This window comes from Vigna unguiculata, chromosome 5, assembly GCF_037176805.1.
Source record: "Vigna unguiculata cultivar grain cowpea cultivar isolate G323 ecotype 2 chromosome 5, ASM3717680v1, whole genome shotgun sequence".
Classification (NCBI taxonomy): Eukaryota; Viridiplantae; Streptophyta; class Magnoliopsida; order Fabales; family Fabaceae; genus Vigna; species Vigna unguiculata.
Genome location: NC_140796.1, coordinates 2,230,229 through 2,367,587, shown reverse-complemented (window position 1 = coordinate 2,367,587; position 137,359 = coordinate 2,230,229). Strand labels below are relative to the sequence as shown.

Below are 137,359 nucleotides of genomic sequence, written 5' to 3'. Positions count from 1 at the left end.
AAAACCTTTAATGGATATGTCAATTTCTGTCCCCCCATTGTATTTTTTGGTAAATAATTGGTGTCAACTGGATTGAACAACTCGTTTTATTACGTTGGATACTGCAACAAAGAAGTACAATAATGTTCTACAAAATCATATAATATCACAACATATATATATATATATATATATATATAAAATAAATTCAAGATAAATTAATATTAGAATAATTTTAAAAAATGCATATTAAATTATTTTTTATCAATAAAGTACAATAGACATTTACTTAAGTTCGTATTCATTAAAATTCGAATCTCGTATGAATTAGTATTTAAAAAGGAAAAAATTCTCAAATCAATAACTTTTTGACTTTATCGTTATAAAAAATCACGTAAAGTCATTTGACGACTATTTTCTATTCGTTCACTGTGATTGTTGATTCACCATCTAGTAAAATGTGATAAAAGGTAAAGAACACACCTTAACTTGATTTAATTGATTCCATGATAGATAAGGAGAATCTTTTCAACTCATTCACATTGACATCAAGGTTGATAACACTTTCTAATGATTTAAATATGACATCATGTTGGTCAACTTCAACTTCATTCAAACCAATTACTTATATTTTATATTCTATTACATTTTATTGTATATATATATATATATATATATATATATATATATATATATATATATATATATATAGTGGATGAATCAAATAAAATAACAAGTTTCTCAATATCTCTTATATCTATTATATATCTTATATCTCTCATATTTTCACCATCTTTGAAAATTTCAAACACCCACAATATTTCATATCCGTAATATTCCATATTATAATATGACTCTTAAAATTTTATAAGTTCGCATCTCAATTAAATCCGAATCAAACTCTCAATATAAAAATGCGGATTTAAACGAATATTTACTGTATATATACTTATATGGGAGCACTTGGAGTATTCCCACCTTTATACAAAAGATATTTACATTGTTTCCTGCTTTAAGTCTCTATAAACATAATTAAAACCTCTATATTTGATATAAAATATTCCTATCATATACCCATCTATTCTATTCTTGATACATATATGGAAACCGATGATGAGGATACAAAATATTGAATTAAATCAGGGGTTAAGTTTTCATCACCCTATCTTCTATTAAGTGGCTTTGTTTTACATGCAATGCTCATATTATTGCAGCAAAGAAAAAGACGAAAGTATGAGAATATAGATTTTTTAATTTTATCATGTCCAGGGTCTAGAGTCCTGATATGTGCGATGCATAGTATTTCTTCTGCATCAACTCTCTCATTTCTAAATATAATACCATTTCTTTGATTCCATATACCATACAATCGCTATCCGCATTCCCTTCAAGATCATGTTCCCTTCCTGACTTAATTTCATTAGGTAGAATTGTTGAAATGTATTCTTACCTTATTATGGTATACATTATTGACTCCTACCCAAATATTACACACGTATTCCATATTGTACTAGTTATCCTACACTAAAAAAAAAGTGACTAGTTGTTCCACCAAGTTTTTCCCACACATAACACATAGATCATTTCCCAAATCACAATTATATTTTCTTTAGTGACCACTCTATTTAGTATTACTTTCCAAACAAAGTGTTGTGAAGATGGTAGTACCTTCACATTCCATAATGTTACAAACAAAACAATATCTTTCCCATTATAAATTGTTAATTGTATATTGTTATAAATTACTGCTTGTATTATGTTGCAGTTGTTTGAGGTGAATTTGAGAAAGTAGGTCTGATTTTGTGAACTTTCAGTGAAGTTGTAGGGAAATACACGGAAGAACTGAGAAAAGTGGGACTTAAGATCTTGGAGCTGTTTAGTGAAGGATTAGGACTTAACACAGAATATTTGTGTGGAGGACTTAGTGAAGACCCTGTAGTGTTGTCTCACTACTACCCTCCTTGTCCTCAACCAGGTTTAACCTTAGGAACATCCATTCACAAGGACCCTAACCTTATTACCATTCTGCTTCAACAAGTAGGGATCACTGCACTTCAGGTCTTCAAAGATGGGGAATGGATTGCCGTTGACCCCATTCCCAATGCCTTTGTGGTAAACATTGGGATTGTGTTACAGGTAATTTTTTTTCTTAATATATTACAATACATAGATCTATGACAAAGAATTATATTACAATACTGTCTTAATACATAGATTCATACAAAGAATTATATTACAATCCTGTCTCAATACATTGATTCATACAATAGTTTCTGCATGACACAGTTTAACTTTCTATGATTTCCATACATAGATCATTAGCAATGGAAGACTCATTGCTGCTAAACACCGGGTTATTACAAATTCAAGCAGTGGGAGACACAGCGTTGCTTATTTCGTTAACCCAACAAAAGAATCCCTTGTAGAACCTGCTAAGCCTCTCATAAGTCCAACTTCTCCTCCAGTGTTTAGATCTATGACATTTGGAGAGATGACTACAAACTTTCTGACCAAAGGCATTCAATTTGAAGAAGAATTGCGCACAGTAAATTTCCAAAAATAATGGAAAAGTAATGCAAAACTTAAAAGAACATTTTCAAACGACTATACAAAGTTATATCGCACTTGAAAGAATAAAGTTTATGTTTGCAATGTCCAAGCTTGTGAATGTAGTGAACATATATTACACTTCAATGGTTTGTAGCCTATTTGTATTTTCAATCCTTCGTACTCTTAAGATTGAGAAACCCTTCTGCAATGAAGTCAAAATTTTCTGTTTCTCTATTAGACTTCTGGCTAATGATGACCACATAAGTAATGTGAAATCAACTGAGCAAGAGATTGGATTGTGTGAAATATAAAGTTTCTTGCTGTTAATTGCACTCATGTCATAATTGAGGAAAGGTTAGAGAATTAGCAATTTTTTCTTTTGGCTATAATAAGAAGGCCATTTGTGGTGTTACAAGCAACGAAAAAATGATGTAAAACAGTAAGGAGAATATACAGAATCTCATCAAAAGGATCAATCAAAGGCAAGCTACCAAATCCTACAAGTAAATAACAGAAAAATCTCACAGATATTAATCCTGCTGATGGAATGACAGAGCATGCTCAAGTTCCACCTCTACTTCACCCAGTTTTGGGTGAATAATGGTAATGAACAATAAGGTAGAATCATTATCAGCATTGGTATCTGTGATATCTGCTTGTTCCTGCAACAGATCATGCTCAAGTTCCAACTCTACTTCACCCATAGTTGTTCATTCATCAAGTTCATACTTGACGCATCTTTAACATCTACTTCCCTTAAATTTTCACAGCTAAGCTAATTTGGGTGCTTCCAAGGTGTTAGGATTAAGGTTGGGATTTTCTTCCAAGGTAAGACTGATAATTTTTAATTACATCATTTTATCTGTTAAAAAAAATAAAAATTGAAGACGAGTGTTTAAGTAATGGTCACATCTTTTAAGATGTATACTACTGGGACATATTAGTAATTGACTTTTCTGTTGCTAATATAGTTGTTAAATTTCATTCATGACTTTTGAAATTGAAAAACATCAGCTGCAATTAATTTTGGTTCCACCAAATGCCTGAAAATAGATCAAACATGTGAGAATCAATGCATAAAATCAATTTGAGCTAGTTTTTTTTTTTTTTTCAATGAATAAAGACTCTGGTTTGACATGTACATACAAGTTGCTACTTATTACTACTTATTTATTTTGTTGGCATGTAATTTGAGAGATCCATTTTGTGAAATCAACAGAGTAAGTGTTTGGATTGTGTGGAATACAAATTCTCTGACACTCAACCGAAGTTTCTTACTGTAAATTTTCATTTGTCTTCCCTTTTGCTTCACTACTCCACTATTGTGGTAACAAAGGACAAGTTAGAGAATTAAGAAGAGGAGTTCTATAGTTTTGCTATAATAAGTTGGCGATTTGTTTTGTTACAAGCAATGCAGAAACTGAAATAAAATAATAATGGGCAAATACAGATACTCATCAAGTCTTGGAAATAAAGAATGAAAAATGATTTTTTGACCACTAAATTATGACAACTTTTTCTTACAACCTTAGATGTCATCTTCTAAGTGGGTTTCCATTCTTCCTTTTTTTCATTCTCAATATTTAAAAATCACTTAGAAGATGGCACCTCATGTTGTAAGAAAAAATTGTCAAAATTTAATAGTCAAAATATCATTAGAGAAATCTAACATATCCCCCTTCTCAGCATTTCAGACATTTCTGCAGTTCTCGATTAATGAGATATTATTATTAACGTGGATTTAGTCTCTGTCTTAGTCACTTTCTACTTCTGCTTTTCCTAATTTAATACTTAACGTTTTTGTATTTTTTGTAATGGAAGGCTACAAGAGGTATAACGTGGACTTGTATATAAAATACATCCTCATACATTGTCGTTAAGAATTTTGGAAGTGTAGCAAAACTACATATAACCTGAAAGCATGTATCAGAACAGAAGCCACACTAGTATCTAAATGCTAAACGAATTTCAGCTTACTGTAACTGTTATTCTTTTTAATAAAAACACTAACCTTAATTTCGGTGATCTAGTCACTTAATTTCTTCAGTGTCACATACTGTTTCACTCCCAGGGGAATAATGGTTTTGGACAATAAAGTATAATCACAGTTGGAGTTTGTGATATCTGCTTGTTCCTGCATCGATAGAGCATGCTCAAGTTGCACCTCTACTTCACCTATTGCCGGTCGCTCATCTGGTTCATACTTCAAGCAATTTACCATGACATCAACAAAGACTTGCCAACAATCTGGTGCAATCTTTCCTTTGATAATCGGATCAATTTTCTCCTCAATAGGATTCTCCAGAAATTCTTTTTCAGCCAGGGTTATTAAATAAAACCTCCCCCTGCACACAACTTCGAGTAGAACCAAACCAAATGAGAAAACATCATTTAGCTGTGATGGTACTATCCATGACAAACTGCGTAGCCATGACACCCCAAGTACCTATGAGAAAAAATATTAGCTCAGTTTGACCCAAAAAAATTCATTGCAGTGAGTAAGCTCATACAACAGAACAAAAATTACCCATAACATGCTCTACATTGATTTGCTTCTGCTTTGACATAAAACGTGATCCCTGCACGCTAACACCGAAACCAGCGAGTTTTGGCTCCATGTGGTCATCCAAAAGGATGGTATTAGGACCCAGGATACAGTGAAAGATCGAACGTTTCGCTCCGGTGTGAAGGTAGTGTAGTCCACGTGCCACTCCTATGCATATTTGTAGCCTCTTCTTCCATAAGAGTTCACCATGTTGTAGGTGTTCATTTAGAGATCCATTGGACATGTACTCGTATACAAGAATCTTCTCCTTTTCGTGGTTGCAGAATCCTATAAGAGACACACATCTGGGGTGGCGAAGCTGGCATAACAATTCTATTTCGTTGTTAAACGCTTCGCATCCTTGATTGTTAAATCGCTTTATTGCGACCGTGTAATCAGAAGCACCATTATGCTGTAGATAGCCTTTATATACTTCACTGAATATTCCACTCCCTATTACTCTGTTTAGATCGAAGTTATTGGTGGCTTTCCTTAAATCGGCGAGAGAAAATTGATGGCACAGCTCTTCTATCACCGTTGGAAACTGTCTATGAGCTGAATTTGTATTCGTTGTGTGCTTCCAACAGCTCCTACCCAAACAATTGAGAAACATAGTTCCAATTTGTGACACCTGCTTGCTTTAGTTCTCACTAGTCACTTACCATTGATAGACATTGAACTATGCTACTCCTCAATCGTTTGGCTTGAGAAGCATATTAGGGTTGGGTTGCAATCTTGCCAAAACGAGATCCCCTAAAGTTTTTAACAAGGCTGCGTTTATTTCTTACTAACCATTCATTTCAGAGATTGTTTGGCCAGCATATTAAAGTCTGACTTAGTCAAAATGAGAAAAAGCGGTTGGGGAAGTTCAAAGATTTTATTTTCTGGAAATGTTTAAAGAGAAATTCATACAATATGGTCGTAGATAAGGTTAGGTAGATTAACGGACTCCAATAGTGGCAAGGGAAAAATTAAAGGTATCAGTCAGAATACTATTTCTAGTAAGAAAAAAAAAATTTAACACACTTTTACACTTTATTTAATACTTTATTTTTCCCTTTTTCATTATAAAAAGTATGTCAAAAAAGTGTATGTGTGTGCTACTCTTCTGGTAAATGCTACAAAATTAGTTGGTTCTATTACACATATACAGATTGTTGACAACCTTGTTGCTTGCAATGCAAGTATTGAAGAAACTTTTCAGTGCTGTTAAGATCCTTGTTATGTAGTTTAACAAATTTTTGCCGTAATTATTTTCATACTTCACCTCAGCTTCAACTTGTGCTTCTTTTTTGTTAGTAGCGACTTTCAACACCTGTTAACTGGTTTTCTGTCTCTACTTCTATTTAAATATCCTGTCAACGATTATAACTTGTCTATTAGTTATGTTTTTTGAGACATAATTCACTTTTCCCAGGAAGCTGAGTCCAAAATCTGGCAGCTTCTATTCTAATTGAAATTTCTAAAGGAGTGGAAAGACATATAGTTTCGTTTACTTATGAATCATTTAGTGAAACTAAACCTCGCGGGTAACCAGCTATTTTGTGGCCCAGATAATGCATAGTGATTTCAATTGGTTTCATGACTCTTACCCTTGCTATAGTGTAGTTGATTAGAAGTTCTTGTTTCTAACGTTGTTGTTGCAAGAGGAAAACTGATAAAAAAAAAGAATTTTGAACCACGGCATAATCTATGCTGGTATTGGTTATACTCCTTTTACAACAAAGTAACCACCAAATTCAATTTGATGGAGTTCTGTTCTTACATCGCATTCTTTTTCAATCCCATGGGAATAATGGTTTTGGAAAATAATGTATAATCGCGGTTGGAGTTTGTGATATCTGCTCGTTGCTGCATCAATAGAGCATGCTGAAGTTGCACCTCTACTTCACCCATTGTAGGTCGCTCATCTGGTTTATACTTCAGGCAATTTACCATGACATCTACAAAGACTTGCCAACAATCTGGTGCAATCTTTCCTTTGATAATCGGATCAATGTTCTCCTCGACAGGCTTGTTCAGAAGTTCTTTTTCAGTCAGGGTTTTTAAATAATTCGTCCTCCTGCACAGCACTACTAGTAGTAGAACCAAACCAAATGAGAAAACATCCCATTTATCTGTGATGGTACCATCCATGACATACTCTGTGGCCCTGTAGATCCAAGAACCTATAAGAAAAAGTATTAGCTTAGTTTAACCCACAAAAATTCATTGCAAACAAAAATTACCTATAGCATGCTCTACATTGATTTGTTTCTGCTTTGACTTAAAACGTGATCCCTGAACACTGACACCGAAACCAGTGAGTTTTGGCTCCATGTGGTCATCCAAAAGGATGGTACTAGGACCTAGGATACAGTGAAAGATGGAACGCTTGGCTCCAGTGTGAAGGTAGTGTAGTCCATTTGCTACTCCTATGCATATCTCTAGTCTCTTCTTCCATGATAGGTCAGCATCTTGCAGGTGTTCATCTAGAGATCCATTGGACATGTTCTCGTATACAAGAATCTTCTCATTTTCGTGGTTGCAGAATCCTATAAGAGACACACATCTGGGGTGACGAAGCTGGCATAGTAATTCTATTTCTTTGTTGAACGCTTCCCATCCTTGATCTTTAAATCGCTTTATTGCGACCGTGTGATCAGAAGCACCATTTTGCTGTACACAGCCTTTATATACTTCACTAAATAATCCACGTCCTATTACTCTGTTTGGATCGAAGTTATTGGTGGCTTTCCTGAGATCGGTGAGAGAAAATTTATGGCACAGCTCTTCTATCACCGTTGGAAACTGTCTCTGAGATGAATTTGTATTCGTTGTGTGCTTACAACAGCTCCTACCCAAACAATTGAGAAACATATTTCCAATTTGTGACACCAAATAAGATCCCCTGCAGTTTTTAACAAGGCAGCGTTTACTTCTTACTAAACATTGGGTTCAAAGATAGTTTAGGCTGGTGAAAAATGTTAGGAATCCAACTTTTGAGTATAATTTTCACGTTGACCAGAAATGAGAAAGTAGAGTACTATATAAAGATAAAGACCCATAAACCAATTGCCATGAGGTTTTGGATTGAAAGTGGTGTCAATTCTTTAAATGGTTGATTATATGGTTGAACTCAGGTCTCATTGGTGTTTGTTCTCTCCAGTGAAACTCCTACCGTAAAAAACCTAACAAGTACTAGTGTTGGGAATCCTTCTGCTGTTGGAGGGGAGTGTACCAATGTAGTCAAGGACATTGACTAAAAATGAAAAAGTAGAGCAATTTATAATAATAAAGATCCATAAACACATTATCTTGAGTTGAGAGTGGTGTTAATTTCTTAAGTAAATCTCTTGGTCACAACTCTTCTATTACTAATTTGTGAAACAAACAACTCTCTCCATTCTCAACATCTAATCCCGTCCTCTTTTCTGCTTCATTTTCTAGCGTTTCCATACTTCGTGAGAAAGAGCCATTTCCACTTTCTGACAACTAAAAAGGAAATGAAATAAAATATCGTACAAATTTTTTTTTCTTTTACTTAAACGTGTACGTTACAACTTGAAATTTTAACCTCTAGCTTTATAATTAATGACGTAGTTGATGTTATGGGCTTATAATATTTTTCCTACCAGTTGTTTTTCTAATAATATTATACAAATGATCGCTGATCACACTGATGAGCAAAAATACATACAAAATTTGAGAGGATAAAGTTGACTGTTTATATTATAAATTTAAATACTGACAAGTTCAATGATATAGGTGGAATGATGTTAAAATATATGAATGGCAAAGTGAAAAAGTGTGGTTTTGAACGAAAGTTTGCAGCTTTTTGATGTCATATAAAATGAAAGTATTATATACAAGCATGTAATATGATCAAGAAAATGTTTGTAGTCGTACAAATGCAATGCAGTCAGAGCTAAACGAAGTTCTGTTATTAAAGGTTGGAAGAGAATGCTGCTTCAAGAAACAAGCTGAACCTGTTTCAAAGTAAAGCTTATGAATCAGACAAGATTCCTACATAACCATCTCCCTTAATTCACAGTTACTATAACTATCTAGATATGGATATAAAAACTAGAAGTTGTAATAGTTTATTAATTCTGATACTGCTATTCCAGATGTGCAATCCAATACAATATTTTTATTAAGAGAAAATAGTTATTAAAATTCTATCATTCACAAGAATAAAGAGTCAAATCAATACAGCAGCCATCTAACATTAGATAAATCTCACAACGGTTTATCAAGTACATATTTATGGTCACACAGCAGCCATCTAACTCTTCAAATATTTAAACCTTAAATAACATAACTTGTCTATATGTTTGTGTTGTTCTATATATATACGAGTGTTTAATTATCAACAAATACGTTACATTTCTTCAGTATCACTGTCTTCTGTGCTGTATACCAGTTCCGCTCCCGGGTGAATAACTGTGGTGGAAGGTAAGGTATAATCACCATTAGTATTTGTGATATCAGCTTGTTCCTGCAACGACAAAGCATGCTCTAGTTGCACCTCTACTTCACCCATTGTTGGTCGCTCATCTGGTTCATACATCACGCATCTTTTGGTAATATCTATGAACACTTCCCAACACTTTGGTGCAATCTTTCCCTTGATGCTCGCATCAACTTTTTCCTCAACAGGCTTCTCCAGAAATTCTCTTTCAGCTGGCATTGTTATGTATTTCCTTCCACACACAACTTCTAGCAGAACCATACCAAAAGAATAAACATCAGATTTCTCTGTGATGGCATCGTCAGTGAAAAGCTCTCTAGCCATGTATCCAGGAGTACCTGCAAGTAAAAAATATCAGCTTAGTATACGTATAATACAAAAAAAATCAATTTAGAAAGTAAGCTCATAAAGCAAAGAACAAAGATTTACCTGCCACAACATCAACTTTAATTGGCTTTGGTTTTGACATCAAGCGTGACCCCTTTACGCTGATGCAGAAACCTGTGAGTTTTGGGTGCATGTTGTCGTCCAAAAGGATGGTTCGAGGTTTGACAATACGGTGAATGATGGTGCGCTTAGCTCCTGCATGAAGGTAGTGTAGTCCACGCGCTGCTCCTGTGCAAATCTCCAACCTTTGCTTCCATGACAGTTCCCCACGTTGTAGGTGTCGATCTAGAGATTCATTGGACATGTACTCGTACACCACAATCTTCTCTTTCTTGTGGTTGCAGAATCCTATGAGAGACACACAATTAGGGTGACGAAGCTGGCAGAGCAACTCTATTTCATTCTTGAACACTTCACTGTGTTCCGCAGAAAACCGCTTCACTGCTACTATATAGTTAGAATGTTGGAGATAGCCTTTATAAACTTCACCAAATCCTCCACGTCCAATTAGTCTCTTTCTATCGAAGTTGTTGGTTGATTTTCTAAGCTCTGCAAGAGAAAACTGATGGCACAACTCTTCTATTACAGTTAGATACTGTTTCTTTGAAGAACTTGTGTTGCCTAAACATTTCATAAACATTGTTCTGATTTGTGAGAGACACCCTTCTTCCTTAATTGTTTTCCACTTTCTAAAAACTTTCACCTCTTTTCCTCTTCAATCTTTACATAATTAAGCTAATTAACCTTGGTCTCTATAATTTCTAATTTATAATTAACATTTCACACTCTGATCTTCTTCATTTCATTTCAGCTGTTTCTCCGGTCTTCACTACTAATATTATTAGTTTACAGATAAAAGGTTTAAAAACATAACTTGGAGGTTGATGGATTCGACTAATTGAGTTTAAACCAAGTTAAAATTACCAATTCGGATTTCAGTCGACCAAAATATGAATATAGCATAATATTGGTCAAATTTTTTTTTCTTTTAATTACCGGATAGCATTAACACAAAAAAAAAAGAGTCATTATCTGACGTCATTTACGTCTGACATGGAACACATAAAAAATGCACAGCGACAAACTTACGGATAACCTAAAGCTGTGAGACATAAAAAAAAGTATTTTGTGTTTAACTCTTTTGGGTCCCACATAAATTTACGCCGGATCTTTTACGTCTGAATGTTATAGGTCTGACATAAATTAATTTTAACCTTCCACATTTTTTCTACGAACGAGATTTTCTTCTTCGGCAACGAAGGTTTGTGTCATGGGTCATTGCATTACTAACCAAAACGAGTGGTTTTTTCATCTCCAATGACGGTTTTCTCTTTAAGCAATGGTCTCTCTGTTTATTTTTTGCATTGAAGTCAATTTCTTACTCCTTATTAATTGTGCCCACTAAGTCATCGGTACGCTTGAATGTCCTTGTTATGTTTATGGATTTGTATATTTATTTTTTGAAATTTTTAGCATTAAAGGTTTAGGCTTTGCTGAAATTTTTCATCACTGAGGGTTTAGGCTTGGTTGTGTTTATGAAGAATTTAGTATTTTTATTTTAAAAATTCATAGAAAGTATTGACATTAATTTATTAGTTTATGGAAAGATTTATTAGTCATTTAATATATAATTTTACCTGTACATTTGAGATTTATCTTAAATGATTAAACATTAGTTGATTATATTACATTTTGAATTGTCCGACAGAGAATTTGAAAAAATTATTTTTTATAATTTGTTAATACATATATAATGTAAATTTATGTATAAATTTAATAAAATTTTAGTTTGTATCATTTTACGTTGTTTTCTGGGTGCATATTTAATTGTGATCATGAGCTGAGTACTTTTATTTCATGTACTTCAAAGATTAATGAAAAATGTTGCCGAAATTTTATCAAATTTATGGTGATCGATTTTTTCGTATACACTTTAGTGAATTATAAAATCTTTTTTTTTTAAATGGGTAGGGTCTCACCATGTGAGAATTGCAAATATGATAATGATGGAGTTTGTTATGTAGCTATGAAAACATCAAATAAAAGAATTAAATTTGTACATTTTTAAAGTTGAGGGATCAAATTGAACCAAAATTTCAAAAATGAACTAATTATAATTTTTAATAAAAGTTAAGATAAAAAGAACATATTTAACCCTTACTAAAAATATGCGTAATTTAATAGCTTTCTAGTTGATTAGTTTTAATAGGAGTACTAAAAACAACCGGAATGCTTTTTAAATAGCAAAATGGTAGTTGCTTACATGGTCATTGCAAAAGTCTTTCTCTTACTGTTTTTTTAATAATAATGTCACTTATGTGAAAAATATATTCAGAATTTGACATCATAAGGTTGACTGAGTGTATTATACATTGAGAAGTGTGATTTAGTACGTGATTTTTCATAGGAAATTGCTCCATATAAGTTATACTTAATAAAATATTATCACTATTTAATCAAAGAAGAGTTATTGAATGGTCAGAGAGAGAGAGGAAATTAAATAACCAATCAAGTGTTGCAATAAGAAATTTCATCTGAATTGTTTAGTATTTTCATTATAGATATTAGTGTCATTTTGGACGAGAGTCATATGAAATTTCATAAAATGAATTGTAGTTAGTAAAATATGAGCACTAATCAATCAAGATAGGTGTTTTCAGTTACGAGAGGGGAAACTAAATAACAAAACAAGTAATGTTATTTTAGTATGAATTTCGTCTCGTATTGTTTATTATTTTTGTTATATACAAGTGCCAAGGTAAATTGAATAAACAAAATACGACGGACAAAATTAGGTATTCTCATAATTCTGTGTCATTCTTTGTTAATTGAAAACAAATTAAATTAAATAAAAAGGTGTCTTATTATCACGACAAAAGTTTGATTTTTTTTTTCTTATCAACTTTATTCACATGGTTTTTTATTTTATTTTAAATTGTAATAAGAAAAAATATTCCTTTATATTTTTGGATTGTTTATAATTATTTCAAATTAAAAATAATAATCTTAATTATATTTATATTTTTAGTATTTTAAGATTAATGAAAATGAAAGTTATCAACACAATCAAAATAATGGTTTTTGGACAAATGAAAATAACGGTTAAAACTGTATCATCAATTTAATTTTATAGCATTAAAATTTTGTATTCCAAAAGATACATCATATCATCATATATGTATTTATTTTATTTTTTTTATAGATCATAATAGAAAGGCATTGATATAATCCATATTTTTCATAACCATGTCCACTTACTATTATTCTTTAATTAAGTTAATCAATAAAAATCGTATTCGGATCGGAGCATATCCTAAATATTTTAAAATATATATACATATATATTTTGTCGACAAAAAAAAAAAGTTAATTAATAAAAAAATATCGACGATAGCATTTTCCATTAAAAAAAAACAAAACTCAACTAACTATAGCTTGCTTCATAAATTATATTTTGAAAACGTCGTTTTGAGTTTATAAAATTCATGAACTACACGATGTTATATTTTAAGACAAAAATATTCAAATTGTGATCTGTATAATTTTCATGGATCAGTTGATGTTTAACTATTATTTTGCGCAAGGACGATTTGACTATATCAGCACCTGAATCATGAAGGTAAAGTTGCTACCAAAAATTAATCATAAGCGAGTAGTAATAAGTAAATAAAGCTTTCAACTTTACTAACTTTTCGACGATAGGGTACAATACACCACTAACCATTAGTCTTTAACGGTACATAATTACATAAACACTGTAATAATAACAGTAATACTTTAATTGATAAACATATTCAATTCTTTAGATAATTCATGTGCAAACAAGATAAAGTTGTAAGAAATTTGAGAGGGGCATTAATTAATGTGTCTGCAGTGCAGCTTTCTGCTTAGGTTACAAGAGCAATTCTCGTTCAATATCAGTACCCTTGATCATGAAATTTTTCAAGAACTCTTCAAATGCAATGGACCTGTAGATAGGTTGAGCACCAGAACTTATCAAACACTTTGCAGGTTCTATAATCTGTTTGCTAGTTGGACGGATGAAATATGCAACTGTGGTCCTTGCAAATTCTGAATTTGTCACCACACGGTGTTCAGCACCGATTAACCTTCCATTACTAATCACCTGCACATTCATCAGTCACAGAATTTCATCATGCAAAACCATATCATCATGACCCAGAATTAGGAACCAAATCAACCTATATAATATTTCAGTACCTTTTGATGTTTTCCGTAATGAGTTTATGTATCAGAAAAAAAGTGTACAAATATTATGCTAATTGATGTACTACTTACATAATATATATCAATATCAAACAGTTTATTATTATATGGAGAAACATATATATTACCTGCAACATAAGGCCAATGTTGACCACAAAAGCATAAGGAATTGGTTCAACCACTATCCATTCTCCATCTTTGAAGACTTGAAGTGCATTTATATCTTTTTCTTGAAGCAGAATAGTAACAAGGTTAGGATCTCTGTGCTTAGGAGCTCCCAAGGTTAAACTTGGTTCTGGGCATGGAGGGTAGTGATGAGCTAGCAGTAATGGACTCTCACTAAGTCCACCACAACAGTATTTTGGGTCAAGTCCTAAACCTTCACATAGCAGCTCCAAAATTTTTAGTCCCATTCTTCTCATTTCTTGCGTGTATTTTGCAACAATTTCACTGCAAGGAGAGGAATCATCATAGTCAACAGAATCTTTCATTAGTCAGAATAAGATGAGTTTCAAAGAAGATAATAAAACTTTAATTGTTAAATTAATGAATTAATAACAATCGTGTATGCTTAATAATTGTATTATGCTAACCTGTGTATTGAGCTGGATTTTTGTTCGTTGTGAAGTGGCGGCTATAGTATTGATGATGACATGACAGTGTGGTACTTATGTTAAACGTGTGCTGTTAATTGTGACTTTGTGATAATTAAGACCAGATGCAAAAGTAGTAACATTAGGTAGTGGTAGTGGTTTCCAACCCAGTGAAGGAAAACTTAATGGTAAAGAAAAAAGAGGTCTTAGTTAATTACACCTTTAGTTGCCCATGTGGTATGAATAATGTCTACTCACCTTTCAGAACAATCAATGATGACTCATAAAGGTTCAGATTAAACCAAGTTTAATGGTTAAAATCTCATTATCAATCATTTAAAAAAAATTAGAAGAAAATCTAAAAGAATATTCATAGGACTAGTCAATTATGCTTCAAAAGAATGAAACGGAATTATGGAATAAAAAATTTTGATAGTGACTTGTCATTTTTTAAGACATCATTGTCAACCCAGAACACATCAACGTCCACAGTCAAAACATCTGACACAAACTGAAATTAATAGTACATATCTACCATTGTCAAGAAGGTTTATAGTTTATTAAAACGCTGATGAAGCCACTTAAATTGGGTTGCGTGAGCTCATTTAAATAAGTTGCACAGGAAACGATACCTCATATTGAATGTTATTTACAGAAAAATTACATCAAATGAAGACGATCTTTTACCGATATTTTGCAGGCTTTTGAGGCAAAAATTGCATGGAATCTTCAGAAGATGGACACAAGTGTCTTAATGTGTCCCTCCAGAACTGAACGGTATCTTTGCTGTTAATCTCACGGCTTGTGTAGAGCCTGCAACCTCCATTTGGATCTCTGGAACTTTCCCTTATCTTTTCTTCAGCAGGCATGGCATGAAATTCCTTGAAAATATTCAGTGTCTCATCCATTAACTCTTTCGATACTCCATGGTTGATAACCTACACCACAGTTTTTCATGCATAAACTAAAATCATTGTAAACAGCTAAGTTTAAACACCGACACTTTCATGATATCAAAAACTAATAACATTGCAGTGCTTATAAAAATTACGACGAAATTGATTTTGTTTATTGTATCTCTAGTGCAGAAAGCGCGTATATGCTGTGAAATTATAACTACAACAAAGGGAAAGAAAATTGATGGGAAAAAGAACCTGGAAAAATCCATAGTCCTCGGAGGCTTTCAAAATGTGCTTCAAGATTTCATGGCGATCGTGCAGTCCGAGATCTACCACCGGGATTTTCTTGCCGGAAGGAAAAACCATGCCAGGTTGGCTTTCCGGTGGTTGCACGTAGGATAAGGGCACTGAGGAATGAAGATGGAACCAGCTTGAGACAAGCTTTTGATCCATATGTGTTGTTAACTCCTACTCCTAATGAAGTTTGATTACATGTGTTCATAATTATATGTGTGGATTATATAGAGAAGAAAACATAACAAGGTTAAGTCTGAACTGTGATTAGTGAACTTTTGACTTTGTAAACAAAATAAGGGCATCGCCTACTTAATAAATGTATAAGTGTCATGTGATGCAGAGTTTAGTATTACGGAATTCACAAATTTGACTTGTACGTACGACTATAAACTTATATTGCCACCTCCCCCATATATAATCAACTTGATAATTAGATAATATTAATTGGAGAACTATTTTAATCAGATTCATTAAATTATAGTTACTTGATGCAATTAAGAAATAGATATACGGTGCTCCAAGAAAAGAAAAAGGAAAAGTGAGTGTGTATATATATAGACAGAAAATACATATTGGTTTTAAGGATTAAATATAATTCTTTTTTAATCTTTAAATTATTTTTGAATTTATATTTCATCCCTAAATTAAATTATATACTAATGATGTATCGATATTTTATGAAAGTTGAGACGGACCGGAGAGTGTTTTCTATATAATAAATTAAAAATTGACTTTAAATATAATTTAACGTTAAAAAATTTAATTTGTAAAGAGGTTTGTATATATAAATTGGTCTTATCTTTATACAATGTAGGACTTCTAATACACTCCACATGCTAATATATATACATTTCAAGCATGAAACCAAATATTAATAGGTGGTTCCATAGCGACCTCATAGCGGATAGAATAATAGAACCAACAAATAACAAATTTTAATGGAACATACTCTAATTCATGACTAATATCATCTTAAAAAATAAACTTTAACCCTAATTCAATCTTACATCATTAGTTTGTAAAGTGAGATTTGCACCGATATATATATATATATATATATATATATATATATATATATATATATATATATATATATATATATATATATATATATATATATATATTATAAATTGACTTTATTTATAAAGACTTGATACATAAATTGACCTTATTTATAATAATTTCATACACCATTTCGTAAATATGACATTTTACATATTTTTCATAAAATACCCAAACAAAATATTATATACTTTAATTTAGAATAAACCAAATATTTTAAAAATGATTTAAAGAAAAAAATTATATTTAACATTAATTTTAAATAGATTCTTTCAGAATTTATACAATACAAATTTATTTTGTACTGGTTCTATTCTAAAAAGACATTGGTATTACTTTTCTAAAAGTATTTTAATTCAACTACTTGAACTATTACACACGCCTTTCTAATGATAAAATACAAGGGTAACAAAGGCAATTATCAATGTTTACTCTCTTTTTTTCTCTGTTAATCAATATTTCTATTAGATTCAGTTTTATTTATAGAAAAACATTTAAAAAAATGCTCCAATTATCATTAATCATGCTTTTTAATAGATATGAATTCTCGATAAAGATATTTTGTGATACCATGAAAGAACATTAGATTAATTTTATCTAATTAAATTGTGATTTATTACAGTTATTTTAATGCATGCACTGTTTAGACATTAATTAGTTGGCATAGTATATGCCTATGGAGCTTACATCATTAATTTTTTTCTTTTATTTTTTGGGATATGGAGCCCAGCCAGCTAGGTTAGAACACAATACTATATGTTTAAGTCGGTAGTTAATTATAAATGATGACACTTTTTAATTGAATTCGTTGTTGAAAAATTATAGATTAATTCGACGAGAAGGTAAGAAAAAAGAGTGGGAAAACAATAAAATCACACGATGAGTCAGAGGGAAAGGGTTGAAAGAGAAGATGTTGCTGTTCATACTATGTTGAGCAAGAGTTCATGAACTTGGATGCTTTTTTTCTTATGCTTCTAAATAAATACAATTTTTAAATTTAGCTGTTTCCAAGTAATCTTCATATGACAGCTACTACCATTTATTTCTTAAAACCACATTTAATACTACAATTAATCTGGACCCTATAATTAGTTAAGTGTTAAATATATAAAATGTTTAATATTTTATACATTTATAATATAAATATATTTAATGTTGATGTAATGTTTTTACGAATAAAAAATCTTAAATAATAATCAATTTTAATGATAAAAAATTGTTCCACTATATAGACTAATTTAGATACTAATTTATAAAATAAAAAATTATTAATTATTAAAAGTGTTACTATTATAAATAATTAATCGTTAAATTGGTTATTAATTAATTAGAAATTAATTTTTTAGTATCCAAAACCCCATAATTAATGTTTTTGGACTAATTTATAAACTGATTTCTTTGGTAGTTAAAACTTTGATAACTAAATTTTAGATACTATAGACCAGTTGTAACTTTTTATTTATATTAGTGATTATTTTAATAAATAATAATTTTTTATTTTATCAATTGATATTTAAATAGATCACTATAATGACTAACAATTTTTTATTACTAAAATTGATTTGTTAATGAAAATATTCTCTACTGTATAAACTAGTTTATATAGGGTTTATAATTATCTTTTTGTCATTGTCAAAAGAAATTTTCAATATTTTAAAAATTAGCTTGCTAATATATATATATATATATATATATATATATATATATATATATATATATATATATATATATATATATATATAGTAGGGTAATAATTAAATGAAATACTATGAAGTTAGATATGGTGAAATTATTAAATTATAAAATATTAATTAATAATTTCAAGTTTAAATTTAAATATGTGAAAATTATAAATGATTTTATATAATTTATATAAGTCAATATAAAATGTATTTAACATTTCAAAGCTTTTAACACGGCCCTTTCCGATTAAGCCTATCGATTAGGTTTCATAATTTCTTCTACCTTAGGTTACATTTAATATATTTGGTTGCAGATTTCATTCTTTTAAGTATAAAAAATATTAGTTGGAACAAACTTATTCCAATATTTTTATGTTTCAAAGGACAGAAAATAGGATGTTGTGTTGGCAAAGTGACTTTGTTTATCTTTTCACACTACATCAATCACACTTCAAATTCAAATTTATCCACGTCTTTCGTAATTAGCATGCATAGGTACTCTACTAGTCAATTCCATAAATTTAACTTCATTAAAATTATTTAAAATGTGTGGTCCTCCATTAATATATTAATCAGAGAACAAACTCATTATTTATTTTCCAAGACGTTGTTATCAAAACATGCACATCCAAACCAAATATATAGCGTGATTGAGAAGTCATTGATGAAAAAAACTGTATTAAAATGTGAAAATAATTATTAAATTTTTAAATTATATTCTCATACTTAAGAAAATACATTAAAAATATGAAATACAAATTTCATATCACTCTTTATCTTAATTACAATCACAAAATATTAATAATTAGCTCTAATCATACTGAAGTATCTCTTAAAAATGAGCTATTGGAGAGACGTGAAATCTAGATATAATTCACTTAAGGAATAACATCATTTTTAATTTAAAATTTTTAAATAATTTAATTTTTGTATGATATTCAATTATCTTATTTTTTATTCAATGTGAAATTTAGATATTTTTGAATAATAATATTTAAATCATAATATTCGAAAAGAAGAAAGGAAGTATAAAATTATTTAGGAGGAGAAACTACAGAATAATTTATAAAATAAAAATGATATTTGTTCCAACTGAAAAAGATAATTAAGTAGATATTTCACTTACAGCCGTGATATGCTTCGAAACATCATATCTTTCTACACTCAACTAACCCTTTGAAAGTAGTTCACGTTTCATTGTTGAATTTATTTTCCAACTAGTATATTTCACAAATCATAATCATGAACCTAATTAACTATTTATATTCTACACATTAGCAAAATAAATGTATACGATCAAATCTATAAACCTACTTAGCGTATCACAGACATTTTATTATATTCATAGTAGAAGTAGATAGATTATACTCTGCATATTAATAGTGTTGTTGAACATAAAGAATAATAGACCATAAAAATAAAGAAATAGATGAATTTACAGTCATTAAGTCATCCACGTTGTGCTGAATCATTAAATGTAGTAAACGCGTGAAAATTTGACCTGGAGAGATTCCTATACATTACAAAATGCTTTCATACAAACTTTAATAACTTTTTTTAATGAAAAGGTTGAAATCATAAGCATTGTCTCCTACATGCATGTTTGACCTAAATGTAGGTCAGTTGAAGGCTAGTATACCACATATTTAATTATTTAAATGTTTCTTGTAATTTACACAATTTAGATATGTTTTATGTTTTTACTTTTCAAAATATGTTTTAAATTTATTTTATTTATATTTATATTTATTAGAATAATGAGGTGGCACTTCACCACGTGGAACAAGAACGTGAGAGACGGTGGTCCTGGAGAAAAATACAAAGGCTCATAGACATCTTGACATTGATTTTGTTTGCATCTATTATACATTTTTTTTTTCTTATCTCTCTCTTTTTATCATATAACATAACTTATCAACTTATTATTTTTCTCTCTGTAAGTGTATACTAAGGTTAATGTAATTTTGTTTGTCTATGAATTATTACTCTATAAAATAAAGAGAAGAATAAGAAGTTTTACAAAAAATAAAATAATCTGTCAAGCAAAATGAGAAAGAAAAAAAAAACCTAGTTCTTCCAATAAAGTCATAGCTAGAAAGTTGGTCACAGTGTGTGACAACAAATTCGTTGTTGAGTGAGCTTAAAGTCACATTCAATCCGTAGTGTTATTTCGTTTTGTTTTTTTCAAAGCAGATATGAGTATTGAGATTTTAGTAACAAGACATTGTGGTGACCCATGAAATTAGCAAAACTATCAACAAAATTGACTTAATGATCTTTAAAGATATTATCACATGAAGCTATAGGGCTCAGATTGCCCCTGGAGGCATTATCAGTGTTGCACTTGAAGAAAAAAAAAATTAATACAATGGAACTTCAAAAATTTTCGGAGCAACCATAGGGATGATACAAATGTTGAAGAACTTGATGTAGTAATTTATGTTATCTTTTCTTTTTAACTAGCGATCCTATAAAACCATCAGCTTTGATACCACTGATAGGTTATATATATTTCACATCTATAAGTTATGATCGTTGTTATGGGTCTTTATTCTTATATAGTGTTTAACTTTGTCTTTTCTATTCAATGTGGGACTTTTTGACTCACATTTGTACTATTCCCAACATAATTTATGTTATCTTTTCTTTTTAACTAGTGACCCTATAAAACCTGCATCTTCTTTAATATCAATCCTCTTGTGAAATTTAATAGAGTTGTATGTACCAAATTATTGCAACAAAAAGAATTACAAAGTACTACACAAAAAAAATGGATTTATCGAACACATAAAATCTGTTAATAATCACAAAAAATTGTCGATAAAACAAAATTATTAGTGATTTACTAGCGATATAAATTTCGTCAATAAAATATTCATTGTTTACCGACGTCGATATATAAGAATAATTATCAATGATAAAACAACAATCAGTAATTACTGACAAATTGTTGATAATCAGTAATTATCCATAACCTAAAACCATCATTAATTATATATCAATGATTATTAGTAATAATTTTCATTGATATATATCATGATTTAGTCTCCCTTCTCTTTTTCTTTTCTTTTTTCTTCTTCTTCTTATTCCTCTTCTTTCTTTTCTTCTTCTTCTTCCTCTTCCGCTATCGCCATCATTATATTTGTTGTCGTTGCATCAGCCACTTTTAGCTCCTTTTTCTCCTTGTCATTTTTCTCCTCCCCCATCAGTACTTTGTAGTTGTTGTCATTGTCATTATTGTTTCCCCTTCCTCTTTCTCTCGCTTCTTCTTTTCCTCTTCTCACCATTTACATTTAATTTATAACAAATATTTCATCAAATTTGGTAGAAAAATTGGTATCGATTTTATTGACAAATTTTAAAAATTATATTTACCAACAAATTTTCAAAAATTCAATTACTGACGAATTTTCAGAAAATTCAACAAATATTAAAAAAAATTATTACCGATTAATTTTATCACAATTGTCAAAGCTAAAGCGAAAACTTTGAATTACCGAACAAATTTTACTAACGAATTAAATCAATATTTAAAATTTTAAATCTATCAGTAAATTTTATTTGACTGACAATTTTTTTTCATTGGTAAAATGTATAAATAAATGTTATCTTATTGATGAATTATTTATCAATAAAATTTTATCAATAATAAGTCTTTCTTTTGTAAAAAAGAAATATATTTCATATAGGAGATAAACTTCTTAATAGTCTATTCAAAGAAAATTTATATATCACTCTAACCCAAAAATGTTTATAAACTACCAACACGCAATAATTAAAAGGGAATTTATTGAGAAGACACAATTTACACCACAAAAACAAACGAGAAATTAGTATATATGTATGTACCCATAGTATAAGTGGTCATTAAAATTGATAAGCATATAATACACGAACATATCCGTAGATAATTACATATAGATATATCAATAAATAATTACATATAGATTTAACTACAAAAAATTACTTAGAGATTTATCTATAGGTAATATCTACAAATTTATTTAATTTACTCATAGGTAATTTACCTACATATAAATCTATAGGTACGTTAGCTACAATTAGTTTACTTACAAATTTTTGTCCGTAAAAAATTTATGGGTAAAAGTATCTTTTTTACGAATTTTATACTTACTTATGAATTTTTGTAGTAAGTAATATGTATTTTTATTTTTGTTGTAAATAATATATATTTTTCTTATAATGTGTCTGTTGGATCTTTTAACGGGAAAGGTATTAAAGTGATGAGTGATGGATAAAATCCATTTAAAGCATATGATACTAGTTTTAATTGGAGTTACTATATTTTTTTAGAAAAAAAAAATTGTATAATTTACAAAATACATTTTATAGTATTTTTCACTTTATAAAATTACACTTTTGTAATCAAATTGTGCATTCTCTTTATTATAAGAGTTAAACGGGTTTATACACTCCTAACTAAAAATAACTTCAAATAACGAAAAAGAATTAACCGTATTGAAAATGTTCAATAACATATTTTGTATTATTCTTATTGATTTAGAGAACGTACACCAAACCATCTAGTTTTCTCACATAAAAAAGTTATTAGTACTCTATTTTAACTCTAGTTTGTAGCTTCAGAAATTTGGTGAGATAGCATGATTTCCTATATTAGTTATGACTTCAATAATAATAAATGAACTTTCAAATTTTAAATTTTTATAATTTTATTCTTCGTTATGAGTTTAGGTTTATTCCTCCATCTTGTTTTTTGTTTTTGTTTAATACACTATGATATATAGCATATCATATACAGTTTTACTAAAGAAAATATTTTTTTATAAAATTAAAATTTATAAAAAATAAACATTTTTAAATATCAAAATAGTATTTCTTTAAATAGTTAATTGTTGTATATGTATATTTTGAGGATGGATATCGGATAAGTTGCTACATGTTAATTATGATGTTATACAAGAGATTTTTTCTCAAAGTTATCAATGACCATGGATTTATGGAATATGAAATTTTTCACTAAATGCTCCCCAGTGTAACGAGGAATTAATCCTGTTATGTGCTAAATTCCAAATAATTAACTAATCATCAAGAATATCAGGAAAATAGTTCTTTTTATTTCTTAATTTAATTTTGGTGATTCTATTATTTTGTAATTCTTATTTTCATATAAAATGTATAATATTCACATTCTCATTAACATTTTACTTGATTGTCAACATATATAAAAATATCTTTTATTCATTTATCATGATTTAAGATTCAGAATTTTAAATTTATAAGATGTTACTATATTTTATGAGACAGGTTATAAATCTCAGATCTAATGAACGATTTATGTACAACAAAATTTTCCAAAAAATAGGCGGCGTATTTTCCTTAAAACATCATTTATTGCATTCACAATTTATCCGGCAGGCCCAACAAGAGGTAATAAACAAGGTTGACCAGAAGTCAAATTTGTAACGCTGTTTCAGTTTACATGAGTTTGTGACGGAATTCAAAGAAGATTTTGTCATGGACAAATCATAACTACAAAATTCACTATCCACTATGAGAAATAGAAGGATTTTTATTATTTTTTGAAAACTTAGGAAGCATGAAATTTGGTACGGAGCAAAACTCCCTTTTTCCACCAATTTTTTTTTTCTTCATATTTATAAATTTTCTCCCACTTATATTTTTCATCTATATTTATTTCTTTGATCCTTGTTTATTTTTTTAATACACTCGTATTTTTTTTTATCCACACCCATTCTCTCGATTACATTCTTCTACTTATTTTATTCATTCATAATTATCTCCTCCTTCTACATTCTCTCCTTTATACACATTCTTCTATATTTATCTTCTTCGTCCATTATAACTTTATTTTTATTTATATTTGTTAAATATCAATTTTTTTCTTTTTGAAGTTTAGTGATTAATTATCTTATTTTCAAAATTATAAATTTCAGATTAATTTTAAAACATTTCATTAAAAATAATTTACAGTTAAATTTTACTAAGGATCGATATGTTTAAATTTTTTGTATAATTTCATTGAAAGATAATTTTTTTTTTCTTTAGCTCCGAGTAATAATTCCTCATGTACACATAAGGGTTGGCATATCATCCTTCAGAATAAAAAATCACTAAATAAATTTGGCCAAACATTTGTATGGTTAAAACACAGAAGTGAGATTGCATCAACACTCGAAATTAGATTTTGCGAAGAAGATCGTAATCTTTTCTTGCATAACACGTGCACGTAAACGCCACTAATATGGTCTACTTTAAAAATGGTAAAATTCTTAAGCAAACAAGATTCATTAATCTTTCCATTATCTTTTCAGCACTATCAAATCTAGCATAATTAACGTAACCCAAGAAACTTTAGAAGATCTTGAAGTTTCCTTCAGTCTTTTCGCCAACACCTTTACATTTTTCAATTGTTTCAGTTGCTATCAATACCTATTTACGCGCAAAACTCCTTTCATTATCAAATGGATTAAGGAACTAAACAAATATGCTACTAAATACAGTAGTGAGGCCACGTGTTGCCTAAGTGACTTGCCCTTTGACAAAGTTATGTTCCCCATTATACCTTAATTGGAATCCTATGCTGAAAATCATGGTTAGTTTCATTGAACAACATTAAACACAACACCCAAGGTTGGTAAAAACAACAAAAACAAAACAAAATAAATAATCTATATCCTTAAATAAGGATTACTATGTAATCAATCATACACCTGTTAGATTAGCATTGCATCAAAAGCCACTTTCAAAGGATTATTTCATTTGTTTTGTCTTGATGAAGGATTATGTTGTGCATATGATGAACCATTCTACTTTAGCTAGCTGGAACACTTGTACTTGATTATTATATATATTCTGTACGGGTGCTTAAGATCTCATTGATCCACTTGCCCCATTCTCACTGGGAAGCTAATGAAGCTGTGAACAACCATGTTAAGACTCGAACAAACGTGGAATATATAACTGACATCACAATAAACACAGGAAAAATCAATTTCAAATTTCTCAATGATAATTATTAAGATGGCCCGCTACGATATGGTATAAAAGTGAAGCATATATGTGTAATAGAAATCGCAGATGTATGTGTAGGATCGTGTGGAAGAGGTTGTTAAAGTGTGAAATCATGGTAGCTATGATGGGTTGCGTAGCAACAGAAAAAGAGTGGAAGAAAGGGCCTTGGACTGGTGAAGAAGACAAGTTGCTAAGTGAATATGTTAGCTTCTATGGTGAAGGTAGGTGGAGTTCAGTGGCAAAGTTTACAGGTATATATGTGTTACTTACACTTTCATTCTATATATATATATATATATATATATATATATATATATATATATATATATATATATATATATCATGAATTGCACCATTTCTAATTGAATTGAATTATTCAGGATTAAATAGGAGTGGCAAAAGCTGCAGGTTAAGATGGGTAAATTATTTGAAACCTGGTCTGAAGAAAGGTCAACTAACACCATTGGAAGAAGGAACCATTATGGAACTACATGCGATTTTGGGTAACAAGTAAGTAACAGACACCATAGATGTTCTCCTTTTTCTTAAATATTCAAACTTTCTGTTAATGTTTTAATGGGAACTGCAAAATAACACAGGTGGTCTACAATAGCAAAGTACTTGCCAGGTAGAACAGATAACGAGATCAAGAACTACTGGAGAACCCACTTCGGGAAGAGGGAGAAATCCAAACACAAGAAGCTACAAAGGCGACAGAAGGAACAACAACAAGAACGACAACCTGAGAAGTGTGATTTCAAAAACATCATGTGCCACAAGGATACCACGAATGAAACAAAATCGTTTGAGACACAAAATAATAAGCTACAAGAAATTGGTTCGATGAACCCAACGATGGATAACCAATACAATAACACCGTTCCTTCCATGCACGAGGGTTTCTCATCCACGTGGCCAGATACTACAGTGGATGATGGGTTATGGTTTGGTTTATGGGACTTTGATGAATCACTGAGTTTTGCAGATTATGTTAACCAGTTCAGCAAATGTGGCATGCCAAATGAAAGCACATTTTATGTTGGAGGGGATTCCACGCTAAGTGATGATAAAACTTGTTGTTTTGATGATGCATATGGCAACCTCTTCTACGGAAAAGACATATTTGGATGAACCTTCGAATGATTATGCAGGTTGTTGAATAAATAAGTTCATCGTCTCCATCGATCTTTAGTATCTTTTTTGGATGAATGTTATTACCTACTTCAATGGATCCTTTCAAGGGTGTAAACTTGTTATTAATGAACTAACAATAATATTAATTATTTTCTCTCACTAGTTGCATGCCATCACTTACATTTTACTTAAAATTTGTGTAAAAAATTAGAAAGAGTGAAGAAATAAATAAATTCAATGGAAAGAAAATGGCGAGAAAAACATTAATAAATTTTTTAATGAATGGGTATGAGAAAAAAAAAGAAAAGAAGACACATGAAGTGTAAAAAATTGTCTTTTAATGTTAGTTCCCAATCAATAATACCACCACTACTCTTTGTAAGAAATACAATAATCGTCTACGTTAAAAATAACCTACAATAAAAATTTTAATTAATATTAATTAGTAACTAAAAATAATTAGTCACTTTAATAATCAATTTATAAACTAAAAATTCTTGGTAACTAAAATAGTTTTTATTATGAATAAAAAATTATAATTTATTTATAAATTAATAACTAAAATAGTTTTCATATAAATTGATAACTAAATTGGTCATTAATATCAATTATTAAGATTTCACTACCAAATAATTGATCTTTAAATTAGTCTTTAATTAAGAAATTAGTCTATAAATTAATTTTTAATTAAAAAATTGGTCTATAACCTAGTGTCTAAACATTTTGTCACTAAAATTAGTTATTTAATAATTTTTTCATACTCTTAATTATAATCTAATAAGTTAAAATTATTTGAAAGTTTATACCGTCATATTTATAGTTTTTAATTAATTTTTTTTGAACCGATTTAAATTTACATAGAAATAATAATAATAATAATAATAATAATAATAATAATAAATTTCCAATCTGAATTTGTAAGATAAAGTTTTCTTTCACACCACTAGCAGCCTTGAAGCCCAAGTTGTCAAAGAAGATGAAGTCCAGTCCAAAATAACCACATTGTATGGCCCAACTGTGTGCAGATACCTGCAATTTTTTCAGAAAACAACAAGGCCCGAAAATGATATTGCATGAAAGAAAAATATTAAGAAGTGAAATTTTTAACTTTCAACTATTATAAAATTTGACTTCATGCTTTTATAAAAATATTTAAATTCGTTTTTTTTTTTCAAGCCCAGACAACTTATTGATGTGAAACCAATTAGACTTGAGAGGAGGATGTTGTGACGTCAGAAGTCTAAGTTAACTTCGATATAATGAAGGGTGATCATATAATAAAAATATAATAATATTTTAATTTATTTTTTTATTCATTTTTAATCTATCATTTAGATCACTTTTAGATCATCGTATCATATCATTAAACTTTTTTAACATGTTACATCATAAAATATTAAAATATTATTCGATTTCAAATTTTTTATTGATTTTTTAGTGTTGTCTTCTACTCTATTTTCAAAATATGTTATTACTTAAAAACAATTTAATATATTTTAAAACATCGATGTTAGTGTTCATCGTATTATTTTCAAGACACAATAAAAGATTAGCTCATAAAAACACGACAAAAAATCTAAATTCGCAATATCCTCTCAAAAGAGAAGCATTAATCCTCCATTTCGAAGGGATAGAATTTGTTCAATATTCCATGCTGAACTATGGTTTTTTGCAGTATATATGCGTCCATCTTTCTTAAGGATAAAGAGGGATAATAGTTTTGTCTTTCTACATTTTATATTACAATGGTGGCAAAGTGGCAGAGCCATGAAAAGCTTTTAGAATGAAGAGTGGTCTAGAATGGGACCATAAGCTATAATATATTCGTTACGCAAATGAGTCATAGGTTGATGCTTTCTAGTGTAGGCTGTTCAATCAAGTTCAGACCAAAAATACTTTACAAAAATGAAGCAAGCATCATTTCCAAATGGTTCAAAGACTTAAAGCCAACACAAATGCTGCAACCACACTTTATATTCCAAACCATAATCCAAAGTAAACAAACCCATGTGAATGGAAGATGCTTTCTGAAATCAATACAAAGTACACATTAGAAATGTTTCAGAATCAAGTGCATGAAAATTCTACTGCACCTTAATGACTACTGGATTCTAACTATTCTGGGTTCAGTCTTTCACTCGCCCCTTCAAGAAGCTTTTGGTTTGAAGCTTTTACCAATTCCAGTTTTGCAAGCAATCATTTATTGTTTCCTCGTTTTAATTGAAAGATAATAACTTGGACATAACAAGGAGATTTGGTTTATGAATGAGAAAAGAGTATTCATTTATTGATACATGCATATAATACTCTATCTTTCAGAAAAGAACCTGTTACATCCATGACAGAGATTTCGTTGAACAAATTGGGCCATGATTTTAGGTGCATTTGTAGAAAGCTCTACCACAGATCCAAAATCTCATGCCTTGCCACGCATGGAGAACCTCAATACATTTTTCTGCATCACAACTTTTCCTTTGTTCGGTCTAATCATCCCACTTACTATAATTCATAACCTCATACTGCTGCTACACAAATTTAATCCAATAGTTATTTATTTTCACAAATAAAAAAAAATATATATATATATATATGTATATATTTTCTTCTTCATCTTTCAGTAATAATATCATCCATGTTATGATGTATAACTAAATAAAAACGACTGCATAATCATCTATTTACTTTTTTAATAACATGAATTTGTTTTTTATTTTCGCAGCAAAAGTATTGCTTTTTCCTTTTTCACTTTTATCTTTTTTAAATGTTTACTATTTTAGGGTATGGAAATGGCATTTTGGAATTTAAAAAGAAGGTAAAATATAGAAATGTTTATTATTTATTTATTTATTTATTTATTGAAGTGATTGAGATTGAAGAAGATGATGATTGGATGGAATGTGCAAGTGCAGAATTGGTTTTCTTTTCACGGCACGCGTCTTCTTCACTCTCACCCACACAAAATCCCATGACTCGGTGCTCCTCTTCTCCCCTCGCGACACGTATCGCGTACGACGTCGTTGCAATTCGCAGGCTTTTCCATCAATCAACTTTCTGTCACCTGCTACTACTCTTCTTTTCTCTCCTCCCTCCCTTCGTTTCCCACTCTTTTTTACCGTTGCAAATTCATCACTATCAATCCATCTTCTTCTTTTTTCCTTACAGTTACACATCCAATCAAAGCAATTTTATATTATCAAAATTTTTATTTGTCATTTTTTTTTTAAATTTAGACATGAAATTAAAATTCGTTATGTTTTATATTTTGATGTATTTTAATCTTAAATTTAAAAGACAATAGATATAATCTACAAAATACACTTCTTCTAAACTCGTGCTTATAGAGATTAATAAATAATATGTAAATATAAATTCAACGCCGCTACATTTAAAAGTTTGGATAACATTTCAAGTTTGTTTAAGAGCACGTGTAAATCACCCTTGGCATGATATAATAATGTACGAGTTTGTGTTTTTCTTTTGTGTTGGTCTCAAAATGCGAAAATGGTACCTGAATTTCAAATCATTGTCAAAGAAGAAAGAAAGCAATAAAGTGGAGCACTTTCTTCGCCCACGAAAACAAAAATAAGATGTAACATGTTTATCTTCCTTGTTTGGAATGCAAGAACCTATGAAACTATCAATTCTTTCTTACACAACCCTAATCCAACTCTTCCATATATATATATATATATATATATATATATATATATATATATATATATAGAGAGAGAGAGAGAGAGAGAGAGAGAGAGAGATAGATAGATAGATAAGCACAGCAAAAAAAAATATATTATATTTACTTTGTCAAATAATTATCTATTTATTTTTTTTATCTGGGCATTTCATGAGAATAATAAAGTAACAATGTAAAATTACTCAAGTTCCATTTTAGGATGTAAGTGTTTTAAGCATAGGAGAAAAAAAAATGTAGAAGGGAAGGGTTTTGAGTTGTTTTTTTTTCTATTGAGATGTCAAAATCAAAGAACTGATTACACCAAACCAATAAGGCCCTTCTCTGTCTAGCTTCAAATTGATAATTAGCCAAAAAAAATAATTTTGCCCATAAAATTGTACCATTAATTGGCTTTAAGAGATTGTATATATACATGATTCTCCTACCTTGGAAGTTTTTTTGTATTCATCATAAAAGTGGTTTTGTACCTAGTCAATTTCCGTGTATGATATGATAAACTATTACATTAAGCATGTGTGTACGTATTCTAAAGGCAAGTCCAATTAAAAATGAGGAAACACAACTCAAAAATTAGTACGACAATGGTTTGTTCAAAAATTTTGTATCTTTGCCGTGCTATAATAGTATTGCGCGCAGCTATATCCATATCCAATACCAAGAAAAGAACAATTTCCAAGTTTTAACATCACCACGTAATATCATATTTTTTTTCTTTTAATTAGAAACCATTGTGTACGTTGTACAATGCATATAAATATAATCTTTTTTTAATTATATTTCCATTTTAGAAGCTATTTTATATAAACAAAGGTTTCTAAATAGTCTCATGTAACCAAGAAAGTAGCTAGGTAGGTAGGTAGGTGCTAGAAATCGTAAACTTTAATATCACATCTTATTTTTCATTGTGCTAATACAAGATAACAATGGGTTTCATTTTCAAAGAAAACAACTAATAAATACTTAGGATATTGACAACTATAAATAAATTGAATGGATATATAATATAACCACGAAAATTATCTAATCGTAGGGAAGACAATTATCAATTTAAATTATAATAAATGCAGATAATTACTTTACGTATGTGTATAATAAATTAACAAGATCAGTTACGTTACCGCATTAAAGATGTTTATATTTTTAATTATTGTAATTTGTGAGTTTTTTTTTTTTTTTACAGAAGAAGAGGACACTGTACCAATTGCCACCCTAATTAATAATGTACAGAAAAATATCTCAGTGGTCACTTTCAAATTTCAACCAACTACGTAAATACATGATATATGTTTCTCATTGAAATTTTCACATCAAGAACCTTTTTTTAATTATGAGTACCACTCTCTCATCTGTTGTTATACTTTTCAATGATTCTGCTATTTTAACGAGTAAAGCGAAGGGCAAAGCTTGAAATTATGCATGATAGTACAGTGTATATAAGCCAGTAAAAAGGTGACACGTGTGGAATCCATTTTAAGGTATGTGACGACGTTGCTAAGACAGTGGAAAATGACACAGATTTTCATTCCAAACAATAAATTATTAGTGACTGGGAGAGGTAGGTTGGAGAAACTAAAGTAAATGTAACAACAAAGATGAATAATGTGTGAAAAATATTATGGAGTTTATTGAATGAATATATTGTATTATCGTATTCGTAAGTAACATCAACACATAAGACAGCTGTCACCACGCGCCAGTGATGGGAAGCGGTGTGGAGTGCGTGAGACGCGCGTGGGGTGCGTGTGGGGATGTATTTGTTTTCCAAAAATACGTTAACATGGAAAATCATGGGAAAGAGAAAGTTACATGAAACTAGAAAGAAGTGGAACCCTAAGCTGCACTCAATTTTTCTGGTGGAGATGGAAAATCCTGAGGATAAAAAGGCAAGTTGAAGAGTACAGATAGATATATAGAAATACAAGAGAAGACAACACAAAACTCACACACAGCACTTTCCCTTCTCTCTCTTTCTAGGGTTCCAAGTTTGAAGTCGAAAGTGTTGAACTTTCTCTTGCTTTTCACAAATTTGGTTGCACTTGCAACTGAGCGAAGAAAGAGGGATCACCAGGGGCACGAGAGGAGGAAGAGGAAAGAGAAGAAAAAACAAGAAAAGTGGAGAAAGGGATAGGTGTTGTACTAAAATAGAAAAATTGAGTGAAAAAAAGGAAAAAATTTACAAGTAGAAGGAGTGAGGTTGGAGAATAATAAGGATATGGGGAGGGGAAGAGTGGAGTTGAAGAGGATAGAGAACAAGATAAACAGGCAAGTAACCTTTGCAAAGAGGAGAAATGGTCTTCTCAAGAAAGCCTATGAGCTATCTGTTCTCTGTGATGCTGAGGTTGCCCTCATCATCTTCTCCAACCGTGGCAAGCTTTATGAGTTCTGCAGCAGCACTAGGTATGCAGTATGTATGTGTTCATCTTTCTTTTCCTTTTTCTCTCTTCACCTCTCAGATCTACTTGCTTCTCTACTTTTATATTCCTTTCTGTCTTTCTTTCCATTTTCTTTTTCTTCACAAGAAGGCCTGTGTATGCTTCATTTCTGTTACTGTAAGATGGAGAAATCATAGTTCAGTTTTAATCTGGTTTTTGTTGTAAGGGATGGTAGATTTATCAGATCTAGTAATATGGCACATGATCTGGTGAATATCTAATATTTTCTCTGCATTGTGTGGTTATTGGATGATGGTTTACTAGCCTTTTTTTATCAAATTCAGTGTTAACTTTTTTCCTTCAAGTGTGGCTTTTTTTTCTTTTCAGAAATGAGATCGAGATCTTTCTGTTTATTGACACAATATTTACTTGAGTTTTCTCCTTAACTAAGTAATTTTCGTTGCTAGCTAGGAGAGTTGCAGTTATAAGTAGTGTCGTGACATGTTCTGTGTAACTACTTCAACTAAACTGGTAGTCCTATGAAGCCATAATCATGCAGAGGTTTAATTTTCACAAAAAAAAATGAATTACATTTCTATTCTTGAAATTAATTAATATATGTTTTCATTTAGAAAAATCAACTGTATCTGCTTTCCTACTTTGAGGAGGAGTGAGAATGTAAAGATTATTGTATATGAGTATATCAAAAATTGTTGGTTATCATGTCATTTTTTGGCACTTCCATGCAAAAGTTACATTTCTATTTTTTAATTTTTCACCCTTTATTTTAATATTTATTTTAATTTAGTCTCACGACCAGATTTATGTAATACTTTATTTCTTATTTATGTTATACTTTCCAATTCCTTGAACTCAGACCTAAACATTAAGTTAATATATAAATTGTAAAATGAAATGACAAATAAACAAATAGGATATATATGTACCTCGAAATACATGTATAACTATGCAAATGGGTCTATTTTACTTACTGTAAAAGATTTGATACTTTTTAGTGTTAAAATTTTCATAATTTTTTTACTTCTTGGTTAAAAATTGTTTGATCTTATTTCTAAAATTTTGTCATCCTAACAACAGAACAGTTAGGTTAGTTATTAAGACATTTATTGCTTTGGGTAATGTGTTAACAAAAATATTAAACATATACAAATACTAAACAAAAGCTTCATATATATATGGTTGTACATTAGCATGTAGAATGTGTATAGGTTATTGACTCTATTTTTTTCTTTGTGAACATTTCATTATCTTTCACTTATGAATGCTTTTATATAGTTTATGTAGCTAAAATATATACAATTTAATTGTTTGAAAAGTTATTTTTTTATCCTTGATTTTGAAGTTGTGTTAGATATGATCGGTATCTTTCCCAGAATAATATTTTTTTAGTTATTTGTTCATGATCCCACGTAGTACATTTCATAAACGAGGGAATTAAATGGAAAGAAATTGTTTGGGAATTAAAAGAACATTATGCCCTATCTGCTGAAAATATATTTAACTTAAGGTAGGGAAACAGTATATAGCTTGGGTTCTGGTGAATATTATGAAAACGACCAAATTTTGTTTCACAATTTCAATGACCAAAAACATCTATGCAATGGAAGATACAATTGGATTACAGATCGATATAAGTTGAGAATGACATGAACAGAACTCAGAATAGTGAACGAAAAACCACGAAGGGATAGCTTGTTTACTGTGGATGGATGCAATAGTAGTAATTAGGGTTAAATTTTGTGTGACTATTGCTGCAACTTCATGCACACATTTCTTTGAGTTTACTTAGATTGCTACCTCTATTAAACACTTGAACTGGGTGAGGTTAGGTTCCAAGTTTATTACTATATCTGAACATTTATATGAGACAATGCTCCAAGTGGAACCCTGTGCACTGTGAAGTCATAATTTTGCAGTTGTGTGGAACTACAGTGAGAATTCACAAACTAATTTCAATGTAACAAATCCAACAAGAGATGTGATATATTGATATTGTCCAGATTTTTAACACTTACAGGGAGAACTTATATTTGGACTTAATGTTTTTATCATGTTTCAATAAATTCCACGAAAATTGTGTTAAATTACTTTTAACTTATATAGACTCATAGTCATACTTAAGAATAAGATTTTGTGTGAATAAGCTTTTGTTAAAGATATTGAAAAAGAAAAAAAAAAAAAAACCTTGAACATGTTTATTCTGGCCACCTTTTTAACGTGTTTTTTAGGAGATGGATGTAACAAGTGTTACTATTTAAGTTTAGCCATTTGACTTCTTTTAGTTTTTCTCAATATTTATCCAAAAAATAATACTCAAAGATACTAAATGAAGAAGAACGCAAACATGTAAACTTTAAACTTAACCTACAAACTTTTGTGGTGTAATATTTCATACTTTGTTTACGAATATTCAGGTCTAAAACCAATATATATACATATAGTAGCTCTTGCAGACAATATCAAATTTACTAGTTCAGAAAACTTGATTTATTCACAAAATGGATTTCATTTATATTTATTTATATTTATTAATCGTACCATCTGAGTGGAATTTGTTAAGATATTTTCTGAGTTAACTTGCATTTATAACACCAAACAAAACAAGAGTGTTAGTTACAAGTTCTTCAGAGACATAGGTAATTCAATGTTTCCAATCTATGATGTCCGTTTTTCTTTCTGGTCTTTGCTTGGCTCTACTATTTCTAGCATTAATTAAAAGCTTCAATTCATCAATTCTGCTTTCAGTGGCCTAACATATATAACAATTCACATGCCCTACTATTTAGATATATCATGTACTACAGTTTGGTTAACTTGTATAAATACAAATGCTGCTAACTATTTTTTCCACTGTATGCAGCATTTTCTATAACCATGTCAGTATTTTTGTAGTCAGCTTGTGGTTTGAAAGATTTGTGTTCACAAAATCCATCTACTTCAAATGTTACTTTCAGTATACACAAGGAAAAATATTAAAGAGGCAAAACACAAGATATATAATGTTGATTAATTGACATCATTTAAGTAATAGTGGTTTATGTATGGTTATCCATGCCATCATCATCGAATTAAATTCTATTTCTTTCCTTGTCCACCTTCAAATCAGCATGCTCAAAACACTTGAAAGGTACCAGAAATGCAGTTATGGAGCAGTGGAAGTTAGCAAACCTGCTAAAGAGCTTGAGGTATAGGAACTGCTGTAGCTGCTTATTGGCATACAATTTAAATAATTATGGGAAATGTAATTATCTATATAACGTACAATATATACATACATATATGTATATAGTTTTTCTGTTACTGTGATATCTTCTAATTCTTATTATTTTTCATTTGTAGCAGAGCAGCTACCGTGAATACTTGAAGCTGAAAGCAAGATTTGAATCACTTCAAAGGACCCAAAGGTGAATTTAACAGGATAGTGTTTAGAAAACATGTAATGAATTAATTCATGATAAAAGAATAGTAACTTTCTCCTAAACGTTTATTTTTTCTGCGCTGAGATGTGAATAAAATTTGTTGTGAACATTTAGTCATCAAATATTTTGTTTCGTATTCTTTCGTGATTAATTTGCATATTACTTTGACCAATGCATTTACCTCTGCTACTGCAGAAACCTTCTAGGGGAAGACTTGGGTCCACTGAATACCAAAGAACTTGAGCAGCTTGAACGGCAATTGGATTCTTCTCTAAAGCAAGTGAGGTCCACCAAGGTAACCATGGAATTTAAGCATATTAGTTTCAAGTTTGTTTTATTTTTCTTTCTCATTCTTTCTCACCTACAATGTTTACAAAGAATTTTACTACAGTTGGTCCTGAACTCATTAACGTATAGTTTTGTATCAGTAGTTGCAGCAGCTTAACATTCCCACGCTTGATTTAACATCTTTTCGTGAGTCTTTTTCTGTGGGATTTTTTCTGATACCATGGCCAGTGCATCATTCACTGTATATGCTAAAGGCATATAACAACATGATGTCCCATGAATTTTTTATCAACTGAAAAGATTATGCTGAATTGGTACTTCCAAACATTCTTAAAATGGAATTACATTATATAAAAGTGGAAACCAATGCAATAGAATCGATTCATTAAGGATTTTGGACATTTTTAGATGTGAAGAAGTCGTCATGACATATTCTTCTTTTTGTTATAATGAAGAAACTTATACATACTGTGTGTGTCTCTCTCTCTATATATATATATGTATGATTTGTGTACTTGAAATTTCCATAAGAAAAGCTTATTGTGACTCTTGTTTGTTACCTGGCACTGCTGAAACATGAAATCGCAGACACAATTCATGCTGGATCAGTTGGCTGATCTTCAAAACAAGGTACCTTGTTTGACCTAATCAAAGGAATAAAGCAACTCCATGGATGCTAATAATTTGAAGCTATTGCTATTGTTTTTGTTGCAGGAGCAGATGTTGGTAGAAGCAAACAGATCCTTGACAATGAAGGTAATAGTGTACCATTATCCACAATGTTGTTCTACCTCCTAGAAAATATGTTTTGTAACATAAATTCAAATTAAGGTTGATGACATGATTCATGATACTACTTGTTGGCAGCTGGAAGAAATAAACTCAAGAAATCACTACAGGCAATCATGGGAAGCTGGTGATCAAAGTATGCAATATGGTGGGCCACAGAATTCTCAGTCTCAGGGCTTCTTCCAGCCACTGGAATGCAATCCCACTTTGCAGATTGGGTAACAAATGTCGTTACAAAATGTTTATTTCAACAGTAATGTTATCTGAACTACATTGTAATGTGTCCCTTTTGTGCAGTCCTGATTACAGGTACAATGTTGTTGCTTCAGATCAGATAACTGCAACAACTCCAGCCCAACAAGTGAGTGGCTTTATTCCCGGGTGGATGCTTTGAGCTAATTAGGCTCAGTATTCAGATGGAGACATAAAAGCAAAACACCCCACCAAAGGACAAAGCCAAATGCTTCTATTATTCTTATTTTGGTATAAGAAACATCTGTGACTTTTGTTCAAACGTTTGAACCATTAGCCATAGACATGTGGCATGTAAGAAATTTATAACATTTCAGCAACTTTTGAAGGATCCTTTTCTTATTATTAGAAATCTGAACTTCCCCTTATTATTTTCTTCTATTGCATCACATGTTAATGTTGACTTCATGTAAGCTCATTTTTCTGTTCATAGCGCTTCCATTATATAAAATCTCGTGAAGCTCTGAATCCTCTTTTCGATCTTTCATTGTATGAAGAAAAATTCAATGTCGGTTTTTTCTTCTTCAATTTTAGATATCTTTTGAATTTTTATTTTATTTTACTAATGTATCCCTGTATAATAATTTTTTCTTAATTTCAGACAGTGCCATGGTTTTCTTTTTCTTATATATATACTTTGTAGTGGAGACTCATAGCTTAACTGTTGAGATGTTTTTTAGGGCTTTTAAAAAGTTTCTTGATTACTTAAATTGGTCTTGTTACGCTAACATTTCTTTCTTCCCGATCTCGAATTAACTACTTTTCATATTATCTTTATAAATATTAAAGTGATTTATTATTTATTCATGTGAAAGCAGCTTATAAAGAAAGATGTTTATTGTTCACTTTTTATTTTTAAATCAAATCTCAAGTTATTTTGTAGTTTTTAATTTCAATATTTTATTTATATTTGATTCGGTATCATAAATTAATTATCACATTTTTATCGTTGCAGAATGATATGACTTATTTCATAAATAATAAACGTGAATTCAAACTGTTTTTCATGAAAGCACTCGGAGCATTGGGCTTAGCAGCCATTCCTATGGGCCCAATAGCTTGTCCACAGAAGTGTGTGAATATATTTTTGTATTTTGCTTCCTGCATAAAAAGGATTAAATTACCCTTTTTTTTTTTACTGCACTATACGGTTGCTACCGCCACTGTTTCAGTGGAAGAAAAGGGAGAGAACGCATTACGGATAAAAACTTTTTTTAGATTGCATTTCATGTATTTCAAAAAGTTTATTCTCGAAAATTAGTTCTGGAAGTTATTATATACGTTTTGGAAAGTTTGTTCCATAAATACTGTTCTAGAAAGCTTGTTGTAGAACGCGTGTCATGCATTCTGAAAATCTAGGTAATCTAGAAGTCACACTTTTATAAAAGGTAAAATGGTCATTCTGAAAACATGGAGGTGCACTAAGGATTATTGGGTGTGTAATATGAAAAATACTATGTTTCAGAAAAATAGAACAGGCCCAATACTGCTAACAGACCATCTTTTACTTGTGTAGGTTTCCACCGTCTGATAAGAATTTTTATTATCTTAATTTTTTTGTGTTCAAATAAATCCCTCTTAAATAGAGTAGGTTAGAGATGTTCTAACCTCTTTTGATAAAAACCTAATATAAAAGTTAAACGCATCATTACAAACTTAAATTAGTAGATATTTATCCTTTCTAATCAAATCACACATACGATAATAGATTATTAATTGATTCAATATAGTAAGTAATCAAAAAGTTAGTTGTTATTTATTTTACTTTTTTCTAGAAATATCTTTGTATAATTTCGTGGTGAGAATGGCTTGTTCTTAATACTAAGTATTGTTAGGGGTCTATGAGCCTGAATTTGCTGGTCCCGATGATAATGAGTCTATAGGAACCCTATCTTAGATCCCTAATTTCTTTCTCTTAATAGAAAAGGGAAAAGTAAGAAAGCATATGTAATTACATCATTGTTTAAAGAAAGGATAAAGCATTGTAATGCAAAAAACAATGAAAGAAATGTGGACCACCTAATAGTTTAGTGTTTTAATTGTACTAATTAATATGAAAATGGTGATTTTATGTTGATGGACCACAAGGGCACATTCTTTGTTGTCATAACTAGCATATAGCATATTTATAAGTTTATGCCTGTTTTTGTATATATCCACAATCTTAACTCAATACAATCAACTTGCTTCAATTTTTAATTAGCCTAGGGAAATGGGTCCGGATTAGGTTATTGACCATGGATTTGAGAATTTCTGTTTATCCTACGTTTCTTTACTTACCAATACACATAAAATAAGTGTGCTCCGTGCATATGCTTTTTTTTTTCTTTTAATAGATTGCATTATCGATTTTTTTTATTCTATTAAAGATTATATTACTATCTTTTTCACTTATTGGGTCGAGACAATTAACTAAGTCCGACTTGTATAATTCGCGGTTCATGTAGAGTGACTCGTTAGTTTGCATAAAAAAATAAAAACTTATATTTATGTATATTAGTTACCTTTTTCTTTTAATTTCTGTATGAACATTTTAAATTTTTGTATGATTGGTAAAGATAAATATTGTGTATTTTTGAATGTGCTAAAATCTGAAAATATATTGTGTATGTCAAAGTACAAGTATGAATATAATAAAAATGTTGAATTATCAATTTATCATCCAATTAACCAAAATTTTTGCTTAATTTTGTGAACTTCTTGAAGTTTTCCAATTTGTTGAATATTAAAAATTTTATCATAATTTTTTTTTTAAATTAAAAAGAAAAAACCGACTGACCCGCGGACCCATAAACCCGCACTTATGTGAGGTGGATCAGACTTTTCAGTCCATATTGAAATGCAGAACGAATCAACCCAACTTGCATTTTTACGGACTGAACATAAATGTGCCAGGTGAGTCCGCATTGCTTTCCTAATTTATATTACCCTAAAAAAAATTAATATTACGTTAGATATATTTTTGATCACTTAAGAAATTGTTTTTATAACCCCCAAACACACCTCATCTTTCTTTCTCTCTCTGTCTAAGTTAAGAAAATCTCTCATCCCCTCTCTCTATTTTCTCCTCTCTATATTTATTCACTCTATATTTGTTCAGATTACATATCATAATAAATGAGTAGTTTAAGATAATTTTTGTCCCACAAAATATTCAAATAAAGTACGTTTTTATTTATTCTATAGTTTCTTTACTCTCTTACTTTAGTAAGAAGTTATTGTCATCAATTTTACTTCAGTTGAGAAAAATAATTCTCTTTGAGAGTTCAATATTTTAAAGTGTGAAACTATAGTTTTGAGAAAATTTATTTGAGATAACGGAAGCTAGCAAAAATTATATTCCTATTAATTTAAATTTATGATGATGATAATAAAATTGTGATAAATGGATGAAATATTGAATTAGGTCTGTGGGGGTGGTTATTTATGTTGTGATTGAATTGATGTTGTACTATTGAATATTGGATAAATATGATTAAAACACAAAAAAGGTAAATTCCATCAATAATAAGAGTTTATAAATTGAGATCAAGAGTAATGATATATATATCTATATCTCTCTCTATATATATATATATGATTCACAATCATTAAGTTAATATTTGAAATAAAAATTATTCAATTTTAATTTTTTTATACATTTAAATATTTTTATTCATTTATTAAAATATTTTTTAAGTTGTAGTCATATTTCATGTCATCATTATATATGTATTTTTATATTAACAAATAAAAACGAATTTATTATTATTTTTTTAATAAATTTAAATATATTTAATTAAGCTCTTATTAACAGAATGTTCTATTCAATGTATTAAATCTTTATATACTATAATTGATTTTTTATTTTAATTATGATGACGTAATACTTGATTTTGTAATTTCAAGTAAAATATTACAAACTTGAACAAAAAAAATTGTAGAATCTTATTTATTTTTAGCAAATGTATTGTTTGTGTCTCTACATAGTTAGTTTGATTTTTTTAGTATTTATTTCATAAAATAAAATAATATTTTTTTAATAAATATAGGTAAGAATTTCTAAGTTTATTTTTTTTAATTGTATAAATTTATAATATTTTGTTTGAGACCGAAAAACGGACATTACTTTAATTATGATGGAGACTTAATTAAAAATTATGAAATTTTTAAATAATTTTATTATGAATTCAACTAGATTTTTTTTTTCATATCTCAATTTAGAAATGTGAAAATAATAGAGAATTTCTTTTAATAGACATCAAATTAAAAGTGCCTAAGTTTATTATAATCTTAAAATCTAATTAAATGTAAATAAAGTAAAAAATAATATTTTAAAATTAAAATTAATGTCACTAAATTTGATCAATTAACTTTTTAAATTGATATAAATTAATTTTTTTCATATATATTTAAGATGAAAGAAAATAATCCATATAAGTTGACTAAGAATAGTTTATTATACAGAAGACATTGTGCAATTGAAAAGACGTAGGGATGATGACAAATTCACAATCATGGCACTGCAGTTGCTTCTTCCATTACAGTCTCTCAGAGAATAATGGAGGAGAGACATCATTTTTTCTTTCTTTCATTGCTCACTCAATTGCACAACAAAACTAATTAAGTAATATTTCTACCACACAAAAAAAAAAAGATCTATCTTAATTTATTTCTAAAATAGGTAACATGTTTTGCTCTTTCAAAGAAAATTAGATAAGCGATTAAGGATTAAGCCAGTCTTAAAAACACTTAACATAATGATTAAAAAACAGAAAATTATTAATTTAAAGAAAAAATTAAATTAATGTAATAGAAGATTATGTCATCATCACTCTCAAGTCACAAACGTTGTTTTAATTTAATTTCTTAAGATTTGAAATTGAATAATAAAATTATTTAATTAAATAAAAATGAAGGGATTGAAATTTTAAAATAGCGTGATTACTTCACTGAAATAATCTGATGATACTCAGATGTCTAAATTCTACACTGAAACTCCGAAAGCTATTAGTATAATTTTGGATGATAATGAAATAAATTAGTTTTATTCACAAAATGATTATGAGGTAGCAACGTAGTCCTTTCTACATAGATAATTTGTTTTTTTTATCAAAAAGTTGAATAATTTTTAAAAATTTATCAAAATTGATAATTTTTAAAATAATTATAGATATGAATAAATCATGTTAAATTAATACGATTTTAATTCAAAACAATTTTAAAATTAAAGTTATATCAACAGGATAATTTTGATTTAAAGTATTTTAAATTAAAATTGTGTTACCTTAACAAATCATTAAATTTGTCACAATTTCAATTTAAAATGTAGTCAACTAAAGTTATGGCAACTTAAAAATATTTTACACTAAATTATGTCATCATAACTTGATTTTTTCAAAACTATATCATATTAATATTAAGATAACACAACTTATCCCTTTGTATTTTTTTTAAATGGTCTGTTTTAATAAATTTGAAAAACAATTACAACAATTTTTGGTAAAAAAAAAACTATAACGGCTATAAAAAATAAGTAAGAAAAAAGACATGCTATGAATAAAAACATATGAAAAAAACAAATAAATTCATATATAAACATTAAATATATGAATTTCTACTTCACTTTACCATGAAAATTTATAAAATTAAATTGTATAGTAATATAGTAATTAACTTCTATGCAAATAAAACCTAATCATTTACAACTACACAAGAAAGCGAAATTACGTACTTAAATGATAAGAAAAAAACACACGTGACAAGAAGAATCATGATTAAAAAAATTTAAATATAACCATGAGAAAAGTGTTACTTTAACTCGTGAAAAAGGTACAAGTTATTTCTTGTCTTTCCGTCTAAACATATTATCAGAGAAAAAAAAAAAAACTAGACATAAGAAGCTGCTGCATTACAAAATCATAACTAATATTTATAAAGAAAATTAAACATGTTATTAGGACTCTAAATATTATACTTTTTGTGTTTGATAAAATTAGATTTAAATATCTGAAATTTTTGAATTTTTAATTTTTTTAAGAAAAATATATTTCATAAATTACTTAAATAAATTATTATTATAGGAATTCATATGTAGAGACTAAAAATATATTTAAATATAAAATAAAATAAATAGTACAAAATTATAGTTAAATAAAATTTATTTGCAAAAATAATGGGAGATAATAAAATAATTTAAAATAAATATAAAAAATTTACTTTCAATCTATATTTTAATTATTTAGTTGACAATGTTACATAAAGTAATTGGCAACACACTTTTAATTATAAAAAACATATATAATCTAATTTTATTTATGTTCTTTTTAATTAGATTTACTGATTTGAATTATATCAATTTGATTTAAATGTATATTTTGACTATAGATTAAGATAAAAAAAAATCTTTTTTTGAATTTATATTTTTAATATTAGTTTAAAATAATATTATTTTAATTAAGAAAATGAACAATGAAAAAAAAAACGTATAAATATAGATAGTTATGATATCCATACCTATAAATAATTTATCGGTATATATATATATATATATATATATATATATATATATATATATATGTATATATATTCTTTCTACTATTATTCCAACCTTTCAAAAATAATATCACTGGAAGTATTATATACATTTTTAATATAACAACAAATTATTTATTACAATAATAAATAAAAATAAATTATACATATCGTCTTAAATAAACGAGTCTTATATTTAAAAGACACTCCATTCTATTGTCAAGATATTTCTTATAAACTGAATGTTGATGTAAATGTTTCATTAATAACTCTAACATTAGATCACGTTTTACCTTTATTTACTAAAATCACTTATAATAATCAATGTTCTTACTTTTAAGTGTTTTTGTCAATTTTTATTTTATAGGACTATTTTTTTTATGAATGATAATAATTCATTAGTTGTCTTTAATGCTAATGTTAAAAGATGTAGTTGGTTTAAACATTTATAATTCCATGTTACGATTAGTGCATTGATATCAACACACTAATGTTAAAAGATGTAGTTTGTTCAAACATTTATAACTCTTTGGTTATCAAAATGTCATTGTTTCCTCTATATTGTTAGGATCAAATGGAAATAAAAGGTGAAAAAATTATAGGTTCGATTTTTCTATTAATAATTTTAAAAAATAAGTCTTGCACATCTATTCCTTAAGAGAGTTTTGCATCGATCTTGATCGAAAGTTAGACTAAAATATTATAAAGAAAGATCGATTTAAATCAATTATATGACAAAAAATAAACATGCAAAAGATATGCCTCGATCCTAATCGAAAGTCGACCCAAGCAAAAATCAATTCTAACCTAATATAATCTCGAGTGAAGTTGTTATGACTAACATGAGTGTTCTCATTTTGAAGAAGCAGAAATAGTTATTTTCATCTCTTGAAAAACTTTATTCTCTTTGTAAAATATGATAAACAATCACCTCACAATATTTTATTTCTACAAAAAAAAATTGTCCTTAAAGTTTCGCTATCTTTTTCATCTAAGTAAGTATTAAATGCTTAAAGTATGTAATTATTGTTTCATCGTGAACACCTAAATAAATTCTAAGCAATCATTATGATTTTGAAAAAAAATATCTTACTAATTGACTTCAACAGTTAATCAGGACGAATTTAAAAGGAAAATGAGAATTAAATTATTACTATATTTTTGTTATGGTTAAAACTATTTTTAGTCCATAAACTTTTGATCTAAAATTAGAATTTGTCTCTGTCTAAAAATTGATATATTTTGGTTCTTAAATTTTAAAAATAAATGAATATAGTCTTTTAAATCCAATTATGTTAACTTTTTTTGGGTGTCGAAGGTATTTTTCAGTAGATATTAAACTGAAGATGTGTCAAATGGTATAAATAATTCTAATATTATCATGAAACGTGTTCGACAAATAAAAAAGAGGTGTCGAATGCATTTTTCAATAGATATTGAATTGAAGATGCGTCATACAGTCTAAACAACTTTAATATTATCATAAAACGTATTTGACAAATAAAAAAATATTAATGTAATTGGATTAAAAAGACTATATTTATTATTTTTAAAATTTAAAAACTAAAATATATTGAAGTTTTAGACATAAAAAATTCTAATTTTAAATTAAAGTTCAAAGGACTAAAATTATACTTCCTTTTTCTTTTGTGATAATACAACACGTCTTTAATAAATTGATTGAGTTAATTTATCTTTTTTCGGAAAACTCCCTTCTATAATTTCTCCAAATTCTTATTTTCTTAATATTTTCATAATCTGCTTTCAACCCATTTTATTTTTCTCTAAAATTTTGTCGTTTTATGGATCGGTTTTCTGCATCCTCTCGTACAATGATGCAAGACACTGCTTTAAAAATTTAACTTTTCATTCCATAGTGTTTTCTAATTGTTCCCTTTATTATAATTTTTAAAGCTACTTGGGTTCACAAAAACAAATCACCTTTCTCATTCTATGAGGAATTGGAATTAAAGAACTAAGTTCCAAAAACTAAAAATCAGGTTGCCATTATTTTCTCTCCTCACATTAATTAATTATTTAAAAAAATGAAGAAAATTGTATTAGTTTATTAGAGTAGAGTAGTAGATGAACCTATGCATTTTTTTGTTATTGCGTTGATTTGTTCAAGTTGTGAAAGAATGAAAAGAAGAAAAAAAAAAAAAAAAAAAAGAAGGAGAAGTGTTTGGGAAGGGGGCGCCGTCAACCAATGAGAAGCGAAGGGTGAGTGCCACAAAGAGAACACAACAAACCCCATTCCGGTTACTCCTTATCCGTGGGACCCACATCCTCGTACGGTCTGTCTCCCAACGTTACGCCCTGTCAACACGACACTTCACTCCTCTTCAATTCCATCTCGACAACGCATCGTACCTCAACCCCTCCTCCAATCACAACTCGACAACGCATCGTACCTCACTTCCATTCCTTTCCCAATTTTATTCTATTCCCTCTCTTTTTTCTCCAAACCCTTATTTTTCCCAAACACTCAAATTTCAATAACTAAATTAAAATCCCATGCTATTCTATTATTAGACACCCTCCATTTCTTTTCCTTCCTCTCCTTTTTTCTCTTTCTCTTTCTCTCTTTCTCTTTCTCAGTCTCAGTTTCTTCAGGTGAAATACCACTCCCACACACTCTCTAGGGTTTCCTTCTTTATACAAACAAACTCAACTAACCCTCTCTACATATATACACACATATTATTATTCTCTTCTGTTTCTCCTTTTTCAGCTAATAATTCTCACTCTGCTTTCGTAGAATTACCATGGGAAGGGGTAGGGTTCAGCTCAAACGGATCGAGAACAAAACAAGCCAGCAAGTCACCTTTTCCAAACGCAGAACGGGACTTCTCAAGAAAGCCAACGAAATCTCTGTTCTCTGTGATGCTCAAGTCGCTCTCATTATGTTCTCTACCAAAGGCAAACTTTTCGAGTATTCCTCCGAACGCAGGTTCCTTCCTCTTCCTACACTCATTCATCACTTCACTTTCTTTTTTCTTTTCCTTCTTCTCGATCCACCTTTTTATGTATTTTTCTTTTATACATCACTCGCTAACTCCTAATTTTCTGCACTCAATTATTTAAACGTCAATGTTTCATTTGTGTTCTCTTTGTCTCCTTGTTCCATCTGATTTTGGTTGTTATCTTTCTCTTTTTCTTTGACCTTACCCTTATCTATCATACAAAGCTAAACAAGTTTCCACCAATATAATAGTAGTATTCATTCAACGCCAAGTTTTTCTTTTTCCTTTTGAATTTCAGTTTCAATCTGTCACATATATTTCGCTGTCCTATTTTCTCTTTACACACTCACACACACATAATGAACTCGTAATGGAAGTTTCTTTATTGCTTTCTTTAAATGTTTTTATACAATATATATATATAGCACTCATAGGTTTATAAGAGTTTTATATGTCTGCGTCAGCGTGTGGTTTCTTTGTTATTTATAGGTATATGTATGTAGATGTGTATACTATAAATATCAAGTCAAATTATATGATAAAACCTATACCTAAAAGTAATTAATATATATCACCCTTGAGCTTTGTGTCACCTTGGAAGGGGGTGTCTGCTATACAAGATCCTAGTAACTTGTCTTCTTTGATCCACCGGGTAATGAGAAGCCACGAAACAGTGCATGTTTGTTTATATATGTGGTAACCTTAACCGAAGTTGGTGCCGAGAAACAATTTTTGTAGATGTAGTGTAAAACAAAAACGATGAAGTAAAAGTATGTGAAGACACGAGTCACGGTTTGAAGTATTGAAATGTGTGCAAAACATTGTCCGAACAACAACACTCTAATAAGCAATGACTATTTATGATCCTACAGATGACGCTTTAACCAGTTACTGTTTATAATCCAATAGGTGACGCAAAAACGGTATCTTTTATTTTAGGATTTTGCAAAAGTAGTTACATACTAACTGAAAAAGCTTCTGAGGACTGGACTTCTGGTTTCGTTATAAAAGGCAAAAGCATAACCAAACCAGAAGCTTTTCTGTTTTGACAAAACTACTGTTACTATTTTAAAACCACAAATATAGGTTTACCTAAACATTTAATACAAATAATGAATACTTCAACCATTTCTATATTCTTTTAACTAATTCATATCCATTAAAAAAATAGTTTAATTAATTGGAAATAATTATTTTATATTGTCCATTCAAATATATAACTACAGTATATCTATAAAGTATTTGTATTTTCAAATCAGAGACAGAAGATTTTTACTAATGAAGAGTATTTTAGAAAGAAGAAATAATCAATGTATTGTTCAATTATTACGAAGGTATAAAGGTAAGTGATTTTTTGAAAAACATGTTATAAATAAGAAAAAGGTACCATTTTTACATTACAGTCTTGTATTCATATAACTCGTTTGTAAATAGAAATAGGTTCAACCTAATGAAAGAAATGTGTCTCTCATATTGTGATGAATCACCATTAGAATCTCTTATTTATAAGACCACATTTCATAACAACTGATCATATATATTAATATGATTGAATAATTTTTTATTTCCCATAAGCTGTTAATGCGTTGATGAATACTTTTATTATCCAGCGTTTACAACTGGCTAATAAAGAACATGCATTCGAAACAGCTGTGGAATATTTGAGAAGAACTTAAAAATTGTAAAATCTGTTTGTGTTGTATGGTATAAATATGATGAACTAGGGTTTAGGGTCATCATGATGGTTGTGGAAATACAGAAGAATATACTCTAGGATCTATAGATGCATACATTGTTTTAGTTATGTTTGGAAGATATAGTGACAAAGATAGATGCAATGAATGCTACCCCGAAAGTTCAATAATTACACTGTAGGGAATTTAAAGTTTGAGTTTTTTTTTTCTATAGATAAAAAATATAAAACTATACTATTTATTTCATCCTTTAAATACACTGCAACAAACAGAAAACAACAGATTGTTGTGCCCTACCTCTCTAATCCCGAAAACAAAACACCGATGAAATTGGTTATGCAAGCTTTTATGGTTCTATAACATATTGCATTATGGTAAATGCAGATATTAGATTATTCTAAAGTAATACAATTTGCACAAATTGTCTTAAATGTGCTTATTTTAATTCTAAAGGTTTATTGCGTTATCTTCCATGTCTAATCATTTCCACTTTCTTTAAATACACTAAAATATTTCCCCAACACTTTACTATTTTCTCATTATTACAACCTAGTGTGCACTATATGTAAAAAGATGAAAAATATCTCTATATGTATTTCTTCTGTGTAGGCACAGGTGTTTTTATTCGTGATTCATTTTGAATTTCTCTCATTAAATTTCTTACGTTTGCTAAATCATACAAACTCGACTTTGCATATAGATGTAAATATGTTAAACTTAAATTTTATTAAATTTCCACCATAGAGAGGAGAGATTAAATTAACTTTATTAGTAAAGTTACTTATTAACCTTTTCATTTTCTTTTAATCTAATAGTTGTAGAAGTTAAATCATATTTGACTGTCAGATTAGAACAAAATACAAGGTTGAGAAGTCAAAACTACTTTTGGAATATCTTAACCCTGGTCGATTTTAATAATTTATGAATAATTATTATATCAATATTATTATATGAATAATTATTATATGATAATTTTATTGATAATGTTTAGGATCTTTAGAGGTTGGTAGCTACAGTGAATAGACCAAACTAACTACAGGACTTGTTGGTTGAACATGAAACAATATGCTATGCATAGTTTTCTGTGCATTCTGACATTCTGAAGTTCTATAGGTGCAAACTAAAACTAAAGTTTAGCAAATACTATGAGAATCTTCAAGTGCTCATAGGTCAATGTCACCCTTTTATGTCTCAAAATGTGTCGAATGCTACTCACTTTGTGTTATTTTCTCTACTCTTTAAGATTTTCTTTTATATACATATTAACAAAAACTATAAATTACTTACTGAATAAATTCTTCTTACTAAAATGTTCTTAACTTTTCTCTATTTCATTCTTCCTAATTGTGATTTAACCTTATTTTTATGAATAATCCTAAGGGTTGTGCTTTCTACCTAATTGATTTGCAGTTTGTAAATGCACACGATCGGTTGTTGAACAATATTCTTTTCACCTAATTAGGCTGTGACTAACAATATAAGAACTTAAATTAGTAAGAGTATTTAGTATGAGTAATACTAGAATAAGAATTATTATACAGAAGAAACAATTTAAAATGACAAAAATTGTTTTTGAGAACACAATTTTTCGTGGTCTTTTTCTGTCTCCTTTCAATGTGTATGAGCTAACATTTTTGAGAAAAAAAAAATGTTTATGTCCAAACAAGCTTGTAGTTGTCCCCCAATTTAGGCCCAATTAGGTAAACTTAGCTGTAATGGTTATTCAATCAGTTCCAACATTCACAAGGGAACTTCCAATGCCTTTATTTGATTAAGTGAATAGAAATTTAACATCAAAATTAAACAAGTATTCATTCTAAAAAAAATTATATTTATTAAGGAAACTGAAACAAAAATAACACTTCATTCTCCCCTCCATTTTCATGGCTCTTAAAGAGGAATTAGTTTATTATCTCAACTTTTTAATAGATATAGTTACTTCTATGGTCTTCTATCTTCAGCTCAGCGTTGATTGATTAACTTATTAACTATTTTTCTGAATTGCATTCTCGTTTTATGTAACCTTTGTTGAATGTATATGTAATTTCTGAAATATTTAGAGTACTTCAAAGCAAAAAATAAAAAGTTATGAAGTTTTTGTATTTCTTTTTATAGTTTTTTTTTTAATTTTTTATTTTGACTCATGTAACAGCATGGAAGATGTCTTGGAACGTTACGAGAGATATACTCATACAGCACTTACTGGAACCAACAATGACTCACAGGTTCTTTATCATCTTCCATATATGATTTCTATCTATACGGAATATATTATTATATGATAATTATGCGAAAAAAACTTATCAAGTATTGTTTCTAATTATTGCAAGGGAATTAATTGTTAAATGAGGCCTCTTATTTTGCTTTTTGTGTCTTATAATGGAATATATATTTTAACACTTTACAACAAAGTTCACTCTAATGCCAATTTTGATAAATGGAGTGGCTAACTTCATTTTATAAATAATATTGATATCATGACTTGTTAGTATTTACTGTATTATTTTGATTACTTTCTTTATTTAAAGAATAATATATTAAAAAACTATGCTCATATAAATAATATTTATATGAGCAATGCCCTATATCATTTCTTTCAATCACAGATTTGGTTAAGGCTAGTTAACACTTGAATTAACCTTTACAAGTAATTGTGCGTAAATGTTTTTACAATGAGAACAGTAACACTAAAATCCTGTCACTGTAATAAAATTGTCTTGAAAGAAAGAAAGAAAAAGTTGGCCATGCATTCGAATCATCTCAGTACTAAAAACTAACACAATAGTTAATGATAATTAACATTAGCTGATTTAAAAACACAAGAAAACCTCTTTCACTTTTGTTTAATATGCTTTTGTTAATACATACACGAGTCCAAATTCTCTACCGATTTTTTTGATACTATCTTCTACTGAGCATTAAAAATACACTGTGATATTTTAAATATCTTTTTAATGTATTTTAAAACGTTAAAATGAGTGGTAATCCGTGTATTAAAGACACAGTAGAGGAACAGCATAAAAAAATCAGCAAAGAATCCAAATTTCACACACACATTACTTACCACCGATAAAAGTTCTTTATCTGCAGCACTAGTATGGTCACCAATGCCTTGATTAGTTATTAATTATGCATGTTGTCTCCCCCAAATGATGTTTGGAATCCCTAGACTGTAACTATGATATTTATAATCACATTTTCACATGATTTTTTTGTTTTACTCTTTTATAATGTGTGAACTTTCTTATTAACACCTGATTTCTTTCAAAATGTATATAGTGCCATTAAAGAAAAATCTCCATTTCCTAATAGCCATGTGTCCTTTTTATTTACATGCATATGAAAGTCACATCAGTGTAGTAACTGAAGATCATTTTATTGTAGGGCAATTGGTCTTTCGAATATATCAAGCTCACCGCAAAAGTTGAAGTCTTGGAGAGGAACGTGAGGTATATACGTTATTTAGATTTCATGGTATCTATGATGAAGAACAATGTTTGAAAGTAATTTACATTTTACAAAGATCATTAAATGAAAAAACTAGACCTATAATATTGTATAACTTTGATCAATGTCACTTAATGATAAAAAATAACAAAATCAAAAAGTCTTATATGGAAGGAATGATATATAGTTTATATAATCTTGAATATATAGGAATTTCCTGGGAAATGGACTGGATCCCTTGAATTTGAAAGAGCTTCAGAGTTTGGAGCAGCAGCTTGACACATCTCTGAAGCGCATCCGAACAAGAAAGGTGAATAGTGCTTTCTTTTTGTTTTTGTTTTTATTATATATTCTTCATCTGACAGATCAATTTGAATTTTGCAGAATCAAGTTATGAATCAATCAATCTCAGAGCTGCATAAAAGGGTAAGATGTCTGTGCTGTGAATTGAGGGTGACATTGTAAAATAATGTGTAGCTATAAGAGCATTGAATATTTTCAGAAAAATTCTTTAATAACAGGTTAATGATAATGATATAGAAGCTACTAACTGAGTTTCAAGAGCATTAACAAGCACATGTTATGAAACTAGCCTCAGCAATAGTAGGGTTTATGAAATTATTTTCTGCTTCTGAAGTGAATTGAATGAGTTTTCTTGTGACTTGTATACAAAAACATGTGGAATTTGTAAACATATATAAATATTTGTTTTGTTGTGAATATGACATGACAGGCAAGGACATTGCAAGAGCAAAACAGCAAGCTAGCAAAGGTAGAAGCCACATGTTCCTCTATTAACATTTCAATCTAAATCTTCAATAATATATTGAATAAAGGATGAAGAAGGATAAAGAGAAAGTTTTCATTTTAATGAAATTTATGAACAGATGAAGGAGAAAGGGAAGACATTGAGTGAACGTCCACAGAGCGTACCAGAAACTCTTGGCCAAAATTCAACGAACCTCAACTTAGGTTCTCCACAGCTATTAGCACCACAAAGACTTGTTCCTTCTTTAACTCTCAGGTAGAACTATCTTATTTCTCTATTCAAAGAGGAAAATATAAAATGGTTAATGAACAAGAAAATTGAGTAACTAAAAGTAATGCATAGTTATATTAGTTAAGTTGATTGATTTAAAGTGTGAAAATGGTGCAGTGGGGCATTGCAAGGAAGAGGAACGGTGGAGGAAACGGGTGAAGCTCAAACAGTACCAACTGGCAATTCACTCATCCCACCATGGATGCTGCATATCTGACATTTAGGTTGACATGATTATACCAAGAATGTCACATGTCAGATAATTAATGTGTAACGCTCAACTATATATATTATATATGTATCTATATATATCTTAGAATAGCTAATTAATATGCGGAGCTTAATAACTGCTCAAACTTATTGCATGGTTCATTCTGAAATTAATGGTATTAAGCAGTTATTTTGATGCTTGGTTGGGGTAGTTATTTTCCCACAAACTGCGTGTTTTTCTTTTGTTTCTAGCGGGGTAAGGCTTCAATATTAAACCCAGTTTGGATAAAGATGAGTGAAAAGATGGAAAAGATTGAAAAGAAATGTAACTTCTACCATCTGAAGTAGGTTTTCACTTAAATAGGCTTATCATGCTCGAAGCCGCTGGATTTCATTCCTATTGTTTTTTCTTTCATGTAACAAAATATAAGATCGAAAAAATATCATAATGAGATTAAAAGATTAATGCAAAAAAAAAAAAAAAAACGTGTGGAGCCCAAAATGTCCAAAACAAATATTTTGAAAATCTAATTTATCATGTTAAATTGTTATTTTCCTCAGTAATATAGATATTTACCATTCTGTCTTAAATTAGATAGTATTGAACTATTATAAATTAAATTAGTGGATACATAGTCAACTTAATATAATATGTATGAAATATTTCCTTTTGAATGAATAAGAAAAAAAATTATAATATTCATACAAAAACTTTAATTCTATCCATTTTGTTTGAGTTTCATTAATGATTGAGATAATTAAATATTACTTATTTTGTTTGAACTTCATTACTAATTGAAATAATCGAACATGAATTTTATCTTAGCAATTATCAAGTGTATTTACTAAAATAGAATTTAAGATTAATATGTTACTAATTTTAAAGAGACTCTTTTTTTTCCTTTACTTGTTTTACTTCGTAAATTTAAAATCATCAATACTTTTTTTTAAGGTTAATGATATCCTAACATTGATATTTCCTTTAACAAACACTCACGTAAAATTTCTAAAATTCAAACATATCTTCAATTATATTAATAGAGCTCAAATATAATTAGCAGAATTACAATTGTTATACAAAACCGTAACTTTTTTTATTATACTAAAAATAAAATATACTAACCTGTACCAATTATTTTTCTTAAATTATTGGTAAAAAAATAGGTAAATCCAGCCGAAAAGTCGTTGATGTCTTGAGGATGGAAAATAGGAAGTTGCAACAGGCGTAGGAACTTGATTACAGATAGCTTAAAGTTGATACTGGCAAAGTACTCTAAAAAGCAGGGAACATTGTGTTTTTAGGATTATGAAAGATACAAGATAGGAACTCATCTACTGTAGCTACGCACAGCATAAAAGTAGCTAATCACCATTAATAAGGATTCTCATTTAGGTAAAGAGTTCAATCAGATGTCTGAGAAATTTCTTGCACTGAGTTAGTGATCCATCGATTCGATACGAACAAATTCGTTGTCCGTGAGATCTTTCTTGTCAATTGCATGATTGCTTTTGTCCAAATAATGACGACGATCTAATTATGAATATACATGTATCATACAACTTAATATGCACAATTACTAATATTAACTTTATATGCTAAGTCAGAGTTTACTGTTCTTCTCATCCTTTTGTTCGAGAGCTCCACCAGCAACCATATACTCTCTGAGATTAAGTTGTTGCCACAGCATTAGCATTTCATTCATTGAGAAAATAACAAAGCTAAAATAGGAAAGAAACGTGAAAGGGAGAACAACCGTATCATAATAGTGCATGAAATAAAAAAGACAAAGGCAATTGTGCCAGAATTTTCTTTCAAAAACACTTAACGGGAAACCCCAACTCAGCTCAAGAATAAATCCAGTTTTACCATCAAATATTATGCTCTTCTACCAACACCAACAATTGTTTTTCCTTTCAACGATTAATTAATGGCTGACTAATAATGTTTGCCACATCCCGTAAGTTAATGATAGTCTAATTGAGTTGCAGTTTATATAAAAATCATAAACACCACGCATACCTGAGTCTTCCACAAAGGCGTGCCAAAGCATCTGATCCAGTTCTATATGCAATATCCTCAACCTTAGCAGCATTGGCTAAAGTCATGCTATCTGCAAGTACAAACTCACATAACTCCTTTAAGGAACAAGCATCAGTCAACACAGCTGAGTGGCCACCACCAGCAGCAAGTTTCCGAACCTCCCCAACACAACTGTGATTTAGAAACTTCAATATAAAAGCCTGTGTAGTCATAAAAAAGTTTCTTCTAAGTTACAAATACGTACCAGTCAACTGGTGATGGATACCAAGCATATGTACATTTCTCATTGGCTGCCTGACCATAATTATTGTAACCCCATCCGTGAATTCGACCATCACTCATAGAGATAAGTGTGTGGGAATGTCCACACGCAACAAGTTGAACACCTTTAGGAACAACTAAAACTGGAATGTTTCGGAAAAATGTCTGTGAGTCATTAGCAACACACGAGAATAATCCAGTTTGGGGGCCAAGCCCTAGCTGCCCAGACTGACCGCCCCCCCAGGCATAAAGTGCTCCTCCTTGAGTTACAGCACACGTGTGTACACCACCACATGCCACATCCTTTATGAAAACATCATCAAGTGTAACCACTCTCCTTGGAATTAACTCTTTATCCCCATACTGGAGTGAAGAATGCCCAAGCTGGCCCATATTTCCAAGCCCCCATGTGTAACTGCAAGCTCCAAGGACAAATATAAGAAGTGAGGAAGTATTATAACAAGTAACCCAATTTAATAACTAGTTACTGGTGATACTGCTTATGCAACCCCAATGCTACCATTCAAGCAGAACAAGATCCTTGCACAGAATAGAAATTACATAACCTACAGAAAACCTTGCAAATAGAATAATAAACCTCGCCACAGATATTTTTCAAACACAACCTACTTAAACCAAGGACACTCAGAATATAATATAACAGGGTTACACGGTTGATTCCAGCTATGTATAACTCAGTCGACTTTTTCTTATAGCGAAGCCAAAGGAATAGAAACTTGCATAATAAATGCAGCATTTCCATTGCATCTTGTCTCCCGAAGTGAGATTCCCTAATGTGTCATGCGGAAAACCACAATTCTCATGCTTAAATTTATAACTATCTCCATTTAGTAAGTCCTTCAAATCACTTACACCTCGCCCTTATCAGAAATGGCTGCTGTGTGGTACTCCCCGCATGACACTCTGGCAATCTTCACAAGCTCAGGGGGTTCATCAAGAAATTTAGCATAAGAACTTAAAATACGAGCACCCTGTAGTCCTTCACAAGTAACACCACGGCCAAGTTGACCATATTCATTGTAGCCTGATTTATAAAAACAGTGAGAAAACCCTGATTAGTAGGTGGCTAGAAACCCAGTTTGCATGTGCTCATGTTTACTTTCCTACATTCAATGCTGTGTAAACTTATATGCCTCCGTCCATGTCAATCAATAAAGGTAGTCATCGACATACATTTACAAGTCATATATAAACAATATAATTTTAGAAAGAAAACTGTAAATAAAGAATGAATAATTGAGTTACCCCAGGCTTGTAGTACGCCTTCTTCAGACAAAGCAACTACATGGACAGCTCCACAAGACACTTCACGGATAATCTGCAAGTGTGATCATATAAATGATGGGAAGATAGGAAGGAAAAATGACATACAGCAAAACATAATAAAAATTCCTATTCCATCATTTAAAAATAGTATCCCCCCATGAAAGAAAAAAAGAAGAAGAAACTTTTCTTTACATTTTATAAAAATGAAATTAAATTCCAGAAGCAATTACTTCAACAAAAGAAACAGATTAAATGAAATGTAATTAAATTCCTAGCAAGGTTACAAACAAGAAATTAGGCAAAAGGGAATGTTATGAAATAATAACATTCGCAGAAGCAATTACATTAACAAAACAAACAGATTTTATTCATAGTTAAAAAAGAGACACTGAGCATGAGTATAGAAATAAGAAATAAATTATACAATAGAAAATGTTTAGAAAGGAAAAACCTAAAATCATAGTTAGGCATGACAATAAAGCATGAGTAACAAATATGCAAGAGAAAATGTATATCCAATTAACTGTCAGTGGCTGGCTGACTCTTAGGAAAAATAAGTAAATGAGAAAATGGAGCATGGAAAGTGTCCATTATAAGGTACGCTTTTCCATTGTCCTTTTCACTTCTCTCTACCTTGCATGGACAAATAGAAGTAGGTACTCAGGTCTATTTACCTCTAAATAAGGAAAGTAACAAAAAATTTAAAAAAAAATCAAATAAATAACATTATTCTTTAAGTAATGATGAACATGCACGCAAATATGTCAGTATGTGTTCAAACATATATACTTACTGTATTAGGTTCGAAGGCTCCCCAAAACAACCTTGGAAGATTTGATCCCTGGAATACAAACAGTATGTTGAAGAAGAAAATGATAGATTGTTTCACATAACATTGTATTAATCCTTTAAGAGGTATTACCTGATTTTGCCCCCACACCCAGAGCCTTCTTGTGGAGATGGTACCGTCATTCTCACGAGGTTCAGCAATGCAAGCAGAACAATGTGCTCCACAGGATACAGATTTTACAAACTCCGACTCTAATTGCTTTACTTTTTTTGGATGTTTCCTCCGCACCTCAGTTCCATCACCCAATTGACCAAAGTCATTAGCCCCTAGCATATGGGATACGTGCATTAGTCTTAGACACTAGATACTTTTATGTTTCCTCTAATTATATGTAATATGAGCCATTAAAAATAACAGACAAACAAGGACAGTTGTATAATAAAGGGGGAAACATAATCTAAAGTAAACAAATTGTTATGCATGGTGTTCCCTATTATAAATTCTTAATAAATTATCAAATGCAAGTAATTCCAATTATAACAAGGAAAGAACTGTACAGCAAAGACTGTCTCTGCTGACAGACCACATCCTATATTTGAAGTGCAATGAGAAATCTGTTAAGATGTTTTTGTCCTAGAATACGACAAGTCAGTTCCTGCAAGCACTATTCAAAGAGAACATGTCTCCCTCCCAAAAGTAGACCTACACTTTCTGTCCCTCTATTTTTAAATCCAACAACCAGCCCCTGGTTTGAGTTTTCACATAACAAAAAACCTCAAGGGTAACTGTGCACATGCAAGAAACAATACCAAAATAATTTGGGTGGTCGCTACAAAATGGAATAACTTGACTGCTTAACAAAGTACATGTCTGTTGCCAACCAATGCTACTTATTACTTTTTAGATAATTAAGGTTTTATTTAATAATTTTGGGAAAGATAAGTATTTAGTTTATATTTTGAAGATAAGTAGGAATCTTATAGATTTAAGAAGATTATCAACAAAATTTGAATAAATAAGTTATCAAGAGAGTTGGTTTTCAAATACAAAATCGAATACAAATTTCAGGCCCAATCCAAATTTGAATAAATAAGTTATCAAGAGAGTTGGTTACTTTAAATACAAAATCAAATTTTGGAAAAATATTAAACAGAAGGCTTGACAGATTTAGAAATCATCTTGAGGTAAAGGCATATTCTGGATGCTAGAGGCATTCATCATTATTTACATAAACATTTTTATTTGAGACCACCATTGTGTACTTTAATCTGGACATATATTATGAATAGTGATTGTATTATTTTCTTAGTGAAATCAAATATTGCATTCTAAATCAGGTACTAACAAAAATATTATAATCTAAGTTACGCATGCATCATTATTTACATAACATTTTTATTTGAAACCACCATTGTGATGCTAATCAAGTAGTAACAAAAATATTATAATCTAAGTTACATGTGCGGGTCAAAAGACTAGTATAACATAAAAGGAGATGCATGGGGCCTCTGAACATAGGAACGAAATTGGATTGGAGGCTTAAATTTGGGAAGGGAAGTCCCAAGAACGAGGTCACCGTTACTAATTTGGTATGGCCCTTTTCCTTTCATACCTGAGCTACCTGGTGGGAATCAATTACAAATCACTCTAGCGGTGGATCCAAAATGCAATTCTCTCCATTCAAAATCTCAACCATTCATTATATTCTATTTCCTCTCGTAAGAAATTAAAGGTTTAGATGTTTGCTGCACGATGGCTGAAGGGATAGGAGCTGGAGAAGATCCAAGTTCTGGATCCACCATTATGCCCTAACAAAGTCTACGACGGAGGGAAGGTACAAATAATTGACTACAAATTTATTTATTTCATTTCCCTTCGGATGCCTAAATAACACAAGCACAGAACAATCATAGGAATAAACCAGTCCCAACACTACAAACACCGACAGTACTTGAATGAACGCAATAATGAACAAGGAGTAAAATACACAAGATAATTAGAAGTCCTAACCCCAAGTGAAGAGTGAGCCATCGGAAGCAATTGCCGCCGTGTGCTCCCGGCCACAGGCAACATCCAACCATCGTGCATTGGTGCCAGCCGGACATCCAAATAGCTCAGGAGGCAGCTGCTTCGGAATCCTCAGCTGATCCTCCTTCCCCTTTCTACCTGTCTGCCCTGATTGATTGTATCCCCACACATAAATGGCACTCTTCCTTGGAACACTCACGGGTCGAGTCGTCCCAAAAATCGAATCAATATCCATACTCTGTCTACCTTAACCAGCAAACACCAACAAGCTCAATTGTAGATTGCAACAAATGATAACATAAACAAACAACAGCTAAGAAAAATAAAAGTTCAACGCCCGCCACCCAAAAATCTAAAATCTTAACGATTAAATCAAAGCAACGAAAAATTAAAATCAATTTGAACCCGCTATCCGTATCAAACAAGAAACTAGCAGCGGATAGAGGTATTCCCTTATGAAAACAGGTAATTATGGTAAAAATACAAAACTAGATAAGCGATTAAAAAGGGAAAAAAAGCGGGAATTTAGGGAAATGGAGTGTGAAGGAGAAGTGAGAGGATAGGGTTGGAAATCCATTGCAATTGTGAGGATAAGGGATTGAATGAGAGAGAGACAAGCGTGGGTTAGATACCTGAAAAAGAGTGAAAAAATGAGAAGGAAAGAATGAAGAATGGTTAGTCAATGGAAACGAAGAAGCGTAGAGTCAATATTAGAAGCAGTGGCGGGTATCAAACGCTTCTCTGGTTCTTCACCACCCTCACATTCACTGTATTCAATTTTTCTATATTACAATTACAATATATAATATAAAAAAATAAGTTTAAAACAATATATAATTATCAAATTACATTTCAATATATTGAAATAAAATTATTTTATTTATTTTAAATACAAGATATTCGTTCCCATCGAATCACGTGTATGCAAGATTCTAATAACACAAGGTTATTTTGTAATATAATATTTAGCTTGCTTACAACAAAGGCAAGATTTCTTCCATGGATGAAATTAATAATGTTTGACCTGTTAGGTTTCTTGATTTATGACTTGAAAGCGTTGATAACTAATGGGCCACTCTAATAATTTAATAATGTTGATTAATGATTTTGTTAAAGAAAGATGCTTAAATTAAATAAATATATATATATATATATATATAGATAAAGATTTTATTTTTTGAAAAGTGGTTTAAATCCAAAAACGATAAAGAATCTGAAGGATAAAAGAAAAAAAATATATATACATGTGTTCTTGATTTTTACTTTATTTCACTCTTTCTTAATTTTTCATACATTGTTAGCTTTCTTCGGTTCACGTAAATACAGGTTTTCTTCTCATCCTCTTCTTTCTACTTTCTTATTAAAGTCAACGACCATGTATAATTTGTAGAATGTAAGGATAAGAATGATGTCTAAGGTTTACTAATTTCATTTATACTAAATAAAAGATGCTTAATATAACAACTTTCATCTATAAATTATTAACAAATTTAGAAATGATGATAAATAAATGTTTATTTGGTGACTAGAATATTAGGAAGAAAAAGATTTAAATTTTGTAAATAATTATTAAAATATAGAAATAATAGTTCGTGAGAAAGATGAGATGTTAGGGTGGTTGGGTCCGAAAGGAAAAGACTTGAACAGGAGAAGAAATTAAAAAGAACGTAAAACCATAATAAAGTATAATAATATAATCAAAGGAACAAGTTTGTCCTTCCTGGTGTACGTTTAATCTCTGTTCATTGTCAAACAATAGATTCCATATGCAATTCGTGGGAATCGTGACAAAGGTTTTGAATTTATTGCCTCTCCTCTCTGTTCATCCTTCCAGGTAAATTGGGTTGGTTATTGATTATGCTTTTGTTTTCTCTTGTCAAACTTTATCTTCTTTCTAGTATTTGTTTTCTAAACTGTTGTGGTTGTTTCTGTATCTGATATTAGTTTAGCCTTCGTTTCTGATATTTCCCAGCATCTAATTTTTCGTCTATTTTCCTTTGTTGCGGATTAAGATTTTGTTACGCAAACATGAAGATATAAGGGGGGAACTTTGATGCAGTATGCATGCAGAATTCCAAATACTTTATTTTTTTTTTTTGCTGTTTTCTTGGTAGATCAATAGTTTGATTTTATCCCACTAATTTGCGTTGATCTTTAATCCAACGCTTCATTTACATGAAGGTAAAAACAGAACTATCTAGAGGCATTAGGAAGAAATATGACGGATGAGAGATGATTAATATTTTTCTCTCAAAATTAATGGTAATAGTTTAAGATTATTGTTTCTCCTTGTCATAGCAATCTTACTTTACGTTTACCTGTTATGTTGTAATGATATTGCAGAAACAGAAGGATCATGAGTGGGGCTTCTGAAAAGAAACTTGTGAGAATTGAGGTTACTTCTGATACTGTGTGCCCATGGTGCTTTGTTGGCAAAAAGAATTTAGATAAGGCCATAGCTGCCTCCAATAATATATACAACTTCGAGGTCCACACCCTCCTCCTGTTTGTGCATATGCGCATGAAACCAAATATGTCTGCCTTTTTCATATGTTAATATGCGGTTTAACTGAATTTCAGATAACATGGCACCCCTTTCAACTTGATCCTGATGCTCCTAAAGAAGGCATTGACAAAAGGGAGTATTATGGAAAAAAGTTTGGTTCCCAAACAGAACGGATGGAGGCTCGGATGTCAGAGGTTTATATTTGTTGATCACACTGTTATCATTGGTCTGTGTTGTCTATTTTTCATCCCAACGGAGAAGTTTGGTATTTGGCAGGTGTTCAAGAGTGTTGGTGTGGAGTATAGTTTTTCAGGACTTACGTAAGATTGATAGTGGTGTTACGTTTCATCAATGGACAAGCATCTATAAATCACTTTAAAAATGGAGTGTTCTGAAGTTTGTCTAACCTATGTTCAACTAACATGGTTTTGACAGGGGAAACACTATTGACAGCCACAGGCTTATATATTTTGCTAGACAGCAGGGTCCTGAGAAGCAACATCTTCTGGTTGAAGAACTTGCCATTGGCTATTTCACACAGGGAAAATACATTGGTGACCAGTAAGTGTTGTTATCGGTTTTGTTTGCTCAATTAATGCCACTTCATGTAATGTTCCTTTAAGCCCTTCGAAGGACATACTCTACGTACTCCATTGAAGACATGTCCATCGGAATGAGTTTCAGTAGAGCTGAAATTGAATGTTCAGCATGAAAAAAAAATGCGATGATGGGTGGTTTTTTGTGGTAGGATATAGCAGATATCGCTGGACATTTAAACTAAATGTCTTCAAATCTAGTTCCTAAGATGCCAACATAGTTAGGATTGCAATTAGCATTGCATTACTTTATTTAAAAAAAAACACAGTAATTATCATTTTCAATTTGGATGCAGTGAGTTTCTTCTTGAATCTGCTGCAGAGGTTGGTATAGTAGGAGCAGAAGAGTTTCTTAAGGATCCCAACAATGGTCTGAAGGAGGTAATGCACATATAAAAGCACACTTCTTTATGCTATTTTCAAATTCAAATCATTACTAGGATATGCATTATTGGATTTAAAATTTGAGTTATTAGGCATTGTAAGTCATAACTTCAAATGCTAAATGCATTTCCTTCTTATCGATGTTAACGTCAAACTGGTAGTGTTATATTTTTAGTCTGTGTTTAGTTTTCAGTTAATCTGTGTTCCAATGCATCTTAAGCTTAATTCAAGAGTGTAGAGTCATTACCATTTAAACGGATAACCACACAGAACCTTAGTTCTTAGGCAGACACAAAATGGCATAAATGATAATCTTACTTTACAATAACAACAAAACCTGATTTTTACTATGTGAGATAGACTAATGCTGCTCTTGCTTTCCATGACACTATTTACCTAGGTGGAGGAGGAGCTTAAAACGATTTCACGAAACATTTCAGGGGTTCCATATTATGTGGTAGGTGCTGTGTACAGTGTTAAATTCCAGCCTGTTTTTAACAGTTTCATAATGATAAAAAAATAAACAAAGTGATTCACTTATTTATCATTTGGCAGATTAATGGAAAACACAAGTTGAGTGGTGGACAAATCCCTGAAGTCTTCTTGAAAGCTTTCCAAGTTGCTACAACTTGACTTTCAGCTCTTCAGAGTTTCTATTGTACTCCATAAGGATGAAACCTTGGAAATGACAAGTTGGCCTTCAGAGTTTATAGCACTCTATCAAATGTGAAACTTCTATTGACATGCAAGAGAATGTTTATGTTTTACAATAATGTGTATATAGTGTCTTTGCCCGTGTCTTATCGGATGCAGCCATAGTAAATTGAATATCTTTGATATTTATCTGGCATTGCTCTTTAATTTTGCACCCAGTGAGAAATGCTTATGCTTGATTTGGTTGGCGAAAAATTGTAATTTCCCTTCCGTTAGCACCGTTTTGGCTGGAGAAAGATGTCACAGTAATAACATTTTATTAGCCTTTTGTTTTAATAAGAGCTTAAGGATAGTATTTTTAGCTTTGTAATCCTCCATTAATTCAAACTTATATCTTTACAACCAATAACTTTAGGTTTTGGCCTTTTCATATTTCTTGTTGACCGAAAATATTGATGAGCAACAACTTAAGGACCTCTCATTCTTCTGCTACTGACGCTGCAACCAGTGTTGACAGATTCATGTTTTTGAAATACCACATTTATACAGTTGCTTCGGAAAACAGGTCAAATCAGCGCTGAGCTTAAAAAGTGGTTTAAGCCGAACCAATCATACGAACTTTATTTAAATTAAAAGATCATTAAAAGAAAATCAGAGTACACAGAACCTATAGAAATTGTAATGTATATGATGAGTTGAGGCACAATTATTATAAACCTATTTAGCGAAAATTTTCAAAAATTTGGTTTTGCATATATAAGTTAATTTTAAAAATTAGTAATATTCCTAGGAACTAACCATATTTTCCCATGTGCAATTTGGATTAATTATCTTCTTTCTAAAGCTCATCAGTTTCATAAACCAATTAGGAAAAGAGATTCAAAAACTGAACTTATGGAGTAAACTGATAACAAACAATATAAACAAAAACTCAAAAAACAGGTAATCATTCTATTACAAGGCAAACTGTTGAAACCATTACAAAGTTCCCATCTAAAATGAAAATTTCTTTTAATCTTGGCAGTTTTGGCGAGGGCCAAAAGTATAAATATAGAAACAACTTGGATGAGATTGAACTTACATTGATGGTTAATAAAAGTTATATACTAACTATACACGATAAGCGCTTAATCTGAAGTATTCACAATGTCTATGCTTGTATTTTTCCTTTCGTCTGATGTTGGTATTATCCACGACATAAACCTTTTTAGTCAAGATTAAGTCGTTTCATCGAATACCATCTCCTACACCAAAATATAAATAAGTAAATATCACGATTCAGTACACCCCAACTTCTAGTGCAGATTTTAGCCTACAAATCTAGAATGCAAATGCTGTCCAATGCAGAAATTATTATCCAAGTGCTAGCCCTCCAGTAATGCTCAATATATATTAGATCAATATTAAAATAGCATAATCATAACAGGTTGTGTGAAAACAAAAATATTATTAGAATCAAGCTGAAACGGACAGACAAGTAAATTGACACACAAGTGATATTTCACATATAAACAATATTAATGCATGCCAGGTGGAAGTCTATGTCAGCAAAGTTAAAATAATTATTATCATGCTCAAGCATGTCTGCATTTCCAATAAATTTCGTGATTTCCAATAAATTTCACCAATGAGAGTGCTTTCAAAGGAATGTGTTCCTAGCATTACTCTATGCGGCAATTTCTCAAGCCATTCCCTCATCACAGACACCAATACTCTTTTCCCCTTTTCTGAGATAAATAAGTCAGAAATTTCAAAGGATTCAATAAGCCGCTCACCCAAATCAAGATCAGGGTCCAGAAATTGCCTAAAAAATCACGAAGCAGTGTTTTCTGTTGGACAGATACTTAACAACTGGAATCGAATGACCAACATTCATAAGTCCTGGGACATGATTGAACAGTACCCTAAAGAGTAAAACCTATGTTTTATTTCTTATTATATATTTTATTATTTATCATTTCATCACGCACTGCACAAGTACTAACCGACAATTCTTAACAAGAATCTTGGTATTTGGTAGCTTGATGTTTGCCACGCTACCATGTCAATTAGATGGTTTTTTTAATCCTAAACTTTTACCCTTCAGCAGATTTCCGATTGAAATGTTCCAATTTCCAACTATGTAACAATATGTTGGCACACAAGCTCATTTGAACGGGAAGAATTGGACCTGTTTAACAGTTTGTTGTGGAACTGGCTGGTTAAAAACATTTTGCACTCTGGAACCATACAGTTTACACATAACTAAACCAGAGACATTATCAATTTGCAGGTTTCTGGTTGAGCTGACTGGTTCAGCCTGGTTCTTAACCTACTAATTTTATATGTTCCATGATCTAATTTCTAATGAAGAGGGAAATTTCAGTAAAAAATAATTCAGAAAATACCAAGTAAACATTACCTTCCCACAAACAGGACAATTGTCACTTCTTTCCATCCACTCATAAATGCAACCAAGATGAAAATGATGAGAGCATTTTGTCACTATCTTTGGATTCTCTTCAGTGTACTCTGCAAGCAAAAATAATTGAAACAACTGTAAGAATATGATAAAGTTTCTATTGCCAATATAGTGTCCATCCTGGTGTTAACAAGTACAACCTTTTCCCTCTAACAAGGATCATACGTTTTTACAAGCACAAGTATTAATCAGAATTTAAGGATTGGCCTCCAACATTCCTGACCTAAAATATAAAGTTACATTCTAAATTCCAAGCCAATCCCAATCGATATTAACGGACTATGTTTTCTTTGAAATGGCATATAGAAACCATTGAATGAAGCATAATAATTTTCTTTAATTATTCAAAATATCAAGCTTTGATTTTTTTCCTCTTCAGAATTTACAGGACAAAAGACACACATGACAGTCTCAATATCATTTGCAACAAGTAAATCAAATAAAATACAATAGCCGAGTAAAACTATACAAATTTACAAATCAAGGAAAGTAAACCCCTAATTGTCCCTCCCTGTTTTGAGCACAGTTGAAAGCTGGATTTTAGAATATTTTAGTGGTTTCCTTATATATGATATCAGAAACAGCACGTTTCTGAGTTAAGACTTAACCTATCCTTCTTTCAGGCATGTATTAGAGAGTTGAGGCCAAAAACCATGATTTATGCCAATATCCTCCCCGTTTTGTCACTAGACCAGATCTCCAGCGGCATTTCCAGCCAGACTCTGCATTTCATCATTTTACAGATAAAGCCTTCCTTACATCATTACAGCACAATCCTCAGTTGGTCAGTTTTGTTCATATCCTAGAAAATTCAGAAAAGCTACAGCCCTCAACTCTTTCTTATCAGCATTTACATCATTCCATGTAGTTCTTTCTCTGTTTTTCATGGTCTGAAGGGAGATAGTTTAACATGATGCGTTTGTGATATTTTCAAAGAGCTCGCATTCTGTTTTCCTATATTTCAAAGAGGTTTCATTTTAAAAGTTTTAATTTCAGAGTTTGGTGGCCACAACTTCATGAACCATGGTACAGCAGTAAGATTGCTGCTTCTGACACAGACACATGAAAGTTAAACTCTGGCTATAGCCTCTATCTACAGTAGTAAGGTTATGAACTTCTACCTTTCCAAACCCTCAATGACCAGGTGTCTCATGCATTGAGCTGCACCTTTTGCTTCCTTGACTTTAGTGATAACTGACAAATGAAATTATCTGAAGACTGAATTTTAATATTCATTATATTGGTATGTTTTCATTTTATCAATGAGTAGAATAAATCATTTAATTTGTATCCATAGTTTTCAATCAAGCAGCTATCCAACTATAGCAGTTCTAAATTGAACATTCTGACTGCTATCAAGATTTTGCTACAGAGCAATATTTCATGCAAAATTGAGCCCCAGTATCGTGTGATATTCTGATGAAAATTTGTGTACAAATAAAAAAATATTCTGATGAAAATTTGTGTACAAATAAAAATCTTACCTTCAAGACACGTTGGACAGACATCCTCCACTTCCGACGATGAATAGACAACCCCAGCTCCAGTCGTTAGTTTTGCTGATGAAAGTCTCACAGAGGACTTACGATATTCCTTTGATCCATCTTCACTGGTATCATTCCATTTACCACCCAAATTTAAAGATTCTGAGTCAGCATCTACATCACCTCTTAGAGGTTCTGACTCTTCATTCAAATGACTTGAACCCTTCTCACGTCTTGACACTAATCCATCTCGCTGTGAATGGAAAAACCTGGGGTCTGAATCATAAGGCAAGGGCCTTGGAGGAGAGCGGTACATGTCAGATAGAGAATTATCAAGTGAAGCTGTAGAAGTCATAGATGCTGTGCCCTGTAAAGATGAAGGAATCGCGTGTGGTTCCCCTCTACGGAATATTGATGCATACTGAAATTTGAGGTGGATTGGCAAGACTTTTAGTATATATGAAGTACAGTTCTCGTCATTATAAATGTCTAAGACTAAAATACTGTCCACCAAATATTAATGTACTTGTCAATCAATACAATTGAATTAATAACACCAAATTCGTTAGATTAACAGATGCAGCAAAGCTTTCCTAAACAAAATTATAGGCGATTACAACTTTTTCTTAATTAATTTTTCATGGCCTTCTCACAAGCAAGTTAGCACCAGGGCTTCAAGAAAATTATCCCTTACAAATCTAACATTGATGGTTCTCATTTGTTACAATTGTTATCAAAATCATAAGCCAACACGTAAACTCAATTTACGTTCCTAAATCCATGAAATGGGTTAACTCATTTTTAAGTAAGCTTGTGTAAATTAAAAAAAGAAAAAACTCGCTCAAACAAGTGCAAGATCATGATTTTAGTGGCAGTTCTGCAAATTCCGTTGGGCAATAGTTGCCCAAAACAATGCTGGGTATGAGCATTTTTCGCTTGTGATTTATTAAAAACAGAGAACTAGGGTACTCCACTATTCTTTTGCAGTTTGGGTCTGAAATTTGCCGTTCTCTCTCATCTCCTCTCATCTGTTGATCTATCATGCAATCAGACCTGTATCTAAGCCAGTGGCATTCTTTCTCTCTTCCAACCGGACCAGGCCTGCCTCTTTTCTGTATAAGAACACTCACCAACAAGGTATTTTCATTAACTGACCCATGCATAAGAACAACCAAAATGAATTTCATGTATTTATACATTGATTCGAAATGTGGGACTTGGGAGTACATGAAATACACTGGTTTTGTTCCTTTAGTTTCTTAGTGCAATGTATTGGGGAATGTAGTTTTCTATTTTGTTTTAGGGCAAATTACATTGCCACCCCAGAGGTTTGTGAAACTACACAAACATCTCTAATTTTTTTAATTAGAGTGCTCTCCCTCGTATGGGTGGGTACGTGTTATAATGCTTTTCAAGAGCTTGAGGAGGTTAGGGCAATGTAAAAAAAAAAGTATCTGTGTAATATTTATCAGACAATTAAAGGAGGGAAGATTATGGATAGGAAAAAAGGGTGTTTCTGTAATTTTCCAAACCTCAAGAGTAATTAGAATAATTTTCTCTTTATTTTATAGGGAATTGAAATGTTGAATTATTATAGTATATTAGTTGTTGGTATTTTAATAATTTTTGTATATTTAGTAAACTATTGAAAGTTTACTTTACATGTCAAATTTTCATAGCTTCCATGAGTTTATGCAATCTCTCAATTTGGACAACCTTACAACATTTACTTTAGACCAGAAGTTTAGAAAAAATGCATATATTGAAATACATCACAATTTGTGATGTTTTGAATGATTGGGAAATCTAATCAATACTAAAAGGTTTTTCAAAATACTAAAAGAAATGACAGCAATCTCAACATATGACTTCAATTATGAGTATTCTTCACATTATATAGTCCTGAGCAACAGAACAATAAAGAGGAAGCATGTGTACAACATAATAACAAAAAACAACAGAAGCTCCTACAAATGTAAAAGGTATGTTTGCCACTTCACATGTAGAGAATTCTCAGCACAGATAGTGCATCAAGACATGACCATGAAGAAAGGTCTCTAGCTTACCAATAGCAGGTGTCAGATTATGAAGAAGGCAAAAATTCGGCCATACATACAGGCCCCTGTAGCCCATGGCAATGCCATAGCAAGCCTCCCTTCACAAATTGCCTATGGTGAAGGGTTGAAAAAACGCCACGTTGTAAAGTTATGGAGGCACAATGACGGTTATTTAACATTAAGCAATACTTCAAAATCAAACTATAGACAGAACACGCAAGACAGGGTCCAAAAGTGAATCAAAAGAAAACAAGGGAATGGAACATGAGAGGGTGTTTGGAGTTAGAAACATACCACAGTCAAAAAGTTCTGCAGGAAGCAACTGAGACACATACAGTTCCTATATACAGGACTGTTTGGATTCATATAATCTTCAAAATCATCAACATTAAAACAGCAACAAACTGATCCCATTGTTTCAGCTTCAATATTCCTCTCTCTTTCAACTTAAAAATTTTTCACTCCTCAACTCAAAGATCATCAAAACATTGATGCTGCTACATGTAAAAGAGTCCCCAACAGCACTAAACAAGACTAATGACTATCCTTCCATTAATAAATAAAGGAGAGAGGATTCTAAGCTCGCAGAAGTACAATTGCCTCCGCAAACCAGTACCCTCCCTCTTCTGTTCAGATGATCTGTTCAATGGATGAGCAAGCTCTGATTCTCTTGGTCACCTGAAACATACATAGAAATTGCATAAATATCACTGAAACCAAAACCATTTGGGAAGGGCAAAGTACAAGCTTCTAGTCATGCAATTGGCAAATCAAAATAACAGATTTTTCTATAGGCCTGAATTGAGCAATACAATTCAACTAATGTTGATGCCCCCAATCCAAAGCATTACACACGCAAAACATCATTGAAAAAATACGTACAATAAAACTTAGAGAACACCAAAAAAGTGTACAGCAACTATGAGTGCTTCAAGGAAAAGCTATAATCTATTTGCAATATTCCTTCAACTTTTGGCAAAAATGATTGGTTACTTCACTGGTAACCAGTTAGTCGTGCTAATACATCAACTAGCAGAAGGATCAACTTCCGTTTCAGCTCAAATATCGCAATCACTGCTTTCACTATTTAGACGATATCATACACACAAAGAAGCAAACCACGCCCTCCATCCTAGAAATTGAAAAGTCAACAAGATAAAAATACAACAATCACATGCATCAATTGTCAAAAGAAACACCGGAGTCCCCCACACAAGAAAAAAAAAATCAACCCAAAAAAACACCCAAATTGACAATCCCATAGAAGAAAAACCGAAAAAAGAAATACCCATTTGCGATTCTCAAATAAGAAGAAAATCAAACTATCAAAAAGCAAGAAGGGCATGCGAGGAAAAGGATAAATGTTAAATTTCCGAAAACAAAAACAAAAATAAAACACCTGAGAGAGAATTTTGAATGAAATTGTTATTGGGGGAAGAATATAAGGTGCGATACAAATAAAGCTATAGAAGATTGAAATTTTGGTGAAGTTGAAAATCTGGTTTCATAAAAGGGGGTTTTGGAGTTTTGGGAAAAATTGCTAGAACGAATCACCAGATTAGTTCTTGCTTTCTCTGTTTCTCTCTCTCTCTTCTAATGTCCCATCTTTGTGTGGGTGAGTGGGTAGAGGAATCTATAACCCTTCAAAACTTTTCCAAAAGTCTAGCATGAAGCACAAAGTAGTGATTCACCGACAAACCGCCATTTATAACCGTGAGATACCATAATCAAAAATTGAATGGCTGGGATTAGTGTTAGTGAAAACCCTGGAATGTTTGGGTATTTGTAAATGTTTACGCTTTAATTCATGTTTGTGTATTTGTAAATGTTTGTGTCAAAAGCTTAGGTTAAGGATCTTCTTTCATATATATCATAATCTTTTTTATAAGCCAAATAATATTATTAATGCCTCCATTTCAATTACAAGTTCAGTGTTTGCAAATGTTGATGTAATAATTTGTGATTAATTTTAAAATAAATAGTGAATATGTTTTTCTATAAAGAAAAAAAACACTAAAAAAACTACATACGAAGGACAGTGACTCTTCTGTTTATGATTAAAATAGAATATTTGTACCAAATTCATTCATTGAGACAAGTTGCATATCTGATGTTCTTATACTCCAAGTAGAAGCATATGGTAATGTGGGATATAGTTGTACCTTATAGAGGGAAAATATATGCAAAAAGATATAATTATTAACTAATACTAGTGTAAACACAGGCGCTATCGCGCCTGTGTGTACGTATTTTTTGAATTATATTAATAATTGATGATATTGTAATGTTATTAATTTAAAATAAAATAAAAGTATATTTATAAAAAATAAAATAAAATGTACGGAGAAAATAAGAGAAAAATAACTGTTGATGAATAGTAAGAGAAAAAAAGAAAAAGGAGATAAGTAAATAATTTTATAAAAACTTGTAAAAGTAACCGTTAATTTTTAAAAATTTAATAAATAATTAAATTATAAAGGGTAAAGTTGGAATTATGAAATGTGGACACAAAAGAGGGAATCCCCTTTATATATAGTTATAGATTAAATTTTACTAAAATTATTAAAGATGCAATGATTTATATAAATTGTAACATCCCATTTAATAGTTTTTCACGCTATCAAATAAAATATTATATTATGATCAAGTTTAGCAAATAGTAAGAATAACAGTCATATATAAGTATATACAGCTGGTACAGTCATCCAAAAATAGCCATATAAATCCCTGGTGACAAGGGTGGATATATAAGAAAAAGGCCTAACTACACGTCTCAAGACTACACAGAGTCTGGCCCAAAACTATCACAGCATTCAAGTAAAAGATCAACTCCTGCTCAGAAGAGGGGTGTCATCATCTGGATTTGGCTCTGCTCACACCAACTGTAGGTGATCATCATTACAAAGGAGAACATACAAGGACAAGCAAACATAAACAAGAAGGGTAAGCTAACTGAAATAAGAAAAAATGATACAATTCACAGTATAAATATCATTCATAACACATAGCTCAATTGTATAATTCTAGACTCGATATCCGGATTGTGTAAGCGACATTGGAACTCTTAGTGGCTTGCACCTGTAACGGTTCCCAAACTCTGCAGAGTCTGGACACAAGGGGTTATCACCCGACCGTTCTCAGGGTAAGTCTCCTTCGCTTCAAGTCCAAAGACTAGGGCCTCCTACTACTCCTCACGACATAATCCATTCTGCTCTATCCGAGCATGAATGATTATTAGAGTTTCAGGATACCAACCCATATGGATTCCTCACGTCCTTACACACTAACAAGTTCACCTTAATTTCCCTTAAAATTCTATTCCGATCACAACTCCTCACAATTCATACTCATCCAATTTCATCACACAATACATTAATAATGACGTTTCAAGCATATAAGATACTAATTGCACAAAACCACCTTAAAATGTACAATATCACACTTTAAAACAAAAACTGAAGTACCCCACTGCAGTAGCTCTCGCTCAAGCTAGACAATCTAGCCTAGGCGAGAGACCATCTCACTTAGGCGAGTCAGTATCGCCTGAGCGAGACTCTAACAGTGACAAAAATTTAATTGGACAAACTCTATTATTTGTGTATTTTTCTTGTACAAATAGTAGTAATTTATAGGTAAGAGGGAGTAGAATATGGATAAATTGTAGTAAATATGATTAAATAAAATAGTAATTGATAATAAAGTTTAAAGTGTTATCCATTATTCACTCGGTTTATATGGACATCATAAAAATCAGAGCTTCAAGCTAATAGTCCTTGTTTACCAGAGGCAACATCTTTTCCTCGTACAAATAATAGTATTTATAAATAAAAGAAAGTAGAATATAAGTAAACTATAATAAATCTGATTAAATAAAATAGTAATTAGTAATAAAGTTTAAACTGTTATAATCCACACATTGCATTTACCCATAAAATAATACACCATAAAAGGAATTATTACATACTTCCAACATAATTATATATTCGTTTTTACATAAAACTCATTATTCTAAAAATTATCACCACAAAAATATGATATTCAATAATTATATGTTATTTTTAAATAAAAATATATTAAAAAAGAAAAAAATTTATAATATATGGGATAAAATTAAAACTCATGTAAATCAACAAAACATACTTATATTTTTACAAACCAAACCAAACCTATTTGATCAAGCTTAATATAGTCATAAAGTTTCTCAAACTAAATAAATTATTTCTTAAAACTCATTCTAGACTAGCACATTTATTTTCGTCTTGAAAAATATTTAAGATCAAAGAGTATTTTTCATCAAGTTATATAACATCGTGGATCAATTATAGATTCTTATAAGGAATTCACTATCAATTGTATTAATATTTTATTTAATGTTCATTAATAAAAGTTAAAAAAATAATAATAATAAAATAGCTATATTGTAACGTCCCATTTAATCATTAAGCGAAATTAAAGGAAGACGTCACACAATATAAGTACAGTAGCGTAGTCCTGGAGTCTTTAACACCACCCCGACAAAACTCGGGCACACCACGATGCCAAAGGAAAGCTGAATAACTGTTTAACTAAAAGTTTACAATCTAATAACCATGAATACATGGCCATAGCCCTAAAGAAAGCATGAAGGAAAGAAGTATAAGATCCATCCCAGCTGGCTAAGTAGCGGGATCATCATTCCCTTGTTGACCACGAGAACCTCGCCCATCTGCTCCCATCAATCAAATTGATGATCATCGCAAGGAAGAACAGCCACATACAACACAACCATACAACGAAACGGGTAAGCTAGAGCCAACAACATAATCATCATACAGTCAAATATATTTTCATCATCTCATATCCATATAACAACCAAGCATGTTATGACTCTTCATTCAATACATTACGACTCGACTCGACTCATCCGGATATGTATAACTTGGTCGGATTCAGCGGATGCTTGCACTTGTGGTGGATACCTCTGCTCGACCCTGAGCTGCTCGATCCTGAGCTATGTGTTACAAGTGTTACGATGAATCAAATCTCCCTCACCACAAGGTTAGCCCTTACTGGATTTCAGGCCTCCTGCTACTCTCACCACAGGAGTCAGTCCGCTCTAGGTGAGACTAACTGGCTCCTCAGAGTGTCAGGATGCAACCTTACCTTGAATCCTTACCTAGTTATACAGATGGGGCACCACCATGGACACCCACTAACAGGGCCATGGAATTACGTCCCGACCACTGAAGCGCAGCCCCGGAGGTCTCACCTAGAGACCCCAAGGAATTACACGCTGACACGGACCAACATTCATAGAACAACAGTAGGAGAACAGCAAAATCATGTTTACAATTCCATACCCATCCATGAGATTTATTCCTCATACGCATCACATTTTGAATCCATACATCTGATCATCACCATCCCATGATTCTAGGGTCTCATCTCATGTCAATATCATGTTCCTTTAGTTTCAAACCACACATGCATCTCATATGCCAAGTTCCCACAACACTCATCATTCATCATTTATGAATCATGTCACGCATACATAGCAATCCATCATATATATAGGCACATACGCCTCGACATACAAGCATACCCGAGCAATTTCCACTCATCCCATCACATAGTAGTACAATAGAATACACTTCAGCCACCAAAAGACATAAAAACCCCAAACTGATCGCGTCCTCGCTCAGGCCGTCGCTCAGGCTGAGGAGTCTCGCCCAGGCGAGAGTCTCTCGCTCAGGCGAGTCCTCTCCGCCTAGGCGAGAGTTCGCGAATTTGGAACAGGGGCCTCCCCACGTTCTCGCTTAGGCGAGACTTGCCTCGCCTGGGCGAGACGCTCGCTTGCTCGAAATTGAGCGAGTCGCCTAGGCGACCATCTGTGCGAGAAGGCCAAGGCGAGCCTCTGCTCGCCTCGCCTGGGCGAGACGTGCTCGCCTGGGCGAGTTTAACAGTCCCCGCCATTGCCATGCTTGTAAAAGACGTATTTTGCACCAACCAACAACACACCAACCATTTCAAGCGATCTCCACAACATACAGGTCAAGAATCATAAAGTGTACCGCAAAACAGTTTATAAACACAGCCATAGTGAGGTTCTAGCTTCCCGTACCTGGACAAGCTAGCTGAAACCTCGACACCCCAAACCGTGGAGGACGAACAGCTTCTAGGAATGGACTCGAACCTGGAAAACAACGTGAGAATGGGTCAGTTCAGAACCCTAACAACAACTTACGAAAAACAGACCAAGGAAAGGAAACTACGAGTCCGAGAGCACTTACGTGAGCTAAGAACGGCCAAACGGAAGGTGGACTGTCAACACGGTGGAACCCTAACGGAGAAAGTGCGGCTGCGGCTCTAAGCGCCAAGGTAGGAGAAATCTGAAAAGTGGGGAACTAGGTCAGACTCGGGTGGCTTTATCTTTTGGGCCAGCCCTAAGGCCCAATAGTTCAAGGGCAGCCCTTAAAGCTTTAGGGCAGAAAAATAAGGTGGATTTTCATGGGCCTTACATATATTTTAATATTGTTAAAAATTAAAATATAATTAAACATAAAAAAATTTAAAGTAATAGAAAAATCAATAAAAAAGAATGTTAAACATCTAACAAGGAAAACAAACAAAATTTGAAGGACCACATAGGCACAAAATTTTCCATAAAAAAAGTGTAATATTTGAATCACAGAGGAATTGTTTTTGTAGAACTTAAAAATTGTACATTTGAAACGTTTGAAGCCTTCGCATCTCAACTCTTAAAACATCAAAAATACTTATTTTGTATGAAAGAGTTATTGCTTATAGATTTCCAAAAATATTTTTATTTTTAAAAATTTTACTATACATATTTATATATATTTTAATTAATAGACTTAATTATTCTAATTTTCTGTATAAAAATAATATACCGATCATTTGTAACTAATAAACTCGTAAACCCTATTGGAGATTAGAGAAAAGAAAACGCAAGTTAAATTATAAATTGAAAACAAAAAGACGAAAATAACAATTAAACCATGTCTTTGATGAATAAATTAAACAAAAAAATATTTAAAAAATAAATATATTTTAAACACTTAATTTAATAATTTTTAATATAAAATTTACTTTAAAAAGTACTTAAATGGATGAAATAATTATAATTAAATAATGCTAAGAATTACTTTCATCCTTATTTGAAAGCACTTATAATTAATTCATATTTTAAAAAAGTTGAATAGGTTAGTTAGTTGTACTTATATGTCTATAGCGTAACAACTAAAAGAATGCTGTAAAAAATAAAATACTGAAGAATAGCTTATAACTAGAGAAAAAATTAATGTAAGATTTTTTTTTCTATGTTGTGCTTCACTTTACCTTTTTCAAAAAAGGAAAAGAAAACACACACCTTATCTTGACGGTCCCACTGACCCACCACCATCAATGATCGAAGAAGAAAAAATGTCTATACCCAATACGAAAATTATATTAAGACTTTTATTTTTTAACTATTTTTTTTTTTTTTACATAATTTAGTGTGATGTTAGAGAACAAAGGACGAAAGTAAAAAAATAAACTCAACGTACATCATTGTCCTATCCATTATTTGATGTTAATCAATAAGTTAAAGTATTGATCGAAATTAATAAAAATATTGTGTGTAGCAAGAAGCTTTAAAATATAACCATGGGTGTGGGTATTGATTAGGCACTGAGTTGAATCTGTGGTAAGAAATGTAAAAATGTTTGCGAAATGTTTTGGTGAGTCAAGTTCATCTGGGAGAGAATATCCAACAGTAATAGAAGAGTTATGTCGTCATTTTTCTCTTGCTGATATTCGAAAATCAACCAACAATTTTGATGATAACAGAGTAATTGGACATGGAACATGTTGTAAGGTATTCAAAGGTTGTCTCCGACATAATGATGGTTCTTATTACCCAGTCGCGGTGAAGCGATTTCATTGGGAATACAGTGAAGGGTTTAAAAGAGAAGTGGAGTTACTGTGTCAGCTTCATCACCCTAATTGTGTGTCTATTGTAGGATTTTGCAAGCACAAAACAGAGAGTATTGTTGTGTACGAGTACATGTCCAATGGATCTCTGGAACAACACCTGGGAAGTGAGGTTAGAGAAGCACTGCCATGGAAAAAAAGGTTAGAGATTTGCGTAGGAGCAGCGCGTGGACTACACTACCTTCATTCAGGACTGAAGCGCACCATCATTCACCATGACATCAGACCTAGTAAAATTCTTTTGGACGACAACATGCACCCAAAACTCTCAGGTTTCAGCCTTAGCCTACTGGGAGCACATTTCAAGGAAAAGCCAAAACCAATAAAAACGGATTTTGCAGGTAATTGTTCCATAACTATGTTATTGTAACGTAATCTATCTTATAACTATATGCTGCTACACAATGATTACCAGATTTATTGAGCTTACTTACTAACTCACTACAACGAATTTCGCATATAGGTACTTATGGCTACGTACCTATGGAGTACTTACGGGACGGTACAGTCACAGATAAATGTGATGTTTACGCATTTGGTGTTGTTCTGCTAGAAGTTGTGATCGGAAGTCTATTTTTTCTTATACAAACAGAACTATTGGGGAAGTGTGTTGAGGAGAATATTGATCCGAAAATCAAAGGAGAGATAGCAGCAGAGTGTTGGCAAGTGTTTATAGATATAGCCTTGAGATGCATAAAGAATGAAGCTGATGAACGACCAGCAATGGGTGAAGTGGAGGTGGAACTTGAGCGTGCTCTATTGTTGCAGCAACAAGCAGATCTCACAAACATTGATATGAATTATACCTTATTGTCCAAAACCATTATTATCCCAAAATCAGAGGGACAAATTAATTATTTCATTGGCCAAAAACAAGAACAGGAATCCAATACAGTGACTTAGAAGCCATGTTACTTGTGTCTTTTAGTGAGCTTTTGTAGTAGTCAAGTATAATTAAGATATATATACTTTTGTAACTTTCCTTGTTGTTAAGAATTTTGATGAATGCGATTGTATATTATGGTGTTAGGTTGAATGCGGATTGGTTAATAAATTTAATAAATTTGGATTCTTTGAATTTTTTTGGTGTTATTTCTCTATTTTATCTCCATAATACATTTTTGGTGTTGTTTTTTTATTATATTTTCATAATATATTAATTATCACTAATTTTAATATTTTAAAATATATTAGAAAAATATTTAAAATGTCAAGTATATTTTTAATGCTTAATATAAAACAGCACAAAAAATCTAGTAAAAAATTTGGATTCTTATATAAACAGAAGATATATAAAGGGTTGAATAATAAAAAAAGGTGTTAAAAAGGGTTGATTAAAATTGGAGCTTTTTAGAATAATAAAAACCAAAAGGAAATCCAAAATGTTAATTGGTCTTAGTACTTTTTTTCGATTACATTGTCTATATTATTTTATGGTTAATATTGTGATGAAAATTGATCAGTAGACTGCTCATTTTTCTAAGATATTCTATGCAGGGATTCTCTATTTGCAATTATTGGTTTCTTCTTTATGTTTTTTACGGTGGAAGATTGTTCTTAATGTTATACTTTCTCGTTGAATGAAAATAAAAAATCTCTTAAAGTACTTTCAAGTTTGATTGATTGTTAGTCTCCAAAAAGATGATAGAATAATTTCTTAAGGTACCCAAAATTTTTTTATATAAAAATTAATATATAAGTAAAATATTATTTCTTAAATTTTAATATATTTTATATATTTGACACTCTAAATTATTTTTTTATATATTTATCATTACAAAAAAATCTCTCATCAATAATTAATTTTTGTGACAAAAACTTATTAGTCACTATAATGAATAATTTACAAAATAAAAAATTATTAGTTACCAAAATAATCACTATTATGAATCGAAAAATTATAATTAGTCTCTAAACGTTAGATATCAAGATTTTGAATATCAAATAAATCAGTTTATAAATTAATCACTAAACATTAACTACTTATGTTTTGACTACTAAAAAAATTAGTTTATAATTAATTAATGATCAATTTAACGATTAATTATAATTTATTTATTTATAATAATAATTATTTTAATAACAAATAATTTTTTATTTTATAAATTGATATCTAAATTTATTAACATATTAACTAACAATATTTAGTCACTAAATTTATTATTATTTAAGAGTTTTTTGGTAATATATAATAAACATTTTGGTACTTCAAAATATTGTTAAAGATCCTTATTTGTTGTCTCTTTTCCTCATAAACTGGAGTAGAATATAAATAAATCATGATAAATCTCATTGAATAAAAGAGTAATTAGTAATAAAGCTCAAACCGTTATAATGGATAAATAACATTCAACTATAAAACTATATACTATAAAGAATTGAGTAAAGGTACAATTATTTATTTATTTATTTATTAAATTATATTAAATATTTCTAACATAATTTATCATTTATGTATTTTGCGTAAAATATACATATTATTTTCTACATAAAAGTCATTATTCTAGAAATTATCACCATCACAATATGATATTCAATAATTATGTTATTTTTAAATAAAAATATATCAAAAAAGAAAAAAGAAAAAATATATGGGATAAAATTAAAACTCATGTAAATCAATAAAACATACTTATATTTTATTAAATTCTCAAAGGAAATATCACACTACACCATTTCTCAAAGAATATCACAGTTCCTAATACATTCCTACCTTTCAAATATTTCCAAAATGAACTTTAAAATAATTAAAAAAAATTTCTGAAAAAATTAATCATTAATCAAAAAACAACTACAAGAATGCTATAAAAAATAAAAACACTGAAGAATAACTAGAGAAAAAATTAATATAAGATTTTTTTTTTCTGTGTTGCAGAGGGGAGTATATGTTTGAAGCAATTATGCTGTGCTTCACTTTAACTTTTGAAAAAGGAAAGAAAAACACAAACACCTTATCGTATCTTGACAGTCCCACTGACCCACCCACCACCTTCAATGATGAAACAACAAAAGTTGTCCATATTTTTCATTTGATGTTAATCAGTACATTAAAAAATTGTTCCAAATTAATAAAGATGTTGTGTTTAGCAAGAATTTTAAAACGTAACCATGGGTGTGGGTACTAATTAGGCACTCAGTTCAATCTCTGTGCCAAGAAATCAAAAAATGTTTCTAAAATGTTTTGGTGAGTCAAGTTCATCGGGGAGACAATATCCAACAGTAATAGAAGAGTTGTGCCGTCATTTTTCTCTTGCTGATATTCAGAAATCAACCAACAATTTTGATGATAACAGAGTAATTAGAGATGGAGCATGTGGTAAGGTATTCAAAGGTTGTCTCCGACATAACGATGGTTCTTATTACGCAGTCGCAGTGAAGCGATTTCACGTGCAAGGCAGTGAAGGGTTTAAAAGAGAAGTAGAATTACTGTGTCAGCTTCATCACCCTAATTGTGTGTCTATTGTAGGATTTTGCAAGCACAAAACAGAGAGTATTGTTGTGTACGAGTACATGTCCAATGGATCTCTGGATCAACACCTGGGAAGTGAGGTTAGAGAAGCACTGCCATGGAAGAAAAGGTTAGAGATTTGCGTAGGAGCAGCGCGTGGACTACACCACCTTCATGCAGGACTCAAGCGCACCATCATTCACCATGACATCAAACCTAGTAAAATTCTTTTGGACGACAACATGCACCCAAAACTCTCAGGTTTCAGCCTCAGCATATTGGGAGCACATTTCAAGGAAAAGCCAAAACCAATAAAAACGGATTTTGCAGGTAATTGTTCCATTACTATGTTATTGCAACGTAATATATCTTATGATTATATGCTGCTACAGAGAATAATTGTCGGTTTTATGGAGCTTACTTACTCACTGGCACTGCAATGAATTTTTGTCAATTAAACTGAACAAAGCTAATGATACTTTCACTTTTCAGGTACTTACGGCTACTTACCTATTGAGTCCTTTACGTCCGATACTATCACAGATAAATGGGATGTTTACGCATTTGGTATGACTCTACTGGAAGTTGTGGGGGTAAGAAGAATTTTTGAACGGGTTTATTTTGGAATAGAAAAAGAACTACTGGAGAAGTGTGTTGAGGACAATATTGATCCCAAAATCAAAGGAGAGATAGCAGCAGAGTGTTGGCAAGTGTTTATAGATATAGCCTTAAGATGCATAAAAAATGAAGCTGATGAACGACCAGCAATGGGTGAAGTGGAGGTGGAACTTGAGCTTGCTCTATTGTTGCAGCAACAAGCAGATGTTAAAAATATCGATAGTGATTATACCTTATTGTCCAAAACCGTGATTATACCAACATCGGGTGGGGGATTTGACTATGTCATTGGCCAATTTAAAGAACAGGAAACCGAATACAGTGACTCGGAAGACATGTTCAATAGGTAATTTAGTGAAGTAGTCAAGTTTGGTGAAGATATCTCTTGGTTTTGTAGCTTTCCTTGCTCTTAGTATTTTGATGAATGTGATTGTATATGAGGTTGTGATTGTAATCATCTTCGGCTAGTACAAACTTTGAAGGCAGCGAAAGTTGCAGCGTAGTGTTGGCAAGTCTTTATAGATATATATATATATTAGATTAAGATGCAGGAAGAATGAACCAGCAATGGAAGAAGTAGTGGTGGAAGTTGAGCATGCTCTGCATCACAAAAACCAGCTACATCTTACGACCACAATTGTACACGATTATCACAGTTCCCCAATAAGAAGGCAAGCAGGGTTTGCAAGAAGAATGGTGGGGATTTCCCAAATCTGTTGTATCTGATCGAGACCAAGCCTTCACAGGCAAATTTTTGCAACAAATTTTCAAACTGAGTGGCACTTGAGGATATCCCACGCAAGTATTCAGCCGAGGAAGCAGCCGTAAGAAGTGACTATTCGGCAAGAGAGCGGTATGAAGGCATGTCGGCTCTTGGCAAACTACACATGCACTTGCTAGGCCGAAAGAGAGGATTAAAACACAAGGAACGATTAGTGATACATAAATAGTGGCAAGATCATTAAGATATTATTGGGCCATGCTGATATGCACGGATGAGAAAAAATCTAATTTTTTTTATCTGATTCACTTTTGCTCTTATCCAATTATTCAAGACCCATTTTATTAAAAATTCAATCCATTTAAAATCTATTTTATTGAATATGGATTTCAATTTGATCTACCTTTTATATGTTTTATGGATTAGATATCCATTCTCTAAATCTAAATTTTTAAATATGGATAATCCAAAAAATTCAATACAAATTTTCAATCTAAAGTTTTAGTTGGATTAGGTTGAAGGTTGACATGGATTAGTCCAAATTTCTTTATATTTGCTCGAGTTGGCATGACCCCAATTTGGCCGTATTCAGCGGAGTCGGTTCTGTACAAAATTTGAACATTTTTGGCTTAATCCATTCGAGTTGGTCTCGGTCAAAATTTGGCCAAGTCGACCCTGGACCAAATTTAGTTGTATTTGGCTGAGTCGACCTCGATCCAAATTTGACTGCATTGGACTGAGTCGACCACAAACGAAATTTGGTTGTATTCGGTCGAGTCAGCCGCAATCAAATTTTGGTCATATTCAGCCTAGTTAGTTCCAGTCAAAATGCAGTCGTATTCATCTTAGTTGGCTTTGGCCCAAACTAGGCAGTATTCGGCCGAGTCGGCCCATTATGAAATTCGGTCGTTTTGGCCACAACTGAAATTTGGTTGTATTCAGTTGAGTCAGTCCTGACCAATGATTTTAGTCGAGTCAACCCTGGTCGAAATTTGATTGAATAGGCACTAACCCAAATTCGGACATATTCAGTCGAGTCAATTCTGGCCGAAATTTGACTGTATTAGACTAGGTCGAACCCAAATTTAGTTATATTCGGCCACGTCGTCTTCAACCGAAATTTGGTCGTATGTAACCAAATTTTACTAAATGAGACTTAATCGAAATTTGGACATATTTATTTTTGTTATTTATACCATTTCATACATTCTAATTCAAATATCACTACGAAACATTTAACTTATAAACAATCGTTGGGCCGAAAGGATTATATCTATTATTTTTTAATTTTAAGGACTAAACTAATTAACTAATTTTAGTTTCATGCAAAAGTTTATAAAGTAAAGACCCGCCCACCCCACCTTCAATAACCGAAGAAGACAAACCGTCCATATGTTAATCAATGAATTAAAAATTGATGAAAACGACCCACCTTCGATGATTAAAGAAGAAAAGCTGACCATATTCACCATGTGATCTTAATGAATAAACAAAAAATTGATCGAAATTAATAAATACATAGTGTTTAGCAACAAGCTTTAAAATATAACCATGGGTGTCGGTATTAATTAGGCACCCACTTGATCTGTGGCAAGAAATGAAATAATGTTTCTGAAATGTTTTGGTGGGTCAAGCTCATCTGGGAGAGAATATCCAACAGTAATAGAAGAGTTGTGTCGTCATTTTTCTCTTGCTGATATTCGGAAATCAACCAACAATTTCGATGAAAACAGAGTAATTGGAGAAGGAGCAGTTGGTACAGTATACAGAGGTTGTCTCCAACATAATGATGGATCTGATTACGCAGTCGCAGTGAAGCGATTTAAGGCGCAATACAGTGAGGAGTTCAAAAGAGATGTAGAGTTACTGTGTCAACTTCATCACCCTAATTGTGTGTCTATTGTAGGGTTTTGCAACTGCGAAACAGAGAATATTATTGTGTATGAGTACATGTCCAATGGATCTCTAGATCAACACCTTGGAAGTGAGGTTAGAGAAGCACTGTCATGGAAAAAAAGGATAGAGATTTGCATAGGAGCAGCGCGAGGACTACACTACCTTCATGCAGGACTGAAGCGCACCATCATTCACCGCGACATCACACCCGACCACATTGTTTTGGATGAGAAGATGCACCCAAAACTCTCAGGTTTCAGGCTTTGCATACTGGGAGCACATTTCAAGGAAAGGCCAAAACCAATACAAACGGATCTTGCAGGTAATTGACGGTTTTATTGAGCTTACTTACTCACTGCGACGAATTTTTGTGAACTAAATTGAACAAAGCTGATGATACTTTCACATTTAGGTACTTACGGCTACTTACCTCTGGAGTACGCAAGGGACGGTACTGTAACCGATAAATGTAATGTTTACTCATTTGGTGTTGTTCTACTACAAGTTGTGAGCGGAAAAGGAATTTATGGACCGGATAAAGATCATTGTTTGGCAAAAGAACTTCTGGAGAAGTGTGTTGAGGAGCTTATTGATCCGAAAATCAAAGGAAAGATAGCAGCAGATTGTTGGCAAGTGTTTATAGATATCACCTTGAGATGCATAAAGAATGAAGCTGATGAACGACCAGCAATGGGTGAAGTAGAGGTGGAACTTGAGCTTGCTCTGTTGTTGCAGGAACAAGCAGATCTCACAAACATCAATGGTGATTATACCTTATTGTCAGAAACCATTCTTAACCCAGAATCAGAGTGGGGGTGGGGATAAGCTTTTGAAGTAGTCAAGAGTTTAGTTAAGCTATATCTAGCTTTGTTCTTTGCAGTTTGATGAATGTGATTGTATACGAAATTGTAATTGTGGTTGCTATTACAAAAAGGAAAATATATATATATATATATATATATATAAATATAAAGTGCCGTGTTTCAATAACTCTTTCTATCTATACATTAAATAGGAAAAAGTAGGGTGAAAATATTAGATTTTGTGTGAAAAATATTATCGAATGAACCTCCTTGCGAAAAAGATTTAAAATTAGTTTAAATATTTTTATAAGTAATTATAATATATTAAAATATATTAACTGCAGAAAAATTATTTTAATTTTTCATAAAATATTATTTGTAAAATATTCATGAAAAAATATATATTAATCTTATTTTATTTTATAAAACTAATTTTGATATTTGTGTTGAAATAGTACATATATGAAAGGTATTTCAAATTAGGTCCAAAAGATTTCAGCACATTAATTATAGGAATCAAGCGTAAATGAAGATTAAGTTATATGATATCTCTACCTTAAAAAATTTTCCATCCATGTTTTTCTTTTCTCCTGTACCTCACGAAGTTAAACTCAAACGATACGGTAAGAAGAAGAAAAAAAATCAAATTATAACATCGTTTCTCCCTTCCTTCCTATCATAATAAAATTTGGTTTAATCAGTCATGTCACTCTCTGATCTTTTAATTTTATTTTATTTTTTGAATTTCTTTTTTTGTGTTAATATAAATGAATTTGAGTGAATAATTTTTCGTGTTTTTTTTTAAAAGATTCGAGAGTAAAACTAACTTTGTGTTTGAATGAAGTATTTCAATAATATTGAGAAATTAAAATGTTTGTATTTGAATTGATTGCAATTAAATTTCCTTCATTTTCTAAATAACTTGTTTAGATAAAAAAATATATATCTTTCATTTCAATTTCTTGTTTGGATAAAATAATTGAATTTATTGTGAAATAAAAATTCATTTTAAAACTATTTATTTTAGGTTTAATTAAGTTTTAAGTTCATGATAAATTTGGAAACGGACTCGACGACCTAGATGGGTTGGGCCGACCTAACAACTCAGCCAGGCTGGGAAACCTAAACGGGCTAGGTTGGGTCGACTCAATGATCCAGACAAGCCTGATCAGCCTAACAGTCCATACGGACCGGTCATGCCTGTCAACTTCGTCAACCCAGCCCGTCTAGGTCATTGGCCCGACTTGGACCCACTAGATCATTGGGCCTGCCTGAACCATCTAGGTTGTCGGACCCGCCAACCCATATGGGTTGTTGGGCCTGTTTGTCTCATTGGACACATCCGGTAAGTCGGTGTCATTAGACCAACCCGACTTGGCAAGGTCGTCGGGCCGATTGGTATCGCTCAGGTCGTCGGACCGGTCGAGTCCATCTAGGTTATCAGGTCAACGAGTTGGTCGGGTCATTGGACCTGTCCAACACGTCTGAGTCGTCAAGCCTGCCCAACACCTTTAGGTCGTCTGGCTCGCCAAACCCATGTGGGTCACCGTACTCGCCTGTCCTGCTTGGGCCATCGGACCCGTTGACCTGTTCGAGTTGTCAAGCCTGCTCGACCCATTTGTGTCATCAAGTCACCCTGGTCCGTTTGGGTCGTCGAGCCCGTCCGACCCTTTTGGGTCGTCGAGCCTGCTCGACCTATTTGTGTTGTTAGGTCGGTCTGATACGTCTAGAGTGTCTAGCCAACCCAACCTGTCATGGTTGTCGGGTTTGCTAGGTCCGTTTGGGGTTGAGTGAGAAGAATTTCAAATTTCACTTATTTTAGAGTATTTGAATTCCTTATAATTTAGCTAATTGAAATACTTCCAAAAAAATGCATGCATTTTAAATGCGTTTTAATTTCTCTATCCAAACAAAATATTTTATTACAAAGAATTTCAAATTCTCCAAATAAATGAATCACCCTCTTGAATTGTCTCATTCAAACACACCATAACCTTGTGTTTGGATGGAGCATTTCAACAATGCTTAAAAATTGAAATGCTTTGTATTTGAATTGCTTGTAATTAAATTCCATTCATTATTTAAATAAGTTGTTTGGATAAGGAAATTAAAATACCTGACATTTCAATTTCTTGTTTGGAAAAGAAAAATTGAATTTATTGTGAGATAAAATTTAATTTTAACAATATTAATTTTCCGCTTAATTATGTTTTGAGTTCATGATAAATTTGGAAACATGCTCGAAAACCTAAATGGGTCGGCCAAACCCAACTACGCAACCGGATTGGTTAGACCCGACGATCCACCCGAGCTGGATCGACTAGGAAGCCTAGACAGGCTAGGTGGCCCAATGATCTAGAGGCCTAACGGCACATACTGCATGATTTTGTCGTCAATATGGTCCGGTCCAACCCGTCTAGATCATTGGTCCAATGCTCCAGACTGATCTGATGACCTGAACGGGCCCGATGATCAAGACGGGCCCGACGACTTGGACGAGCCCGACAATCCAGACGGGGTCGAATATCCAGACGGGTTCGATGACCCGGACGAGCCCGTACACCCAGACGGGCCCGAAGACCTGGACGGGTCCGGCGACTGGGATGAACCCGAGGACCCAGACGAAACTGACAACTCGGATGGGCCCAACGACTTGGACACGTCCGACGACCCGGATAGGCTCGACGACCTAGACGAGCCCGACAACTCGTACGAGCCCATTCAGACCTTCAGGTTCGTTCGGGTCGTCGGGATCGTCCGGATAGTCTGGCCTGTACGAGTCGTCGGGCCAATTTGAATCATCGGGACCGTTCGGGTCATCGGGCCCGTTCGGATCATCGTTCTTGTCCGGGCCGTCGAGCCCGTTCTGGTCGTTGAGCTCGTTCGGGTCATCGGACCTGTTCGCGTTGTCCAACACTTCCAGGTCGTCGGGCACGTCCGAGTCGTCGGGCTCGTCCGGGTTGTCGGGCCCAATGATTTGGAAGGTTTAGTTTGGATTGTTAGGCTCGTTTGGGTCGTCGGGTCCGTCCAGGTCATCGGGTTCGTCCGGATTGTCTGGCCCGTCTAGGTTAGGCCCATCCGGGTCATCGGGCTCGTCTGGATCGTCGGGCTCGTTTGGGTCGTCATACATGTCTGGGTCATTGGGCCCGTTTGGGTCGTCGGGCCCGTCCGATTCTCCAAGCCCGTGTGGGTCATTGGGCCCCTCCGGGTCGTCGGGCTCGTTCGGGTTGTCGGGCACGTTCTGGTCGTCGGACCCGTCTGGATCGTCTAGAATGTGAGGTTGAGTGAGAAGAATTTCAAATTCCACCTATTTTGAGGGTATTTGAATTTCTACTAATTTAGCTAATTGAAATCCTTCAAAAAAATGCTTGCATTTGAAATGCTTTTTAATTTTTCTATCCAAACAAAGCATTTCATTACAAAGAATTTCAAATTCTCCAAATAAAAGAATCACCCTCTTGAATTGCCTCATCCAAACATACCATAAAGGTTAACCCAAAATTTTCCATCGGGAGTGTCTAATCTCTCACAACAACCCTCTTTAAGTTCACTTGTTCTACTAAGTTTTTTTTTATCATTTTTTATTGCACATTAAAAATACACTACTTTAGTATTTTAAAACTATTTTTAATATATTTTAAAACTTCAAAATTGCAATATCAGGATTATGTGGTAAGTTACCTAAAATACTCAATTTATTTTATTTTTTATATTTCTACACTTGTTATTTGTTACACTTAAAATTTTTTATACTTGTAAAAATAAAATAATTTAAATATTTAGGTATAGTGATTTTATGTATAAATTCAAAAAGATTATTTTAATATATATATATATATATATATATATATATAAGTTATAATTAAGTTTATTTACCAATTTGATCTCAAAGTCAAAGTGAGGAGGACAAGATTCGATCATTTTAAAAGATAATGCTACAAAATTGGACAAAAATTAAAATAGAGGACTAAATTGAAAATAATTACACGTGATAATTTATAAATCTTTAGAAAAAAAATAAAAAAAATTTGAAAGTTCCATACTGAACACTTGTTATGTACACGGTGTTAATCCTAACTTAAGAGATAAAACTAAATTTGATCTTTTTAAATAATTGAAGACTAAATTGAACGAACAAATAATAATGAGACCAAATTAAACCAAACCAAAAAATTAAATAATTGAATGACTAAATTGAACCAAAAAATAATAAAAATACAAAAATTAAACAAAATCAAAAAATTAAAAAACAAAATCATTAAATATAATTCACTTATAACCAGAGAAAAATCTAATACAATTTTTTTTTTCTCAATTCAAGCAATTATGTTGCGTTTAACTCATATCTTTTCAGGAAAAGGAACACACACCTTATCTTCACGGTTGGACCCACCAACTCCTTCAATGATCGAAGAAGAAAAGCTGTCCATATTCATCGTTTGATACAGCTGTTCGTATTCATCATTTAATGTTAATGAATATATTAAAAATTTTACAGAAATTAATAAAAATATAGTGTTTAGCAAGAAGGTTTGAAATATAACCATGGGTGTTGGTGCTAATCAGGCACTGAGTTGAATCTGTGTGGCAAGAAATGTAACAATGTTTCTAAAATGTTTTGGTGAGTCGAGTTCATCTGGAAGACCATATCCAACAGTAATAGAAGAGCTGTGCCGTCATTTTTCTCTTGCTGATATTCGGAAATCAACCAACAATTTTGATGATAACAGAGTAATTGGAGAAGAAGGATGGACTAAAGTATACAAAGGTTGTCTCCAACATATTGATGGTTCTGATTACGCAGTCGCAGTGAAGCGATTTATTCCCGGTGAGCAGAGCACTGAAGCGTTCAAAAGAGAAGTAGAGTTAGTGTGTCAGCTTCATCACCCTAATTGCGTGTCTATTGTTGGATTTTGCAACCACAAAAAAGAGAAGATCATTGTGTATGAGTACATGTCCAATAAATCTCTATATAGGCATCTCCAAGAAGCACTTCCATGGAAAAAAAGGTTAGAGATTTGCATAGGAGCAGCGCGTGGACTACACTACCTTCATGCAGGACTCAAGCGCACCGTCATTCACCGCGACATCATACCAAGGCACATTCTTTTGGATCACAACATGCATCCAAAACTCTCAAGTTTCGAATTGAGTATACTGGGAGCACATTTCAAGAAAAGACCCAAACCAATACAAACGGATCTTAAAGGTAATTGTCCTATAACTATGTTATTTTAACGTAATATATCTTATAATTATATATGCTGCTACACAATAATTACCGCTTTTATAAAGCTTACTTACTTACTTACTCTCTGCAACCAATTTTTGTGAGTTAAACTGAACAAAGCTGATGATACTTTCACATTTAGGTACTATTGGCCACTTACCTCCGGAGTATTTAAGGAACTCCACTGTCACAGATAAATGTGATGTTTACGCCTTTGGTGGTGTTCTGCTAGAAGTTGTGTGCGGAAGTCTATTTTTTCTTAAACAAAACGAAGTACCGGAGAAGTGTGTCGAGGAGAATTTTGATCCCAAAATCAAAGGAGAGATTGCAGCAGAGTGTTGGCAAGTGTTTATAGATATAGCCTTGAGATGCATAAAGAATGAAGCTGATGAACGACCAGCAATGGGTGAAGTGGAGGTGGAACTTGAGCGTGCTCTATTGTTGCAGCAACAAGCAGATCTCACAAACATTGATATGGATTATACTTTATTGTCCAAAACCATTATTATCCAAAAATCAGAGGGAGGATTTAATTATTTCATTGGCCAAGAACAAGAACAGGAATCCAATACAGTGAGCTTTTGAAGTAGTCATGTATAATTAAGATATATCTACTTTTGTAGCTTTCCTTGTTCTAAGAATTAAGACATGAAAAGTTTGATTTCACCGGCCATGCTTGCTCCAGGGTTCCTGACGGAAAAACTCTTTAAACATTATTCTTAAAGTCAACAATTACTTTTAATTTATAGTAGAAAGTATGAAAAATCCAGGATAAAAAGCGTATAAAAAAAGATGCTATAATCTGTATTTAATGTATATAATCTCGAATATTTTTTACCAATTTTATAATAAAAATGTTTTTAATCTACTAAAATTCATTTATGATTTAAATAATTTGAAACATGAGAATAATAAGAAGAATAGCAGCATGTGAAAAACAATATATTATCGGGTTTGGGTGGTTGGGTCTGAACAAACAACCTGGAACGACGACTTTTGAACACGTTGGGGAACGAAAGTAAGACAATACAAAATAATAAATCTCCAAAAAAAAAAAAGAGAGAGAAAGTCGGATAGATGTTCCAGTTCTAATTTCCCATTGCCATAGAACTGAATCAAATTCTAATTACAATTTCTGTGAGCGTGGCAAAGCTTTTGAATTTGGTGCCTCTCCTCTCTGTTTACTCATCCAGGTATGCTTACTTTACTTTTTCTCACTTCAAATTGGTGGTTTCATTATTATTCTCACTTCCCATTTGCTTCTAGTTCAATTTTTTGTTCTCTTTTCAAACTTAATCGTTATGTTTTGTAGTTTTTGTTTTTGAGTCGTTGTTGGGTTGTTTCTGATCACGGGATTCCTTTGGGGCAAAAGATTTTCTGATATTTCCCGCCATCTTCTTTTGTTCTTCATTGATTGAGATTATAGGGGGGATTAAGTGCTGCTAGGTACTTATTTTGTTATTCTCTAATTAGAATATGAAGTTTTACTTTAGTATTTTTTTTTTATTGATATACACTGCAAACCTTTACTATAGGAATTATCAAGATTAAATTATAATATGATAGAAGAACAATAACAAAAACAAGTACGAATTGTGACTTTGCTTTGTTGTCTTGATAAGTGCTTATTATGTTGTAAAGGTATTGCAGATACAACAGAATCATGAGCGGGACTTCTGAAAAGAAACTTGTAAGAATTGATGTTAGTTCTGATACTGTGTGTCCATGGTGCTTTGTTGGCAAAAAAAACCTAGACAAGGCCATAGCTGCCTCCAATGATAAATACAACTTTGAGGTCTAACACGCTCCTCATGTTTCTGTGTTTCTTGCAACCAAATATGTCTGGCATATCCTGTGTTAATTTTCCGTTTAACTTACCTTACAGATAATATGGCATCCCTTTCAACTTAACCCTGATGCCCCTAAAGAAGGCATTGACAAGAGGGAGTATTACAGAAGAAAGTTTGGATCCCAATCAGAACGGATGGAAGCTCGGATGTTAGAGGTTTATATTTTTTGGTCACTCTGTTGTCCTAGGTTGTGTTGTCTATGTTTCATCCTTACCAAGAATTTCGAGCAAGTCATTTTGTCAATTTGGTATTTGGCAGGTGTTCAAGAATGTTGGTCTGGAATATAGTTTGTCTGGACTCACGTAAGATTAAAAGTGGTTTTACAATTCATCAATGGACAAAAACATCTATAAAGGACATTAGAAGTGAGTGTCTGAAGAAGAGTTATCTGACCAATGTTCAATAACATGGTTTTGATTATGCGCAGGGGAAACACTATGGACAGCCACAGGCTTATATATTTTGCTAGACAGCAGGGTCTAGACAAGCAGCATGATCTAGTTGAAGAACTTAATATTGGCTATTTCACACAGGGAAAATACATTGGTGACCAGTAAGTGCTTTTGTGCTTAATTTCTCTAATGGAGGTTCATTTAAATGTTAAGATTCATGTATTTAGAACAACAATAAAAGTCATATCCTGAAAAGTGAGGGATTTAGCTTTTTGTACTAAATGTACTAAATATAAAGACCAACAAAGAGGAACTGAAAGTTCAGAATGAAAAACTGGGGGATAGAAAATGGAATGATGGGTTTTCTTCTGTGGTATGATTGTCTTCAAATGTATTCTCTAAAACGACAGACATTGATTATTAGTTTTAATTTGGATACAGTAAATTTCTTCTGGAATCTGCTGCAAAGGTTGGTGTACAAGGAGCAGAAGAGTTTCTTAAGGATCCCAACAATGGTTTGAGGGAGGTAAAACAAATTTATACATACAATCAAACTCCATTGTGATTCATTTAAATTCAAATGAGGACTAAAATATGCTTCCTTGCATTTGATATTTGAATTTTCCAACTTGAAAATGCTTTATGTATTTCCTCTCTTGAATATAAACATCAAAAGGTTAGCATGATCTCTTGGTTATTATTTATTAGGCATTCATGAAATTGCATCAACTTTGATCTTGGTTTCCATGTTTCTGTCTGTCTACGTAGGTTGAGGAGGAGCTGAAAACATATTCAGGGAACATTACAGGGGTTCCATATTACGTGGTTGGTGTATACAACATTAAAATCTCGGTTTGATTTTTCAGTTTCATATGATAAGAATCGAAGTGACTAACTTAATCATTTGGCAGATCAATGGAAATCACAAGTTGAGTGGTGGACAACCCCCTGAAGTCTTCTTGAGAGCTTTCCAGGTTGCTACAACTTGAATTTCAGCTTCTATTTCCCTCTGTAGTAAGAATCAAACCTTGGAAATAAGAAAATGCTCTATAAAATAAAATGTGAAACTCTTGCTGATAAGAAGACAATATTCAGGTCTTATAAAAATAATAATTGTGTGTACTCTCTCTTTCCTCAGATACGAGAGGATAAACAAAATGAATTTAACTAATATTTAAGCTAATTAAGCGATATATTTGAATTTCAGTTTCAACATCCATACTAGGAAATATATTTAAATTTCAGTTGAAACATCAAGATCAATTTTTTTATTTTTATTGAATATTGTGTCAATATTCTTTTCGAATTTAAAGCAAAATTTTTAATTCAATCTGTAACTAATTTTAAATTTATAACAGTTTTATTTTTCATTTTTGTTAAGTTTAACCCAATTTAATTCAGTTATCTATCTAGCCAAAATTGAACCATTCTTATTTTCTAACAGAGATGCGAACAAACACTAGTTCTTCCACCCATACTCTGTTTGGATATTTTTATTCTTGAAATACATTTACCAAAACTAAAACTTTTAGGATGATATTTATAAAAAGCAATGTATTACTAAAATAGGAATGAGTTTTATATTTTGATATTATTTAATACTTCTTCCACCCATACTCTGTTTGGATATTTTTATTCTTGAAATACATTTACTAAAACGAAAACTGTTTGGATGATATTTATAAAAAGCATTGTATTACTAAAATAGGAATGAGTTTTATATTTTGATATTATTTTTTTGTTCTATTGTTATTTTTACTAAATCTGAATCGATAATATATCATTACTATTTCAATTTTTGTAATATTATTATTATTTTATTATTACTTGATAATGTGATATAATTTTTTTTTGCAATTGTTTTATTAAAAAATCAAAGGAAAATTAAAGAAAATATAATATATAAATTAACAAAAACTAATTAATTGTATATACTCCAAATACGAACCCTCATTGGTGTGCTGTTCGGGCATTTTTGGATGAAAACGGAGTTCAACTTAAAAAATGGTTGCCAAAAGAATGTTATAGCATTTGGTCAAATACGAACATAGGTTTCGATCTCCAAAGGAAAAAAAAAACGCACTCTAAATAGTCAAAGTAACATCATGAGAAGATATAAAGTAGAAAGAATATAGTTGACTATGAATCAATTCCACCAAAATTGTCTTCAAAAATTTCACATTCTGACTCTTTCATATGAACGACCATGTGAAGCAAAAATACAAGTAATTTAGTTTGCGCAAATCCGCTATAAAAATTATCAATGAAGAAGCCATGGTCATCATCCATGTGAAGAGAATCTTCATATTTGTTTTGTATGACCACGATTACGTAAAGTACGATGAATTCGTTCGTCCTTCATTTTTCTACGTTTAGACGTTATTAAGGTTGCGCCCATTTTTTTTTTTTTTTCGTTTTAACGAGGAGCTTAGGGATAATCATTTGGAGCTAACAAAATACTGTATTTGATATAAAAATAAAATAAAATCTTGTTGCATTACTCCGCAATGTCATATTATCATCGTAACCACTAACGAGGATTTTTGGCCTTTTCCTATTGGAAAATAATACTTAGACATCCAATGATACTTCACAACTATAATAATATAAATAGATAATCGATAAGCTCAATGAAGTTTTCTTTTAGTTATAAGTGTAAATATGTTGAATATGCAACCTCACTCTAGCATGGTGAAGATTAAAAGGCTTGAGTTTTAAATAATGGTTTAGATCGGACCAATTGCACAGACAATTTATTTTGATGAAATGGAAAATAATAGCACACCCAACCAAGCAAAGTGTTGAAACCATGAAAAAGTTCCCATTTAAAATGGCATTTTCTTGTAATAGCGCAAGTTTTGACAAGGGACAAATGTATAAATAAAGAAAAAACTTGGACGAGATTGAACTTACATTGATGGATCATAAAAGTTATATACTTCCTATACATGATAAGCTCTTAATCTGAAGTATTCACAATGTCTGTACTTGTATTCTTTTCCCTTTCCTCTGTTCTTGGTATCATCCACGATATAAACCTTTTGTAAAAAAGATTAAGTCGTTTCATCGAATACCATCACCTGCACCAAAATATAAACAAGTAAATATCATGATGATTCAGTATACTCCAAGTAAACATGGTCAGTTCTCAGATTTCTGGTAGAACTGATTGGTTCAGCCTGATTCCCATACTACTGTTTTGTGTGTTCTGTGACCTAATCTCTGATGAACTAAGCAAATTCAGAAAATAAAAAATCATTCAGAAAATACCAAGTAAACATTACCTTCCCACAAACAGGACAGTTCTCACTTCTTTCCATCCACTCATATATGCAACCAAGGTGATAATGATGATAGCATTTTGTCACTATCTTTGGATTCTCTTCAGTGTATTCTGCAAGCAAAAAATAATTGAAACAAACATAAGTATCTGAAAATTTTTCTATTCTCAATATACAGTGTTTCCTGGCCTTTCCATCCAACCCTCATTTTGTCTGTTTTGTTCATGTGCTCACAAATTCAGAAAGGTCACTATCCTAACTCTAATCTGTCTTGAGCTAAGGGAGATTGTCTCACATGTTGTGTTCTTTTTCTTTTTTTTTTCAAACATGCTGCCTTGTGACACAGTCATGGACATCACAAATGCAAATTATGGGAATAGCTTCTACATGAGTTAGGCTCATCTAACATCTACCCTTTTGAAACCCTCTAAGTGTGAGTCTCATGCATTGAGCCACCCATTTTTTCCTAATATATGTGAGTGATTATAAGGAATAGTATTATCTATTAATATTGTTTCCTTACTTTAATGATTAGCCCTAATTTGCAATTTATAGTACAGAATACAGAGAAGAAAAGTCAACAAGCCAAAACTTCTGGCATGACAAAGTGGTTCCTGACTAACTAGTCATGAGTAGAATAAATTGTTTTTTCGCATTACTCGATGAGTAGTATAAACTATTTAACATGTATTAGTAATCTTCAATAGAAGAGCCAATTCTTCTACAGCAGTTCTGAAATTGACCATTCTCACTGCAATCCAGGACTACAATAATAACTTAATACAAACCAATATTTCATGCAAAATTGAGCAGCAGCAGCATCATGTGAAGAAAAATTGAGTTGAAAAAAGATTACCTTCTAGACAAGTGGGACAGACATCCTCCTCTTCTGATGATGAATAGACAACCCCAGCTCCAGTTGAAAGATTTGCTGATGAAAGTCTCACAGTGGACTTACGGTATTCCTTTGATCCATCTTCACTGGTATGATTCCTTTTGCCACCCAAATTTAAAGATTCTGTGTCAGCATCTGCATCACCTCTCAGAGGGTCTGATTCTTCATTCAAATGACTTGAACCCTTCTCACGTCTTGACCGGAAAAACCTGGGGTCCGCGTCATAAGGCAACGGCCTCGGAGGAGAACGATAAATGTCAGATAGAGAATTATCAAGTGAAGCTGTAGAAGTCATAGATGCTGCACCCTGTATAGATGAAGGAATCGCATGCACTTCCCCTCTACGGAATATTGAGGCATACTGAAATTTGAAGAAGATTAGAATAGAGTAATATTATATATACAATACAGCTTTAGAAATGGATGTAGGACTAATATCCTTCAAATATTTTGCACTGAATATTAGTATACATAACATAACAATCAATACAGTTGAATTAACACCAAAAGCTTTTCTAAGCTAAATTATAGGTGATAACCTTCTTTCCTTATTTATTTTTCTATCACCTTGTTACAAGAAAGTTGGCAACTGGGTTTCAAGAAAAAGATACCTCATCACAATGAGCTAAGGCATAACTTAAATGTAAGACTCACTTCTACAACTGATAGCAATCATCAGTTAAAACATTTGTAATGCTTAGACTGATTGAGACATCTATGAATGACTAAAACGTTTTTGAAAATATTAAATAGAAAAAGACAGTAATTTCCACATATGAATTCAACTTTGAGTATTTGTTTACATTGCATAGTCCTGAGTAACAGGACAATAAAGAAGAAGCATATGTTCAGCAGTACTAAAAAAACAATAGAACAAGACATCAAATTCAAACCGTGGACAAAACATAAGACAGAGTCTGAAAGTGAATAAAAAAAATAAGAGATTGCGAGAGGACAGAAACAGAGGATTTCCAAAATTTGGAGACATACCACAGTAAAAAAGTACTGTACGAAACAACTGACACACGTACAGTTCCTGTATACATGATTATTTGGATTCAAATAATCTTCAACGTCATTAACATTAAAACAGCTACAGACTGAACCCATTGTTTAATTTTCAATATCCCTCTCTCTTTCAACTTGAATCCTTCACACTCCTCAACTCAGATGTCACCAGAACACTGATGCTGCTATATGCAAGCTTTGAGAAAATAGCCTCCGAAATGCAGTAACCAAGACTAATTACTACATTTCCATCAATAAATAGAGAGAGAGGATTCTAAGCTCGCAGAAGTCCAATTGCCTCCGCAAACCAGTACCTCCCTCTTCTGATAAGTTGATCAGTTATCTGGATGTGCAGATGAATCTCTTGATGACCTGAAACACACTAAAACTAGATAATATCACTGAACAAACCATTTGGAAGGTTGAAGAACAAACTTCCTGTCATGCAATTCACAAATCAAAATAACAGAGTTTTCTAAATGCCTGTGTTGAACAATGCAATTCAACAAATGCTGATGCTCCAGATTCAAAGCATCACGCGCACACAACATGATTGGCAAATCAGAACTCCAAAACAAAATCAACATAATTTTCTTTTCCCTCCAAGGGAAAGAAAAGTACAGCCAAACTTGCAGAACACCAAAAAATAAAAGAAGTATAATATAAATTTGAGTGTTTCAAGGAAAAGCTATAATCTTTTTGCAATGTTCCTTTAAATTGTTGCAAAAATGATTCATTACTTCACTTGTAAGTTATACTAGTACATCATCAACCAGCAGAAAGATCATCATTTTCCTTTCAGATAAAAAATCACAATCACTATTTTTACTATTTTGGCAAAAACCTCAAACACAGAAGCAAACCACACCCCCATCCTAGGAATTGAACATTAAAAAGAAGGGGAGAGAGATAAAAATATAAAAGGCATCAATTGTCCAGAGAGAGACACCTGAATTTCCCATAAAAGAAAAACAGAAATCAACCAAGAAAAGCACCCAAATTGATGAACCCAGAGAAGAAAAGCAATAAGAAAAAGAAAACAGAGAGATACCCAGCAGCGATTATCAAATTAGAAGGCAATTAAGCCATAGAAAACGAAAGAGGGTATGCGATATATAGGACAAAGGCAGAATCTTTCGAAAAAAGAAAAAAAATAAAAACATACCTCAAATTGCTGTTGTTAAAAAAAATAAAGGAGGGATAAATAAACCCAAGAAGATTGAGATTGTTATGAATTAGGAAGTAAAAGATTTTTTGGTTGGAGATTATAGGAAGTTAAAAAAATTTCAATCTTTCTCTCTCTTCTAATGTCCCTTCCTTCTTTCTTCCTTTCTTCTCTTGGTTCTCTTGGTGGGTGAGTAGTTGGTGGAGGAATATATAAAATAAATAACCCATCAAAAACTTTATGGTATTAAATTCTGAAGGACAATAACTCTTACTTTTGTTCTATTAAAAATAAAATATCTGAACCATGATCATTCATTGAGACAAGTTGCACCTCCAAATCCCATGTTGTTACACTCCGATAAAAACTACAACAATACATCAAAATGATATAGGATGAGACTAAAAGATAGCTGGTACGTTTCAGAAGGAAAAATATGTGTGAACATATTATAAAGAAAACAAATTAATGCATAAAATCAGTTATTTTATAAACTTAAAAGTTTTTAAATTTTGTAAATTATAAAATAATTAAAAAAAACTGTAATAGAAAATTTTAAGTATACAACTTTTATTTGAAATATATATTATTAATTTAAATTGAGATTGGAAAAATGATTTTCAGAATCTTTAGTTCGAAGATCAGGTGAAATTTATTTTATTCAAGTTTGGAATTCTAGTTTATAATTTGTTATGAAACTGGTATTTGAGTTGGTGTCAGTTGTAAAATAGTTGTGGATTTGTATATGTTAGGTATAATAACAAATAATTGTTTATGAATATATACATATGACTTATTTTAATTAAAATATATATTAGTCAAAAGATTTGATCAAATTAGTTATATTTAGATTTATGATGATAAATTATAAATTTCAATATGTTTTTATTCCATACAAATATAACTATTTTGAATTTAATAATTAAAAATTTGGTTACTTTTAAATTGTTATATTTTCTAACCGTTATTACCTTTTTCTTTATCTTTACATTTATTTTCTAAAAGATACTGATTAAAAGAATAAAAGATGTTTAAAATAAAATAACTTTAATATGTAAATAACGTATGTAATGCATTTATTAAATTAATCAATACAAATAAGGTAATTTGGATTTTTCCTTTTCAATTTAATATTAAACATGTATTTTTTAATTTTCTAATATTAAAAATAATTATAGTTTACTCATCCGGTTTATTATATATTTTCTATATATTATATTTGAGATTATAATTTTAAATGATTATGATATAATTTATTTATTTATTTTACATATCAAATGTTTGATATAAAATTATAAGTAAATTAAATAAGATAAAATACAAATATTTTATTTCTTAAATTAAAAAAAATGTATAAATAGAAAAATAACTATTTATATTCTATTTAATACAAGTTATTATTTCTTTAAAACCAAATGTTACTTATACAAGTTGAGCATGTAGTTTTATATTTAATTTAAGACTTAAGTGTATTTTTAATTGAATTTTTCTGTTAAATATTCAAATTAGTTACAAACGTATAAGTGGTTATGATTACTTTTTAAAAATCTGTTTTATTTTTGACTTACTTGCATTGTTTTAAAGAAATAATACCAAATATATTGTTCAGTTTATTTATACTTGAAAGTATTTTTTATTTGTCTTAATTGTTAATTTTTTTATTTTGTTCAACCTATTTTTTATATGTTTTTTTTTCTTAGTTTGCATTCAACTTACTCGCATTGTTTTAAAGAAATAATACCAAATACATTGTTCAATTTATTTATACTTGAAAGTATTTTTTATTTGTCTTAATTGAATTTTTTTTTTACTTTGTTCAACCTATTTTTTATATATTTTTTAATTTTCTAATATTAAACATAATTATACTTTACTCATCCGTTCATTATATATTTTCTATATATTACATTTGACATTATAATTTTAAATGATCTTGATATAATTTATTTATTTATTTTATATATCAAATGTTTTATATAAAATTATAAGTAGCTTAAATAGAATAAAATATAAAAAATTTATTTGTTAGATTAAAAAATGTAAAAATAGAAAAATAACTATTTATATTCTATTTCATAAAATTTATTATTTCTTTAAAACCAAATGTTCCTTATATTCTTATGAGATTCGGAGTTGAGCATGTAGTTTTATATTTAATTTAAGACTTAAGTTTATTTTTAATTGAATTTTTCTGTTAAATATTCAAATTAGTTACAATCGTATAAGTGGTTACGGTTATTTTTAAAAATCTGTTTTATTATTTAACTTACTTGCATTGTTTTAATGAAATAATATCAAATACATAGTTCAATTTATTTATACTTGAAATTATTATTTATTTATTTTTTTAATTGTTAATTTTTTTTTATTTTGTTCAACCCGTGACGGATCTTGACTAAAAATATTGAAGGGGCCAAAGTAATATAATTTTGAGATCATTATATTTCGTCATCAGTATAATGCTTTAAAAAATTGTTTCTCTACTAAACAATTTAATTATAATGTTTCAAAATACGTGAAGAAGTATAATATATCTTGTTTTCATCAATAGTTTTCTTTTTTATCACTTTTTAATAATGAATTTATTCTTTTATTCTTTATCAATATATTTTTTGTACATAATATTAAAAAATAATTTATCATAATTTAATAAAAAATTGATAGTTAAGTCACAATTAAAAATCAAATATGAAAAAATATATGATACATTTTTTTTCTATATTCATAAAAAATGAATAAACAAAAATCTAATGAGATAAAAAAATAATGTTTTCTTTATCAAGTGAGACAAGAGACAAGGAAGGAAGAGGATAAATGAGAAATGAAAGCAAAAATAATTTTGTGTCTAACATTTTTTTTCTTAAAATACAAAAAGAAAATATATGAGATGAGAGATTATTACAATTTGTAAAAAAACTAAAAAGAAAATAAGAAGGAAAAAAAATTATATTAATAAATATTTGGTTTAAGTACTCTTTTTATTTATGTTTCTAATTAAAAATGTTAAGTTGGTCCTCCAATTTTTTTTAGACTCAATTTGGTCCCAAATTTTTGAAAAACTAATGCAATTTGGTCTTTTACTTAAATTTCTTGAAACGGGTAGATAATTCTTTCATTAAAATTGAAACTTTTAATATGAATCATTTGCTTTGTTGATGTGATTAATATAATCTTAGTGTTAATTTTTTGACAAAAACAGAAACCAAATGAGAAATTAAGCCTAAATATTTTTATTCTTTATTATCTATTAACATTAAATATTATGCTTTATAAAATAAATAAAAAATTCACCATTTAATTTTCATCAAATCCTAAAATATATTACCTATAATTTAAAAATTTCAATAAAATTTTAATATTATATATATATATAATTAAAAAAATTCAAAAGTTGGGGGGCATGCCCCTCCGTACCCAATAAACATCCTCAACCTATGTTTTTCTTAGTTTGCATTTAAATATTTTTTTTATTTTATACTAGAGTTATTTTTACCTTTTTAGGTGATTTAGTTTTAAGACGGATATGATTTACTGAACTGCACTAAAGATTAGTTTGTCTGAATTGAACTAAAAAATAATTCAGACAAAATAAATTGTTTTTTTTAAACACTAAATTGAATTGAACTGCATTGCAATATGAACTGAATTAAACTGTTACAAACTAAATTGTTTTATTATTTTCCGAACTCTACTACTTTTAAATTGTACTAATTTTGAATTGAACTACATTAATTTTAAATCGAGCTATACTGTTTGTGAACCAAACTGTACTATTTTTGAATCAAATTGCCCTAATTTTGAATTAAATTGCCCTAATTTTGAACCGAATTGTATTATTTTTTAATCGAATTGCACTACTTTTTGAATCAAATTGTACCACTTTTGAATTGAATTACATTAATTTTAAATCGAACTATGCTATTTTTGAATCAAATTATACTATTTTTAAATCGAATTGCATTAATTTTGAACTGAACTGTATTATTTTTTAATCGAATTGTACTATTTTTGACTAAATTACACTATACTTAAACTTAATTACATTAATTTTGAATCGAATTGCAATTTATAAATGCATATACATTAATGTCATTTAATCACATATTATTATAAATAATAAAAACATTAAAAATTAGACTGAATGATTTTTTATTCCTTTGTCGTGTCTACAAATTATACAATGATACTTTAATTAAACTAATCAAAAAATGATTGCCAATATATTTGCTTCAAAATGAGCTAAACATGGCAGATTAACCTTAACCCTCCCACAGTTAAGGTCATTTTAAACCCTACTCACTTCATGCAAAATTTATAAATATGTTCAATCCAAATTTAATTAGTGAATTGCAACATGAATAAAAATAATCACCTTAACAATTCTTACAAATTGGCAATAATTTCTTACAAATTAATATTCATAACAAAATTCAAAGGAATTGCAATATTCATAACAAAATTCAAAGGAATTGCAATAAGTTAGTAAAATTTTTAACTCACGTGCTCGTGCACTTACCATTACAAATATTTAAATATCTATAAGCATACCATTTTGTCATTTGTCTATCATTTCATTAAGACAAACATGTATTTTAGACTCAATTTTTTTCGGAATATACTTATATTGAGTCAACCGCATATAAAGTCCTGCATTTGTTATGTAATATCATAGTGGATATCACCTAACAATCATGCTCCACTCAACCTAATTTTCTTATGACAAAGTTAGTTCCTTCTACCCTTTAATTCACGATACTATTTGGCATACTAGGAACTCCTTTTGACTCTCACATCTAAACTCCATTTTCTATATGAGTTTAATAAAGATAGGATGACTTCACATTTGTGACTCCCACTTAATACATACCCTAATAACATTTGACAAATGTAGCAAATTCCTTTTAAAATAATACCACATTCATACATCCATACATAACATAAAGCAATTATAACCGGTATATTTATAGCATAACAAATCCTAATTCACTCCACTTTCACCTATCATTCATACTATACAACAAACATTACCTCAAAACTGTGATATCTCGTCTAGCCATCATACAATTCGTCAAACAACTTTGAGATACATTGTTCCTTAAATTTATACTCGCTTAATAAATTGTCTCTTTGATCAACAAGACACCTCTAAAAAGGTATACTCGCCCAACTACTCAAGCCCTAAAGCTATATTTCATTGAATTCACCCAATGATCATTCTATTCGCCCAACGACCACACCCTTACGGCTTATTTTATCAAGCTCACCTAGCAAGCTCTAACTCGCATAACGAGTTAAAAGGTTTGAAACTTTGTGATTTTATTTTTCGATCTTGCTTATTGATGATACATGTTTGCATAAAACTAAAAGCTCAATATATGTATCATATCATCAATTTGACATATCTAACTACTGTTACATGTTTTTATTCTTGAAAGGCACACATACGAGTTTAAAATGCATTAGGTGGACCAAATTGACCAAAATGATACATCCTAGATAGTTTAATAATCACACCAATTCAAACATAAATGCACACACACACACACACACACACACACACATATATATATATATATCACATTTTTAGGCTATTTCAACCAAAAACAAAGACAAATTAGTCACATCAACACATCACCATTCCATAACTCAATCTATTCAATCAAAGCATGAACATATATAAAAATATCATTAACTTCTCTTACTTATAGTAAAAACGCTTAACTCAAAAGGTTCTTTCAAAGATATAATTGTCACTGTATGCTCTAACTAGTAACTACCAACACAAACATCAACTCACATAACTAAGCATATCACCACGATCACTATTAAATAATTATTCACTTTGAGCTATTTTGAGGCACATGCAAGAATCTTAGAGCTACACACCTTAAAATGGTAAAATAACTCAAAAATAGAGAAAACAAAAGTGAATTTACCATGTTTCCATTTTTTGACGGGGCATATATATAGAATTATCTATTGTGACTCCACTAGTGGTTTATAATTGTCGAACAAATGAGTGGTGGAGTTAGAGGTTAGAGAAAAAGTAGAGAAAACTTTTAGAAAATGATCTTTAGAGAAATGATGTTTTTTTTTTATAAAAATGAAACTCATTAATAGAAATTTTATTTATAGTTTGGATGTCATCTTTAAAACATTACTATTCTTAAACGATTTTTTAGATCCATCATGCATCTTTTGAGAAATATAACACAAAAATTAGTTTTATTTTAATTTGTATTGAAAAAAGTTGTCAGGTAATTTCACCTCATCTTGTCTATGATATGCTAATTTGACACATCAGACAAGGCTAGACAAAATATGTTGACAGGTTGAAAACTTCGATCTAAGTTGTCAAATTTTGATAATTTGATGAATTAGTCCACGAACCCAACCCCATCTTGTCATTCTATTTTTGTTTATCAACAAAAAAGTAATTAAATAAATTAAACATGAAATTTGAAGTATCTTAACTCTTATACAAAACTTACAAAAATGAATACATAGTAGCGTAAGTTCAAAGTTGAAATTCTAGATACTATACAAAATTTAAAATGGATCTACTTAACTCATTATTTTCACTAATACAAAAAAGGCTTTTAATGTCTTATATTTTCGATCTTAACGTTTGATATTCTAGATACTATAGTCATATTGTTGATTTATTTTATCAAATATTATTTAAAAAATAGTAATGAAACATAAAATATTAACATACAAAACTTGACAAAAAGAAAATTAAATGTTCATACTAGAAAATTAAAATATCTTAAGATTTACAAAATAAATTTATCAATTTATATAATTAGAAATATCAAATAATTATAATAAAAAAAATATTATTATAATAAAAGAATTTACAAAAAATAATAAAAAAACTAATAAAAATTTGTTATTAAATCCACACTCAACCCGTTTAATCTCTTATAATAAAGCTAAATTCATTTTGATTCAATTTAGAAAAACTAAATTTTTTCCAACATAATCTTAGGGTAAACCAATTTGACATACAAATCACAACGAAATCTCTATACACACGTCAAAATTGATGATTAAATACATCATAATTACAAATAAAATAATGCTATTTCTTAAATCATCTTAGTATCAGATTTATTTTATTTTTATCGACGTTAAAGTATTTTTCTCATTTGATGTTGAATACAGAGAAGAAGCAAAAGTTGGAATTTTTCATCACATAAATATATATAAATTCAATTGAAAAGTTGTTTACACATAATCTTGACCCTTGTTAAATTTGATAAACATATTATATTTAATAAATATATTGATTAAATACTGTAGTAATAAGATCAATTAAATTATACCTTAGTGTTTATGTTGTCATTACTTTTGTTAAAATTTAAATTCAACTTATAATTATTATACCTTTGTGTTTTACTTTTTATAATCCAAATACGCAAATTACAATTTTAAAACTGTAATTATAAAATTAACATAAGTAGTTTTTAAAACTAACATATTATACAAAATATCAACTTTTTGTACACGGTATTTATAAGATTAAGATAGAGGGCACTGAGTGCAAATAAAAAGAATATAATAAATGCAAGTGTAATTATACGACCTTTGGTGAATGTAATGATTTATAAAGATATTTTTATTAATAAAAACATTTTCTTTCATTTATTTGTTGTTAAAATTAAAATACAGATACAATGCGCTCCTTGCATATAAACAAGAATTTCAAAATTCCAAAAAAACTCAGTTATAATTTTCATCCCTTCAATTGAAGAAAAGAGTGTTGTTCTTCTCTCAACACAACAAGAGAACAGAGAGTGTGCAGAGCAGAACTCCATCACCAACCACTCCACTTCAATTTCTCAGATCCACCCGTAACTTCACCGAGTCACGAATCACGAACTTAAGCCAAAGCTATAACCACCGCGCTCTGCGTCATAGTCATTATGCAGAGCGCAGCGTCGTCGTCGCCATCTTCGCCGGAGGCCATTCTAGAATGGCTACATAAAGAGATGGGATACCGTCCGCTAGGAACATACGCAGCTGGCAAGTCGCACCTGCCGTCCGTCGAGTCAATCCGCCGGATTTGCCGCGGGAATATGATTCCGGTCTGGGACTTCCTCGTCACGCGCGCGAAGTCTGAGAAGACGGTGCGGAACATTCGCCGGAACATCACCGTGCACGGCGGGGATGGCGGCGGCGAGGCGAAAGAGGAGGTCAGGGGGAAGGGCGCGAGGAAGAAGGAGAGGGCGCTCATCGCCGGCGAGGGTTCTGAGACTGCGACGACGAGAGAGGCGGCATTGCAGGAGCGGGATTTGGCGGCGAAGGAGGTGGAGAGGCTGAGGAACATTGTGAGGAGGCGGAGGAAGGATTTGAGGGCCAAGATGCTCGAGGTTTCCAGGGAGGAGACTGAGAGAAAGAGAATGCTTGATGAACGAGCCAATTACAGGTTTTTGTTATTTTTCTCAGCCCAACATTTGAACAGTGTGTATATGTAATTGGTAATTTTCATTCCGGTTGGTTGCAGTGGAATTTGCATATTTCTTGTTCATTAGGTCAGAGAAGATGAACAAAACGGTTTGTGAGAATGATGAATGTATGGGGAAGTACAGGTGAAAGTTGCGAGACGTAAAAAAAGTGATAGATTAGAGATTTCATACATGATACAATGACAAATAATAAGAGGGATAGGAAAAAAAGTGAAGTCGAAATGAGAACAAAGATAAAGTAGTGAAACGATAAAAAGACCTCTGTATTTTGTGTTGAATAGTTTAGGAGTTTTGATAACACACCCCGTCTCAGGATGTTGCCAGGTGGAGACAAAAACAGAAAAAAAGGGAGAGAAAATGACGTGTCATTATGTTGTGGAAGAAAAAGATAGGAAGAAAATGAGGTGAAAAGGAGATGGAAGAGGAAGTGAGTGTATGTTTATAGTTATAGTTATAAAATCTCTCTAGTATAATGCTGCCGCGGTGTGGTCTCTTGTTAGTATTATAATGTGATTCTGATGCCTTTTGTGCGAATTTGTCTTTGTACCAATAATATGAAAGAGAGAGGAAAATAAATTGTGTTTACGGTGATTCTGGTATTGAATGACTGAAATTTGAGACAACAGAAGTATATTTCTTCATCCTTTTTGTGCAGGCATAAGCAAGTGATGTTGGAGACTTATGACCAACAGTGTGATGAGGCAGCAAAAATATTTGCTGAATATCATAAACGTCTCTATTACTATGTAAATCAAGCGATGGAATCTCAAAGATCAGGTGTGGATTCTTCTGTTGAAATGGCCAATAGTTTTAATGCCAAAAGTGAGAAGGAGGCTGTTTATTCTACAGTTAAGGGCAGTAAATCTGCAGATGATGTCATTCTCATTGAAACCACGAGGGAAAATAATATTAGAAAGGCTTGTGAATCTCTTGTAGCTCATATGGTTGAAAAAATAAGGAATTCTTTTCCAGCTTACGAAGGAAGTGGCATTCATTTAAATCCTCAGGCAGAAACAGCAAAGTTGGGGTTTGACTATGATGGGCAAATTCCTGATGAGGTTAGAACTGTTATCATAAATTGCCTGAAGAGTCCTCCTCAATTGCTTCAGGCAATTACTGCATACACTTTGCGTCTGAAAAGTCTAATCTCCAGAGAAATAGAGAAAATTGATGTTAGAGCCGATGCAGAGACCTTGAGGTATTGTTATGCACATAATTTTTGTTTTTCATGTTCCATCGCTACTCATGCCTCTGTGGCCATATTATTTGAATTCTGAACTTTGTCATCAACCATTGTTACTATAACTTAAAAAATAATATCGTCACAGATGCTATACTGGTAAAATATTCCTAAAAAAGCTTACAATGATTATGTTCCCCTCCCATCCAGGAAAGGAAGTGTGTAGTAAGTAGCTGTGTTTATTAGGCTTATTAGCAAGGCATTACATATGCTATTGCTGTTATGATCGAAATTTGCATTCTTTAATCAGGTACAAATATGAAAATAACATAGTTATGGATGTTTCGTCATCTGATGGGAGCTCTCCTCTACAGTATCAACTTTATGGCAATGGAAAGATTGGGGTTGATGTGCCACCAGGAGGGAGTCAAAATCAGCTCCTTGATAGACAGGTATTTTTTCATCCTTAAACTACATATTCTATTGTTGTACAAGGAGTTATTGAACTTGTGCTTTGTTTGTTCTCAGAAAGCTCATGTTCAACAATTTTTGGCCACTGAAGATGCACTCAACAAGGCTGCAGAAGCAAGGGAAACCTGTGAGAAACTTATGAAACGTCTGCATGGAAGCACTGATGTTTCTTCACGCCCAATTGGTATTGGGAGTACATCCCAAAATGTTGGAAGTCTTAGACAACTTGAGGTATCATTGTGAAAATCTTATAGTGCATTATGTTCTTTTTAGTGAGTTATATATCTTTTTCAATCTTTTGTCACCTTTGGTAATGATAATAATTTGTAAGCTTTCCTCCAATGAATAACCAATAGTTAGATTGCCAACATTTATGATGGGAAGAATTAGCATTCTTTGATGTGTCACTAAAGAGAAATCAGAAATGTTGAGCCTGGAGTATTTATGAATATTGTTTCGGAAGCATAACTTATGCTAGGTAGAATCAGTGCTTAAAACACTGCAGATTTTCTTTGTTATTTTCCTAATCAAAATACTTAGCATATTTGTCAAGATTGTGGTAGTCTTAAGTCCGCACAGAATGTTATTAAAACTTTGATACCCAATAGAAATAAAGATACCAAATAGATGGGTGTTTGGCTATTAGTGTGTGTAACTGAGTTTGTTGGATGATCTGTTAATCGTTATTCTCTCTTCAGGTTCCTAGCAATCATTTTTTTGTTGTTAAAATTTGTTTCTTTGGATTCAAATGCTATCTTAAGCTTCTTTGGTTTTTTCCTACTGAAGCAGAAATTTAACTAGAGAGAAAAATCAAAAACTGCACGTAAGATATGCTTTTGTGACAAATTATCTCCATTTCATCTCTTCGAGTGCAATTAACGAGTTAGGTTCTTTTTAGATTTTCCAACTTATTTTACTGCATAAAAGTTAGCAGAAAAAATATACAACTTTTTTCCCTTTCAATTCTGTTCATTTCCTAATGCTAGTTATATATTTCAGATCAATATTTGAGCTAGGATTTTACCACTTATTCTGTATATTTTTTCCACCTGTTCAGCTAGATGTTTGGGCCAAGGAAAGAGAAGTTGCTGGTTTAAAGGCGAGCTTGAATACCTTGATGTCTGAAATACAACGCTTGAATAAGTTGTGTGCTGAGAGGAAAGAAGCTGAAGATTCTCTAAAAAAAAAGTGGAAAAAGATTGAAGAGTTTGATTCTCGTAGATCAGAACTTGAGACCATATATACGGCACTCCTCAAAGCAAATATGGTAATGTTCCATTGTTTCAGTAATTCCTGTTAAGTGAAATAAAACTGGTATAGTTACTGTTCATCCTTGTGAATGGCGATACCCTGTTTGAATCCTAGAATAGTCACTGGTTTAAAGCTTGAATTATCCATTAGGTTTGTCTGTGTGGGGACATAGATGCATTTACTGTGAATTGTTATATGCATTGACTACTACCATGAATATGATTGCGCCCACTGTGCCTTGTGAATTGTGATACCCGTTTGAATCCTATAATGGTCACTGGGTTAAAACTTTTGTCTGTGAGGGGACCTGGGTGCATTTACAGTGAATTGTTATATGCACTGACTACTGAAACCTTGAATATGATTGTGCCTACTGTGCCTTGACATTTTCCTTTTCCCCTAGGTTCCAAAATTTATTTGAACTCATCTTTGTTGTTGTATCTATTCCATAAGAACAATGATACTTTAACCCATTTCTTTTGATCCACTTTTAACCTACCATTTCAATCACCATTAGATCATCACATCACATTACTAAAAAGAATCAAAATAAATGATCTAATGGTGATTGAAGTACTAGGTTAAAAATGAGTCAAAAAAAGTAGGTTAAAATATCATTTTCCTTCCAGTAATTTTGGTTTTAATAAACAGTACTTTGATTTTAGTTTTTATTTTGTTTCCAATACTGTAATGCAGGATGCTGCTTCATTTTGGAGTCAGCAACCATTAACTGCTAGGGAATATGCTTCAAGCACTATAATTCCAGCATGTGCTGCTGTTGCCGAAGCTTCAAATAGTGCAAAGGATCTCATTGAGAAAGAAGTCTCTGCATTTTCTCAAAGTCCAGATAATAGTCTCTACATGCTTCCTTCTTCTCCACAGGTTTATAATGCTCCACAAACAACTTTTGCACTTACCTGTTCAGTAAACATATATTACAATAAAACCAATGTTCTGAATTTTTTGGATTTGATATATGAAATTAATTTACATGATCTACGTTAGATCTTCTATTTCTACCTCTTGGTTGTCAAGGGTTCTGAGTTCATTAAAATGTAAACTTTGGGTGTCTAGTGTTCAACGCATTCTACTCTTTTTTTGGTTGGATAGCATGAAATTATTCATATAAAAGTAACCGTAATTTGGAGGGTGGGGAAGGGAGGGTTAAAAAATCATCCCAATTAAAAATTTCCAGATACAGAGAGGAACATGGATTGATTAAAATTAACTCTAAAAGTGTATCAAGCTTGCTCAATCTTTTTGGCATATGTGAAATGTAAACCTTATAACTAGTTTAAGGGCAATATGTGCATTGCACTCTAATCAAATACCCTTGGAATTGAATAAAGTGCACTCTGACACCGAATTTCACTCTCCTTGCATTTTACTAGAAACATTATAATGAATAATTAGAAATTGATGCTCCAAAGTAACGTGACAGCCCATTCCACTTGGTTACCCATCCGGTTCTCTGGATTGAATCCCATTGAAATAACCTTAACTTGAAAGGATTTATCTGAAAGAAAGAAGTTTCTCATTCAATTGATTCATTAACAGTACATCAGTCTCTGTATACAGAGAACTCTAACCCTATAGTAACAATGACAGAGAGATCTCTAAATCTTCCAACAGTTTCTAGCCGTTCACTTAATATCCTACTAACATGACCTTATAGCCTCTACCGTTTCTGTGATGTTATATTATTTTTAAAATAGGATTATTGTGATACAAATTTAGTAATGCAACTTAAATCTGTTGCCAACCTTTAAAATCTTTTAAGTTGGCACATCCCAATTAATGATGGGCTAGTCCCTATTAGAGAGATATAAATAATAGGTAGAAAAATACAGATTGATCTTTTAAGAATGGGAATTGGCACCTAAAGGCCAGGTCTCTTGAATAAATGCAGTGTAGATACAAGAGTCATTTCTTTTTTACGTTTGTGATCTCTGGCATCATATCACACTGTTACTGGTAAGAGGACGGTATTTCTGCAATAAAATTGGATTGTTTCACCTAATTCTAAGCAAGCATCTGTCAGTGAACTTTTAATGGTTTCTGAAATTTTCTTTAAATATTTTATTTGTCCATGTATATTGGAATGTGCTTCAACTTAACTTTTTGTTAACTTCTGGTTCAGGCACTGCTTGAGGCCATGGGCGCTAGTGGACCACCCGGACAGGAAGCGGTTACAAATGCAGAAGTAAGTGCAGCTATTTTGACAGCAAGAGCTGGTGCTCGGGATCCATCAGCAATTCCTTCAATATGTCGTGTTTCAGCTGCACTTCAGTATCCTGCTAGTGAGTATATATATTGTTTGCTGATAGACTCTTTCTTGATGTACCCATATATGGTTGTTTAATAGATTGGCATTGTAGACAACGAGTTAACTTGAAACACCTTTTTTCTTCTTCTCTATATCTAAACAAGATAAAGATAATCTTGTAGACCGAACACGTTAAACAATAATTATTGTTACACTAAATAGTTTAAAAGTGCCATTCTGAATAAAATATCTGGGTATGCCTGCCAATGTATTGATATAATTGATGTTATGCTATTTGGAATGTCATCATAAAAAGGTTCCAAACGATCAAAGCAATTATAAAAATAGATTTGATATTTTGTTGTTTTGAATCAATGTATTTACTGCATCTTATTATTTTCATTAACCTGAAATTTGGAGAATACGACATAAGGATTTGTTGTCCATGGATGCTTTATGGTGGCTAAAGCTATTATTGTATATTCAATGGTTTTTGTGTTAAACGGACAGGCTTGGAGGGTCCAGATGCTGCTCTAGCATCTGTGCTGCAGTCCCTGGAGTTCTGTTTGAAACTTCGTGGTTCTGAAGCTAGTGTGTTGGAAGATTTATTAAAGGCTATTAATCTTGTTTATATTAGACGAGATCTTGTTCAGAGCGGAAATGCCTTGTTGAATCATGCTGGCTTTGTTCAACAAGAATATGAAAGGTAAATATGTATCTAACATTCTAACCCCTGAATCCAATGTGCACTCATGGTTAATTAGCAGATTCAAAATTTATGTATTGGCAAGAGAAAGATCTAATTAATTTATTTTCCCATCTGTTTTAGAGACATACTTCTGATGGTGTATTTGGGGTAGCTGTGAAAATTAAATTATTTTAATAATTGATTGTACGTATATTTGTTTATAAAGAAAAATAGTTTTTGGGTATCTTTTGTGAAAAGTACTATTTAGGATAATATTGTTTGAAACAAACAAATCAGCTTTTTAGATAAGAAAAAGGATATGTTTATTGCTGATAAGAAAAAAAAAACTGTCGTAAAATAATCATAAGCTACAAATCAAATTTTCAGATTCACAAAAACGACATATTTTTTCTAGAAAGAAAAGCTTTACAAATTTCAGCTATTGTTCCAAACAAACAGCTGAAATTGCTAACAACTTTATCCCAAAAACAGCTAAGATCAGGGAAAAACAATCCTTCCTAAACATCTTCTGAATTTGTTGAAAACTTTTTTTTTTTGACATCTCATACATTGATGCAGGACAACGAGTTTTTCTTTGAGTTTGGCTGCAAAACAGGAGAAAACTATCATGGAAGAATGGTTGCCTGAACTGAAGACTGCTATTTTGAGTGCTCAACAGAGCTTGGAAGATTGCAAATATGTCGGTGGATTGGTGAGTTATACTGTTATTATTGCCATGATGCTTTGTTTGTTGTAAGAAAAATAGTAAAGAGAGCCAAGAAAGAAAACACAATTTTAAATGCACTTTGTAGTTTGGCATAGCATAGAAACAGATAAGAAAGAAGCAATTCACACGGGGAACACATCAAAACTCCTCCTTGAAGTGCGGAGATAGTGGAATAGAGGAGATATATTTTTAATTCAATTTGATAGAGCACCAATGGATAAGGTTTTTTATCTTATTGTCTATGACCACTATCATCAAGGCAGTTTCTAATTCCAATAAAGAACTAATATAGAACAATTAATATAGGATAGTTATTCTCTATCACATTTTAATAATACGCTACCGCTCTTAATTTTTATCCAGAATGGCCAATATGTCAGACAATTATATCTAATGCTGCATGACTATTCAAGTTTCCATCCTTATTTTTGTTCTATATTAAATTGTAACATCTTTTGTAGCTTGATGAGTGGTGGGAGCAACCAGCATCGACAGTTGTTGATTGGGTAACAGTGGATGGGCAAAATGTAACTGCCTGGCATAATCATGTGAAGCAGCTTCTCGCATTTTATGACAAGGAGCTATTGTAATTAGAATTATAAAGCAGAGTAAGCAGATTTTTGTGAAATCTTGTTCATCTAGCATTTCCCACTTGGCTGTCAGTGTCGATAATTGTCTTCTGAGATGGAATATGACAGCTGTTGTCTATATTGATGATAGACGAAGATCTAAGAAAAAGAGAGTATAATCTTCGTGATCTTTCACAAATACTCTCTACCACCACTTTTTCTTTAGAAGCGTGAAGTGTGTCATTTTAGATTTTAGATATTGGGGTGGATTTTTCATTTTAATTGGCAGTGATTAATGGCATTGAATCTTATGAATCATTTTAGTTGGTCTGGTTGTATACAGTTAGAACCGTTGAGGAAAAAAGAAGGTCGAGTTGAATGGATTTGCCGAGGGGATGATAGTATAGTAGTACATTTTCTTTTTGAAATTCACAAGGTGTAATGGCCCACAAAACTAATGTGGTTCACATTCGAATGTTCAACGGTTCTGTAATTTCTTGTTTTAGGAATAGTTTCAAATTCTTTGCAGAAGAGTCCACAGTTTAGATTTGACATTGCATGTCAACTTTGAAATTAGGTTTATTTTCCTTTTGTTAGCTCACTTGGTTATTTGAAAAAAAAAATGACTTTCGTTTTTTATTACAAGAGGTGACTATTTGTTGAAATAGAAGTATATAATTTTTTAATTAATAAATCCCCCAATTTATTTATTTTTTCTCTTGGAATATTTATTTTGATGCCTGGCCTTATGCTTATACAGTTTATTAATACAGCTAAAAAGACGAGGCAATAGTTGCGTAGTCTTTTGGATTAAATGGCACTAATATACTAAATCAGTTTATAAATGGATATTTTGTTACAATGTCTTATTGATTTAGGACATTCATTCGAAGAAAATGATTGTTGGAGTGATCTTATACTTGTGATAATACCTTACTGAAATCGTATAACCTTGCATTTGGACGAAACGTTCGACAACACTGATTAGAGAGTATGTGCAAAATAATTTTACTTGCTCAAATGATAGAACAAGTTTCAAATAACTCATTCACACCCTTTATTCTTCTATTAATGAGTAAATGTAATTTTATAGTGAGCAATTGCTGCGAATCTGTTTTCGAATTTATATTAAAAAAATTTAATTTTATCGTACTAATAAATTTCGACCAGTATGCCACATTTTCAGTAAACACATGTACATGGATGTTAACTTTGACACAACACAACCATCAAAGCTAAAACTAACTGCAAATAAGCGAAGGTAATTCAAATGTTTAGTAAAGTTATGATTGATTTATCATATTCTCTAGAACAAAGATAATCATGATATTTTGTCCAAAAACTGATGTATGAACACCATTCTGTTTCTACTCTGCTGAAAATATTCTTGTTTTAGTTTAAACTGTGAGGTGAGAACAAGTGTCATTTCTGCAACAATTTGTTATATTCGCTCTGTTTTCTCACATTCTTATCTCCTAAACAACATAACCCATCATCTTAAACTCCCTAGACCATTTATTATAATAGTAAAATACTCCCATGCATATCATATCTGCATCACAAGGTGCTCACACGTTGCAGCTTATCTCAATGTGAGTCCAGCAGAGTCTGTCTTGCATATTATGCTCGGATTCTGTGGCTACTTTCTCTGTCTCGTGAACCAACACAACCATACCATTTCTTGTATTCTCACAAAAATAAAGAAACAAACATTCAATTAAATAAAACAGTAGCTACGAGCTTCTCTTTATATAACCTTTCCACCCACCAAATGATCTCCTTTAGCTGTTTGGTGATGGGAAAACAAGCCTGCAATTACTGCATTTTAGTTGACAGTTGACTGGCTTCCGCATGATAGACATAAATATTCTCTTCATCTGTTGGCTATAAAAATTTATTGTACTTGACTCTCTATGTAAAAGACAGCAAAAGTAACAAAGAAAAGATAGGGAAGGAAACGAAAGAGGGATGAACATACTTCAATAGTGTACAAGATATAGCCTTTACTTGGAAGCAGAATCACCCACTATAGCTTTTACTCAGACAAGAGTTTCTAAGAGAAGTAAACCCGAGAATGTCTTGGTTCCTTGTAATACTATTTCTCAGTCTCACATTTGGTACAACTCATTCTGAGGCTAGCCATAACAGGAAGCTTCCCTCTGCTGTTGTGGTTGGCACTGTTTACTGTGACACATGCTTCCAACAGGATTTCTCCATGGGCAACCACTTCATTTCAGGTGCGTTTTCACTTCTTAAAGGTTCACAGTTTCATATCTCAAACACTGAAGGACATCGTCTAAGTGTTTATATTTTAGGTTATGCTGTCTTATGTTTTTCTATACTCTTGATGGCAGGTGCATCAGTTGCTGTAGAATGCAAAGATAGATATGGTATTACAAAGCCAAGGTTCCAGAAAGAAGTGAAGACAGATGAGCATGGAGAGTTCAAGGTACAGTTACCTTTCTCAGTGAGCAAACATGTGAAGAGCATCAAGGGATGCACTGTGAAATTGATAAATAGCAGTGAGCCTTATTGTGCTGTAGCCTCAGCAGCAACCTCTTCCTCACTGCGCCTCAAGTCCAGAAAGCAAGGATTACACATATTCTCAGCTGGCTTTTTCTCATTCAAGCCTCTTACACAGCCAAATCTCTGTAACCAAAAACCAAGCAATCAAAATGTAAAAGGACTTGATTCTGTGAAAACTATGTTTCCTCCAAAAATAGATCCATCGTTTCCTCCTCCACTTCAGGACCCAAAGACACCTGGTGGTCTCCTTCCTTCCGTTCCTGGATTACCTGACCTTCCACCATTATTGCCACCACTCCCTCTTTTGCCACCCACTTTAGGAATATCAGTGTCAATACCAGTTCCTCCAGGAATTACCAATAAGTCCCCAAAGGTTCAACCTTTGGATCAGAAAACAGCTGCCCCTAATACCTTCTCCTTTCCTCCTAACCCATTGTTTCCACCACCTACTGTACCAAACCCATTTCAGCCACCATCTCTAAATCCTAACCCATTACAGCCACCAGAAACATCACCAGTTGTTCCTAACCCATTTCAACCTCCCTCATCAGGAACATCACCACCACTGTTTCCTTTCCCAACAGTACCAGGCTTAACTCCATCCACATCACCACCAGCTTTTCCCGTTCCTTTTCCTCCACTATTCCCTCCACCTGGCAGCGTTGACACATCCTCCACTTTTTCAAAGAATGCTTCTCCTTAACTTAATATTACCACCCATTCATAATTGTCTAATAACTCCTACATGCTGAACTTACTTTCTTTATGGAAATTGTAATATGGTCATGATATGCATAGAAAAATTAACATGGGGGGATGGGTGTGCGGCCATGTATCGACTACTGCTGAAAAAACTGATACTATGTTTATGTATTACTAGCAATAAATTTAAGGATGTGGTCATTATAGAGACTCAATCATGCAAATTGTTATTATTTGTTTAAATCCTTGAGCTGTTGATGGAAACTTCAGATTATGATACTGTAACAACAGAGTGAGATGTCTTATTTGAAGCCAGGTTACCGTAAATGACAACGAATATATGTCTAAAAGTGCCTATTGATTAAATAAATAAAATCTCTAACTAACATTTTATGGCTTTGAAATAAAATCCGAGAAGTTTGCTGTGAGAAAACAACATTCAATAGCAAGTATGGCTACAGGGTCATGAATTAGTAAGATTGGTAATGGGGATGGTAAATCGAGGTAAATAATAAAAAACAGTAGGGTTTGGATATAAGATCTATGTAAACGAGCCTTGGAGGAACAAATGCAAGCAATAATACCATAAAAATTTTGCTAACTCCACCATTGAGACATAGTTAAAGTCTGTTCATACTGCAACTCTACTGAAATCGCCACTAAAATGGAAGCTAGTTCTGCACTAAGATAAGATTATTTAATATCATAGATGCACATGCCATTCTCTTCCAAGTGCTATGCTTTCTGCTGGTAGTGTCACCAATTGAAGGAAGTGAAATCGAGCTAACTATATATTCTTGTCAAATTTGCGGCCTGCAGAAAACATTAGTTCATTGTAAATGTTAGAATATTAATAGGACACCCTCTTAAGAATTTTGCAGTAAACAGTAATATACTAATCAAGACATCAAATATTTTATTTTTATCCATGCAAGGTAAATTGAATCCACCATCACCAAATACCATCTTTCCATGCATTTAATATTTTACTTTAAAGAATAAAGAAAGAAATATGTCCAGCAAGATGAATAATAATAAAATGGTGAAAGAGATTGAACAACAGTGCATACCCTGATTTTTCTTATCAGTTGTTGATGGTCATCTTCACTTGTATTCCGAATGACAGTGGGAAGTGACAGTAAACTCTCTCTATACCAAGCACACTGTAGATTGAGACAGTAGAATAACTCTTCTTGTACACCATATGCACGATGCTGTAGCAGCTCTCCTTTATCGTTATACTTCTCTAAACTTCTCATATCCGATCCAAAAATTCCACCATCTTTGGTGATGCATATGGGGGAAAAGTCACAGGTAGGTACAACAATGGACTTAGTCCAAGAAGACTGCACTTTGTATTCTTTCATCACCCATATTTCAGTACTTGCACTGCCTTCGTCAGAGTAACACACACCGAGACACCCTCCTATTACCCTCAAACCACATACTTGACATTTTTTCGTATTTAAATGATCCAACAGAGAAATCTCTGAAAAACTCTTTTGTACCAGATCAAAGGCGAGAATGACAAGAACCTTTTTCTCCTTGGACAGAACCAACCAATGAAGGGTCTCATTGAACAGTGACCCAGCTCTGAATGTAAGGTAATTGCCAGGATCTGAGTATGGAACATTGACAAGGACACTGTTCCAAGAAGCAGTTTTGAAGGAGAAAACGTGGGTTTCATTTTCAGCAGAAAACGAAGACGAGAATGGAATAATGGTAATCAAATAGTCATCTTTAGATGGGTCATACCCAAAACCATAGAGGAACTCACGGGTTATGTTATCATATTGAAAGTGTGGTAATTGTTTATGAACACCGATTGAGGGATTCCACAGAATGAGATCATCGCCCCTCTCGTAGTACAAGAGAATAAACCCTCTGCATGAGCCCAAAATGTGGGGCTGATTGCGAAAATCATCGAAGTGAAAAAAATCGGGAATGCGTGGGGGAGAAGGAGGGGGAAGAAGGAGATGCACAACACGAAGCAAACACAGTGTACCCTTTCCGCGATCTATAAAGGGCGCGTTTGTGTCAATGGATTGAGCATAAAAATCGTTTGATCTCATAAGGATTCGATGGGTGGGTGTGGCAGCTAGGTCGTAATGGGAAATGGCAAATTGGGGATCGGAAATGAGAGAAAGCCATGACTTGGAAACACACTTGAATCGCAAAAGGGATTTAACGGGCAATCTCAGAAGAATTTCTCTGATCACTTCCTGAGGAAGAAGAAGAAGAGTGTGGTTGTTCATGTCTTGCTTTCCTTGGCGCTTTTTCTCTGATGCAATCTATGTTTTTTCCCCCTTTTTCCTTTATTATTACACATCTTTTTTTTTTTTTCACATTCTTTTATAGACATGTTCACCAATGTTCTAAAGTTTTCTCTCTAAAACTCCCAGACAGAAAGTGGTTAAAGACCAACATCATTGTTTTTGTTGCTTTTGGATTCTGCTGCTTTTCTGGGATGTATATGCTATAAGTCCAAAATTACATTGATGTTGATATTTAAAACACCAAACTCCCGACAAATGACTAAGATGGACAACACAACAAACCTGGAACAGTTGTTTGGATTTTGGTAATACACAAACTTAACAAAACTATTCCACCTTACAACACAATGCAAAACAAACAAAGGATGAATCCATTTGTGTCTTACTTAGCTTTGGTGTAACCTTTTGACATGCACAATGTCATCAATTAGTAGGGACATGTTGCGGTAAGAAGAACCACCTCGTTCTATTGCTTTCCTTGCCATATCTGCATACTTTCTAACCCTTTCCCTTCTCTCTTCTTGTTCTTGGCCTTCACCCATTACCTTCTCAATAGAATCCTTAATAGTTTCTCTAGTTACCTGAACCCGAGACTCATGTTCCTCTCCCAAATGCACAACAGATTCAGCCCCCACACTCACCCCAATCTTCACCACTCGTACAACAAATTGCTCATTGAGGAACTGTTCAGCAAACAGAGGAAAAGTTACCAATGGCACGCCAGCACAAATCCCTTCGAGTGTGGAATTCCATCCACAATGTGTCACGAACACTCCTATTGCTCTATGTGATAAGATCAACACTTGTGGCACCCAACCCTTGATCAAAAGCCCTCTCCCTTTCACCCTTTCTTCAAACCCATCTTCCAACAGCCATTTCTCCATCTCCTCTCTTCCATATGCACCTCTAAGCACCCAAATGAATGGCCTTTTTGTCGCTTCCAATCCTATCCCGAGTTCTATCAACTGCTCTGGTGTTGCACGGTTTAGGCTACCAAAGCAGACATAAATCACTGACCTCGGAGACCATGAATCTAGCCACTTCACATATTCATTCTCAGAACTTGAGTTTCTCCTACTTCTTAGAGACTTGTCAATATCATCCCTGTTGGACAATGACACAGGGCCAACACACCATACTTTATGACCCGACAATCTTTGATACTCTTCAACGTATTCTGCTTCCAACTCTTCAAAACTATTAACCACTATCCCATATGATTTTTCTGCAACTTCCATTACTTTCTCGCGTCGAACATTCAACTCGTGGTTTGTGCCGGGATTGAATATCCCAGGGAGCTGAGATCTTTGCAATTCAATTCTATGGGGAATTCCGGGGATGAGAAATTTCTCTTCAGCTGCTACAGCTTCGTAGACTTTATCCTTTTGTAAATTGTAATTGCACAGGAGAAAGAAACAACTGGTTCCGTCAAATACTATTATTGGGACATTCAACTTGTTTGCAACTTCAGACACACACATGATATATTTGTCGGCAATTATGCAGCTTGGGAAGGGACTTTGCTGTTCAAGTAGCTCTTGCAGTGGTTGCTGCAACAAGTCTAAGGCGGTGTTGAAGTTGTTTAGTAGATCCATTGAAGGCAAAGTGTCTACGCTCTCACATCCCTCTGGTATTCCAGCTTCAGCACAAGGAAATTGAACATTTAAAATTTGAATTGGTGAACCAGATTGAATCTCTTTGTCTATGCTATCTTGGAATTGGATGGAATTGAGGGGTGTGGTCACTATGCTTACTTTCACTTGGCGCTGTGCCAACAATTTGGCCATGTCTACCATGGGGAGAAGATGACCCGGGGCCATTAGGGGGATGAAAACAAAGTGGAGATGGCTAAGGGCCGTTGAATCCATTGCAGGTTTCTGTGCCTGAAAATTGATTAGGATATTCATGTTAATTGTTTAACGCATTAATAAGAATAAAATCATGCCGATCAAGATAATTAACATTTTAGTTCTCTTAAGTAACTATTGTAACTACTAAAATTGACATCACTTTCAATTCAAAAACTTAAGTCGATGAATTTGTAGATCTACTAAAGGTGGAATTCAAACTCGTGTTAAATAAGAAGTGAGTTCCTCTCAGTTTTGGTCTGACATGCTAAGTGTGCTAAGTTTAGAAGTTTAATTATTAATATCTCACAAATGATTGTAGAATTACTAATTTTAGGTTAATGACACAAAATTGATATGAGGAAAGGACAGCACCGACTTCATACACATTTAGCCTGGCTGAGAAACATGCGTGATTCAGATAAGAAAAGTTAGTCCCTTTAAGCAAGCTTAGAGCACAACATGTCAAGCATATATAATCCACAACATGGCACCTGAAAAAGGAGAAGTATAGCTTCAACTGATATCAGATATAGCTATAATCTGTGTGTATGCTGTGTGAGGATTAATTGAACAACAATCTGTCTTCCAAATTCGAGGCACCAAAAGCTCTCGTTCATGTGTCACACAAAACCAGAACATAAGCAGCAAATAGTAAGTAAGAAACACACCACATAGAGAATTTATTAGCACAACCCATATTTTTCATAAAGAATCTGAAGGGTTCGGTGCAGTGCTGGAGAAGATGATAAGCCTGACCTGTGTGTCGGTAACAAACCTTGTCTGTCTTCTTCGTGAGGCTGATCACTTCTTTAGATCATTATCTAAACAAGAAAAAAAAAACTTCTTCTTTAGGAGAGACAACATGGCCAGTGGTCCTGTCGTCATTGAATTGGAAAACAAGCAGAAAAAAAACATTTAAGTGGTGCTTCCACAGTACTTTAGATGTTTTTTTTTTCCCATAATATTTATACAAGATGGAAATAAAAAATCTAAAATAACTCTTTCCATTGAATAAAATTACTTTATGCACCAGTAAAAGTTTATTTTGAGGAAACTAATATTAAAAAACTTCAACAATAAAAAATATTTAATTTTTCTTAAAGGGTGCAGCCAAAATTATTTACTACAACAATTTGTAACCTCAGGGCTCTCAGATTCAATACATAAAATCTCTTGCTAACACTGGAAGGTTTTGAAATAAAATCCAGAAATGCTTGTCATAAGAAAATTGCACCAAGTTATACATACGGTGTAGGCAAAGGAGCATATTTACTTTGCTTCAGAGCAAAACTTAACCAAATTACAAAATTTTCAGCATACAATTTCTTCTGAGAAAGGATACAGTTTTGGTCATTGTTTGAGCAACAAAAGTCACAGAGAATGTCAGGGAACAAATTTCCTTTAAGAATTTGAATCAGGGTGGCACACAAGTGTAAAACAGACTCAAAAACTTACCATAATAAGATGTTTAAAGTATACGTTACCATAATTTGATAACATACCATGCTTTATACCAGGGTTGGTTGAGGAATTTCACGTTCTGAGGTTATTAATTTGTGAGATTGTTTGTGAACTTTGTAAAATAGTAGAGAAAGAACCAAATAAGTTGGCTTGAATCTGAGAACTATGTAAAAGCGCACAGTAGAAACAAACTGCAAACACAGTAACATTAAGAACAAAAAAGATAGTCTGAAACACAAGTAAATAACAAAGTCTGTTGATAATCCAACTTTATTGAAATCACCACTACAACAACGTACACTATTTCTGCACTAAAACTGATATTTAATATAATATATTAGGATTCTCTTGTAACTTCTAAGTGCTATGTTTCTGCTAGCCGTGTCATCAGTTCAAGGTAGATGCATATTTCTTAGCCTGCGGGAAACAAGAATGTCACATGTAAATTTTAGGATATTAACCGGATATTCTCTAAGATTTTAGCAGAAAAACAGTAATATAGTAACATGTCATGGAAAACCCTAATAAGAAAGAATATAATGGTGAAAGGGCAGAAAAACAGTAATATAGTAAAATGTCATGGAAAACCCTAATAAGAAAGAATATAATGGTGAAAGGGTGCATACCTTGAATTTTCTTGTCTGTTACTGCTGCTCATCTTCACTATTTGGAGACAGAAGACTCTCTCTATACACAGCAGACTGTAGATTGAAACAGAACAACTCTCCACCTCCACCAAAATTTAGAAACTCAAGAAGTTCTCCTTTATGATTACGTTTCTCTAATCTTCCTCCAATGTTTGATCCAAAAATTTCACCATCCTTAGTGGTGCATATGGGGCAAAAACGATCGTTGAGAAAGTTATAAAAGGGTACGACCACACACTTAGTCCAAGATGACTGCACTTTGTACTCTTTCATCATCCATATTTCTGCACTTGTACGGCCTCTGACAGAGCAACACACACTGAGACATTCTCCCATTACCCCAAAGCTATAAACTTTGTATCTTTGTGCAGTGAAATGCTCAAAGAGAGGAATATCTGATAACCTCCTTTCTATCATATCAAAGGCAATAATCACAGCGACATATTCATCCTCAGTGAAAACCAACCAATGAACAGCCCCACTGAACAACACCCCAGCGCTGAATTTGTCTCCGATACACTTGAATGGAAAACAAAAGCTCTTAAATGGAACATACAAAGCAGTTTTGAAAGAGAAAATCAGGATTTCAGCTTTGCGCTCATCACTTTGAGACTCGTCCGTTCCAATAAGAATCAAACAGTAGTTACTCGTTGATGTATCATACACAAAAGCATGCAGAATTTCATCGGCTAAGTCACATTCGAAGTTTGGGAATCGTTTATGGACACCTATTGATGGGTTCCAAAGAATGAGATCTCCCTGGTAGTATAAAAGTACTAATCCTCTGCACGAACCCAAAAGCCCATATTTGTAATGAAAATCATCACTGGGGCGTAGGGGCGGTGGAGGGAGGCAAAGAAAATGCACTGCACTGGATTGTTTGAAAAGCCTTGCGTCTATATCAATGGATTGAACAAAAAAATCCTTCGATTTGATAAGAAGTCTATGAGAGGGTGAAGCAGCTAAGTCATAATGGGAAATGCCAAATTGAGGAGTGGAAATGAGAGAATACCATGATTTGCACACACTCTTAAAACGCAACACAGATCTCACCGGCAATCTCAGAAGAATTTCTCTTGTCAACTCCAGAGGGAGAGTGTGGTTTTCCATGCTCTTTCTTTCACACACAACAGATAGAAAACAGTGAGCTTGACTGATTCACTTGTTTTTGTTTCTGTCTGATTATTATAACATGGCATCAATTTTTAGAATCTTAGCTTCTACTCTCTTTTCCCCTTTCCAATAAACAATTAAACATTGCATGGAAATTGGAAAGCTCTAAAAGCTGGTATTTCACTATTATATTGCCACTTGCTCACTTCTTTTTTAAAAATAATATTTCATCTTTAAAATTCTGTGTCAGTTTGAAGTTGTGTTTTTGTGAAGTGGTTGAGCTATTCGAATCCGAAGGAGTGTTCATCCAGTGATCCGTGCTGTCATCTATTATATATAAGCAAGGAATCTTTAAAGCAGAAAGTGAAGATGCTAATTTCTTCATAAGTATACATCACCGGAAATATGTTCAAGTTAGAAAATCTAACACCTATCAACATGTTTAAAAAACTCAACACCTACCAACTTTGTATGTAATTTTCTTTTAGATAGGGTTTGTTGCTTTGTGAAGCTTGTGTACGCCACCAACAGCTTCTCTAAAATATGGTATTTTTAATTTTGTGCATATCACACTAGTCACGAGACTTGTTAAAATATAGTTTTCTTGTTATTTTTTTACCAAAACTTAAATTTTTTAAAAGACTTGGGTTATTTTGTGCATTTGGGAGAGGAACATAAGTCTCGGGTTCAGGTAACTAGAGAGGATTCTATTGAGAAGGTCATGGGTGAATGCCAAGAAAAAGAAGAGAGAAAGGAAAGGGCTAGAAAGCATGCAGATATGGCAAGAAAAGCAATAGAACAAGGTGTATTAGCAAAAAACAAACAACTGTAGATATTTTCCTGGTTTGTGGTGTTGTCCATCTTAGTCATTTGTTGGGTGTCTGGTGTTTTAAATATCAAAATCAATGTAATTTTGGACTTATAACATATACATCACAGAAAAGCAGTAGATAATCTAAAAGCGACAAAAACAATGATGTTAATCTTTAGCCACTTTCTGTCCTGGAAGTTTTAGAGAGAAAACTTTGGGAAATTGGTGAACATGTCTATAAAAGAATGTGAAAAAAAGATGTAGAGAACGGAAATAGTGTAAATGATGAATAACTTCATAGGTATTGTAATAATAAAGAAAAAAGGGAAAAGAAACCTAGATTGGCAAGACAAGAACAACCAAGTAATTATGTTGTCTTATAATAACCGAACATCTCTAGGTTTACCTATGCTAATCTAGAAACACATTCAAACTAATTCTGAAAAGATATTTTGTTATTAAAAGATAAAGGGTTTAACCGAATAATAAAAAAAAAGAAATTTATCTTCTGCTACGGGTGACCCGTTTTAATTATTCAGAAGGTTGTACAGTAAGGATGGCCCGTTTTGCATCACTGATTCACATTCACTCACGTCACTTCTTTCTTTCTCTCGCATTCGCATAACACAGCAACCCTTGAACCCTTGACGGAGAGGAAGCTCACGGCGTCGGCGGCCACAGCAACCCACAGAACTCTAGAGACACGGTGGTCACTGGTGGAGGAAGAAGCGAGTCACTGACGGAGACGAAGGTCACGGCGCCGGCGGCGAACCACGACGACGACGAGGTTCGTTTTTACAGTTTTCGAAAATTTCCCCCTTTTTTGCGCTAATCGTTCATTGACGTTGGTCCCCCATGGCAGCGGCGGTAACCCAAGCGACGCAAACCCCCACCGTAGTTCAACTGTTTCAGTGTGAAATAAGCTTAACAAGTTTCTTTGCTAAACAAATTGGTACAAGACTCTTACTTTTGTTATTTACTGTTTGGACTGTGAAACACTAGTATTGAAGTCGTGAACGTGCCGTCTACTGTCGCCTCTGGTATGTTTTTGTTGGGGAAATTGTATCGGGTTATGTCTCTTCATTGCACAATTAGTGCACTGTATATATCTATCTTAGATAAAACACTGAAACGGGGGTTACAAAGTAGAACATAGACAACCTAGGTATCCTATTTGTTTGTTCCTGAAGTAAAATCTGTGCCGGAGCTTATCATGTCATTATTTCTTAAATTTGAGTTGTTTATGGTTTCTTTCTTGCTTAATGTTACTTACAGATGTGACATTGGTTTGGAAAACCATTGAAGGTTTTCCTTTATAGCAGAAACACTGACGAAGCCTTTTGGGAGGAGAGTTGCATCAAAATATTGTCTGATGTGGGTGCTTCAGATTCCCCAAATTGTCAGACATACTCCATCTCAAAGCCACCTATGTTGCAGTTCCCGTGTGTATTCAAGATTGCCTGTCACTTTTGCTTCATTGAACCCTTCAACAAACCCCATCAAAGACATAAAGAGCAACAACAATCAATTGATACAGTCATTATGCAAAGGAGGGAACCTTAAGCAGGCTATTCATCTCCTGTGCATTGAGCCTAATCCAACTCAGCAAACTTTTGAGCATTTAATCTATTCATGTGCCCAGCAGAACTCGCTCTCCGATGGCCTTGACATTCATCGCCATCTTACCAACAGGGGTTTTGACCAAGACCCGTTTTTAGCTACTAAACTTATCAATATGTACCATGAGCTCGGGTTTATTGATCGTGCTCGCAAGGTATTTAATGAAACGCTGGAAAGAACCATATATGTCTGGAATGCACTCTTCCGAGCGCTGGCAATGGTGGGTCGTGGTGAGGAGCTGCTAGATTTGTATGCCCAGATGAATTGCACTGGGGTCCCATCGGATAGATTCACGTATACATATGTGCTTAAGGCTTGCGTTGTTTCAGAGCTGTCAGTCTGCCCTCTCAGGAAGGGCAAGGAGATTCATGCCCATATTCTACGACATGGCTATGAAGCAAATATTCATGTTATGACAACTCTGTTAGATGTGTATGCTAAGTTTGGCAGTGTGTCTTATGCAAATTCCGTGTTTTGTGCAATGCCTACCAAGAACTTTGTCTCATGGAGTGCTATGATTGCATGTTTTGCGAAGAATGATATGCCTATGAAAGCACTGGAACTGTTTCAGTTAATGATGCTTGAGGCATGTGATTCAGTTCCAAATTCAGTTACAATGGTTAGTGTACTTCAAGCTTGTGGAGGCCTTGCTGCATTAGAACAAGGGAAGTTGATTCATGGTTATATCCTTCGACGGGGTCTTGATTCTATACTGCCAGTTCTTAGTGCGCTTATTACAATGTATGGAAGATGTGGTGAGATTTCGATGGGACAGAGGGTGTTTGATAGCATGAAGAATCGTGATGTTGTTTCTTGGAATTCTTTGATTTCTATTTACGGCATGCATGGTTTCGGAAAGAAAGCAATCCAAATTTTTGAGAACATGATCCAGCACGGAATTTCACCGAGTTATATATCATTCGTTACTGTTCTGGGTGCTTGCAGTCATGCCAGCCTTGTTGAGGAAGGAAAGATTTTATTTGAATCCATGCTTAGTAAGTACAGGATCCATCCTGGTATGGAGCATTATGCTTGTGTGGTGGATCTTCTTGGACGAGCTAACAGGTTAGATGAAGCGATCGAACTAATAGAAGATATGCATTTTGAACCCGGACCCACAGTTTGGGGTGCCCTTCTTGGATCTTGTAGGATTCACTGTAATGTTGAACTTGCGGAGAGAGCAAGTAGTATGCTTTTTGAGTTGGAGCCTAAGAATGCTGGAAATTATGTGCTTTTAGCCGATATTTATGCGGAAGCTAAGATGTGGAGTGAAGCAAAGAGTGTGATGAAGCTACTGGAAGCTCGTGGCCTTCAAAAGCTTCCCGGTTGCAGCTGGATTGAAGTGAAAAAGAAGGTATACTCGTTTGTCTCTGTTGACGAGCATAACCCACAAATTGAAGAGGTTCAGGCTTTGGTAGTTAAGTTGTCAACTGAGATGAAGGAGCAGGGTTATGTCCCTCATACAAATGTTGTTCTCTACGATCTTGATGAAGAAGAGAAGGAAAGAATTGTACTGGGACACAGCGAAAAGCTTGCAGTTGCCTTTGGACTCATTAATACCGCAAAAGGTGAAACCATAAGGATCAGAAAAAACTTGAGATTGTGTGAAGACTGTCATGCTGTTACAAAATTTATTTCCAAATTTGCTAACAGAGAGATTCTTGTAAGAGACGTGAATCGATTCCATCATTTTAGGGATGGAGTTTGTTCCTGTGGTGACTATTGGTAGTTTTTGGCTGTTACAATGCTCAAGAAAGTATTTTTAAAATAGTAGCAGAGATTAAAATAGTGGCTTCAAACACTATCAGCTCCAGTTCTGGTGTAGATTTATTGTCTTTTTTAAATGAGCTGGAATAATTTTACTTAAAAAATCACAACCATTCTAACAACTTTCTGATATATTCTTTTATACCATGTCAAAGAATTAACTTTTCTTGAAAGTTTTCCTGATTGTGTAAAGACAAATAGTTATATGAGAGAGATGCATGGATTGATATGCTGGGACCTTGGTGAATGAATATGATGTGCCACCGAAGTTGGTATAATGCATTCCGGAGGTCTAAAATGGTAATATTTATTATCTTACTAAACAATCATCATGCTACCATTCTTCAGTTTAGTTATTTTTTATAAACAAAAAGAGATTAAATGTAATGATTTTTTTTTTTTAATTTTAAAGTGAGTACGATAGTGAATAATGAAATGAAATCTGTATTTCATTGTTTGGACATATTGTGATGAAATTATAAAATAAACAAAGAAACTCACTTTCTCTAAATTGAGAACAAAATTTAATAAAATAAAACAAACCAGGTTCTTATCATTTTCATTGTGTTTCCTCTTTATTTTATAATATTTGTGGTATATTTCATTATCTTCAATTTTATTTATATCAATTCGAACATATTCTTAATGTGACAAAGGAAATAGAAGATATGATATATTCATGGTCTAACTTGTCATCAAGGAACATAATTCTTATAAACGCATATACATGAATTTTTTCTTTACAAATCTAATGAGATATAATAGGATCATTGAACAAAGATATTCGATAAAAAGAAAAAAAAAATTACAAATATTGTTTAAATTTAAAGATAGTAATTAAAGAAATAAACTTAGAAAAACAAAATATGTATGTAACTATAAATATACAATTATAGATAAAATAAATTTTAGTTATTAAAATAAAAAATAAAATAATATTTTGTGAATAACTTTTTTATTATAAATATTTATTTTAATTTTAGAAAAATTATAAAACTAGATTTTTTTATTATAAATAATTATTTAAAATTTAAAAAAATAATAATTTAAAATTTAAAAAAGCTCATGATGCTCAATCACTTATACATGATATTAAACTCTAAATCAAATTATAATTCTTTGGCTTAAATACCTTTGTGGTCCTCATTTTTGTAGTGTTTGTTGTGGATAGTCCTCATGTTGACAAAATATTTAAAATGGTCTTCATTTTTACAAAATGTTTAAAATGGTCCTCATTTTCGTAATTCATGTTTTATTTGATCATTTTCTGTAACGCCGTTTAAATTATTAACGGATCATTGTACATGTGACACCGTTTGTATTAGGGTGTGTTATGTGTACTGTACATATTGCTAATTAACTTTAATTTTTTTAATTTAGGGGAAATTTTGCAATTAGGAAAATTTTTTCATCTTTAATTATTAACATCACTATTTTCCAAACTGCTGGTGTGTGTTCCTAACAGCCTTCCAGGTGAGTATCTTTAAGCCTTCCACATGAGTATCTTTACTTTTTGGTCAGAGAATCTTTTTCTAAAATTTGCATACAGATGTCTCATGCAAAATATTAGCTACAACTGCAATCCAATGATGAAATGACAAGTATTAGTTGTTCCATAATTGCAAAATTTCTCATAAATTGAAAAAATTAACGTTAATTAGCCATATGTAATACAAACTGTGTCATCTGTACAATGCTCTGTTAATGATTTAAACAGCGTTACAGAAAAGGACGAAATAAAACATGAATTGCGAAAATGAGGACCAGACCAGTTTAAACATTCTGTCAAGATGAGAATCATCCGCAACAAACACTACGAAAATGAGGACTAAAAAGGTATTTAAGCCTAATTCTTTTTATGAAATTTAAATTTAAATTAAAAGGCATAAGATTTAATTATAGAAAACAAAGAAAACCCTAGTCGGACAAAGATCAAAACAAAATCCTTTGCGGTGTAGCCTCCACCGAAACAGAGAACTCTTCTCCTAACACTACTGCTCAATAGCTAGGTCTCGCTTCCATTGATTCTTCATTTGTTATTCCGCGGTGTGACCTTGAAGTCTCTTGCTATACGACCTGTGCTTCCGACGAAGAATGGAGGTTGTTTTGGCGTCGTCGTCTTTGGACGGCGGAATAGGATGCTGGGATCTTCACACCGGTGCGGAGCAGCTCCGCTACAAATCTTGCTCCTCCCCTTCTCATGGCCTTGTCGCCGTTGGTCCTCGCTTCATCGCCTCCTCTCAGCTTCGAGAACCTTCAGCGACATCTGGTTCTGTTCTCTTCTGGTCCTGGTCCAAGGTTGTTCTCTTTTCGTAATATTATTATTATTTTTTATTATTTAACATTTTCTTATATCATGAAAATTATTACTAATAATGAATGATGCGTGTGCAGCCTCAAGTTGAAGTGAAGAGTTTTCCCGCTGAACCTATTAAACCCCTTGCTTCTAATCACCTGGGAACCTTCATTGCTGGTGGAGCTTTATCTGGGGATATTTATTTGTGGGAAGTAAGTGTTTTGTTTGGTGATCCATTAATGTTTTTTACAACTGTCTGGTTTTCTCATCAATGACTGGAATTATATACAGTCTGTTTCCTCATCAATGTTTTGGATTACATACATTACCTAAGCGGAACAAGTGGAACGAAATATGATCTAAACATATACTGAAGATTTTTTTGGGTGTTAGGTTGTGGAGAATTATGAATTGAAAGGGGGGACTTATTTTGTTTCTGTTTACTGTACCGTGCTGAGTTGCTTGCATTGATTATAAGGTTGAAACCGGTAGATTGCTTAAGAAGTGGCGTGCACATATTAGGGCCGTTACTTGTCTGGTTTTTTCTGAAGATGACTCGTTGTTGGTATCTGGTGCTGAAGATGGAACCGTAAGAGTTTGGTCTCTCTTCATGTACTTTTCTCTCCCTTTTTCTGTTTTGCTTTCCGTTGCAGTAGTGAATTTCCTTTTAGGATACTGTAAAGCTTGGGTTCTAGCAGCAATGCTGACTATAGTGGCATATGCTGCTTTCGTGGTTCAGGATATTCGATGATTTCAGAGGTCAGCAGGCTAATAATCTTTATGAGTATAGTTTTACCGGGCACTCCCTGCACGTGACTGATGTTGTGATTGGTAATGGAGGGTGCAGTGCAATTATTGTGTCAGCTTCAGAGGATCGAACTTGCAAGGTTTGTTTTACTGTCTTTTTGGGGTGGTGTAGTAGAGAAATAGATAATCAATTAAGTACTTTTACTCAAGAATTATATGTACTGTTGCCTGCTTGAGTTGTCTATTTCTAGGATTTGTAAATTCTAATAGTTTATGTTTAGCAAGATAACTCAAATGAATAGTTTTTTCAATATGGGTGGAAACCAGCTGTTATAGTTTATTTGGTGACAATGACATTGTTGTCAAAATCGCAATTTTGGTCATGGGATCGCATTGTTTGTGATATTTTTGTGCTCCCTGTAATCTTAATCCACGTGAAAGATGCAATTTGTTGTAAACAGTGGAATTGCAGAATCTTGGACATAGAATCTGTGGAGTTGCCTGATCCTGCTTTGCATAAGAAAGACTCATTTTCTTGAAAAATAAAAACCAACCCTAACCCACTTGGAAAAACCCCTTGAGCTTTGCTTCTTTGTTCATTTCAATCTATCTGTGCCTCTCATTCTGTTTTCTGCACTTCAGATCCACATTCATCTTATCTGTGCCTCCCTGCCCCTGTTTAACTGGTTTTGGTTTTTATTTGACTGATTTATATACATAATATAAAATCCATTGATACAAAAATGTGAAATATTGTAAAGTGGTATCTTTAATAACTTTTTACAAAAATATTAATTTTATTAAGTGTACTGCTGAATAAAAGTTCTCAGGAATGTCTACAAAATTTGATCTAATTTAGAAATTAATTGATAGTAAATTGCACATGTACAGATTTCTAAATCATCTAAAATTTGTTCTATTGAGGATATAATATATTCCTGCATTAAAAATGTTTGTAATTTATAGAGTTTGATACTTAAGTGTCAATTAATCTTATATTTATAGATAGTTTATGTATGTTGGTATATGTTTGAATGTTTGTAATCAACTTAATTGGATTATAATTTCTTCTTCTCTTAGGTATGGAGCTTATCTAGGGGAACACTACTAAGAAATATAGTATTCCCTTCAGTTATTGATTCCATTGCACTGGATCCAGCTGAACATGTCTTTTATGCTGGCAGTAGAGATGGAAAGATATTTATTGCTGCACTTAACACTGAAAGCGATGCTAGTAATAATCATGGAATGCATATCATTGGTTCTTTCTCTAACCAAAGGTTGTCTTTTCTTCTCTTGTTGTGCTTATTTTAAGAAGTATGGATTTATTGATGATGTCTTATCTCTTGATGTTAGTTTTTCAAATACACCGTACCGTTTCAATTGCAATTCTCTCTTTGAATTACATATTTATTTTGTAAAATTGAACAATTTAGTTGCATGCATCAATTGTCTTGTGCTCCCTCGTAGCTCATATATGATAGTTACTATTTGCCAACTGCAATAATATTGATCTTAGAGCGACAGCTTGGGACTTGGGAGCATTTAGTTTTGTTAAGAATTTATGGATAACTAAAGTGAGTATCAAGTTCCCATCGCACAGAGTTTAATTGTTAGCTATGATGAATTCAAGGAAATCTTTATTCCCTTTACTGATTAAATAACCGATGGATTTTATATCATTTATGTTGACATTTGTAGTTTGTACACCCAACTGATTACAATTTATTAGGTCAACCTATGTCAAAAAATGATTGATTGTTCTCATTGGTTATTCTTTTCTTGTACTACAAGAAAATACAAACTAAGCTGTTATAGCTTTTGAATAAAACATCAATCCATGTTTTATTTGAGTTTGAATTAAACAATGGGAACTTTTTATCTTTAAAGCAGTAATTGTTTCTACGCTTTTAGCTATAGGAGTGTCACTTGTGAACTATACTGCCATTGTGGCACATCATGGCTATTGCCTGTTCCATTGAAATCCATTGCATCTCAAGGCTTGCTATTGCACATGAAGTAGCATAAGGCACGCTGCTATCACAGCCATTAGGGGCAACGTTCTTTAAGGATTGAATTGAAAACTTCCGTTAGTCCACTCAACACTGGGATGTTTAATTTTAATTTAGAGGACAATTTTGGGACTCTGCTCCCTTATCTGGGTTTCAAAATTGAAGTCTATGTGCGTTCTTGTGTCTCTGAAAGATGATCCACAATTCTCTGGCACTATCTCTGGCCAATTCTGATGTTTCTGGTACCCTTCCCTGTCTTTCCATCCTTGCTTTGTTCTCTGCACTATGTCCAATGTTTTGTTGTTGCTATCTTTATTCTGTTCACTCTTTCATGGTTCCCTGGTATCAGAGTTTGTTCTACCCTTTTCCTTTTTGTTGCAATAAATAGCAGTTCTGTTTCTCTCCCACACAGGTATTTCATGTTTTCATCCTTGTTTTCTGTCTCTAATTTTCATGTCTCTAATTTCATGTTTTTTCTGTCTCTGTACCATATCCTCAGCACATATCAATGCCAAGTTGAAACCGTTGGCTGATGCTTCAAAATTTGTTTGAATATTTTGATTACTAGAATTTGTGCAGTAACCAAGTAAATGAACCATGTTTTATTCATAAGCAGATACATTCTTTATAATTTTAGTTTATTTTGTAGTAACTCACGTTCCACATTGCTAGTGGTCATGTTAACTAGAATAAAAAGTTGGTTTAATCTATGCATTGTAATTTAACTAATTTTGTTCTTCAATGTTACAGCAAGACAGTTACTTGCTTAGCATATAGCACGAGTCAGAATTTATTGATATCCGGGTCAGAGGATGGAAAGGTTCGTGTTTGGGATGCAAGAACTCGTCGAATCGTCCGCTTGTTCAAACATGCTAAAGGTATTGTATAAACAGTGAAATTTGACCAGGCTTTGCAAGAAAGAATTTTGATAGCATATATCTTCAGTAATGCATATGTTATGCTATTTTCCGAATGAATTTCTGCTTTTTCAATGCTCAAAGTTATTTTCATTTGCAAAATTCGAATATAGTGAAGACTGGCAATTTATTTGTTATATGGTAAAGCAACTAACGTACCACATGTATGATACCTATGTTTTCAGTATGCAGATGAGCTTTTACAAGAAACACTTTGTTTTACATATCTAGTAGGACTTGGACAGTATTTTTATTATATATTGAACTTCTATTTATATCTGCTGCTATTGAGCCTTTATTTTCTTAAACTTTTTTTTTCTTAATGTCTTTGATATGCGACCTGTTGTTTTTTAAATTGGATGAGAATGCTCTATTCCTTTTATCAATATGTTCTGCAGGATAGCTTTTTACTCACTTGGTTACTGTTAAGGGTTTTTCTCGGATGACATATCTAATGACTATAATTACATGCATGTTTTCAAATTGAGTCCTGCTAAAATTTAATGTTAATTATTGTGGATACTCCAGGGCCTGTAAATAATATTCTTGTTGTTAGACGAGAAAACTCAAGTAATCACATATCTTCTAATGTACAACCATCATCAAGAAAGCAAGGAAATTTACCCCCTCCATTGGAAAAATATGCAAATTCAATACATGAAGACTCAGATATGAACACTACTATCAGTCTTGGGGGTGGCAGGAGTTCCCTAAATCCTTCATACCTCAGTTCTCATGTGATATCTAATTACATTAAGGAACTTCAGGTTTGTCTCTGTGACTACTCTTCTTATTAAAGGATGGTCATTACCTGATTTTGATTGTGATTAATGTTGTTTTTAACCTGTCTCAGCATCAAGGATCAGCTGCTGCTTCTGAAATGGAGACAGAGAAACTAAAACATGATTACCAAAGGGCAATGCAAATGGCTAACCAATGGAAGAATATGTATGAAAACTTAAATAAATTTTGTGTTAACGAACTGTTGGATGGTAGTCAAGCCAGAACCTTAGATGAAAATCACAATTGAGACATTTTTTCTGGTCTTTCACTTTTCAATTTTGTAGCTTGAATTTGTAGATCTCCAGCATCATTAGATTTCCTTCTGCTAATTTGCAATGCTATGGTGATTTTGGTCCCCTGATTGGTTTTTGTTATGTTAGAAGAATTGATTGGTAAAACGTTTTGGGATAGATTCGTGACTTCAGAATTTGATTAATTTTCCATGATTTCATATTATGGTTTAATACATTAGATATTTGGGAACTAGAGTTTACAGTAAATTGTGCCTATTCAGACAGTTGCCCTTTTTTGTTGAGGTTCATGGCAATTAATTTCTCAAAATAATTCATTTCCTCATCAATTTATCTATTATATTACATCAATTTTATTTTGAAAATTTGTTGAGAATTATATTTTCAAAAACTGTTTTAAAGATATTTCTTTAGGATTTGGTTTAGGTAAAAAATACATATGTATGTGCGTGTATTGTTTTTCATGAATGTTTAATTTTATGAACTATGACTCAAATTATTTAACCAATATGATTGCTAAGAATTGTCTTCATTTTATTATTTTGTAAGTTGTAAAAGAAAAGTTATAAACATTACATTTGACATAAACAAGTATTTTTTTTTT

At 32.1% G+C, this 137,359-nt stretch overlaps 23 protein-coding genes, 1 long non-coding RNA gene and 1 pseudogene across 42 annotated transcripts in view; 14 read left to right on the top strand and 11 right to left on the bottom strand.

Moving 5' to 3' along the window:
- Positions 1–2,766, top strand: part of LOC114183928 (protein DOWNY MILDEW RESISTANCE 6-like) — a 5,112-nt gene extending 2,346 nt beyond the window's left edge. Inside the window, exons 3-4 of the mRNA XM_028071121.2 lie at positions 1,794–2,115; positions 2,294–2,766. Of these exons, the coding sequence (XP_027926922.2) occupies positions 1,794–2,115; positions 2,294–2,542 (571 nt within the window). The 3' untranslated portion in view covers positions 2,543–2,766. The remainder of the gene's footprint in view (positions 1–1,793; positions 2,116–2,293) is intronic.
- A 1,593-nt stretch (positions 2,767–4,359) lies between these two features.
- Positions 4,360–5,902, bottom strand: LOC114183926 (receptor-like protein kinase FERONIA; annotated as a pseudogene). Its single transcript, XR_014994745.1, has 2 exons — positions 5,057–5,902; positions 4,360–4,975 (listed from the first exon to the last, which is right to left on the bottom strand). The product of XR_014994745.1 is annotated as a receptor-like protein kinase FERONIA (transcript).
- Positions 5,903–6,759: 857 nt separating this feature from the next.
- LOC114185716 (receptor-like protein kinase FERONIA) lies at positions 6,760–8,047 on the bottom strand. Its single transcript, XM_028073594.2, has 2 exons — positions 7,303–8,047; positions 6,760–7,242 (listed from the first exon to the last, which is right to left on the bottom strand). Exons 1-2 carry the CDS (start codon positions 7,931–7,933, stop codon positions 6,836–6,838), a joined length of 1,038 nt encoding a protein of 345 aa, XP_027929395.1. The 5' UTR covers positions 7,934–8,047; the 3' UTR covers positions 6,760–6,835.
- Positions 8,048–9,248: 1,201 nt separating this feature from the next.
- Positions 9,249–10,647, bottom strand: LOC114185643 (receptor-like protein kinase FERONIA). Its single transcript, XM_028073499.2, has 2 exons — positions 9,957–10,647; positions 9,249–9,865 (listed from the first exon to the last, which is right to left on the bottom strand). The coding sequence occupies exons 1-2, from the start codon at positions 10,552–10,554 to the stop codon at positions 9,438–9,440; spliced, it is 1,026 nt and encodes a 341-aa protein (XP_027929300.2). The 5' UTR covers positions 10,555–10,647; the 3' UTR covers positions 9,249–9,437.
- Positions 10,648–13,570: 2,923 nt separating this feature from the next.
- On the bottom strand, positions 13,571–16,160 carry LOC114183616 (hyoscyamine 6-beta-hydroxylase-like). The gene is made up of 4 exons (XM_028070697.2): positions 15,889–16,160; positions 15,422–15,672; positions 14,270–14,591; positions 13,571–14,040 (listed from the first exon to the last, which is right to left on the bottom strand). Exons 1-4 carry the CDS (start codon positions 16,084–16,086, stop codon positions 13,807–13,809), a joined length of 1,005 nt encoding a protein of 334 aa, XP_027926498.2. The 5' UTR covers positions 16,087–16,160; the 3' UTR covers positions 13,571–13,806.
- A 9,441-nt stretch (positions 16,161–25,601) lies between these two features.
- Positions 25,602–26,981, top strand: LOC114186132 (uncharacterized). 2 transcript variants are annotated; one of them, XM_028074159.2, is made up of 3 exons: positions 25,602–25,909; positions 26,069–26,198; positions 26,288–26,981. In XM_028074159.2, exons 1-3 carry the CDS (start codon positions 25,735–25,737, stop codon positions 26,817–26,819), a joined length of 837 nt encoding a protein of 278 aa, XP_027929960.1. In that variant the 5' UTR covers positions 25,602–25,734; the 3' UTR covers positions 26,820–26,981. The 2 variants fall into 2 exon arrangements, with proteins under 2 accessions (XP_027929960.1, XP_027929959.1); XM_028074158.2 differs by having other exon boundaries at positions 25,610–25,939.
- A 5,417-nt stretch (positions 26,982–32,398) lies between these two features.
- On the top strand, positions 32,399–38,038 carry LOC114183650 (agamous-like MADS-box protein MADS2). 3 transcript variants are annotated; one of them, XM_028070733.2, is made up of 8 exons: positions 32,399–32,913; positions 36,016–36,094; positions 36,249–36,313; positions 36,524–36,623; positions 37,205–37,246; positions 37,331–37,372; positions 37,484–37,623; positions 37,703–38,038. In XM_028070733.2, exons 1-8 carry the CDS (start codon positions 32,729–32,731, stop codon positions 37,797–37,799), a joined length of 750 nt encoding a protein of 249 aa, XP_027926534.1. In that variant the 5' UTR covers positions 32,399–32,728; the 3' UTR covers positions 37,800–38,038. The 3 variants fall into 3 exon arrangements, with proteins under 3 accessions (XP_027926534.1, XP_027926535.1, XP_085530228.1); XM_028070734.2 differs by having other exon boundaries at positions 32,405–32,913; positions 36,252–36,313; XM_085674102.1 differs by having other exon boundaries at positions 32,738–32,924; positions 36,252–36,313.
- Positions 38,039–46,628: 8,590 nt separating this feature from the next.
- LOC114184040 (agamous-like MADS-box protein FUL-L) lies at positions 46,629–53,719 on the top strand. Its single transcript, XM_028071272.2, has 9 exons — positions 46,629–46,783; positions 46,929–47,120; positions 50,980–51,052; positions 52,212–52,276; positions 52,485–52,584; positions 52,659–52,700; positions 53,008–53,046; positions 53,162–53,298; positions 53,431–53,719. The coding sequence occupies exons 2-9, from the start codon at positions 46,936–46,938 to the stop codon at positions 53,528–53,530; spliced, it is 741 nt and encodes a 246-aa protein (XP_027927073.1). The 5' UTR covers positions 46,629–46,783; positions 46,929–46,935; the 3' UTR covers positions 53,531–53,719.
- A 1,011-nt stretch (positions 53,720–54,730) lies between these two features.
- LOC114185217 (Regulator of chromosome condensation (RCC1) family protein) lies at positions 54,731–60,717 on the bottom strand. Of its 2 annotated transcripts, none has more exons than XM_028072826.2 (9): positions 60,563–60,717; positions 59,913–60,176; positions 58,035–58,228; positions 57,906–57,953; positions 57,092–57,164; positions 56,699–56,870; positions 55,809–56,240; positions 55,544–55,735; positions 54,731–55,185 (listed from the first exon to the last, which is right to left on the bottom strand). In XM_028072826.2, exons 2-9 carry the CDS (start codon positions 60,163–60,165, stop codon positions 55,125–55,127), a joined length of 1,425 nt encoding a protein of 474 aa, XP_027928627.1. In that variant the 5' UTR covers positions 60,166–60,176; positions 60,563–60,717; the 3' UTR covers positions 54,731–55,124. The 2 variants fall into 2 exon arrangements, with proteins under 2 accessions (XP_027928627.1, XP_027928628.1); XM_028072827.2 differs by having other exon boundaries at positions 59,913–60,172; positions 60,563–60,698.
- A 776-nt stretch (positions 60,718–61,493) lies between these two features.
- LOC114183806 (uncharacterized) lies at positions 61,494–64,257 on the top strand. 3 transcript variants are annotated; one of them, XM_028070952.2, is made up of 9 exons: positions 61,494–61,764; positions 62,112–62,192; positions 62,274–62,418; positions 62,511–62,630; positions 62,713–62,756; positions 62,872–62,997; positions 63,329–63,413; positions 63,817–63,873; positions 63,972–64,257. In XM_028070952.2, exons 3-9 carry the CDS (start codon positions 62,287–62,289, stop codon positions 64,047–64,049), a joined length of 642 nt encoding a protein of 213 aa, XP_027926753.1. In that variant the 5' UTR covers positions 61,494–61,764; positions 62,112–62,192; positions 62,274–62,286; the 3' UTR covers positions 64,050–64,257. The 3 variants fall into 3 exon arrangements, with proteins under 3 accessions (XP_027926753.1, XP_027926752.1, XP_027926754.1); XM_028070953.2 differs by lacking the exon at positions 61,494–61,764 and adding an exon at positions 61,789–61,988; XM_028070951.2 differs by lacking the exon at positions 62,112–62,192.
- Positions 64,258–64,990: 733 nt separating this feature from the next.
- LOC114184909 (E3 ubiquitin-protein ligase At3g02290-like) lies at positions 64,991–71,865 on the bottom strand. Of its 2 annotated transcripts, none has more exons than XM_028072302.2 (5): positions 71,627–71,865; positions 70,367–70,750; positions 68,016–68,436; positions 66,472–66,581; positions 64,991–65,314 (listed from the first exon to the last, which is right to left on the bottom strand). In XM_028072302.2, exons 2-5 carry the CDS (start codon positions 70,484–70,486, stop codon positions 65,288–65,290), a joined length of 678 nt encoding a protein of 225 aa, XP_027928103.2. In that variant the 5' UTR covers positions 70,487–70,750; positions 71,627–71,865; the 3' UTR covers positions 64,991–65,287. The 2 variants fall into 2 exon arrangements, with proteins under 2 accessions (XP_027928103.2, XP_027928102.2); XM_028072301.2 differs by having other exon boundaries at positions 71,472–71,794.
- Positions 71,866–77,703: 5,838 nt separating this feature from the next.
- On the top strand, positions 77,704–79,075 carry LOC114184193 (receptor-like protein kinase FERONIA). The gene is made up of 2 exons (XM_028071465.2): positions 77,704–78,387; positions 78,510–79,075. The coding sequence occupies exons 1-2, from the start codon at positions 77,775–77,777 to the stop codon at positions 78,947–78,949; spliced, it is 1,053 nt and encodes a 350-aa protein (XP_027927266.2). The 5' UTR covers positions 77,704–77,774; the 3' UTR covers positions 78,950–79,075.
- A 1,966-nt stretch (positions 79,076–81,041) lies between these two features.
- On the top strand, positions 81,042–83,141 carry LOC114185219 (receptor-like protein kinase FERONIA). Its single transcript, XM_028072830.2, has 2 exons — positions 81,042–81,824; positions 81,987–83,141. Exons 1-2 carry the CDS (start codon positions 81,212–81,214, stop codon positions 82,460–82,462), a joined length of 1,089 nt encoding a protein of 362 aa, XP_027928631.2. The 5' UTR covers positions 81,042–81,211; the 3' UTR covers positions 82,463–83,141.
- Positions 83,142–84,306: 1,165 nt separating this feature from the next.
- LOC146885972 (uncharacterized) lies at positions 84,307–85,032 on the bottom strand. The gene is made up of 2 exons (XR_014994917.1): positions 84,892–85,032; positions 84,307–84,749 (listed from the first exon to the last, which is right to left on the bottom strand). It is a non-coding gene; the product is annotated as an uncharacterized LOC146885972 (long non-coding RNA).
- Positions 84,439–85,668, top strand: LOC114185220 (receptor-like protein kinase FERONIA). The gene is made up of 2 exons (XM_028072831.2): positions 84,439–85,051; positions 85,142–85,668. The coding sequence occupies exons 1-2, from the start codon at positions 84,439–84,441 to the stop codon at positions 85,552–85,554; spliced, it is 1,026 nt and encodes a 341-aa protein (XP_027928632.2). The 3' UTR covers positions 85,555–85,668.
- Positions 85,669–90,020: 4,352 nt separating this feature from the next.
- On the top strand, positions 90,021–91,433 carry LOC114185865 (receptor-like protein kinase FERONIA). Its single transcript, XM_028073808.2, has 2 exons — positions 90,021–90,741; positions 90,905–91,433. The coding sequence occupies exons 1-2, from the start codon at positions 90,135–90,137 to the stop codon at positions 91,345–91,347; spliced, it is 1,050 nt and encodes a 349-aa protein (XP_027929609.2). The 5' UTR covers positions 90,021–90,134; the 3' UTR covers positions 91,348–91,433.
- A 236-nt stretch (positions 91,434–91,669) lies between these two features.
- Positions 91,670–94,187, top strand: LOC114185001 (uncharacterized). Of its 2 annotated transcripts, none has more exons than XM_028072466.2 (8): positions 91,670–91,955; positions 92,413–92,557; positions 92,648–92,767; positions 92,871–92,914; positions 93,040–93,165; positions 93,446–93,530; positions 93,773–93,829; positions 93,916–94,187. In XM_028072466.2, exons 2-8 carry the CDS (start codon positions 92,426–92,428, stop codon positions 93,991–93,993), a joined length of 642 nt encoding a protein of 213 aa, XP_027928267.1. In that variant the 5' UTR covers positions 91,670–91,955; positions 92,413–92,425; the 3' UTR covers positions 93,994–94,187. The 2 variants fall into 2 exon arrangements, with proteins under 2 accessions (XP_027928267.1, XP_027928266.1); XM_028072465.2 differs by having other exon boundaries at positions 91,690–91,955; positions 92,404–92,557.
- A 1,618-nt stretch (positions 94,188–95,805) lies between these two features.
- Positions 95,806–99,571, bottom strand: LOC114185000 (E3 ubiquitin-protein ligase At3g02290-like). Of its 5 annotated transcripts, none has more exons than XM_028072460.2 (5): positions 99,354–99,571; positions 98,171–98,570; positions 97,142–97,541; positions 96,289–96,398; positions 95,806–96,084 (listed from the first exon to the last, which is right to left on the bottom strand). In XM_028072460.2, the coding sequence occupies exons 2-5, from the start codon at positions 98,288–98,290 to the stop codon at positions 96,058–96,060; spliced, it is 657 nt and encodes a 218-aa protein (XP_027928261.1). In that variant the 5' UTR covers positions 98,291–98,570; positions 99,354–99,571; the 3' UTR covers positions 95,806–96,057. The 5 variants fall into 5 exon arrangements, with proteins under 5 accessions (XP_027928261.1, XP_027928262.1, XP_027928265.1 ...); XM_028072461.2 differs by having other exon boundaries at positions 98,171–98,560; positions 99,354–99,570; XM_028072464.2 differs by lacking the exon at positions 99,354–99,571 and adding an exon at positions 99,240–99,332 and having other exon boundaries at positions 98,171–98,560.
- Positions 99,572–107,074: 7,503 nt separating this feature from the next.
- AUG5 (HAUS augmin-like complex subunit) lies at positions 107,075–115,613 on the top strand. Its single transcript, XM_028072694.2, has 10 exons — positions 107,075–107,784; positions 108,480–109,022; positions 109,315–109,456; positions 109,533–109,706; positions 110,533–110,742; positions 111,423–111,608; positions 112,867–113,026; positions 113,503–113,698; positions 114,260–114,392; positions 114,869–115,613. The coding sequence occupies exons 1-10, from the start codon at positions 107,282–107,284 to the stop codon at positions 114,995–114,997; spliced, it is 2,376 nt and encodes a 791-aa protein (XP_027928495.2). The 5' UTR covers positions 107,075–107,281; the 3' UTR covers positions 114,998–115,613.
- Positions 115,614–116,766: 1,153 nt separating this feature from the next.
- Positions 116,767–118,419, top strand: LOC114185383 (uncharacterized). Its single transcript, XM_028073079.2, has 2 exons — positions 116,767–117,213; positions 117,331–118,419. Exons 1-2 carry the CDS (start codon positions 117,051–117,053, stop codon positions 118,203–118,205), a joined length of 1,038 nt encoding a protein of 345 aa, XP_027928880.2. The 5' UTR covers positions 116,767–117,050; the 3' UTR covers positions 118,206–118,419.
- Positions 118,420–118,760: 341 nt separating this feature from the next.
- Positions 118,761–120,584, bottom strand: LOC114185382 (F-box/kelch-repeat protein At3g23880-like). Its single transcript, XM_028073078.2, has 2 exons — positions 119,275–120,584; positions 118,761–119,017 (listed from the first exon to the last, which is right to left on the bottom strand). The coding sequence occupies exons 1-2, from the start codon at positions 120,457–120,459 to the stop codon at positions 118,988–118,990; spliced, it is 1,215 nt and encodes a 404-aa protein (XP_027928879.2). The 5' UTR covers positions 120,460–120,584; the 3' UTR covers positions 118,761–118,987.
- Positions 120,585–120,759: 175 nt separating this feature from the next.
- Positions 120,760–123,260, bottom strand: LOC114185381 (UDP-glycosyltransferase 73C11-like). Of its 5 annotated transcripts, XM_028073071.2 has the most exons (3): positions 123,087–123,260; positions 122,714–122,821; positions 120,760–122,363 (listed from the first exon to the last, which is right to left on the bottom strand). In XM_028073071.2, the coding sequence occupies exons 2-3, from the start codon at positions 122,735–122,737 to the stop codon at positions 120,867–120,869; spliced, it is 1,521 nt and encodes a 506-aa protein (XP_027928872.2). In that variant the 5' UTR covers positions 122,738–122,821; positions 123,087–123,260; the 3' UTR covers positions 120,760–120,866. The 5 variants fall into 5 exon arrangements, with proteins under 5 accessions (XP_027928872.2, XP_085529736.1, XP_027928874.2 ...); XM_085673610.1 differs by having other exon boundaries at positions 122,707–123,260; XM_028073073.2 differs by lacking the exon at positions 122,714–122,821.
- Positions 123,261–123,972: 712 nt separating this feature from the next.
- Positions 123,973–125,842, bottom strand: LOC114184198 (F-box/kelch-repeat protein At3g23880-like). Its single transcript, XM_028071474.2, has 2 exons — positions 124,418–125,842; positions 123,973–124,208 (listed from the first exon to the last, which is right to left on the bottom strand). The coding sequence occupies exon 1, from the start codon at positions 125,546–125,548 to the stop codon at positions 124,436–124,438; it is 1,113 nt and encodes a 370-aa protein (XP_027927275.1). The 5' UTR covers positions 125,549–125,842; the 3' UTR covers positions 123,973–124,208; positions 124,418–124,435.
- Positions 125,843–126,864: 1,022 nt separating this feature from the next.
- CRR2 (Tetratricopeptide repeat (TPR)-like superfamily protein) lies at positions 126,865–129,795 on the top strand. Of its 2 annotated transcripts, none has more exons than XM_028072576.2 (3): positions 126,865–127,149; positions 127,225–127,314; positions 127,668–129,795. In XM_028072576.2, exon 3 carries the CDS (start codon positions 127,735–127,737, stop codon positions 129,709–129,711), a length of 1,977 nt encoding a protein of 658 aa, XP_027928377.1. In that variant the 5' UTR covers positions 126,865–127,149; positions 127,225–127,314; positions 127,668–127,734; the 3' UTR covers positions 129,712–129,795. The 2 variants fall into 2 exon arrangements, with proteins under 2 accessions (XP_027928377.1, XP_027928376.1); XM_028072575.2 differs by having other exon boundaries at positions 127,638–129,795.
- A 1,887-nt stretch (positions 129,796–131,682) lies between these two features.
- Positions 131,683–136,860, top strand: RID3 (Transducin/WD40 repeat-like superfamily protein). Its single transcript, XM_028069780.2, has 8 exons — positions 131,683–132,047; positions 132,144–132,257; positions 132,524–132,657; positions 132,785–132,932; positions 133,873–134,072; positions 135,555–135,682; positions 136,250–136,488; positions 136,575–136,860. The coding sequence occupies exons 1-8, from the start codon at positions 131,844–131,846 to the stop codon at positions 136,749–136,751; spliced, it is 1,344 nt and encodes a 447-aa protein (XP_027925581.1). The 5' UTR covers positions 131,683–131,843; the 3' UTR covers positions 136,752–136,860.
- The last annotated feature ends 499 nt before the right edge of the window (positions 136,861–137,359 follow it).

What these genes read in the sequence shown, in the direction of transcription:
- LOC114185716 (XM_028073594.2), bottom strand. Translation starts at nt 7,933, where the DNA reads ATGTTTCTCAATTGTTTGGGTAGGAGCTGTTGTAAGCACACAACGAAT. An exon ending in CAATGTAGAGCATGCTATAG is followed by an intron (nt 7,243 to 7,302) that starts GTAATTTTTGTT and finishes TTTTTCTTATAG; the next exon opens with GTTCTTGGATCTACAGGGCC.
- LOC114185643 (XM_028073499.2), bottom strand. Translation starts at nt 10,554, where the DNA reads ATGTTTATGAAATGTTTAGGCAACACAAGTTCTTCAAAGAAACAGTAT. An exon ending in TAAAGTTGATGTTGTGGCAG is followed by an intron (nt 9,866 to 9,956) that starts GTAAATCTTTGT and finishes TTTTACTTGCAG; the next exon opens with GTACTCCTGGATACATGGCT.
- LOC114183616 (XM_028070697.2), bottom strand. Translation starts at nt 16,086, where the DNA reads ATGGATCAAAAGCTTGTCTCAAGCTGGTTCCATCTTCATTCCTCAGTG. An exon ending in CAAAAGCCTGCAAAATATCG is followed by an intron (nt 14,592 to 15,421) that starts GTAAAAGATCGT and finishes CTCTCCTTGCAG; the next exon opens with TGAAATTGTTGCAAAATACA. An exon ending in ACATTGGCCTTATGTTGCAG is followed by an intron (nt 14,041 to 14,269) that starts GTAATATATATG and finishes ATGAATGTGCAG; the next exon opens with GTGATTAGTAATGGAAGGTT.
- LOC114186132 (XM_028074158.2), top strand. Translation starts at nt 25,735, where the DNA reads ATGTGTAATAGAAATCGCAGATGTATGTGTAGGATCGTGTGGAAGAGG. An exon ending in TTCAGTGGCAAAGTTTACAG is followed by an intron (nt 25,940 to 26,068) that starts GTATATATGTGT and finishes TGAATTATTCAG; the next exon opens with GATTAAATAGGAGTGGCAAA. An exon ending in CATGCGATTTTGGGTAACAA is followed by an intron (nt 26,199 to 26,287) that starts GTAAGTAACAGA and finishes AAAATAACACAG; the next exon opens with GTGGTCTACAATAGCAAAGT.
- LOC114183650 (XM_028070733.2), top strand. Translation starts at nt 32,729, where the DNA reads ATGGGGAGGGGAAGAGTGGAGTTGAAGAGGATAGAGAACAAGATAAAC. An exon ending in TCACTTCAAAGGACCCAAAG is followed by an intron (nt 36,314 to 36,523) that starts GTGAATTTAACA and finishes CTGCTACTGCAG; the next exon opens with AAACCTTCTAGGGGAAGACT. An exon ending in ACAGATCCTTGACAATGAAG is followed by an intron (nt 37,373 to 37,483) that starts GTAATAGTGTAC and finishes ACTTGTTGGCAG; the next exon opens with CTGGAAGAAATAAACTCAAG.
- LOC114184040 (XM_028071272.2), top strand. Translation starts at nt 46,936, where the DNA reads ATGGGAAGGGGTAGGGTTCAGCTCAAACGGATCGAGAACAAAACAAGC. An exon ending in GAGTATTCCTCCGAACGCAG is followed by an intron (nt 47,121 to 50,979) that starts GTTCCTTCCTCT and finishes CTCATGTAACAG; the next exon opens with CATGGAAGATGTCTTGGAAC. An exon ending in GTTCCTTCTTTAACTCTCAG is followed by an intron (nt 53,299 to 53,430) that starts GTAGAACTATCT and finishes AAAATGGTGCAG; the next exon opens with TGGGGCATTGCAAGGAAGAG.
- LOC114185217 (XM_028072826.2), bottom strand. Translation starts at nt 60,165, where the DNA reads ATGGATATTGATTCGATTTTTGGGACGACTCGACCCGTGAGTGTTCCA. An exon ending in TGGCTCACTCTTCACTTGGG is followed by an intron (nt 58,229 to 59,912) that starts GTTAGGACTTCT and finishes CCCATATGCTAG; the next exon opens with GGGCTAATGACTTTGGTCAA. An exon ending in ATTTCTGATAAGGGCGAGGT is followed by an intron (nt 56,241 to 56,698) that starts GTAAGTGATTTG and finishes TGGAGCTTGCAG; the next exon opens with TTACACATGGGGGCTTGGAA.
- LOC114183806 (XM_028070951.2), top strand. Translation starts at nt 61,697, where the DNA reads ATGCAATTCGTGGGAATCGTGACAAAGGTTTTGAATTTATTGCCTCTC. An exon ending in TGGAGGCTCGGATGTCAGAG is followed by an intron (nt 62,631 to 62,712) that starts GTTTATATTTGT and finishes GGTATTTGGCAG; the next exon opens with GTGTTCAAGAGTGTTGGTGT. An exon ending in TATAGTTTTTCAGGACTTAC is followed by an intron (nt 62,757 to 62,871) that starts GTAAGATTGATA and finishes TGGTTTTGACAG; the next exon opens with GGGAAACACTATTGACAGCC.
- LOC114184909 (XM_028072302.2), bottom strand. Translation starts at nt 70,486, where the DNA reads ATGGGATCAGTTTGTTGCTGTTTTAATGTTGATGATTTTGAAGATTAT. An exon ending in TGCAGAACTTTTTGACTGTG is followed by an intron (nt 68,437 to 70,366) that starts GTATGTTTCTAA and finishes CTCAAATTTCAG; the next exon opens with TATGCATCAATATTCCGTAG. An exon ending in CTGTCCAACGTGTCTTGAAG is followed by an intron (nt 66,582 to 68,015) that starts GTAAGATTTTTA and finishes TTTTGCTTGCAG; the next exon opens with AGTACACTGAAGAGAATCCA.
- LOC114184193 (XM_028071465.2), top strand. Translation starts at nt 77,775, where the DNA reads ATGTTTGCGAAATGTTTTGGTGAGTCAAGTTCATCTGGGAGAGAATAT. An exon ending in AATAAAAACGGATTTTGCAG is followed by an intron (nt 78,388 to 78,509) that starts GTAATTGTTCCA and finishes TTTCGCATATAG; the next exon opens with GTACTTATGGCTACGTACCT.
- LOC114185219 (XM_028072830.2), top strand. Translation starts at nt 81,212, where the DNA reads ATGTTTCTAAAATGTTTTGGTGAGTCAAGTTCATCGGGGAGACAATAT. An exon ending in AATAAAAACGGATTTTGCAG is followed by an intron (nt 81,825 to 81,986) that starts GTAATTGTTCCA and finishes TTCACTTTTCAG; the next exon opens with GTACTTACGGCTACTTACCT.
- LOC114185220 (XM_028072831.2), top strand. Translation starts at nt 84,439, where the DNA reads ATGTTTCTGAAATGTTTTGGTGGGTCAAGCTCATCTGGGAGAGAATAT. An exon ending in AATACAAACGGATCTTGCAG is followed by an intron (nt 85,052 to 85,141) that starts GTAATTGACGGT and finishes TTTCACATTTAG; the next exon opens with GTACTTACGGCTACTTACCT.
- LOC114185865 (XM_028073808.2), top strand. Translation starts at nt 90,135, where the DNA reads ATGTTTCTAAAATGTTTTGGTGAGTCGAGTTCATCTGGAAGACCATAT. An exon ending in AATACAAACGGATCTTAAAG is followed by an intron (nt 90,742 to 90,904) that starts GTAATTGTCCTA and finishes TTTCACATTTAG; the next exon opens with GTACTATTGGCCACTTACCT.
- LOC114185001 (XM_028072466.2), top strand. Translation starts at nt 92,426, where the DNA reads ATGAGCGGGACTTCTGAAAAGAAACTTGTAAGAATTGATGTTAGTTCT. An exon ending in TATAGTTTGTCTGGACTCAC is followed by an intron (nt 92,915 to 93,039) that starts GTAAGATTAAAA and finishes GATTATGCGCAG; the next exon opens with GGGAAACACTATGGACAGCC. An exon ending in CAGGGGTTCCATATTACGTG is followed by an intron (nt 93,830 to 93,915) that starts GTTGGTGTATAC and finishes ATCATTTGGCAG; the next exon opens with ATCAATGGAAATCACAAGTT.
- LOC114185000 (XM_028072460.2), bottom strand. Translation starts at nt 98,290, where the DNA reads ATGGGTTCAGTCTGTAGCTGTTTTAATGTTAATGACGTTGAAGATTAT. An exon ending in CTGTCCCACTTGTCTAGAAG is followed by an intron (nt 96,399 to 97,141) that starts GTAATCTTTTTT and finishes TTTTGCTTGCAG; the next exon opens with AATACACTGAAGAGAATCCA. An exon ending in ACTGTCCTGTTTGTGGGAAG is followed by an intron (nt 96,085 to 96,288) that starts GTAATGTTTACT and finishes ATTTTGGTGCAG; the next exon opens with GTGATGGTATTCGATGAAAC.
- AUG5 (XM_028072694.2), top strand. Translation starts at nt 107,282, where the DNA reads ATGCAGAGCGCAGCGTCGTCGTCGCCATCTTCGCCGGAGGCCATTCTA. An exon ending in TGCTTCCTTCTTCTCCACAG is followed by an intron (nt 111,609 to 112,866) that starts GTTTATAATGCT and finishes CTTCTGGTTCAG; the next exon opens with GCACTGCTTGAGGCCATGGG. An exon ending in TGCACTTCAGTATCCTGCTA is followed by an intron (nt 113,027 to 113,502) that starts GTGAGTATATAT and finishes TTAAACGGACAG; the next exon opens with GCTTGGAGGGTCCAGATGCT.
- LOC114185383 (XM_028073079.2), top strand. Translation starts at nt 117,051, where the DNA reads ATGTCTTGGTTCCTTGTAATACTATTTCTCAGTCTCACATTTGGTACA. An exon ending in GGGCAACCACTTCATTTCAG is followed by an intron (nt 117,214 to 117,330) that starts GTGCGTTTTCAC and finishes TCTTGATGGCAG; the next exon opens with GTGCATCAGTTGCTGTAGAA.
- LOC114185382 (XM_028073078.2), bottom strand. Translation starts at nt 120,459, where the DNA reads ATGAACAACCACACTCTTCTTCTTCTTCCTCAGGAAGTGATCAGAGAA. An exon ending in AACTGATAAGAAAAATCAGG is followed by an intron (nt 119,018 to 119,274) that starts GTATGCACTGTT and finishes TGTTTTCTGCAG; the next exon opens with GCCGCAAATTTGACAAGAAT.
- LOC114185381 (XM_028073071.2), bottom strand. Translation starts at nt 122,737, where the DNA reads ATGTTTCTCAGCCAGGCTAAATGT. An exon ending in TTCTCAGCCAGGCTAAATGT is followed by an intron (nt 122,364 to 122,713) that starts GTATGAAGTCGG and finishes ATCAATTTTCAG; the next exon opens with GCACAGAAACCTGCAATGGA.
- LOC114184198 (XM_028071474.2), bottom strand. Translation starts at nt 125,548, where the DNA reads ATGGAAAACCACACTCTCCCTCTGGAGTTGACAAGAGAAATTCTTCTG.
- CRR2 (XM_028072576.2), top strand. Translation starts at nt 127,735, where the DNA reads ATGTGGGTGCTTCAGATTCCCCAAATTGTCAGACATACTCCATCTCAA.
- RID3 (XM_028069780.2), top strand. Translation starts at nt 131,844, where the DNA reads ATGGAGGTTGTTTTGGCGTCGTCGTCTTTGGACGGCGGAATAGGATGC. An exon ending in TCTTCTGGTCCTGGTCCAAG is followed by an intron (nt 132,048 to 132,143) that starts GTTGTTCTCTTT and finishes ATGCGTGTGCAG; the next exon opens with CCTCAAGTTGAAGTGAAGAG. An exon ending in AGAGTTTGGTCTCTCTTCAT is followed by an intron (nt 132,658 to 132,784) that starts GTACTTTTCTCT and finishes TTCGTGGTTCAG; the next exon opens with GATATTCGATGATTTCAGAG.